The sequence below is a fragment of the Mustela erminea genome, chromosome 8 (genome assembly GCF_009829155.1).
Source record: "Mustela erminea isolate mMusErm1 chromosome 8, mMusErm1.Pri, whole genome shotgun sequence".
Classification (NCBI taxonomy): Eukaryota; Metazoa; Chordata; class Mammalia; order Carnivora; family Mustelidae; genus Mustela; species Mustela erminea.
The window spans coordinates 77,487,527-77,612,908 of record NC_045621.1 but is presented as its reverse complement, the minus strand read 5'-3'; the positions used below and the strand labels follow the sequence as shown (position 1 = coordinate 77,612,908).

The 125,382-nt window shown below is 34.5% G+C and overlaps 1 protein-coding gene and 1 pseudogene across 5 annotated transcripts; both read left to right on the top strand.

Annotated features, from left to right (window-relative positions):
- Window positions 1-22,892: 22,892 nt before the first annotated feature.
- Window positions 22,893-123,110, top strand: NCKAP1 (NCK associated protein 1). Of its 5 annotated transcripts, none has more exons than XM_032356150.1 (32): window positions 22,893-23,028; window positions 37,596-37,613; window positions 38,676-38,786; window positions 58,600-58,686; window positions 58,876-58,932; window positions 59,678-59,820; window positions 59,902-59,992; window positions 62,678-62,815; window positions 63,944-63,992; window positions 67,759-67,915; window positions 70,842-70,898; window positions 73,109-73,205; window positions 73,630-73,736; window positions 74,498-74,630; window positions 77,046-77,127; window positions 78,531-78,589; window positions 84,485-84,630; window positions 87,145-87,277; window positions 90,621-90,740; window positions 91,330-91,469; window positions 92,369-92,500; window positions 94,979-95,197; window positions 95,377-95,507; window positions 95,785-95,882; window positions 106,554-106,647; window positions 113,502-113,584; window positions 114,213-114,293; window positions 118,073-118,166; window positions 119,937-120,053; window positions 120,646-120,755; window positions 121,129-121,218; window positions 122,170-123,110. In XM_032356150.1, exons 1-32 carry the CDS (start codon window positions 22,921-22,923, stop codon window positions 122,284-122,286), a joined length of 3,399 nt encoding a protein of 1,132 aa, XP_032212041.1. In that variant the 5' UTR covers window positions 22,893-22,920; the 3' UTR covers window positions 122,287-123,110. The 5 variants fall into 5 exon arrangements, with proteins under 5 accessions (XP_032212041.1, XP_032212040.1, XP_032212043.1 ...); XM_032356149.1 differs by having other exon boundaries at window positions 58,594-58,686; XM_032356152.1 differs by lacking the exon at window positions 37,596-37,613 and having other exon boundaries at window positions 22,921-23,028.
- On the top strand, window positions 87,726-87,815 carry LOC116598038 (annotated as a pseudogene).
- Window positions 123,111-125,382: the final 2,272 nt, after the last annotated feature.

The following is a 125,382-nucleotide window of genomic DNA, read 5'->3' as shown; positions in this document are numbered from 1 at the left end:
TATAGTTTCAGAGAAACGGGTACGCAGACATAAACATTTATAAAACAGATCAGTTAGGGAATGATAATTCTGCTTAGAAAAGAACGGTTTGTTTTGCAAAAGAAATCACAAGATTAAATGCGAATTTTCCTTACCTCACTTGAAATGCAATTTAAATGGTCTTACACATAATGTATGTTTACACATGTATAAAGTGAAGAAGTTGCACTACATTTCAAAATTTTTGTTGTTTTGAAGTTTTCTGATGTAGGATTAAACCAAATTTCAGGCGCCTGGGTGACTCAGTTGGTCAATCAACTGCCTCTGACTCAGGTCATGAGCCTGGAGTTCCAGGTTCAAGTCCCACATCCGGGTCGCTGCACAGCAGGGAGTCTGCTTCTCCCTTTTACCTATCCTCTGTCAGGCTCGCTCGCGCTCTCTCTTGCTCAAATAAATAAATAAAATCTTTAAAAAAAAATAATAAACCATATTTCTCCCTGTTGAACAGTGAAATATAAGCCCAAGCTATTTACAAGGTGCTCTAAAAAGAAGAACGGAAGAAATTATTTGCACCATTTAAACAATCACAGGTTCATCAAAATCAATTCTAACCACACAGTACTCCATATGTTTATCATACAACAATAAAAACTATCAACTATTGAGCTCTTCCTACTTGCCAGGAACTGTGCTTGCAGGCAGTTTTTAGATTCTCATTGCTATCCATCAGGTGCTTAATGATGCTTTACACATTATCCAGTTTGATCTCACAACAAGTCTATTACAAATACAGTATTATAATCATCTACATTTTACAACTGAGCAAATTCAGATGCAGAGAAAGCAAATAATATATCTGATACTTTACAGCTCCTAAGTTTGTAACTACAAATAAAACCTAGATTGGTTTTACTCCAATGCCTTAGCTCTTACTTTCTTTGAAATAGTGCCCCAACTCCCCAAAACTTAGAGCTAATGAATATTTGTTAAGTATCTGCTTTGTACCAGTCACTGTCATAGTCACTGGGGATATAGCACCGAGTAAAAAAATAAAAGTCTCCTCTTTTATAGAGCTTGTATCCAAGTGGAGGGAGCAGATGGACAGACAATAAATAAATATATAACCATGTTAGGTCATGATTTAAGTGCTAAAAAGAAAAACTGAAATAAGGGAACAAAGTGAAAGGACAGTATGCTATTTGCTATGGGCCAGTAAGAGAAGGCCCCTCTGATAAAGTGAAATTTGAGCAGAGATTTGAATAAAGTTCAAGCGCCAGACCCTCAGCCATCTGGGAGAAGAACCTTGCAGATGGAAGAAATGGCAAGTGCTGAAACAGAATTGTACTGGTGGGAGGAAAGAGATGGAGATACACAAGAAGCTTAACAGGTGGCTAATGTGACTTCTAGGGGTGAGTAAAGGGAAGAGAGGGAAAAGATGAAGTAAAGAGAAAAATGATAAAGACTTTGGTTTTATCCCAAGTAACATGGGAAGCCCCTGGGGAAACGGATAGAGAAGAGGTGGACCCTGTGTTGTGCTGCCTGGATGCCCCTTCAGTGAATGCCTGTTGTCTGGGAGCACTTTTGATAGTCCACCGCAGAGGGCTGCCTTGCCTTCGGTTGTGCCTTTCGCAGGATAGACCATATCTGTGACTGATGAAGAAGCATCAAGGTCTGGCCATCTTTGCCCAATTTGAAACAACTCTGAAGGGCACTGTAGCTCTAAAGTCCAACATACAGTTGGCCAAGCCCGTCACTGGTCATGCATAACCTCTTGACTTCTTTGTCTGCCCAATCCTGATCCTTCCCTTCATTACCACAAACGTCGATACCGAAGACAATCCTTAAATAAGTCCTGCATGCCAGAACTCTACCTCAGTCCGCTTCCAAGGAAACGCAATTGGTGACAAATGACACGAAATTATGCTTAGGCTGCAGAAGGATCTTTCTGGCTGCTTGTGAGGAGAGGGGATAAAATGGAGGCAGGGAGATTTGTTAGGGGGCTACGTGGGAGTAAACAGTTGCTTGGGCTAGAGTGGCAGCAGAAGGAGAAGTATCAGTAGTCATATCCTAGATATATATATGAGAAACAAGCCAAGAGGTTTTATTAGCAGGTTAATGTGGAGGAGCTTAGGATAATTACAAGGATTTTTGGCCTGAACAACTAATGAGATTTGCCATTTAGCACATATGGGGTGATGTGGAGATGAAAAGTTCAGTCTGGGACATGTTAATATGTCTATTAATCAACTAAATAGGTATGTCAAGTGCACAGCTGCAAATATGAATCTGGACTTCATAGAAAGAATCTCTGCCAGAGGTGTCAATTTTGGAGTAATCAGTCTAAAGATGCCTTTTAAGCTATGAGACTAAATGTGATGATCTAGTAGTGAAAACTGCTAAAGAAGCCTGATGTATGCCCTCATTCAGGGGTGAGGAAGATGAGGAAGATCCAGCAAAGGAGACCAAGAAGGAGCGGTCCAGAAGATAGGAGGGGAAAAGGAGGGAGAAGTCAGAGAGTACAAATGAAAAATGTGTTTCAAGGAGGACAGTGTGATCAACTGTCACATGCTGCTGGTAGTGTTGATTAAGATGAAGACTGAGCAATGTTACTGGCTTTAAAGACCTCCTTAGCAGGAACAGATGCTATGTCCCAGCACTGTATGAATAATACCTGATTCAATCCTCATGACAACCCAATGAGGTAGATAATATCTAGTACATTTTTAAAGAAAGTTACAATTAATTTGGAACTTCAGGACCTAGCCTTCGGTCACAGAGTTAGGGTTTGTTTGTAAGATTCTAATAGCAAGGCTAAATACAACTCCACCTTTACACTAAAGCCCATGCTCTTGCACCACATCATTCTACAGAGGATAGGCAGAATTCTTGGTTACTCATTGATAGCTCCAGTCCCTGCTGATTATACTATAATACTAACATGCCTGCAGTAGCATTGGACACTTAAGCATTGATTCTATTCACTGACTCTACCCAACTCAGCCCTTCTTTCTACAGAACAACAACCAAGGTCCAGAGAAGTAAACTGATCTTTCTAATGGCACAGTGCTTGTGATCCCAGGTCTCTTGATTTAATAGTTAATGCTTGTTCCACTTCACTACGTGGTTTTTCAAAAAGTCCTTTAAAGGCAAATCTCATACTTAAGGGCTCACATAGTTAGCCTGGATGCAGAGGAATTGAGAGAAACACCAGTTTTTCAGGACTAGACTGTTGGTAGAAGACACAGAAGAGGCAAAAAGTTATGAGACTGAGGCCAGAGGGAGAACTCAGCAGCATTTCCTCCATGGAGAAAGCATTGTCTTTGCTGGGACATGACTGATAAAGAATTATCCTGAAAGAGGGGGCACATCCTTACAGGGACTAAGGAGCCCTGGGCTGGGCAAAAAGGGAAGATGTGATGTGAATACACCGTGGAATATGTTCCTGTGCCCCCTGTATAATTTCTCCTTCTAACAGATTAACAGATTTAGAGTATTTATACCAAGCGCTGTACTAGGCATTTTCCAAGTATTATCTCCTGTCTTCACAAAAATCCCATTTTTAGATAAAGTAATTGAAATGCAAAGAACTGGTCAGCAATGGATCTAGTATTCAATCTCAGATCTGTTGGATCCCAATGCCCACGTTCATCCCACTACATAACACATTCAGGCATTTTATATAATAAAATCATCATGAAATATGCAATCTTAAGTAATTCAGATATGACTTACATGAGCAAAAACATCGATAAATAATAAAAAAGCTACTTTGCATTACAGTGTGGGGCTTGAGTTAATTGTCTCAATTCTGCACTTTGCTGAGAATGTGCAGACATAAGCTGAAATAAATACAGAGAAAATCCAAACTTCTCTCGTGATTATGGCACTGTTCCCTGTGCAAGCTTTTAAAGATATTTTTAAAAAATCAGTTCAACTGAAACAAGTTTGAATGCAAATTTTCTTTACGGATACAATGCCTATTGTATGAATTTGTTACTGGAGCATTTGATTACATAAGATGTTTTGTTTATATATGCATAGCTATAGAGCTAATATAATAGTTAAGGATTTCACAGGGTCCAAAACAAGTGAGATCTTTTCAAAGCCTGGAGAAAGAGAGTTTAGGATATAATTTAGAAATTTAGAGTTCAATTCTTTGTAATACACATTTTTTCTATCATCTTAAATTTATTTTTGCACATTTGTAATTGGTAATGACGCAGATAGAAAGAATATCACATTTTCTGTACACTTTTATAAATGTCTTTTCAGTACTTGAACTCTTCCTACATTATGCAGAAATAATCTGTCACTAATTTAATAACTTCTTTTTTAACTTAAATTCAATTAATTAACATATAGTGTATTCTTTGTTTCAGTAGGACAGGTCTGTGATTCATCAATTTCTTTTCTCCCCTCAAAAAATATGGTTTTGTTGTAATTTTTGAAATCAGTAACATGGCAGGATGTGGATTCTCATTATTGTACCACTTTTGTGGTTCAAAACCATATTACTAGGAAACAAATCAACCAACAAGTATTTATGGCATATCTGCAATGAGTCTAATATTACTGTATTAGGGCTGTAAAAGTAAAAACATATAAGTAAATAAAAATAATAAAATAAGAATAAGAATAAGAAAGGGAATAAAGGTTATATTAGATCTTTTGCTGATCTCAGTTTTGGATTTTGTTAATTTTTCAAATGAAGAATATACCCCAGCTCTAAAACTACATGATTCCTCAGTTTGAAAAGAATAGCAAATAGTAAGACACTCTACATGACCATTTTTTATGGAAAGACTGTAAAAGATGATGTACTCTTCCGTAGTTGTACCATACAACTTTTGCGTGCTCTTTTAGCAAGTATAGAGTATTTATCTACTAATCGAATATGTCAAAATTGCTGTCTTGGGAAAAAAAGCAAAAATACATTTTGTTTTGTTTATTTAATGTGTATTTCTTATGTTTCTATAAAACAAATCAAGGTTCATTTCTTCCTTTAAGTACATATGCACTAATTAGACTGCTTCTCCCTCTCCTCTGCCCCCTCTTCCTTGCTTGTGCTCTCTCCCATGCTTTCTTTCTTTTCCTGTTCAATAAATAAATAAAATCTTTACAAAAAAAAAAAAAGAGTCCAGCAGTGCTTCAAAGCTAAATGTGGCTAAATCATCAGTGTATTCAATGTTTGAATGTTCAAGGAAGACTTATTATTCTAGTTCTAATCATTCTTACTTACACTACCAAATTTAGGGTCTCATATTGTACCCTATTCACAAAGAGACCTTTGAAGTTTCCAAGAAAAGCTGAAAAATCAAATTATGGAGGATGATGTTTTCTTGTTGGCTAATGGAACTGATTAGAAATGATGGAGGAAGGTAGGTTATAAATAAAACAGAATTATCTGTGGTCAGTAAGTACCGAAGCTAGGTGTTGGTTATGTGGGAGAGAGGTTAATTTCACTATCCTTTCTCCTGTTATTTGAAAATTAGAAAATATCCATTATTGAAAAGTAAACAAATAAATAAAATAAATAAAAACAAGTTAACTTCAATCAAAATATATACCTTTGTGGGAAGCTTGTGTGGCTTAATCAGTTAAGTTTCTGAGTCTTGATTTTGACTGAGGTCATGATCTTGGGGTTGTGAGATTGAGCCCCATGTCAGACTCCACAGTGGGCATGGAGACTGCTTTAGATTTTGTCCCTCCCTCTCCCTTTGCCCCTCCCCCACTTTCTCCTTTAAAAATAAATAAATCTATATAATATATAATAAATATCATATATAATAACATATATACTTTATAGTTTATATAATATATTATTATAATAAAATTATATAATCATATACTACATAATTATATATAATATATAATATGTAATATATTTACCATATAAAATGTATTTATATTTTATATATAATACAGAATATCTTTATTATATATAAAATATACTATACATATAATATTAACTATTATGTAATCTATATATGGTTATATAATTATATATGAATAGATATATGATTACATAATTATTATATACCATATGATCATATAATTATTATTTATTATTTAGACATTATATATCTCTAATAATTATATCTAATATCTAAATAATAAATAATAAATTTATTACTTAATATTTATTTATATAATATAATGTTATATTATCATATACAACAATAAAGTATTATATATTATATTATAACATTGTATTATAGCATAATAATTATTATTTTAATATTTATTATTTAATATAAATAAATATATTATTTAATAAATAATAAATAAATATTTATTTATAATTATATATGTTTTATATATATATATACCTTTGTGATCTCCAAAATTGGCCTGTGTCTTGGGAATTTAAGTATCTTAAAAATTGTATTTATTGAAGGAAAAGCAAAACCAAAAAAAGAGAAGGAAACAAATGAAAAAAAAGGAAAGAGAGGCAGAGAAAGACTAGCCAGAAAACTCTGCCCTAGTATTATCACTATTATTAATAACTGTCATTAATATTAACAATATATTAATAAATTATTAATATCAAATGCTTTGGGACAATAGCTTTAATAAATTTTTAATAAGATACTCTGGGTTTCTTTTACTTTCTTATTTAAAAAATATATATATATATATTTTAAGTAAGCTCTACGTCCAATGTGGAGCTTGAATTCATGACCCCAAGAGTCATGTGCTCTACTTTTTGAGGCAGCTAGTCACCCCATTGTACTTCCTTATTTTTGCATTTCTACTTTAAAGAGGAGTGGTATCTAGGATGTATGGCCTCACTATTTGTTTTATATGTTAAGTATGTTATTAATCTTTATGCTTGATTCAGGTTATTGTTACAGTGTTTTTAAAAAGTGATTTTATGTCTTTATACAGCGCAACATTTAAAAATGTCTAGAGTTTGCAGGTCCTTTCACTATCAGAGATCAGCACTGCATAGAGTTTTATTATTATTTTACAAAAAGAGAGGAACAGTATGACTTCATGGTGCATGTGTGCATTGGCTGGTGTGCATGTATGTGTGTGTATGGCTATTTATGTCTTAGTAGCATAGATGACTTGTAACTCACAAGCTGTAGAGTCATACAACGTGTGCTCATCTCCATGGTAACCATTTCTAAGATAAATGCACTTCTGAACAATGATCCCAAAATAGTCTATTACCCATTTTTGTAGATTTCCATTGTAACAGCAAAAAAATAATTTTGAAAAATTTTGATCCATTCCTTAACCAACAAAAATAGAGAAAACATATATATATTCAAATCTTTGGAGAAACTGTGGTTAAGTGCAATGACAATTTCTATAATAAATTCAAGATTTTGTTCAGTCTCATTTTCATTTTATGAACTATCTATACTTACTGCTTCTCCTGCAACTTTTTGACTTCTTATATTTTAGTCATATATTCTTTTTGATATATGGATATCCTTTTTGGGTATATGGATATACTGTCTTGGCTATAAAATGAAGAGGAAGAAATGATCAATCTTGCAGGTCTCTCTCAGCTCTAAGATTTTATGATTTCTCTACTCAACTTGAGACATTATGAGAACATCAGCTTGGAAAATAAAAACAATTGAAACCCAAGTCAGGCAATTTTTTCCTCCTTCCTAGGTTAGATAAAGAAGAGTGTTTTTTGTTTTGTTTTGTTTTTTAAGAGTGTTCTTTATTAGCAATGCACCTTTTCATACTTTTTTTTTTAAGTAGGTTCCACGCCCAACATGGGGCTTGAACTCATGACCCTGAGATCAAGAGCTGTATGCTCTACTGACTGAGCCAGCCAGGAACCCCTCTAAAGGAGAGTTTTAAAACTATTTACTATAATGGTGCCTGGGTGACTCAGTGGATTAAGACTCTGCCTTCAGCTCAGGTCATGATCTCAGGGTCCTGGGATTGAGCCCTGCATTAGTCTCTCTGCTCAGTGGGGAGCCCGCTTCCCCCTCTCTCTCTGCCTGCCTTTCTGCCTACTTGTGATCTCTCTCTCTCTCTCTCAAATAAATAAAATCTTTAAAAGAAAAAAACTAGTCACCATAATGACTGGATTGCTCCTCCTATAAATTCCAAAATTTTAGTCTTTTTTTCCTATGTAAGTTGTCTACATTTTCTTAACCATTATTAGAATATCTTAATTTTCTAAAATGTAGTCAAGCTGATGAAGTTCTTACATTGGGGAAAATCCTTTCTATAGTTTTAAAGATGCTTATTTCACACATACGCCTTCCCATTTTCTCTGTTGGCATTTCAATATCTGAGTCCTCTGAGGGACTGGGAAAGTCTCTGTGACCCTCTCAGATGGGCTGGGTCAGAATATAAGTCAATGGAGAGAATGGTGAAAAGCAGGGCTGATTCCAACACACTTTCAGTTCTTGGGAAATAGAGGGCTAATTCCTCGGGTTTTAGTTTCTCTACCACTCCTCCTCCCTTACCCCAACAACCCCCAGGGCCCATACATTCTCTGTCTTCTAAGATGTGTACGGATATGGAAGAGGAATTTCCCTAAACTTTCTCTCAGAGCACCCTGGGGCAGAATTTTAACACCATACTTCAGTGAGAGAAAACTTCCTCCTTCTCTTACCAGGGCAGACTCCTTGCTCTGTGGGGACCTGTTTCTCCCTCTGTCTCCCACTCTCCCTGCTTGTTCTCTCTCTTCCTCTCTGACAAATAAATAAATAAAATCTTAAAAAAAAAAAAAAAGAAATTTCTTGGTATGAATATGCTATAATTCCTGTAACTGTAAGGATTTAGGCTGTATCTAATCTATGTAGTTATAAATAGTATCCTCACACACAAAAATTTTTTTTTTATTTTGGATTTTTTTTCTTAGGGAATATTTCCAAGAGTCAAATATTCAATTTGTGAATATATATGTCTATATATATAGACATAGATGTAGACATAGATATAGATACATATAGATATAGATATGTCTATATATATATCTGTATTTAAAAGTCTTGGATATTTTAAACGATTCTCACACATATGTCCAAACTGATCTCCAAAAGGGTTATAGCACTGTATAAAAGTGGTCTTTTTACCTCAAAACCAACTTACTTTTAAACTTAATTTTTCTTTTTTTCCAAAGTATGAAGTCTTGCTGCACTAAATTTTGGAGATTTCCTTTTTTCCCATATTGTAAATTCTTAAAGAAAATGCAGTTTGGATTTTTTGTGTTATAGAGAGGAAAAGGCATTTGATATCATCAATAACATGAAATTATAAAGATTAATATTTCTCTATTTTGTTATAGGTCTTTTTCTTACAATGAATCTTAGGCTTAACTTAAAATTTACTGAACAAAAAAATAAATGAGGAGTATATTTATCAAGCTTGTCAATGTAATAAGTTAAACTTCCTAAAGCTACAGCCAATATTGCCAGCAAAATTGGTATTCCATCATTTTTTTGGAGACGAAAAAAGGAGAAACTGTTCTTAGACTGAATCAGTCAAAATGATTTTGTAATCTTCATGTCAATTAGTGTAAATACCCAGCAAATGTTTAATACTAACCTGAAAAGGTTTTGATTAACAAAAAACTTTGCTATGATTCTGAATATTATCTGATTAAAAAAATTTTTTCTTTTACTTTCACCTACGTACCAGCCAGAGAGCTTTTTACATAACCAAATTCTCATAATCAAAGTTGCCTGAGATCAAAATTTGAGAACAAGTCCTGGGTGAGTATTGTTGTAGACAGGACAGATTAACACAAGACCTGGAGGCTTTAGAGACTCCAGCCTCTCTGCTGGTCCTCAGAGACTTGTAAATCACTTAGAAGAAAAATATGTCATTGTTCCGTAGGTGGTTTATCTTTCTTCCATCCCAGTGACTCAGCACAACGAATGTATTCGGTGCATTTATTATTTGCTTTTCTGATCAAACCAAGATTTAGGGAGCACTACTCAGAGAGCTGTGATAGCACATGCTGTTAGCTTAGCTTCAGTTTGATAAAGAGATACGAGTTTAACTGATCTTAGCTAAGTTTGCCCCTTGGTTCGGTTATTGCTAGTCATGCCACTTTGATACTCACCTTCACACTCTTCTCTTTTAAAAATCTGTCTAAACCTTACCACTAAAAAACATGAAAATCAAATTAACCCCATTTTGAGAATACTGTTTATATCCAGGTACTTCCTGAGGAAAAATAATTATTTGTCTTTTTTTTTTTTAAAGATTTTATGGGCCCAGCATGCTTCCGCTGCACCACTCTGCTTAAAGATTTTATTATTAAGTAATCTCTACACCCAACCTGGCCTTAAACTCACAACCCCAAGATCAGCATCATATACTCCACCACCTGAGCCAGCCAGATGCCCCTAAATAGTTAGTTTTTTAAAATAATTATAATTATTCTATATCTATATCTACATAGATATATATCTATATCTGTATCTATATCTATAAAAAATAAAAAATAAAAAAGTGTGGCGATCAGGTCACTGGGTGATGGGCATTAAAGAGGGCATTTGATGGAACGAGCGCTGGGTGTTGTATGCAATTTACGAATCATTAAATTCTACCTCTGAAACTAAAAATGCACTATATGTTAATTAAATTGAATTAAAATTTTTAAAAAAAGAAAAGAAATAATTCAAAGTGATCTCCGAAGAGTTCCTAGTTACTTATTATTTATATTATAATCACTTATTATTTATCATAAATCAAAAAATTCTGGTTTAGATTATAGACAAATTAAAACTCTTTACATTTAAGTTTTGGAAAATATTGTGTCAAACCTGGATAATGGATACATGGGAGGTTATTATACCTTCTCTACTCTTTTTATGTTTGCAACCATTTTTAATAAGTTAAAATTTTAAAAACCTTCCCTTTGAATAAGTGCCTCTTGAAATATCTCCTGAATTAAAAGAGACATAAAAGAAAAATAAATCGAATTAAATTAATCTGTTCCTCATGGAGGGAAAGGGAAAAAAGTCCCTTAATTCTAATATTTGGTTATATATTTACATGACATCAAAGAGTTTGAGGCACCTTATCTAACTCCGATAATTGTAGTCAAGTTAATTGCTTTATGTCAAACTGTTATTTAATGTTAAATGATGCTGGTAGTAGTGGTGGTTGCATTTACTTATATTTACATTTTGCTTACTTGGAAAAGCATTAGCAGCATGAAACATAGGGCCAATTATAAGCTGGTAGATTGGGAATTTGCCACCTGGCATAGAATTCAAGAGAGGGATTATTTCATGCAAAGTCATGTTAATGTCTAGGTATTTGAAAACCAACCAATACTGGATTTTCTTGGAATTCATTGTTTCTTCCATTTTTGTGAGCCTTTCATGTATCCTATGTCCCTTTCTTTCTCAAGTGAGGTTTGTGAAGTCTTATTCTTATGAATAGAGTATGAATAGGGTGTATCAGCAACAGATTTCCAAATGTGCCACTTTATACAGAGCAGCTTTGAAAACTGAAAAGCTGGCTGAGTCCGCTTTAAGCAGCGGGTTTCTGAGACTAAATTTACGATTTTTCTGCAATCATTCCGAGGCCGACTAACTATGGTTTATGTAATGTGCAGAAGCCACAGGATCTCTTTAAAGCACTGCACATTTCATTAAGGAGGCAGCCAACCCTGTACTACATATAACAATAGGAGAAAGGGATATGTAGGCAAATGATAACTTGCATACAATTCAAAGACTTACTGCTAAACACCAGTTTCCATCTTTTTCTTGCACTAAACTGTTTAGTCAAGGTATTCAACTGAAAGAAAAACAAAATAACTTGAGTCTCCTGGTTTCAGTTCTCCTTCCCTCCTGCTGTTGGAGATGCCAACATTCCGGCCACCAGAGGAGGCAGATAAAGAGAGAACCTGAGTCAACCATCTGCAGTGGGATATTTAGTCCTGATATTAGCCCATAAGATTACGAAGGCTACACTATGAGGCCTATGGAAAGATTATCATGGAGTTGGTCAAGATGCATTGAATTGATAAGGAAAAATACTTTTTAGGGGTGCTTGGGTGGCTCAGGAGGTTGGGTGTCTGACTCTTGATCTCTGCTCAGGTCTTGATCTCTGGGTGGTGAGTTTGAGCCCTGCGTTGGGCTCTGCATTGGGCTCCCCAATGAGCATGGAGACTAGTTTAAAAAAAAAAAAGGAAAAGGAAAAATACTTTTTATTCCTTTGGATGATGGTCTAAAAAACACTTATGCCAAGTTAAACCTAGACACTTAGCCACATGATTATTTGGATATACAGTTGTTCCTGTTGTGCCTCTTCAGGTGGACTCATAATCCAGAATGTTTCTGACTCTTGGGTCTATGAAGCTGTATAGAGCCTTTAATGAGACCATGCACTCTTTAAAATTGTGCTAAAAATTTGTATATTTTTCTGGATAGGATGCATAGCTTCATTAGATTTACAAAGGGATCTAAGATCCAAAGTTAATTAGGAACTTAAGTTAGAAACAAGAATTAATCTGGTCCAGTTAGAATGGCCAAAATTAGCAAGACAGGAAACAACATGTGTTGGAGAGGATGTGGAGAAAGGGCAACCCTCTTACACTGTTAGTGGGAATGCAAGTTGGTGCAGCCAATTTGGAGAACAGTGTGGAGATTCCTCAAGAAATTAAAAATAGAGCTTCTCTATGACCCTGCAATTGCACTACCGTGTATTTACCCCAAAGATGCAGATGTAGTGAAAGAAGGGCCATCTGTACCCCAATGTTTATAGCAGCAATGGCCATGGTCGCCAAACTGTAGAAAGAACCAAGATGCCCTTCAATGGACGAATGGATAAGAAAGATGTGGTCCATATACACTATGGAGTATTATGCCTCCATCAGAAAGGATGAATACCCAACTTTTATAGCAACATGGATGGGACTGGAAGAGATTATGCTGAGTGAAATAAGTCAAGCAGAGAGAGAGTCAATTACTATATGATTTCACTTACTTGTGGAGCATAAGGAATAACATGGAGGACAAGGGGAGATGGAGAGAAGGGAGTTGAGAAAAATTGGAAGGGGAGGTGAACCATGAGAGACTATGGACTCTGAAAAACAATCTGAGGGTTTTGAAGGGGCAGGGGGGTGGGAGGTTGGGGGAACCAGGTGGTGGGTATTGGAGAGGGCACGGATTGCATGGAGCACTGGGTGTGGTGCAAAAACAATGAATACTATTACACTGAAAAGAAATAAAAAATAAAAAAAAGCATTAATCTGGTCTATAAACACCAAAATAAAAAGAAAAGCTGATTGTATCTTTGTTTTGTTTTTGCTTCAACTCTTTGGAGTACATGAGAAAAATGAGTTGCTTACTTCTTTCCTTTCTTCTGATTTAATTCCTTTAAATCTATCTCATCCTCTCTTAAAACAAGTGAGTGAGCTGGACTAATTCCATTATTTCCAGAACTGATTACACAGTCAAGGTTCTCTTCTGATGTTTAGAGGCTCTATAGTTTATATCTGAGTGGTTGCCTTTTTAGTTGATATATTAGATAGCAGAACTACCATAACTATTTTCTATTTATATCAATTTACTGATGTTTACTGTTGCATCAAACTATTCTATAATTAAAATCTAACATGAGAGAGGATTTATACATATACTTGTATTGCAAAAGTTTGCTTTAATGTGCTCCTGATATTTTAAATACAGAAACTACTATGTAAAATAAGTGATAATATAAAACTAGTTAGAAGAAATTATTTTCCTTTCTTTATAAACTGAAAGTTAATTGCTTTTCCTATCATTTCAAATATGGCACAAATAACGATTAAGAATGGGAGAAATATAAGAAGTATGAAAAATTTTTGAGTAAACTCTGATTGTAAAGTTTTGTCGTGAAAATAGTAATCAGTTGAAATAATTACAAATAATAGAAGAAATGGTAAGAATAATAGAAGAAATTGTTTGACATGCAAACAATCCAGGTGGAGCAGCTGTATATTCATACTTTTAAAGCAGAAAAAAAAAAAGGATTTGACAATAACAACTTAGTTTTTGTGACAGCGTTAAGTCACACTGGATTTGAATTTAAGTGGGAATACAAACTTGAATTTAAGCATCAGCGAACACCTGATTCATTGTAAACATTTAGACTTCAATGATGTTTTAATGGCAAAAAAGTCATCTTATAATGAGTTTATAATATTTTAGCATAATGTATATTTTATAATAAGAACAAATTTAAAGTCCTTAACATTTGCACATAATCAACACTTAGAAGCTTAATGATTATGGTGTGTGTCTAACATGAAATAGTGAAAACATCATTTTCAGAAATTATTACTTTGAAGTAGGAATTTGTCAAGCAAAGCAATGTTAATACAATTAAGTAGACTTTTCATTTTTTTGTCAAGTGCTAAAGCACAATGAGTTAGCTATATTATTCCCTAACCACTTGTCTCAACAACTTTGCTACTTTCTCTCTCTTTTGTACTCACCTAAAAAAAGAGAAATCCACGACATTCCGTCTTTTTTGTGCCATGACCAACATAGGAAATTACACAACTGAGCAGACTGGGGCAATGACAATAGCCATAGTAGTAGTAATGACCAGTAACATTTATTCTCACTGGATTGTATAAGGTGCAGTGCTAAAAATTATTTCATGTAGTCATCACAACAATCTAGTGAGGTTGGTACAAATATACCAATTTAAGGTGAAAAACAGATTTAGAGAGCTTTGGTTAGATGTTCAACATCACATTGCTGTAGGTGGCAAAGGTGGGATCCAACTCGATCAGTCTGACCTTAAAGCTAAGGTTCTGTTCTGTGAACCATTTAAATACATAACACCGGGGCACCTGGGTGGCTCAGTGGGTTAAGCCACTGCCTTCGGCTCAGGTCATGATCCCGGGGTCCTGGAATCGAGTCCCGCATTGGGCTCTCTGCTCAGCAGAAAGCCTGCTTCCCTCTCTTTCTCTCCGCCTGCCTCTGCCTACTTGTGATCTCTCTTTGTCAAAAAATTAAATAAAATCTTAAAAAAAAAATTAAAAAAAATACATAACACCAAACTCAAAGGAACACTTCACATTTTCTGACACATGACCTTCCATTTAGGCTAATGAACTATTTGTTATGAATATGAATCACATTAATGCCCGAAAAGCACTTGGAATAGAACGCGACACATTGCAAGTACCCGGTAAGTGTTAGCTAATATCATTATCTTGTCTCTCCCTATAACACCCAATCAAATATCAGTCTGGCTTTGTATCATCTGTTTCCCCATCATCTCTTTCCTTCCTGTTCTAGCAAAGCTTCTGTTTTTTTTTTTTAAGATTCTATTTACTTATTTATTTATCTGAGAGAGAGAGAAAGAGAGAGAGAGAGCAAGCGCACATGCATGTGCCAGACCAGGGCAGGAGGAGGTAGGGGTAGAGGGAGAGAGAACTCAAGCAGACTCCATGCTGAGTGGGAGGTCGGGGGCAAGGGCAGGGGGCACAGCAGGGCCTGATCTCTGGACCCTGAGATCAAGACCTAAGGAGAAACCAAGAGTTGGATGCTAAATCAAGTGAGCCACCCAGGCGCCCCAAAGTTTCTGCTCTTTTGATTATCCTATCTCTTTGCACTGAGTTATAAATATCTCTTTCTACAGGATAATTTGGCAACTACCTACTGAAAATAAACAAAAAGTCCTCCCTTAACTCCTCAAGGTATTACCCCGGTCTCTGGTCCCTTTCACAATTTTATTCAGTCTCAGTTTGCTAGCTCTTGATTCTTAAAAGTTAGAGTTCCTAAGGGTTTTAGACTAGGTTTTATTTTCCTTTTTAAATTATTTGCTCCAAAAATGATCTCGTCTATTCCCATGGTTTCAAATAACATCCATATTCTGATGATCCCAAATTTGTATCTACAGTCTAGGCCATTCTTTGGATGTCCAGTTCAGAATATTCAATATCCTTCCAAATTTTTGAAAGACTGTTTACTTTTGGGATTGACTAAATGTAAATATTTTGGGTCTTATATATTCAATTGGAACTTGAGTATCGTAATCGTCTTATCCTGTATTCTAATTCAAGTTTTGTTCTACCATTGACTTTGCCAATTTTCTATGCATTCTCATATTTAAAGAAGACTTAAGATTAAACTAAAAAGATTCTGATATTTGTATACACTGATATTTGTATACACTGATTTGTATTTCATCATCCATTATTAGAGTGTAAGTCAAAGCATAACACATATCTAAAACAAGACCAAAAACTTCACAAATCCTTTGTACTGTGAAAATAACCAAGAAAAATTAAAATCAATCATCAAATAAAAATATTCATTACATTAGGATTTTTCTACAGGGAAAACTGAAGTTGTTTGGAAAGACATTATATCATTATTTTTGCAGAACAGAAGCAAATATACATGTGTGAAGTGCATTATCAAAGATCTGTCAAGCCAAAAGATGAAACTAATTGGATGTGATTGGTCAAGATTAAGACTGTAACTAATTTTTCATTGTTTTCTCTTTGAACTTACTGGATCGGTTTTATTTCTGGCATCTCTTCTGCTGATTACTGGAGACATCTTATGTTTCATTTAGGCCTGTCTTTGTTACACCTTTGCAATACCAAGTTGCAATCTCTGGCTAAGTCTTAACTCCCTACTTCATTTACTACAGATACTGGGATACTGTTGCTCCATCTTTTTCCTATTCTCTTTCCTAATTATTTTCTAGTAGAGTAAATTTTCGTACCTGGTTGTTTTTGGATGTAGGGGAACAGAACTTGAAGTATTGATTTAGCATATATATTATTGTCTCTCCTTTCTATGACCATTGTTAAACAACAGTGAAATCTTCTATCGTCCTTCTCCACACTTCTTTATTCATAGTTGGCTCCTTTGTTTGCATTATTGTCCAGTTACATGTAGTCTTTGAAACAATTTTTAAAAATGATAATTCTTTGCAAAACTCCATTAATTTCTTTTCTTTTCTTTTTTTTTTTTTAAAAAAAGATTTTATTTATTTATTTGACAGAGAGGGAAAACATAAGCAGAGGGAAAGGCAGGATCCCCACTGAGCCAGGAGCCCAATGTGGGACTTGGTCCCAGAACCCTGGGGTCATGACCCAACCTGAAGGCAAACACTTAACCAACTGAGCCACCCAGGCGTCCCTATTAATTTCTGTTTTATATGTGCCTGGCCCTTCCCATTGCTTGACTCATTTTCTCTTTCTGCATTCAATTCTGTGCGAATGTAGCTGTTTCCCAAAGGAAGGGATGGAGGACAGAAAAACCAATATATAATCTGCTGCACCATTTTCAGGTTGTGAGAAATCTATTTCTGAAATCCAACGGGGGGCAAAGGTTGCAACCGTCTTTAAAAACAAGTGGAACATTATCTTTGACAAGAAACATCCTAATCAAAAGCCTTTATCCCAAGAACTCAAAAAGATGTCTTTTGTCAATTTTTCTCTCTTCTTGCTTTAAGTAGTGAGGCTGGCTCACGTAAGTGATTTTATTTTATTTACTTTTTAAAAAGATTTATTTATTTATTTATTTGACAAAGAGAGAGATCACAAGTAGGCAGAGAGGCAGACAGAGAGAGAGGGAGAGAAGAAGGCTCCCTGCTGAGGGGGAGCCTGACATGGTGCTCGATCCCAGGACCCTGAGATCATGAGCCTAGTTGAAGGCAGTTGCTTGACCGGCTGAGCCACCCAGGTGACCCTTGAAGGAAATTTAATGAACAGATTATTTATAAAGGTTTAGGCACAGTTAAGGAACTTTATAAATAACTGTAGAGTCATGTTCACTGGGATACAGGAGAAATTTATGCCATCCAACTGCTCTGCAGTGACATCACAGTAATTAAGAGTATGCATGAAATTTGGTCAGACTGACAAAGGATCCAATACCAGCTTTAACACTTTCTATGGCAATTTAAAAAACCTATCTGCATTCCTATTTCCTCATTTGTAAAATGAAGATGATAATATATCAAAGGATTGTTGACAGATAGAACAGAAAATGTAACTCAAATAGTAAAACCTACACATAGTGCAACAACACTTGAATGTTAAATTTTATTAGTATTCTTTATTTGATTCCTAGTAGAGATATTATAATACTGGCCACAAAAAACAATATTTAGGATCAGGTGTGGCTGTAATAATAATTTAAAAAAAAACCCAAATAAAGGAAGCTTAAATATAAGTTTCTCTTTCACAAAAATCAGGATCAGGATAGACAAGGTTTGGTATGGCAGTTCTGCTTTAAAAAGCCCACATACATCTTCCATGTCAATTTTTGCCATCCTTAGTATGTGGCCATTGTCTTCACGGTCCAAAATAGTGGTCTTTGCATCCTTGTTTCATGTGGCAGAACGAAGTAAGTGTAGCACTGGCAGAAGAAAAGTTGCAGCAGTCTCTTAAGCAAGGTTCTTGAAAGCTTACATTCTATGGGCCAGAACATCAGTCCTATGGCCACAGTGGGCTGCATGAGAGGCTGGGAAATGTAGTTTTATTTCTAGGGGAGAAAGAGACCATAGATATTGAAGGATAATCTGAAATCCTTGTCACAGGCAGCAACTCTTTCAAACTATCTTTATTATCCTTAAGTTCCCCAAAGTTACCTTTTGTTCTCCCATTTTTAAAAAATCTTTCTTCTTCATTGATTTTTTCCCCTGCTTTAGCATTCATAAGCCTATATATTTTCTGTCGCACTTTTCTTTCCAACTTTATTTCTCATCCTGTCTTTGTGTATGTAATGAGCATTCCTGTTATTTGCCTGCTATTTTGCATTTACTAAGGTTGAACTTTGTGCATAGAATGTAATTTTCTACAGTTTATAAGTCCAAGACTTCACTCTTCACTCTTCACTTTCACAAAAGCCAAATGTAAGTTACTTGGAAAAGGGCTCTTAGAAGCTTCAGTTTGAAATTGTTCTAAGTCTTCTGTAACCTTGTACCTGAGGCTCCCACGTATTAGATCTCCCTATGTACATTTCTATTCTTATCAGGATGTGAGTTCAAGGAGATGAAAATCTGTATCTTACACAGCTTCATATCTCCTTCTGTAGAATAGTATTCTGCATGTTTTAAGTATTTGATTAGTTATGTATTATATAGAACTGGATAATTTTTAAAGCCATCCATAATTGTTACTGTAAATGATCAAATGTTTTATAGCACCTATATAAGAAGCTGTGTGCTATAGTTTCTGAAATTTTGTGAGAATTTTATAATTAAATCATTGTAAAATATATTTAGAGACCTCAAATTATAATTGTAACATAAATTCTTCTGTAAAGCCAACTTTACTCTTCCTCTAATTTTAATATTTTCAAGTTTGCATTTCCAAATGCTTATCTTCCTTAGAGTGAGTACCATTATACTTGCCTCAAAAAACAATTTTTCAAATGTAGATATATAACTTTTTAAGGATCAGATTTATTGAGATAATTTTTAAAAAAGATTTTATTTATTTATTTGACACAGAGAGAGAGATCACAAAGTAGGCAGAGCAGCAGGCGGGGGAGGGGTGGGGGGGCGTGGAGCAGGCTCCCTGCTGAGCAGAAAGCCATGATGTGGGGCTCCATCCCAGGACCTTGGGATCATGACCTGAGCCGAAGGCAGAGACTTTAACCCACTGAGCCACCTAGGCACCCCGAGATAATTTACATACGATAAAATCCACTCTTAGGCATACTAGTCTCTACTAAGTAATTTCACTAGTTAGTTTTTTAAGATTACTACAGATTTGAAGCTATTACCTACTTTCTATATCTCTGAAGGCTTATAATTTTAATGATCTCTGAATATTTTCTAGGGAAAAACAGTAGAAATCTCTTAACTGAATGGAAACTACTTGGAAATCTTTAGTACCAAATGAACTGTTAAACTATGCTTTATATGATGAGGGAAGTAAAATCTCCAATAATGCTTTTAAAACTTAGTTTCCTAATCATTTAAAAAATTTTATGCTTTCCCAGAAAGCTATGGTAGGAAAAAACCACAACAGGCACAATTTTTTGTAATAGTTTTATAGGCTGATTAACATGGTATACCATATTTTCAATGACTGAAGAACTGAAAGAAAATATAAAATGATATATACTAATTACGACTGCCATAAAATTATATGTACATGGCAAAACATATAATTACCTTAGTTCTGATAGTTTGCTTTTTATATATATAGGCAAATACCGAAAAGGTTGAAAATGATGCTTTTTGATGCAAAATGTAGAAAAAAATGCAAGAATTATGAATTCTTCCTCTAGGTCTAATCTCTTTTACTCAAATAGGTATATTCCATTCAGTCTAGGGTCAATATGTCTAGAAATTATAATAAAAACTGAATACCGGACTAGATCTAAAGAGTCTCCCTCTATTGTATATTCTGAATTATAATCAGGTACAAGTGCTCAAGTTCATATGGAAACATGATAGTGGCTTTTCTTAAATAATAGTTGTGTTCAAATTATAATATGGTACCATTTTTTTGTTCTCTTTTTTTGTTTTTCTGTTTTTGTTTTGTTTTTACAGAGAGAAAGATCACAAGTAGGCAAAGAGTCAGGCAGAGAGAGAGGGGGAAGCAGGCTCCCTGTTGAGCGGAGAGCCTGATGTGGGGCTTGATCCCAGGACCCTGAGATCATGACCTGAGCTGAAGACAGAGGCTTTAATCCACTGAGCCACCCAGGCGCCCCTTTTGTTCTCTTTATATATCACTTTGGAAAAACTAGAAAATGATGTGAACTTTCATTAGTAGGACTCTGTAGTTCCGCTCCTCACTAAATTTGTTTGTGGTCCCCTGAAAGAGCACATCTTTCCTTCAATGTTCACCATCTTTCCGTTTTCTTATGTGGCTGTCCCAACCCCCTCATGCAGCTTTGCTTTTCCCAGGTCGGTCTACTCTCACTGTAGCAGACTCCAGATGCTTCCCTCCTCTAAATTAAAATTTTAACTATCAGGTTGGATAGTAACCAGATAAATCAAATCCCCCAACGTGTTACTGGCTAAAATAGCTCAAAAGGTCATCTCCTTGAGGTGTTTGAATTAAAAAAAAAATAAATAAAAGTAAAGGAGTCTTTAAGTTCAAAGCCTTCATTCAGGTATGATTGTGCTAGATGTTGGACTTCTTTAATGTCACTTAAGTCAAATGCGTTCAGTCCATTTCCTTCCTCTTGTCAGGATATTAAAATAAAGATTTCTGTAGAAATAGCACACACCCCAGCTTTATATGTATTTTTTTAAAAAATTATTTATTTAACAGAGTTTACAAGTAGGCAGAGGGGCAGGCGGGGGTGGGGGGGGGAGCAGGCTCCCTGCCCAGCAGAGAGTCCGATATAGGGCTCTAACCCAGGACCCTGGGATCATGACACGAGCCGAAGGCAGAGGCTCAACCCACTGAGCCTCAAGAGGAGCAGAGGGAAAGGGAGAAGCAGGCTCCAGGCTGAGCAGGTGGCCCAAGAGGGGGCTCCATCCCAGGATCCCAAGATCATGACCTGAGCTGAAGGCAGAGGCTAACCCACTGAGCCACCCAGACACCCCTTAAATTTCTTTTTGAAAGCGATTCATCACAATTTCCTTTTCACAAAGCGTTTTGATAAATCCAATGATAGCTTATTTACTTAGAATGTTGTTTTGAAGGTGGTTGAACATTTTGTCATTCACTTAAAATTAATGAATATAACAGAAAGATTAACACACTGAAGTAAATTAAGGGCAGAAATGATCAAGGCAGTGTGAATCCTCTTGGCTAGAACTCCTCAAGCCAATTACCTAAATCCTTGATTCGTTCACTTTTGGAACCAAGTCTAATACATTTGCCTAGAGGGAGTAGTCTCGGAATGTGGCCGGGAAGAAACTGATCAGGAACAAAACAAAACAAAACAAAACAAAACACCACGATGAGATGGAAAAGTAGAAGGGTTCCAAGAAAGGCTGGGATTGAGGGTGGAGGCCAGGGAAAAAAAGCGATCGTTCTTTCATTGAACATTTATTTTTTGCTTCCCTCATGCCACGGCCTATTTAGAGTCTTCTCCGGATGGGTGCCCCGAGTCAACAAATTCCGGATTCCGATTATCTCAGGAACTGGAGCTGCCCTCACTTCCGACCTCCTCTCTCACAAACTGCCTGGAGGCAGGGGAGTAGGGGTGGGATGGGGAGGATCGGAGAGGCGACGCCCGCCTCGCGGAGCACAACATCTGCTGTGTTCAGCCGGGAGCGTCTGTCAAGCAGTGGGAGGAAAAAGAGCTTGGAGCCACCAGCCCACTCTTAGGCAAAAGTCTCCTGAAACGCTCCCCTCCGCCCTCCGGGCTTCTCCTGGTTTCTTTAGGGAGGTGGTGCGGAAAGCCAACTTTTGGGAACTTGTAGGAGAGGCGTGGGGGCCGAAGAGGGACGAGCATGGAAAAGCGACCTCACTCGCTCCTGGTTTAGGACTCCCCTGCGGGGATCCGGCGCAGTGGGCGTTCAGGGTCGGGTGTGGGGCGGGAGTCAGGACTCAAGCGGCCGCAGCCGCAGCAGCGGCCAGGCCGGGAGGGGCGACTAGGGCCCCCCGGCGCAGTTCCCCGTCCGGCCTCGCGGGGGCGCCGGCGCGGCGGATCAGGTGACCGAGCGCTAGTCCGGGGCTGCGGGAAGCTGCCTCGTTCTCAGCCGCCGGAGACGCCGCCGCCGCCGCCGCCGCCACACCTAGTGGAGGAGCCGGGGAAGGCGGCTCGGTGGGGGCTGGGGCGGAGAGCGCCGGGGGTGGGGACGGAAGGGCGGCGGGCGGAAGGCAGGGGGCTGACGGGGCGCGGGCTGCTGCGGGGGAAGGGACCCCGAGGCGTCTGCCGAGGCTCGCTCGGTCACCCGCGCGGGATTGGGGCGCAAGGGTCATGGGCGCTCTCCCCTGAGACGGAGGTCGCGGGCGGGGGGGGGAAGAGGCCCGAGAGAGGTTGACGCGGAGGCCGCGGGCCGGTGACTGGGCGCAAGGCGGCCGGCGGCGGCAGCGGCGGCGGCACCACCACCAGCAGCACGACTACCACCATGTCGCGCTCCGTGCTGCAGCCCAGTCAGCAGAAGCTGGCGGAGAAGCTCACCATCCTCAACGACCGGGGCGTCGGCATGCTGACTCGTCTCTACAACATCAAAAAGGTGCGCACGGGCCGACGAGGCCGCGGCGGGGGCGACGGGCGGGCGGAGGAAGGACGGGCGGCGGGGGAGAACGCGGGTGGGGGCAGCGGGCGGCGCCCACGGCAGAAATCACGGCCATGCCGAGTCAGGCCCGGCCCGGGGTCGCCGAGATGCGCCGCGGCCTAATGCGGAGTCCCGGCGCCTCGCCCCGCGCCTGGCGGGCCGGCCGGAGGCCGAGAGAAGCCATTTCCCCGCTCCCAGCGTTGGGATCTGGCGGGGCCGGCGCAGGGTGCGGGGCGCCTCTGTCGCCCCCTCCTCTGCGCCCCCGCCCCCGGAACGGGGTCAACAGGAAAGGGAGGGGGTGGAGGGTAGGCAAGATGGGGGCGGGGAGAGCATAGGAAAACTTGGGTGTTCCATAACTGAGGCTGAATGGTGGGAATCTGGCGGAGATGGTAGCAATTTTTGGCCAATTTTTTGGTGTGTGTATGTGGGAATGGGATTGTTCATCAGGGTGAACCCCGCATCTCCTCCGCTTGCCACTTTATTTTAGATAGCTAAATAATGGTCGTTTGAGAGCATGCTGACAATTTGGAATTATTTCATTTTGAGGGTGGAGAGGAGGGGGAGGTGAGGGTGGAACCAGTTTTCTTCTGAAATACTTCTGGGCTGTGAGTCACTAGAACAGGAATAACAGCCTTCTCTCCCATCCGTCTTTACACCTCCTCATCTTAGTTTTTCCAGCCTTGTCTAATAGTACCTAAACACATTTCTTAAAGTTCTGTGTCGGTACGAAATGAAAACTGTAAATATGTTGCTATTATTACTGGTTTATAACATATAAGGAAAATTTGTAGTTGTAGCTAATAGGCCCGTTGAAAGTCTTTAAATGGCTTCAGCAGATTAAGAAATGGAAGGCTGAGTTGGAGTTAAGAGAAATAGATGTAAAGATAGAATAAATATTAATTCCTCCTAAGAGAAAACAAACCAAAATTTTTTTTTTCCTTTTAAGGCGGGGTCAGTAAGTTTCAAAGAACTTGGTTAAGAGAACATTAAAGAGATTTTTGGGTACAGTCTACGTCCTTTGAGTTTCCAATGTGTATTTGATGTCATGTCTTCATAACTATTTTTGTTGGCTTTTTAGTAAATCATGAATATTTCCTTTAGCTTAACCATAGTAGAATTGTGTGTAAATTAGGGCTGCTGAAGAAATAATATGTATATTTTTTGAAGTCCATATAATGAGGTTCAAGTATAAAACTGATTTATTCCAACAATTTGATGTAGCTATTGTAATTTTAAAGAAGACTGTCCTGACTTAATATTGATAAGTTTTTTATAAGGATGTTTATGTTCCTGTTGCTTACTTGGATGCAAGATTAGTTTGCCTCTAAACACAGTAAAATCTGGAGAGTATCTGCAACATGTCTGTTCAGTCTTATGTGGCAGGAACTCAGTATCATTACAAAGAAGCCCACTGCATTTACCAAAGGGCCTTGGTTATAAATTTATGTGGTTGCAAAGAATTTAATTTTGGTACTACTACTTACAGGTTGTATCGACCTAAACTTTTTTGTGAGATTATGCTTTTTAACAAACATTGAAATTCGTTCCTATATGAACTTTGTCCAAAAAAACCAGCAAGGCAAGCAGTACTAAAAATTACTAGACCTGTGGTATTGTGGTTAAAGGAAATGGTTATGATGGTTTTCAGAAGAGGAAGTGAGAGTAACATCAAAAGTGATTTGGGTATTTGGGCACAATACCTTTTTAACCTTGCATTTAAACATTTTTATGGTATAAATACAACCAAACTTTATTCCACTTTCATAAAGTACATAAGGTTAAATTTTATTCATTTCAACTCTTACAATTTCAGTTCAATGCCTTAAAAGCATTATTTTTTCACTTCCTGTTTTGAGAAACTTCAGGCTCTTGTATTACTGAGCTAGTGAAATTTAGAATGAGTTGAATGTGATTATTAAATCCAAGTGTCAGATATTTTGAGTTACTGAAAAGTTACATTGCAGCACTTTATTGATAAATATTTTGTCCACCTTGCTTGATTGTGAGTTCCCTCTGGGCAGGGAGAGTGTTACTCATTTTTGAATTACTAGTACTTACGGTTCCACGAAGTTTACGAAGTTTTCAGTTAAGTCACAATTGAATGGATAAATACACAATGTATGTTATAAGTATATATTTAACATATTATGTGTGTGCATAATCTTGCTCTAGTTTTAATAATAGCTTTTGGTTTGCTCTCCTTGTGTAATTTTGCATACAAATGCATCAGATAGATTTTGAATCTTTTAGCCTATAGAGTTGTCTATAAGACTGGCATATCTTCCTGGCTGGCTAGGGATTGAAACATTTGTTCAAAAATCTTGCCAAAAAAAGTGAGTAAGATTTGTTCACCATGTGTTTATAAGGTTCATGCAGTCTGCATTTTTATAACAGTATGAGCTACCTAATCTTTTCAATCCCAATCTCTTAAAATCCTCAAGAAAACAACAACAACAAAAAACCCCCAAAAACCAAAACCCTTCCACTACATAATACATGTCTATCAATCAGTTATCGCATTTTTATTAACTCAGTGTGCATTATATTGTTAGATTCAGTTACTCTGTTTCAGTTGAAAGTCTGCATGGGAATATAATGAGCATACACCATGAAAATACTTAAGTGACCTGAGTAAAATAACTTCATAAGTTACTGGAATCAAAAATAATATGCTTTGATGCTTATAACAGGAATGTAACATGATTATTGAAATCGTTTTGCTTTTTTAAAAAAATTCATCAGTTGAAAAATTTTTGAATCTTAATATGTACAGATTTCGGAAATTTTAAGGAACTTATAGACTAATCAGGGATGTGAAAACACATGAAGGAGGATTTTAGGGAAAAGACGTGAACGTGGTAGGTAGTTTTACATTTAAGTTTATTTCTTGACTCCTTAAAAATTGAAAACATGTCTTTTTCCAGACCTGATAATACTGCTCACTTATATGTTGATTTTTAACATTTTCCAAGCTCCTTTTATATCTGTTATTGTGGCATGGCAGGCAGTGTGGTTGTGAAAGTGGAGTACTAGGCCAGGATTTGGGAGACCTTCGTTACAGTCTTCAGTCTGTCACTGAGTTTTATAACATTGGGAGGTGTCTTGACTTCTCTGAACTTCATTTTTTACTCTTTCTGTAAAGCAGGGGAAAATTAACTGTAAAAGGAATGCTAAAGTCCATTCCAGCTCTGATTATCTTATCTTTACAAGTAGTAGTCATAGCCCATTTTAAACAATAACTGAATTCAGTATACTTTTCTATAAAATAGAGATGGTAATCCATTCTCTGCCTACATCACAGGATTATTCATGAAGATAAAAGACAACAATGTGAAAATAGTTTAAAACCTCTGTGAATGTAAGGTAGTATTTATTTAGGAGTCTCAGCAACTTTTTTTGTCAACATTTGTTTTTTCAAAGTTTTACTGCTATTAGCAAACATATTCACAAATACCAAAACATTTTTGCTGAGTTCAGAAATACATCTATTTTGTTTCTTGTTTCCTTTCCTTTCTTACCTGTCATCAACATGATCTTGATAATTCTGTACCAAAAAGGTCTCAGTTAATACTTGCATAATTTTGTTACATTATTGCCTTAATTCTAAAGGACAGAAAAGAAGAGCCACCTAGCTATTGCAAACTTTTTTTTGAATGGCATCTGTTTGCAGATTTCAAAGCACTTTCACTTGTTTAAAAAATTTTTTCTTATTAGAGGCTTTTAAAAAAATAGTCTTTCCTCATAATTTTGAATATATTTATTCTATGAGGAAAAATGGGTAGAATAGCAGTGTAAAAAATTGAAAGTCTTTAGCTGGTATCTGTATATTTAATGGAGGAAGAAAAAGGGTGCATGGGAAGGGTGTAATGCAAGACAAAGGGAGGGGAATCAGCTTTAGTTTTCTTTTTCACTGTTACGTTTATCTTCATTTAGGGTGTTATTTTCTCTGTTCCTTAATCAGGAGCAGAAATGTGCTCCAAAGATTGGTTTGTAGCCAATTGTAGACTAATAATTATTATTAGTATGAGATTCCCCCCCACCGTCCCCTGCAGTGGGGTTTCATTATTAAGAGCCTTAAACATGATAAGAAGGAAACATCTCTCCATAAAAATCTGAATTAAATAATATATATTATTTATTTAAACAGATCCTATCATGTCCATTTGTAACTTTATTTTTCAGGAAAGCTGCTTGTAAAAATGAGGATTTGATAATTTTTTTTCTTGTTACATTGGATGGTAGGCTGAGGAGATAAAGATCACTGAAAAATACTTAGGAAAAATTATTTTTATTTTTTCAAGTGGCAGTGATAGATTATTCTTTGTGGGCTAGTTAAGTAAATACTAAGCATTTTTAATGATTACAAGAAGAATACATGTTTATTATCAGAAACTCAAAACATAAGATATTTGTGTCACTTCAGAAATTCTTTGCCTGCCCTTCTCCCACTTTTAAAAATAAGCCTTATACTTACACCCTTTTCTGTACCAATGCTAACATATGTGCATGCATATTTAATTATATTTTGATTAAATTAGACTCTTCACAAAAATAAAATTGAAGCAGCATGGTGCAGTTTACATATAAATGAAATTAGGGTCCTTAATCTATTGCTTGTATACTTACACTGTAAGAAAGTGTTAAAGGAACGAACATACTTAGCTAGCTATATCCAATATGTAAAAAATGAAGAAGCCCAGATGAGAAAGTATGTCAGGGTCGAAAGTTCTTGTTCTTACTGCTTGGGATAATTAAGAATCTACTCCATATTTTTGTTTGATAATTTCCTAGGGATTGTTCTTATTAAGTTAAGTTATAGCAGTAATTTTGGGTCAGTTCCGGTAGTTGTACACTTTATATGTTATTAGAACTAAAAAGTTTCATCTCTTTATTGGCCAGTAAAAATAATGTGTAATGAAATTAATGCTAGCTGCCATTTTATTGAGACTTTACTGTATGCTGTTTGTAGTCTTTAAATTTGTCCTTAGGTGTATGTTGTACTTATTTATAGTTAAAGCAGTTGACTTTGGAGAGGTTAAATAATTTACCCAATTCCCTTTTTTTCAAAGTTTATTTATGTTTTAGTAATCTCTACAACCCATGTGGGACTCTGACTCATGAACCTCAGATCAGGAGTTGCATGCTTCTCCGACTGAGGTGCCCCTTCGCACTTCTTATTTTAAAGAAAATAAGAATTTAGATTGGTGACTTTTTTTTTTTAATTAAACCATAAGTATGGTTTCTGATTTAATTATTTTTGCCATTAGATTTATAGTGATTATTGACATTTTTGTGGTAGATAGAATTAGATTTTGGACACACAGTAACCTTAAAGAGATATGCAGTTATATTACAGAAATAATTTTTATTTTTACTGGAGATTACTTTTGTATGAACTTCCTATGGATTTGTATGAAAAGATCATTGAGATCATACTCTCAGTGTACCAGAATTATTATTGTTTTAAAAAAAGATTTTATTTGAAAGAAAGAGTGCAGTGGGCATAGGGAGAGGGAGAGAGAGTCTTAAGCAGACTCTGTGTTCAGCATGTAGTGCTGGATTTCATGACCCGAGCTGAAACCAAGATCTGGCCACTTAATTGACTGTACCACCCGTGTGCCTGCCCAGAGTGATTGTTAATGGAGACTTCTGTTCAGCTTCGTAATGTATTAAAATGAGAAATAGTTTAGAATTAGGAGTTTTAAAATTCAATTTATTGAAAATCTTTTGGAGAAATATTTTTTTTATTAGCTTTTCAAGTTCTGTGCATTTTTTCTTTGTGATTATTTCTAAAATTTAGTCTCTGCTATTAAAATATAAAAATTGGAAGGACTAACCATAAAAATAATACTAAAGAAATCGGGAATTTTGTTTTAAATTGGGGGAAGAGTATAAAGCAGAAAGGAGAAGTGTAAACTGAAAGAAACAATGAAGTACCATTTGTCTTTCCTAATGTTAAGAACACCTGCAATCATTTCCCTACTTGAAGGTATATTTTGTTCCAAATTGAACTTGGATTTTTTTTTTTTTTTTTAATTTTTAGAAGGAGTGAGTATGCAGGATGCGGGGGAGATGGGAGGGACACAGGGAGAGAGAGAATTTTAAGCAGGCTCCCCACCCAGTATAGAGCCCTACAAAGATTTAATTCTTTGAGAGAGAGAGCCAGAGTGAGTGAATTCGGGGAGGGGCAAAGGGAGGAAGAGAGAATCTTAAGTAGGCTCCCCATTGAGTGAGGAGCCCAACCTAGGGCTCTGTCCCAGACCCTGAGACCATGACCTGAGCTGAAATCAAGAGTGGGATGATTAACTGACTGAACCACCCAGGGGCTCCTAAATTTGGAATTTCTAATGTTCTTTTTCATTTTAAATTTTACATAAAGTTAAATGGTAACATTCTCATACTGAAAATTTTGTAACATGAAATATAAGAAATACAGTTAATAAAGTACACCTGTAAGTTTGTTTCGTTCTGTCTTGGGGAGAAATTAATAATTAGTAAATTAGTAGTACTGTTTTCTATTCTCAAAATGTGGGTTTTGTTGTTGTTGTTGGCTGTTTTTACGATTGCCTTTATCAGTAAATGTAGTAAAATCTTTTCATCCTTTTAGGAATTTGCAGTACTATAATTAGACTTTGGTAGATTTTTTTTTTTTTTTACTTAATCTGACAGTGCCTGGTTAATAATTTCTTAAAATAATATCATACTGCAGTGTTTTACTTAAATAAGTTAACAAACTTCATAAGCTCTTGAATTGCTAATTTGTAAGTAGGCTTGTACATGTGCCAGTTTCAAAGAAATTTCTTGTTTTAAGTAAAAGTCTGGGAAAATACTTTCTTATTGCATAGTTAATTATTTTAGATACTTGACAGTAATAAAACTGCATTTTAGAAAGTATTTTATAAATTGTATGAACTTTTCTTTTAGTTCCAGATTTTGAGGGTTTTTTTATTCATTCATTTGCTTTGCATTTACTGAATGTCTTCATAGACACTGGGGAGACAGATAAATTAAGATGCAGTCTCCAATGCCAAGAAATCCACATTTTAGTAGGTTGAGAGATTTAGAGGTATTTACCTAAAATGTGTTGTGTAAGTGTGCTTATGAGAGTCTTGAGAAGGGCAGTGAAGATTCCATTCTGGGGAAGAAGATACTGACTTTTGTGCTTGATTTTGAAGTATGAATAGAAACTTCGGGTAGGCAGTGACAAGGTGTAGTCGATCATTATTAGGATTCCAGAACTTTTGTTCAGCAGAATATATAGAGATGTAAAATATATAAGGTTATAAAAACCCTAGTAATGTCTAATGCCCTCCTTGCTGGCATATGGCCTCTAAACTTCTCTTTTGTTTTTTATTCTTGTAATATATTCTGTGGCTTGAGAGAGCTAGATTCCAGATAAAGCTCTGATACTGTCTTTTAAACTTTGGACAAGTTATTTAATTTTTCTTGGTTATAGTTTCTTTATAAATTGAGGAGACCAGTATTTTTTAGCCAGGGATACACAATATAATTATTTTAAAAGGTTTTTAAAAATATATCTGTATCTTGACATAAACCTGCTAAGAAAAAGCCCCTGAAATGATTCTGATGTTAAGAACCATTGAAATAAGTAAAATGTAAGTTTTAGAGCCCCACGAAGATTTAATTCTTTGAGAGAGAGAGCAAGAGTGATTTCTTTCTCAGGCAGTTACTCACAATAGTGATACAATTTTGTTTTTTGGGGTAATATTAAATTCTGGTATACTGGGCTGCATGTAGACTTTTTACTAGCAAAATCATCTACAGAGTACTTATTCTCAGCTTCTGTTACACTCTCAGCTGTATATTTTTGTTTCCTAAGCCATGTCAATCTTTTTGATACTAAGTCTTGAAATTTTTATAGATATTCCAGTTCTACTGTGTCTGTAGAGTACTCTTTAGTTAACCTTAGAAGGTTGAGTGAGTTAATTCATCTGAAGTGCTAGTGCAGAGCCTGACACAGAGTAAGAAATGAGTAAGTTTAGGCTATTGGTATTAAATCTGTTTCTGGGGCATGAATCGAAGTAGACAATTAATAAGTTCATTTTCCCCCCCTTGTAAATCCAGCTCAGTACCCCCTCTGGGAAACATCTTAACTTTTCCTTTTTTACTTTCTGACATTATAGTTTGATATCTATTTACTGCTAGTACAAAATAAGTATTTTTTAAAAAAGATTTTATTTATTTATTTGACAGACAAAGATCACAAGTAGGCAGAGAGGCAGGCAGAGAGAGAGGAGGAGGCAGGTTTCCTGCTGAGCAGAGAGCCCGATGCGGGGCTCGATTCCAGGACCCTGGGATCATGACCCGAGCCAAAGGCAGAGGCTTTAACCCACTTAGCCACCCAGGTGCCCCCAAAATAAGTATTTTTATTACAGGAGTGTGTTCTTCAGTGGGCCTTTATTTATTTATTTATTTTTAAAGATTTTACTTATTTATTTGACAGACTTATGACAAAGATCATAAGTAGGCAGAGAGGCAGGCAGAGAGAGAGGAGGATTATTTCTGTATTTGATTTTTGTAACATCATGTTAAGTTTTTCTCCGCTGAGCAGAGAGCCGGATGTGGGGCTTTGGTGGGGCTGGATCCCAGGACCGTGGGATCCTGACCTGAGCGAAAGGCAGAGGCTTTAATCCACTGAGCCACCCAGACACCCTGTCAGTGGGTTTTTAAAGAACAGATTGACTGATTGATTGATTGATTTATAAAATAAAGTGGAGCCCAGCATGAGGCTCGAACTCAAGACCCTGAGATCAATACCTGAGCTTAGATTAAGAGTCAGATGCTTAATTGCCTGAGCTGCCCAGAGGCCCCAAGAGCAGCTTTTTTAAAACAGTAAAAATGTGGTCACATATAATACTTGGAAAAAAAACCTATAGAATACCTTTTTTTTTTTTTTTGTAAATGAGCTGTTTCTCTATATTGCAAGCTGAAACATGTTTAAAACCTATAGTGAAATACTTCTTGTGAATTGAATAATAATTAGTAACTCATTTGAATCACTAAGATTTTTTAAAAAATGAATTTTGAAATATCTAATGCATTGAAATATTTAAGTTTGTGATTTTCCCAGAATTTGTGCTTGGAAAGCAATAACCTTAAAATATATATTTTTAAGCTGGCTGTTAATTGGCTCCAAGTAACAGGTAATTATTGATAAATCTGCATTAATTTTAAAGCATTTCCAATAATTCCAGTATATTTTCTATGAAGCCTCTTAATCTAAATTTTAGCCGTGAATTGCTTTTTTTTCCCCACATATCCAAGCTTGAGGGGAAGTTCAAAGCACATTGGTTGGCCAAAATATAGGTGACACATACAAAAAAACAAAATAATTGAAAACAAAACCACTAATATGAGACTTAAGTCTTGTTTTGCTCTTGATAGATTTTCCAGTATTTATTGAAACTTCATTGTATTGCTTTCGTTTTTGAAATTACACAGTAAAAGAATGATAGCTAAATTATTTTCTGTAGTCCATGATTTTAGGTGATGTCCGTCTATAGGCATTAATGTCAGTTAATTTCCTTGAAGACTCAAGGGAGAATCTTGGTCCTGGTATGCTTTTTTTTTTTTTTAAGATTTTATTTATTTATTTGACAGAGATTACAAGTAGGCAAGAGAGGCAGGCAAAGAGAGGTGGGGAAGCAGACTCTCTGCCAAGCAGAGAACCCGATGCAGGGCTGGATCCCAGGACTTTGGGATCATGACCTGAGCGGAAGGTGGAGGCTTTAACCCACTGAGCCACCCAGGAGCTCTGGTCCTGGTATGCTTTTAAATTGGCAAAACATGCTTTAAAATCTATGGTTTTTCTTATTTATTGAGTAAAAATTAACTTCCTGTTTCTAGCATAAATTGGTCACATTTTGCATTTTTCTCTTTTTCCCTGACATATTCAGATAGGGCTAGTTTCTTGTACTTTCACAAATAGCATTCTCACTCTGAACTCTGGGATTTTGTTCATGTTTTTTCATTTATGTTACTGTATCTAAAAAATTGGTTTTTTCATTTACGTTACTGTATCTAAAAAATTGGTTTGCTCTGCAGTATTTTGGCAAAAGAATGTGTTTTATTGCTGAGTTAGACTAGGACTTAAAAAACAAAACTGATGAAACTAAGCAGATTTTTCCTTTGATAGTAATTACTCCAGTGAAAGTTTTGAGCATTGAGGTGTTGAAAGAATGGAACTATTTTTTTTTTAAACTGTTTTTCTGTGCATATATTTTTAGATAAGCATTTTTAGTGCTTTGTAATCTTCAGGTGCTCACAGCTAAACCTTGAGCAAGTCACTTAATTTTTCTGACACTCCTTCCCTCTCTGTTGAGAGATGCTTTAGGCAGTTTCAAAAGCATAGATGTTTTTACACACAACAGGTGCTTGTAAGTGTTCTTTTCACTCCCCACTCTTGGGTCTTTGTTTTCTTTTTCTTGATTGTTGCTTAATCTCTTATGAATAGATTGAGGATTATTTCTGTATTTGATTTTTGTAACATCATGTTAAGTTTTTGGAAGAATATGTAGCATTAGCCATGTAAAGTTAATCTGTGTTATGTAATCGGTTTGAGGAAAGGACTTGGGGGAAAGGGTTTTGGTGGTAGATTGGCAGAAAATTTGTTTTGAAGTTGAAATCACACAAAGTCTGGTGTTGAGGTTTCTGGTCACAGATATTTATTTTGTGGCCTGAATGAAATATTGTGTGGTTTTCTAAAACATCTCTGTTCTTTATTTTTGGTAATAATATTCTCCAAAATGAATTTGGAGATGTTGGCTGATAATACTGAGCTAGAATTGGTTAAACGGAAAATTTTACTTTAATAATTGGGAACTCACTATAGATATTCATGTGTTTTAAGAAATTTTATTTAAAAAAATGGAAGATTGTTCAAATAAAAATCTGAACAATCTACCCTGGGGAGTAGGTAGTATTAGTACCCTTACTTTTATGAGTTAGAGAACTGAGGTTCAGAGATTAAACTGCTTGCCGGGATATGGGCTGAGCTCCTTGACTCAGATTTCTTAATTATTATATTTAAGTATTCCCTTTAACATTAGTACAATTTCATCTTCTACATTAAATAGTCATAACTTTGTTGAATTTAAAGACAAGTAGAATATTCATAGAAAATAAAGTTGCAATTGTGAGAACTGGAAATTTAAGTACATAAATATTTAAATTTCCTTTATATCTTCTGGAATTCTAAATTACAGTGTTTTTTGCATTATGAAAGCATGCTGAGTCAAGATAAAGTAAAATACATGGTTTTAGGGTTGTGGGTTTTTTTTTTTTTAAGTTCTGTGGCTCAGAAATTATTTACTTTTTGTCTAGTGATACAGCTCTTAGCCAATTATGCAAAAAAGCTTTTTTTTTTTTTTTGATAAGGCTGTAAGGTTCAGTTATTTAGGTGGAATTTTGCCTTGTACTCACCTTTTCTTTTCCTCTTTTTCTTTTTTGGTGTTGGGGAGGTAGAAGTATTTAAAAGTTTTGTTTGATTTAGGCCTTTTGGTAAGCCTTTCTGACACATAATAGTCTAAAATTTGTTAATAACTAACTATAGTAGTATATATATATATATATTTTTTTTTAAGATTTTATTTATTTATTTGACAGAGATATCATAAGTAGGCAGAGAGGGCAGGCAGAGAGAGGGGGGAAGCAGGCTCCCTGCTGAGCAGAGAGCCTAAGCAGGGTTTCCATCTCAGGACCCTGAGATCATGACCTGAGCCAAAGGCAAGAGGCTCAACCCACTGAGCCACCCAGGTGCCCCTTCGTTGTTTTCTTAAATGTGGCACTTCAAAGGGTGATACTTTTGAGAGTGAGAGATTAATTTTGTATAATATAATAGTTACAGGAGAATGAAGTAGAGTTACAGATGTACCAACTGCAGACAATGTTTTTGAAATATATGTTGTTATTTTATGATTTCTTTGTCCTGTGTCCTGAAACTGAAATGCTTTAAGTGATGTTGGAGAAGAATATTAATTTTTATTAAATGAGAGTATCTGGTTAGTTGGATATTTTTTTTTTATTTTGTTTATTTGACAGAGATTACAAGTAGGCAGAGAGGCAGGCAGAGAGAGAGAGAGAGGGAGAGAGAGAGAGAAAGGGAGGAGGAAGCAGGCTCCCTGCTGAGCAGAGAGCCTGATGTGGGGCTTGATCCCAGGACCCTGGGATCATGACCTGAGCTGAAGACAGAGGCTTTAATCCACTAAGCCACCCAGATGCCCCTAGTTAGTTGGAATTTTGCTATACTGCTTTGGTATAGGAGGAAACCCTTTTTAACTGAATTATTATGTATGGCTTTTTGTCAGATGTTAATTACTTAGATGTTAGTTTTTAGTCAACTCGTTTTTTTCTTTTTTTCTTGTACTTTTTCTTTTTTGCGTGAGTGTTCCTTACATGGTATTTCTGTTGGTATTAAGTAAATAAATCAAGCAGGTTGGCCAGAAAAAATGAAATAGGGGCTAGTACTTCTATATAGTATCTATGAGCCATGTATGTTTTATTGGCATTTTTGAATGCTCATGGTATTCCAAATATCTATGTTAACTGCACAAGCACATGCATGCACACAAGTAATGGGCCTGAAAACTTATTAGGGTAAATTGCAATTATTATCAACCAATTTAACGGATGGAAAAACTGAGGCAAAGAGGAGTAAAATCACTTACTTGCTTATGGTTAGGCAGTTAAAAAGTGATGGAGTTAAGATATGAACATGGGAGAACCTATCTTAGAACTCATGTTCTTAACTAGGAGGCTAAACTCTTTCTATAAGTACAATGTATTTGGCATTTAGAGAACAAATGAAGGAAATGTGTGATTGGAAAAGGGAATTGTGGTCATTGTTTTATATACTATGATAAAGACTATTTTGCAGTTATTCTTATGAGACTTTTACTTGGGTAATTATAATTATTGAGGCTGTTATTGACAACAGCTAGCATTTTTAGAGCATTTTAGAACACACATATGGTAGCCCTTCTGTTAAATACTGTACATGGTTTATCTGTCTCTTTTCTAATCCTCATAATGACCCTCTGAGGTAAGTACTAAGTTCCCCATTTAAACATGTAGAAACAGACTAGGAGATAATTTGTAGTATATTAAAGGTCCTGTGGATCATAAGTGGTGACGATTGAAACCCAGTAAGTCTTATTCTAGAGTCTGTTCTGCCTCCCAGGATAGTAAGTTTAGATATGGCTCATTGAGCAATGTGGAAAAAGGTAAATCAATTCCACAAAAAGATTATACAACCATTTATTTTCCCATTGAAACGAAATTTCATTCTTTATGTTTTCAGCGTAAGAAAGAAGAATTCCTCGTATATATACATGTATCTATATATATGAGAATACATGAATATTAGTTTTCAGATATTTGATTAAATTCTTACACAGTAAAGTTTGTGATCATGGGAAATGCATATGGTAGTCTATCATATTTTCATTATTCAGTAGTCACGAATAATGTTAGAATGGATAGCTAAATTTTTAAATATTAGAATATGGAAGATAAAACATAACATTAAGAAACTGAATGTAATACTGAATAAATACTCAAGTGGAAAAAAAACTAATAAAAAATAAAAAAGTGAAGGTTATTTGGAATCACTTTAAGATTTGCACCACCTCAGGCATATTTAGGGAACTTGATTTTCATTGTATCATTGGTGTAAGGAAATGTTAATCTGTAGCTATTTCTATTTGGACAAATTCTTAGTATGTGGTTCTTAGTTACTCTTATTATATATAGTAGACTATTTTTTGGGAAGTGAATTAATTGGCTAATTAGTTTATGAGAAATCATATTTTAAACAAATGATAGTCTACTCTGAGGAAAAGGCAGATGTATTTTAGTATTTACCATGTTGAAATGGAATTTGCATAGTTGTTTTGTGTCAATCTGGTTAAGGATTATGAAGTTCTAAATTTCTTAGGTTAATTTTATCTACCTATGTTTGAACAATAAGAGAATTCTTACTGCATTCCTATTTCCATTTGGAAAATAACAGGAATGTTTGCATTGATTTTTATACTTTGATTTGGAAGGGAGTTAGGTGATATTTGAAAGTAGTTTCAATTTGAGCTGAAGTACAAAAGTCATCCAATAACAATTTATTTTTATTCTTGGCTACCGTTTCTTTTTAAGGTATGTAAAATTTCACTGACGGTTTTGCTCCTATTTTTATAGTTGCATGTAGTCTTCATTTTCCTTCTAGTATTATTTAAAGTTTATTTAGAAAGAGCACCAAGAAACTGACATGGTTGTACACTTACACAGTAGTATTTAAATATATATGAATAGTATAAACTCTATAAATCTATTGTATACTAAACTCGCTACTTAGAATACCTTTAAATTGTAGCACCATATAGTTCTAATCTTGTTTTGTTATTCATAGTCTGCGGTGCATAAGTTCTCTACTGAAACTACTGAAACGTATATCATAGTTTGACAATCATTGTTTACACGTAATTTTCTCTCTTTTTATTACAATGCTTCCCCAGCAAGGACAAGTTTGGAAGGTTTGCAAAGCTTTTCACCTTCCCTCTGCCCGCTTGCCCGCTTTCAGATCAGTTTCATGTTTCATAACTTCTCTCTCTGCAATTCACAACATAGCCATAGTAAACAATGAAAAAAACATTAAAATTGCAATATGTTTCCTCACACATAGTAGAGAGATAAAACTTTCTCAAAGGACACATTTAAAAAAAAATGAAATGAGAAGTTAAATAACAATGTTATAATTTTAGCAGTTCCCTAAGAAATAACATTTCACTAGCATGCAGTTTATTAAACGTCACATAACAAAACACTAAATAGTTTAGATTGTATTTGGTATTGCTAATAGTTCAGATAAAAAGTTCCTTCTAATAGTAGTACTTGACATTTGTATAATGCTTTACAGTTTACTACAGAGAATGCTGTATGGCTGATGTGGTCAAAACGTAAACATTCCCATTTATTCTGTGCTTATGAGATATAGAACAGATGTAGATTCATTGTTTGAAGTGCTGCTGGTATGATGGAAAAATACTGTTGTAACTCAGATGTTCAGAGGAATAGGCAACACACTTTAGTAATATAAAGATAATTTTAGCAGCTTCCAGTTCTTTTGAACTAGGGCTCTTGTATTAAAATGTTTAAAGTGAATGAGGAAAACATTTTGGAAAAGACATTTAAACATAAGCTTATTATTTTATAACACTTAGAAAGAAACATTTCCAGTATTCTTCTGAATATTTAATTTTGTAATATTTTATTAGCTTCAAATGAATACAATCCTACCTCAAACCAAGACTTTTTTTTTCTTTTTCTTTTTTTTTTAGGTTTGAGCTTTTTCCTTCACTGCTGTTCTGCGCTAACTGCTTTGAAACTTTCCATGCATTTTTTTTTCAGTAGAAGAACATCTCTGTACTGTCTCCCATTGCATATTTCAGCTGTGACAATCCCTGCACTTTGCCTATTCATTTTATCACCTGCTCACCAAAAACAATAAAATATCTCTAACTTCTGATTACAGATTTGCTATTACTTGGTTTTAGAACAAGGATGCATTTCACTTTTTTATTACTGTTGTCTTATAGGCATGTGGAGATCCCAAGGCAAAACCATCCTACCTTATTGATAAAAACCTGGAATCTGCTGTGAAATTCATAGTCAGAAAGTTCCCTGCTGTAGAAACTCGCAACAACAATGTAAGTCATAGAAATTTTTATATTGTTTGATTTTAGCAATCTGTAGGGAAAGTAATGTTTAGTTCTTATTTGTCTAATTCTTTGTATTTTTGGTATGCCAATTATGTAACTTGATTAAGGGCTTTTGGGAACAATATTCTTATCTCTAAACTGGAAAAAATGACTCCGAACTACATCACCATTTTATTATAGAAAACATAAGATCTTAATTTCTTACACACTTCTTCTCTTTCAAGTTGGGACAGAAAGTAAGGTAATAGAAATGTATATATTCCAAATATTTGCATGACTAGTTGGGGAGTTTTTAATTATAGTCATAAACTTTAATTTGAAATTAATAAATGTCTTCATAGAATTTGTATTCTTTTTAGTAACTATCTGTGTTTATTTTAAAATACATTTATTTCTTTAGTATTTTTATAATTGAGAAAAACATTTCTGAAAAATAATATAACAAGGTGATGGTGTAGGATCTTTATTCTTCCATATTACTTTCTTCAGGTGGAGTAGTTTTTCTTAGAATATACAATATAGTCATATCCGGAGTCTTCCTGATATGTTTATATAATCTTTCGGTAGTTCTTTATAATAATTTCTATAAATAACTAATTTTAGAAAATTAGAGCTAATTTTATCTCACCATGGTCTTTTCATATAAATTTTGTTGACTTGGAATCTTTTTGCATGTCTTCTTTTTAAAAAATTTTTTTCTTTTGTAGTCTCATCTTATAATCTTTACTTTTTTTTTCCTTATGTACAAACTTAGTCTAGAAATTTCCTCTTATATATGGTCTCCGTACTTTTAAGAAACTGTTTAAAAAATATTTTGTCATCTTTTAGTTTCCTCAAATCATGTATATTTATTGAAGAATCATATTTTCCCTGTTGATAATCACCTTTACTTAAAAATATTGTAATGTAGAATCAATCAGAATTAATAGTCTGATAAAGTGCTTTTTAAAGAATTAAAAAAAAGGTCTGTTTCTTGTGAGTATGGGTTAATAGAGGTCTTTGTGTGTTTCATAGACGATTGTGTTTCATAATTGTTATATTAAGATGTCAATTAGTTTTTGATTACAAAATGGGTGATTCAAAGTATATGCTTCTTAAGAACACCATTATTTTATGGAGAATCTTTTTAAGTTATTGACATTAATTAACTGACTCATCTGACAGATAATTTACCCACTCTGAATGAGAGAGATTTTGTAATGAAAATCTGTCCTACCTTTAGTTTTATATATACTTCTTTTTCTTCTGGCTCATAAAATCTCTGTGATATGAGCTCTCCAGAGAATCATTTAAGTTTAATTTGTGTGTGTGAGTATGTGTGTGTTTGTGTGTGTAAAGTTCTATGTGAAAATAAGCATAGTTCCTAAATAGGAGGCCTTTTTTTAGAAAATTAGTAAGATCTGATTAAATACATGTTCACTGTTTTTGTAACATTAATATTTTTTGTTGAAGAGTAAATTAAGAATCTTTGCTTTTCCTGATTTGTGGGGCAAACTTTATAATAATGCTGCTGTTTTTTGTTTTTTAATAATTTTACTTCCCTTCTCAAATTCTGCAGCACAAAATTGACTTTTTAAAATAAGCTTTTTAAAAGATTTTATTTATTTGTATTTATTTAACAGAGAAAGAAAGATCACAAGTAGGCAGAGAGGCAGGTAGAGAGAGAGGGGGGAAGCAGGCTCCCTGCTGAGCAGAGAGCCCAATGCAGGGCTCCATTCCAGGACCCTGGGATCATGACCTGAGCCTAAAGCAGAGGCTTTAACCCACTGAGCCACCCAGGCGCCCCTAAAAGAACAGTTTTATTAAGGTATAATTCACATATATATAGTTTACTCACTTAAGGTGTACAATGCAGTGGGTTTTTAGTACATCCCCAGAGTTGTGTATCCTGTACCACAATCAATTTTAGAGTATTTTCATCACCACAAAAAGAAACCCTAGACTTATTAGCATTCACTCCTGCCAATCCCCCATCTCTAGATAAACACTAATCTTCTTTCTTTCTGTATGCCTATTTTGGAGCTTTCGAATAAGTAGCATCATATAACATGTTGTCTTTTTTGACTGGCTTCTTTTCATTTAGCATAATGTTTTTATGGTTTATGCAAGTTGTAGCATATATTAGTACTTCATTTCTTTTTATTGCCAAAATATAGTCCATGGTGTGGATATATGCTTTTATGTATCCATTCATCGGGACGCCTGGGTAGCTCAGTTGATTAAGCGGCTGCCTTCGGCTCAGGTCATGATCCCAGCGTCCTGGGATAGAGTCCCACATTGGGCTCCTTGCTCGGCGGGGAGCCTGCTTCTCCCTCTGCCTCTGCTGCCACTCTGCCTGCCTGTGCGCGCACGTGCTCTCTCTCTCTCTGGCAAATAAATAAAATCTTATGTATCCATTCATCAATTGATAGATGTTTAAGTTGTTTCTGCTTTTTTTTTTTTTGTTTTACTGTTATGAATAATGCTGCTGTGAACATGTATGTAAAAGTAGTGTGAACTTATGTTTTCATTTCTCTTGGATGTGTATACTTAGAGGTGGAATTGCTGGGTCATGTGGTAATTTTTTGTTAAACCCGTGAAATTAGTTATATAGTATTGTTGAATGTTACGCTGCTTATAGAATTTACTCTGGTTGTTCTGTTTGCAAAGTCTGAGTTTTGTCATACAGCCTTTAAAACTATTATGTGTAATGCTGTTCTGTTGTTTTTTGCCTACTGAAGTACTATGTACTAGGTATTTATGAAATTTTGTGATCTCACAAATGAAGTTTTGAAGTTTATGAAGTTTATGAAGTTTATGAAGTTTTGATCCGAGCCTGCTAAAATCCTGGTGTAAAGTTCCTGACAAACTTGGGTTAGGAAATGAGAAATGAGTTCAGTTTTGTTTTTTTTTTTAATTTCATAGAAGTAGTTAATGGAAGTTTAAGGACTAGCAACTTTCCTTAGTACCATCTGGGAATGATAGAAATTTGCAGATTTCTGGCTGTTAGGTATGCTGAAGAAATGGTATTGATATCATAGTCGGGTTTTTTCCTTCGTGTTTGGGTCCTTGAATCATTGTATAAATATGTGCCACAGAGCATGCTTACTTTATCTCATGGATCAGGGGGAATTACTGGTTAGCACTGTTTTTGTTTTGATTCAGGTAAGCACCACTTGTCCTCAGTTTCAGAAAAGGCAATCATAAAAATATTGTTTTGGTAAAAATTAAGCACAAATTTATTTAGGTGTTTCTGTGATTTGATTCTTTAAAAAAAAAAAAGGCTACCTGTGTGGTCACAGATAGCTGGTTATCTGGTATTCTGAGAAAAAGGAGGACACTATTATCTGATATGCCCAGATTGGTCCTAACAGTGCTTTAACAGTGATGATGTTGGGCTCTGTTGAGTTAATTTTACTGTCTTGCTCAGCCCCTTTGTAATCTGGTAGAAACTTTTGTACTCTCCCGATTCTGGAGTCAGGATAAGTCAAGGAATGTTTGTTTTGTTTGTTTCTTTTTTGTTTTTGTTTTTGTTTGTTTTCTGAGGCCTGATTTTGAACTGCATGCCTCATAGGCTTCAAAGCAGGTTGATTAGGGTAAAAGTCACCTGAATAAAAGTGATACCAGTTTTATAATTACAGCAGCATTTACTGAGTGTCTAATATGTGCCAGGCTATGTATTTTAATAGAGTTATTTTTCTTATTTAATTTTAGATTAAAGAAAGCATTTCTGAGCTGAGAGATTGTCTAATATATCTATAACATGGTATCTTCTAGTATTTTGAGAGTGACTGCCAGATGGTTTATAATTTGTTTCCTGTAAGTTTCTTATGAGCATATAGAGGGAAATCTGTAATTTTCCTAGATAAAGAAAATAGTAGAAACTTCTTATGTTTTTAACAGGTAAAAATTGTTTTGTCCAAGAAATTCTAAAGGGGCATTTTAAGGAAATGTTCAGGTGTATATATGTTAAAATATTTCTTTTGAAATATTTTTCCTAAAATATTCTAATTTCCTCCCTTTGTTCTGATGTTAAATTTCCATCTAAAAGCTACTTTGTGTTTTTTTAAACAATAAAAATATCTAACACAAAGGTGTCATTGTAAGATTTGTCTACTTACTGTACATTGTAGTGTAAAACTTTTTATTTGATTCCCAAATTAATGGGAAAGTGATAAAAATTACTGCCCTGTATATGTTGAATGAATCAGGTCTTAATTGCCTAAGACTGATGGCATTGTTGGCGAGGAGAGTGCCATAAGAACCATACTGAGATTCTGGACTGAGATATAGGCCATTATTGAAATAATTAGAAAATTCAGTTTTTAGACTTAAGAGGAATATTTTGTTCTAGGTATTACTTATCTCCTCTCTTAAGGAACCCACTACTACAGGATACTATGTAATAAATTAAAGTTTTTAGCTTACAGCCTCACTTAAGGAAACACAAAATAAAGCAACTCTAATATTGTTGGTTGTGAGACATAGCTTTAGAATCTTTTTTTTTTTAATTTTTAAAAAAATTTTTAGAAGATTTTGTTTAAATGAATCTTAACACTGAAAAAATAAAATAAAAAAACAAAAAATACAAAAAAAGAGAGATTTTGTTTATTTATTTGAGAGAAAGTGAGAGAGCACAAGCAGGGGGAGCAGCAGCAGGAAAGGGAGAAGCAGGCTCCTGCTGAACAGGGAGCCCTATGCAGGACTAGATCCCAGCACCCTGGGATCAAGACGTGAGCCCTAGGCAGACGCTTAATGACTGAGCCACCCAGGTTTTGTTTTTTTTTTTTTGTTTTTTTTTTTTAAAGATTTTATTTATTTATTTGTCAGAGAGAGAGAGCGAGCGAGAGCGAGCACAGGCAGACAGAGTGGAAGGCAGAGGCAGAGGGAGAAACAGGCTCCCTGCGGAGCAAGGAGCCCGATGTGGGACTCGATCCCAGGACGCTGGGATCATGACCTGAGCCGAAGGCAGCTGCTTAACCAACTGAGCCACCCAGGCGTCCCCCAGGTTTTGTTTTTAAACACCATTTTATCCCTAGTGCATGGTACATAAGAGGCAATAAATAAATGTTTGATGAGAGAATAAAATTTCCTTTATTTTAAATTTATGTCAGAACCCAACATAGCAATATTTTTTTAATTTCATTATATTCTTAGCTAAAAATAACTATCCTTTTTAGTAGAGTTACACAAATATGTCTCATTAATACTACTACTGAGAATAAACTGGAATAAGAACAAGAGTTCCAGCTTCTTATTTTTTTTTTTTAAGATTTTATTTATTTATTTGACAGAGAGAGATCACAAGCAGGCAGAGAGGCAGGCAGAGAGAGAGGAGGAAGCAGACTCCCTGCTGAGCAGAGAGCCCGATGCGGGACTTGATCCCAGGACCCTGAGATCATGACCTGAGCTGAAAGGCAGCGTCTTAACCCACTGAGCCACCCAGGCGGAGTTCTAGCTTCTTAAAAACATAAATATGTTTTGGGAGTGGGGTGCTGGTATCAAGGATGGGAGTAGGGAAGCTCTGACACATGCCATCATGCACTGTGGTTTAGTTAGAAGGAAATGGTAAGGAAACTTACTTGTTTCTAGCTAATCTCTAAGAGGGCATTTGTTGTCTTGGCATGGTTTCCATTATGATGTGGTACTTAAGAAGATGGACTTTGGAGCTAGTAAACCAGAATTTGAGTTCTAGCTGAATGATTTGGGAAAGTTATTTCACATCTTTTTTCTTTTTTTAAAAGATTTTATTTATTTATTTGAGATACAGTGAGTGAGCGAGCAAGAGCGGAAGCTGGGGGAGTGGCAGAGGGAAGTGGGAGAAGCACATTCCCTGCTGAGCAGGGAGCCCAACTGGGGCTGGATCCTGAAACCCTGGGATCATGACCTGAGTTGGAGACAGACGCTTAACTGACTGAGCCACCCAGGCGCCCCAAGTCATTTCACATTTTTTTAGTATATATGCTGCTGAAGTGAGCATAGTCATTTCACATCTTAAATATTCTTTGTTCTTATCTCTAAAATGATGGTAATACCAATTCCTAAGAATCAGTTTAATATCTACTAAGTACTTCACAGATTTGTGTGACAAATTGCTTTTGAAAAATGGAAGCTGTTACTTATATTACCTTGCTTTTTGGTCTACTTCACTGGTGTTTCTTTTAGCTGCCCTTTATAATGTGGGTGTTTCTAAATGGCTTCCTGCCCGCCTCCCTCCTATACTCCCCTGCCTGCAGTATATATGTACGAAAACATTTACTTCATGGCTTCAGCTAAGTAACAAACGGTCTTCTTTTTTCTGGGTTCTAGATCTGAGTTCCATCTACCTTTTGGACAGCTGCACAAGTTAAATAGCAAACTTTCATCTAGTATTGAACACATGGTTATCTTCATTTTGTTTCTCTTTTGTCTTGAGTCTCTTTTTGTCTTGAGTCATTATCTTCCACTTTGTTACCTAAACTAGAATTTTCTGAAACCCCTTTGACTTTTAGAAAATGTCAAGTTAGTCATTTAGGGCTCATCAGTTTTAATACTTGCCAGTTTTCATAACGTTTTGAATTTATCCCCCTACCCCCCTTCAGGTCTGCATCTCCTGCTGGGAGAAATGCTATGATAATCCAGACACTGCTTTTCATGCCTTTCCAATCTCTCCTCATGTTGCCACCCCCCATCTTTCACACTGGGGAGGCCAAACAAAACAAAACTAATCTGTTTTTCTGTTGTAACTCACATCTCTGTTTTCCTGGCCCAAGTACTCATCTTTGAATCCTGTTGAGTAGGATATAGTAGGCCAACAAATAACACTTTGGTTTTAAAGAAAATTATAATAAGATAATGTAACAATTTTTTTTTAAAGATTTTTATTTATTTATTTGACAGACAGAGATCACAAGTAGGGAGAGAGGCAGGCAGAGAGAGAGAGAGAGAGAGAGAGAGAGAAGCAGGCTCCCTGCTGAGCAGAGAGCCCGACGCGGGGCTCGATCCCAGGACCCTGAGATCATGACCTGAGCCGAAGGCAGCAGCTTAACCCACTGAGCCACCCAGGCACCCCAATGTAACAATTTTTTAGCCTTTTTTTTTTTTTTTAAAGATTTTATTTATTTGTCAGAGAGAGAGAGAGAGACAGAGAGAGTGCACAAGCAGGGGGGGTGGCAGGCAGAGGGAGAAGCAGGCTTCCCACTGAACAAAGCCTGATGTGGGTCTTGATCCCAGGACCCTGGAATCATGACCGAGCCAACGGCAGACACTTAACACACTGAGTCACCCAGCTGTCCCATTGTAACAGTATTTTGATGGTGTATTTTGTCATTAGTGAATATGTCTCTATATATACTCTAATGGAAGCTTAAGGAAATATTTGGTCTTGACTGATTAAACTTTGCCAAAATTGAAAAATAGTGAGAACTAACTTAAGTGTCTATTCTTTTAAAAAGGTATCATCAACATTCATTTAATATCTCTTCTACATATAATAGTCTTTAATTCTAGCTTGAATAAACAGAATAAATAAAAGAATGAAACCCTGATTAGTAGATACAACTAAGCAATGCTGTGATACATTTGAAAAGTATTTGAAATAGGTCAAGTACTGGCAGGGAATTGCATTAGCACTAATAACCTACCTAAACTGGTTTAAATTATCTTTCAGTTTTTACCAAAAGTAATATGAATTTATTGTAATGAGTCAAATAGTTCAGAAGAATTTAGGATCAAAAGTGATTATATCTCCTATTCTATTCTTTCCTGCCCTGGTCATGTTTCTCAGAAGGAACTTGTGTAAGGAATATCTTATTTTTCTTTTATAAATTCATTTACCAATGTTAGACACTATATATAGTCTACAAAAGAATTTTGTAGACTGCTACAGAAGAACTTAGGTCATTCAGTTTCTTGCTCCTTACTCACTCTTCTCGATATTCAATAGGTTTTCTTTTCTTAATATTTTTGGATCATGGATTACCTAATTTTTAAACTTTAAATATAGTTCTCTATTTTTATAGCCTCATCACAGTCATTTATACTTTAATGCTGTCAAAATTATTAGTGCTTCCTTTTGTTTTTGAAATCATAAAGTGTTCTGAAATTGAATTATATACTGATTCTAAAAATTAAAACTAGTAAAGACCTGCGTGTTTAGTTTGCATTGTTTCACTCCATTGTCACACTGAACTTAGAATAATTTATATTACATATATGTATTTATGTTTATGTATATAATATATATAGCATTAAAATGAAATGGATTCTTTCTTCCAAAATTATTTCATAGTTAGATTTGTTTCATAGGTGCATCATAATTTTCTGTACTTATAGTTATGTGCCTTGATAGAATTCTTAAATTTACCTGTCCTAATAATCACATTGATCAGCTTTCCTTTTTTTATGGAGCCCACTCTTCTATAACCTGCAGCCTCTGACTCCCCTCTGGACAGTTTGCTTATGTCTGCTGTATAGCTTTTGTCCTGGGAAATCTTCTCTTTGTTGTCCCACCAGGGCTTTCACATGGAGTTTTCATAAAGTTTGGGAATGTCTTGAAATTGTGTACCGAGTTTGAGTGGGAAAGTAATTTTGAGCTTTTATTGTAATCTCAGGGATGATTCTTTGATCCCCAAACACATCTCTTTTGAAATCATAATCTTGTATATTGTATATTCTCATTATACTATACTGTAAGCATAACCTCTTCAGCTCACTGATGCTGTTTTCCTGCAAATGAGACTGTCAGTGGACATTATACTGGGGTTTTATAGTATAGCCCCCAAGGAGATACATTCCTGGCATTTGCAATCATCTATTTTCCTCAAATTTCCTGAAGTTATATCTTGCCTTTAGTGATAGTTTTTCAGCTGTCTTTCAAAGAATCCCTTTGGCTGCAATGGTAATTATGATCCCTTACCTAATAACAAAGGATGTTACGAATACCTAATAACTTGTTGATTTTTTATTTTTATTTTCTTTGTCATTTGTTCTAGGGAGCTCTAGCCACTTTTAGCCTGTACCCTTTGAGTACCCTTAGCATAGTATTTTACTGCTTATCATGGCAGGTCTGGTCTTACCTTTGGTCAGATCAGAAGTTATTTGCCAAGATCCAGAGTAAAAGACAACAAAAGAAACTACAGTGGAGTAAATGAGAAGATTTTGCGAAATCACTTATTTTCTTTTTTCTTCTTAGCAGTAATCTTGGCTAAAATTGTTTTAAATATGTATACCCATGGTCTTTGGCCACAAATAAATAGGATAGTATACTATGTTAGTCTTCTCTCTAGTGTTGGATAGAATGTAGAACATGGGAAAATTATTTAATTGCTTACATATTTTTAAAATTTTTATTTATTTGAGAGGGAGCGTGAGCGCATGAGTCGGGGGAGGGGTAGAGGGAGGGAAAGAGAGAATCTCAAGTGGACTTCACACTGAGCGTGGATCTCCCCATGGGACTCGATCTAATAACCTGAGATCATGACCTGAGCTGACATCAAGAGTCAGATGCTTAACCAACTAAGCCACCCAGGCATCCCTTAATTGCTTATTTTTTAAGGAGTATTTTGTTTTGGGAGAGTATGTTTATGCTTTTCATGGCACAAATGGCCATGCTTTCTTTTGCCTCTAGGCCTTTCTTTATTGCTATCTTTACTGTCTGGCAAAATATTTTACTCCCATATTCTTTCACTAGGCTAACTTCTTCTTGTCTTTTGGGTTTATGCTTAGATGTCACCATTTCAGAGAAACTTTCTTTAACCCTTCCAGTTAGGTTATGTGCCACATGTATAGTTCCCTCCATTTATCATTTACTTTATTCACTTATTTGAAAGGTTTGTTGAATGATGTCTGTGAGCCAAGTTCTGTTACGTGAGAGGGGATCCCGCAGTGAATAAACAAACCAAAATACTGCCCCCTGTAGAGCTTATATTCTGTTGGGTAGAGATAGAAAAGAATATGAATATAATACCAGGTAAAGATGAGTTCTAAGAAGAACAGAGCAGAGTGATAGTGGGGAGATACTTACTTAAGGTGACCAGGGAATGCTATTCTGAGGAGGATGAAATTTGCAGTCATTGAGATGAGAGCTTATAGTGACTTGAGCTAGAATGGTAGAGGTGGAATATGTTCAAATTCTCAATTATTTTGGAGACTGAGCCATGAAATGTTCAGATACTAGAATTGTATTTTGAAGATAGAATCCAGAGTAATTTGCTGATGCATTGATAGGGGGACAATGAGAAATAAGATCTGAAGATTTTGGCTTGAACAGATATCAAGCTTCACTTGGGAGAGGACACAAGAGGAACAGGTTTGGGGTGGGAATAAAGAAGCGGTGGTACTCACCAGCTCAATATTAGATATGTTAAATTTGAGGGGCCTGCAAAACTGAATAGAGATTTTGAGTAGCCAAGTCTATGTATAAGTATTGAGCTCATATATGTAGCATGAAGCTGAGAAGTTGAAGAGAAATTGTTAAGTGTTTTAATGGAGAGGAGGAGTGGCATAATCATTGAGAGGAAGAGAATGAATTGACAGTAAAAATTGGCAGTGAAAATGGAGTAATGTTGCTACTCAGTTATGGTTTATGATCATGAAGTAGAGTTGAGATCAAGTCAGCCTGTGTATATTCTTTCTCAGTGGTTTTTTTTCAGGCAATAATGATAGAGGGAGAAAGGGACAAGGGTGTAATACAATGACGGGCCATTCCATTTTTGGGGGGGGCATTTAATTTTAAGATGGATAAAAATAGAAATAGAGCATGAGATGATGAATGAAAAGATGGTAGGGCAAATGTATAGGGGGTGCCTCAGAGTTCAAAGAATTGATGAAGATGTAAAGGTATTAAGAGGATATTATCTGTATTAAGTAGGAGTTATTCTTCCATTGATGCTATTTTACCTTGTCTTCAAATCTCCCAAGAACAACAGATAAAAAGGCCAGAAAGAAGCCACGGGAGCTTAAGCATTAACGTTATTCCTCTTTATAGGCCTGTAAATTGAGGAAATTGAACATGAGCCACCACTCTCTGTCAATATGGAAGAAAAATAATTCCTGGGAGCCTTCTGTATTTTAGGATCTCCTTTAACTTCCCCCATCTTCTTTACCATCCTTACTGCCCTTAGAAACTTCTGCAATTCTTATTGTGGTCTTTTGCAAACTAGAGTGAGTGAGATGTGTTTGTGTTTGTGTTTTAAACCTCTTTTGTGTAATTACTACATAAATATCTACATACTACATAAATAATTTCTACATACTACATAAATAATACTACATAAATAATTTCATGTAATTACTACATAAATATCTACATAAATATCCCTCACTAGATTATATACTCATTTAGAGGGCTATCATTTTTTTTTTTTTTAAAGATTTTATTTATTTATTTGACAGAGAACACAAGTAGGCAGAGAGACAGGCAGAGAGAGAGGAGGAAGCAGGCTCCCTGCTGAGCAGAGAGCCCGATGCGGGACTCGATCCCAGGACCCTGAGATCATGACCTGAGCCGAAGGCAGCGGCTTAACCCACTGAGCCACCCAGGCGCCCCGAGGGCTATCATTTTATTGATAGTTTTATCCCCAGCTCCCTCATGTTGCCTGATAATAATAGGTTGGGATATTTGTTGACAAAATGAATACTATTTTATTACGGTAATTCTTCACTTTCCTAGAGGCTACTTTTCATATCACTTGCCTCTTTGAATACCTCTGAGAACTAGGAAGGAAGCGGTTCCACTTTCAAGAATCTTCTCAAGAGGAGCGCCTGGGTGGCCCAATCCATTAAGCTGAACCTTTGGCTCAGGTCATGATCTTCAGGGTCCTGGAATCTCAAGGTCCTGGGATTGAGCCCTGTGCTGGGCCCCCAGGTCAGCAGAGAGTATGCTTCTCCCTTTTCTTCTGCCCCTTCTTATCACTCATGCTCGCTCTTTCAAATAAGTAAATAAAATCTTAAAAAAAAATCTTCCCAAGAAAAAGAAAGTGTGTGTCCACATATAGATATGTTTATAGCAGCATTCATTATTTGTAATAGCCTGGAACTGGAAACAGTTCAAATGCCCAGCAATCAATGAATAAATAAAATGTGCTATATCCACTTAATGAGATACTGTTTAGCAATTAAAGGGAACACACTACTGATGCATATTATAGTATCAGTGAACTCCAGAAACATTTAGGCTAAGTGAAAGAAGCCAGATCGAAAAAGCTACATATTGTGTGATTGTTTTATAGGAAAAAGTAGATTTGTTGAGACAGAAAGTAGATAAGTAGTTGCGTGGTGCTGAGGGTGGTGGGGGTAAGAGTGAGGTTAATGTAAGTAGGTACAGGGGAACTTTTTGGGATATTGAAAATTTTCTAAAGTAATAAAGTTGGTAGTGGCACAACTCTAAATTTACACAAAGTATTTAATCGTTCATTTATCACAATTATACCACAATAAAGCTATGAAAAACAAATAATTTTGAGCAGCCAGAATTGGTATTTTAGAAAAAATAAAGCTTATTTAGAAATAAGCCTTTTGGTTCTCACTGTGTCAAGCTTGTTGAGTTTACTTAGGCAAAATTGTAACAAGTCTGTTTTCTAAAGCACTGTACATTAAAGGTACTCTTATCAGGAGCAAATGATAATTGACAGGAAGAGAAATAGAAACTTTAAAAAGTGAAAAGTATATCTAGCAAGGACTGTTTAATGTTAGCTTATTACCTTGTATATGTTAGTAGCACCTAAGGCTATCTTGACATGAATAGCTCGGTATAATTATTGATTACAGTGATGACATCTAATCAGTAAGAAAAGCTTGATTTCTTTCTGTGTCCCCAGGTTATGAAAGCAAAGTTATCACATATTATAGAAAAACTTATAAAGATTAGTTATTAAAATTCAGTGTAAAGGAACTAGCTTCATTTATATTTTTACTTATATTAGAAAATGGTGCCATTATATGAGGTAAATTGTATTATTAACACAGTGTGCTGTCTTTTATATAAACCTGTTATGCCTAACCACACTATACTAGGATCTGTAATTAATGATTTTTCTAGTAGTAATGATAAAATTACAGTAGTTTCATCAGTTTGCATTAATTTTGACCATCTTGTAACCAGAAATCTTAAACTTTCAGGATTTTTTCTGATGCAAGTTAATGCACTGAGGTGGTCAAATAGAGATTGTTTTAATTTACCTAGTGCTACATAACAGACCACCCCAAATTTTGCTGAGCTTAAAACACAACTTATTTCTTATCATTCTGTGCATAGGTGGGGTAGTTCTTGTGCTTGTCTCACCAGTCTTACATCACAGCTGCATTTAGCAGTGAGTTGGCTGGGGGATGGGCCTAGCTGGGCTTAGCAAAATGCTGAACAACTTCTTTCCACATGATATGATATTTGAGGCTTTTTCACCCATGGCATTTTAGGACAGTGTTCCCGAGAGAGGAAAATTGGAAGCCATAAGGCCTCAAGTTAAGAGTGTCATTTCTGTGGCTTTTTGTTGGTCAAAGCAAGTTACAAGACCAGTTGAGATTGTAAGGGTGGAAAAATAGACTGTAATTCTTGATGGGAGGAGCAATTAAAGTCCCATTACAAAAGAAGCAGGCTTTAATATTTTTTGCCTTTCTGTTCTTTAAAATATAAAATTATGCATTTCAGAATTGAACAGATGACTAGCATAATTGGAAAAAGTTTGGATTTATATATAAAATGAAGAGGTTGAATTAGAGAAATTCTTGGAAGCTTCAGTCTGATGAGGCTACAAATAAATACAAGTATTTTCTGAAAATAGCTTTGGCTTTGCTTATTCCTATTCTAATTTTGTGTCATTGTAGGGCAGCTTCAATGTTGAAGTGTATTGGAGAGGTGTTTGGGCTTTGAAATTTGACTTGTATTGGCATTTTACCCTTTTATGGTCTATTTCTGTATCTGGAAAGTGAATATAAAAATATACCTGGATTGGGAAATAGAAAAAAGTTCTAGAGATAGATGGGAGTGATGGTTGCACGACTATGTTAGTATTTGTATATTTTTAAGATTCATTTAGAGAAAGAGACCACAGTTGTGGGTAGGGGGGTGGACAGGATAGAGTGGGAGGGATTAGGGTTACTTTCCCTAAAACTTACTTACTTTTTGTTCAGAAAAATGCATTTCTGATATAATTGACTACCAATAGAATCGTCTTATATATGATAAAAGAAGAATCCTACAAAACCCTATGAACCTTTTTAAAAAATTGTGTACTTTTTGTGTGAATTTGGATTTTCAGGTCATCTTAAGTGATTTGCTTATATTTGGATGGAATATGTCATTCTCTTTAGATGTTTCATATCCTTCTTTTATACTTTCTTATCCTGGAAAGACATAATGAAATATTTTGCCCAACTTTGAGGATTTGTTCAAAGGATTAAATCACCACTCTGTGTTAGGATACATAAACTCATTTGAGGCATGAGTTGATGCCTGATACTACATTCATTTACAGTCAGCAGTGCAATTTGAAAATTGACTTCATGATTTTAATGTTGAGAATCTTGAGGATTGGTGATGGATTGATTGTCCATCTATGTGCTATTCCATCTCAATGCTGGCGATACAGCAGAGAATGATAGAAATGCCCTTGCTCTCATGGATTTAAGTTCAAGTTGAGATTTTAGACAACAGACAAGAGAAATAAATACATACTTTGATTGGAGATAAGTGGTAGAATAAGGAGTTAGAGAGTAATGAGGAAAAGGAGACTATTTTAGAGAAGAATGCTTAATAGTGGCTTCTCTGAAGAGAAGTGTGGAGTGAGTTATGCAAAGAAGTGAAAAAGAGCACCCCAGACCTAAGAAAGAGCAAGTGCAAAGGCTCTGTGCTAGGGCCGGCCTTGCTGAAGTTGATTAAAAGAGCAGGAAGAAGACCAAAACGTTAACTACTAAGTGAGGGTAGAAGAGTATGAAGGGAGATGAGGTCTTAAAGGTAGGCAGGTCTGCTATTTAAATTTGATTCCGAGGCTTTGGTAGGGACTTTGTATTTTAAGTGTGATGGGAAACCATTGGAATTTTTAAAAAGCCTTCTATTTTGAAATAATATTAGACGTGAAAAAATTTGCAGAAATAATGCAGAGAGTTCCCATATACTCTTTACCCAGTATTAATATCTTGCATAACCATTATTGGAATCAGTTGTTTTAGATAGCGTGTTTCTTTAAAATTCTCACTCTCCCGCTTCTATGTGGAAAAGACTGAAGAGACAAGAGATGAAGTATAGAGTCCAGTTTGGAGGCTAGTGTAGAGATCTAGATGAGAGTTGATGAGCGCGGTAGCTGACAGTTCCTTAAGAGGTTTATCCAAATAGCTTCTTTGGGACTTGTACTTTTAAAAGCCTGGATTAGAATATCATACTAAGAAACTGTACAAAGCTTTCCCTGAGTCCAAGCTCCTATACTTGGTTGTTTTTTTAAGAGGAACAAAATACTAGCATAATTTAGACCAAGAAAAATACTGTGCATAAGTAACTTTGTTAATGAAAGAAGGTAATAATTGAAATAAGTGAATAAAGAACAATAGCCACATTTCTTTGTGTTGAAAATCAGTGAGTAGCTCTCTTAGGCCTTGGTTCCTTGCTGTAAATTGTCAGTACTTTTTCTTTGAAAGAATGAAAACTAGTAAATACTAGATGTCAGTCATGTTTTTAGATACTTTGTGTGGAAAATGCTTCTTACTTTGACAAAGATCAATTACCAAGATTTTTCATTGCAAAGGTATCTTATTTTATGATCTGCGTGGCTACTCTTTTACTTGAATGGTAAGAATTTTACTTGAATGGTAAGAATAATGATCCATGGTTTGAAATTTTAAGAAAGCATTCTGTAACTATATACTTTGCTAATGTATATAGTTAATCTATGAATCCATGATATGCTTTTAAAGTATTAATGAACAGAATGCATTCTTCTCAGAGTTGTGCTTTTCTAATATTCTGTTATGTAACATTAAACAATTTATTACTAATTTATGTTCTTAAACTATTTCCTGCTTTTTGTTCGCTATAAAACAATGAGGTGATGAATTAAGAAAAATTTGTTCTGGATGTTGAACCTAAAAATTAAGTACTTTTTGGTAGTATCTACTCTCCCTCACTTTAGGAACTAAGTGGTAGCATTTTTTGTGGTTGAAGTCTGAAAATTGTAGACACTTTTGTTCTTTGTTATAGGTTTATATAATTTATTTTCATTAAATAGAGTACATAATTGAGATGATTGATTGAGATACTTGTAGAATATTTGGAACAATGCCTAGCAAAAAGTGCATGCTCACTTAATATTAACTCTTATTAGAAGTACTATAAGTAGTATTGGGATTGTTTAAAATAGCCTTGTTTTTGTTGTTTTGAAGAAGTAGTCTGTGAGCCTCCTTTGTTACTTACTTAATATTTAATGGGTAGCTTCTGGGTGTCAGGCATTGTTAGATGTTCTTATGTACTTTATTTTGGCACATCATAAGAGTATTAGGTTCTGAGAGGTAAAGTCATATAATCATCGTTGTGCAGTAAGATGTGGGCTTTCTTTTCTTTTTTATTTATTTATTTTTTCAGTGTTCCACGATTTATTGTTTATGCACCACATTCAGTGCTCCATGAAGAGGTAGGCTTTCTAACAAAACTACCCAAACCTGTCATCTGTCATTGACATATAAAGGCCTTTTAATTTGTCAAAATCACTCCTCTCATAGATGTTTATATTGCATAATTTCTTATGTGCAGAGCTATATGATATAGGTTGTGGAGACTGAAGAAATGAGTTGCATACACTGTCTTATAGTGTTGGAGATAGCTGTGATACATGGAAGAAAATGATATTATTAGAAATTAGACACAATTAGAGGATGGAGGTGTTGTTTGCATTCAGGGAAGGTTAATCCGGAATGGTGTTTTTGTTTTTGCTTTGGTTTTAAATTTTATTTATTTATTTATTTGAGAGAGAAAGAGAAAGAGCCAGTGTGAGCAGCAGAGAGAATCTGGAGCAAACTCTGCCCTGAGTGTGAAGCCCATTATCGGGCTCAATCCCACGTGACCTGAGCCTAAATCAGAAGTCAGATGTTTGCTCAACCAACTGAGCAAAGGACCCTCAGGGATGGTTTCTTGAAAATAGGTTAACATTTAAACCAAGTGATTTGGGAGTAGTGGGATTTGGACATCTCAGTAGAGGAAACAATGAAAACATGAGATAGGAAAATAGTGAATAATTTGTTTTGGCTACTGTGTGTGAATGAATGTAGGGGAAATTTTAAGATTGGAAAGGTAAATTAAATTTAGGACCAAATTGTGTAGGGCTTTGAAAACGTGACTGTTTTCAATTCAGACATTCATTAGTTGAGTTCATTTCTTTTGGTCATTGTAGAAGCTAGTTACATATGGTTTGGGGGGAAATAAATTGAATGAGAAATTTAGACCACAATGAGATTTTGTTATTAAAAAGGGAAATTGGTGGGTATGCAGAATGGTACAAAGAGCACTTTATTAGGAATAAGAAATGAGATTTCCAATTCTGGTCCTACCATGAAGTAGTTATATAACTTTGGAAAAGTTCTTTTACATTCTGTGTACATTAGGTTATCAGTATGTAAAATGAGGTTTGTATAAAGAATCATTAAAGCCATAATGAGATGGTGACTGTGTCTTTTTCTTTTGTCCAAATAGGATGCTGAAATTGAAAGATACGATTAATAATTAAGCCCAGCCGCAACTGAATTATATTCTTGCTTATCTTAATGAGTCTTTCACCTATTATGTTTCAAAACTCAAATTTAAAGTACTGAACAGCAAGAAAAAGGACTAAGACATTAATCATAAATGTCTAATGTTGTACAAGGTGAAGGTTTATAATCTGAGGAAATAGAAGCTTTTTTTTTTTTTTTTTTTTTTTTTTAAAGATTTTATTTATTTATTTGACAGAGAGAAATCACAAGTAGTCAGAGAGGCAGGCAGAGAGAGAGAGAGGGAAGCAGGCTCCCTGCTGAGCAGAGAGCCCGATGCGGGACTCGATCCCAGGATCCTGAGATCATGACCTGAGCCGAAGGCAGCGGCTTAACCCACTGAGCCAACCAGGCGCCCGGAAATAGAAGCTTTTAAAAATTAATTATTTTTAATTGAAGTATAGTTGACATACAGTATTACATTAGTTTCAGGGTATGTGACATAGTGATTCTGTAAGTTTGTATCTTAATACTACGCTTACCACAAGGGTAGCTAACCATCTGTCACAATACAGTGCTATTATAATAACACCATGGCCTATATTCCCTGTGCTATACCTTTTGTCCATGACTTAAACTCATTCCATCACTGGAAGCATATGCCTCCTACTCCCCTTCAACCATTTTTACCATCTGCCACACCCTGGAAATAGAATCACTTTTAAATAAGTATCTGCTTGATGTTACGAGTGGTAATGATTAAAAATGGGCGTATGAACAGGGAATTGTTTTGAAACAGATGTATTCTTCAAAATAAAGGCAGTTAATCTCGTAGATAAAGCTAAAAACAGTTACACATCACTGTAAGTATACACTTTAATATGGCATTTAGAGGAAGTAATGAGGTACCTCATTTGCACATGTTTTCTAGACAGAATTCTTTAAATGTCTTCAGGGACTGAAGTCTTAGGGTAGTTTACCCTGTGCTTGCTGTTTTAAATTAGTCTTGTTACAGTTGTTTTGTTTATTTTTTAAAATCTTCCCTTAATGTTTTAATTGCTGTAAATTTTCTGGCTTATAATGGTTCATTACAATTACATGGAAGGCATCTTTTCCCACAACCTTCCTGTATAAGAACTGCATGAGAGCCTCAGAATTATGTGGATTTGGTAGCAAGTTTGTTATTTCAAGCCACTTTCCCTGTATTTTCTAGTTTTCTCATATTCTGACTAGGTGATTCTCAGACATTTAATGTATATTCAGATCACCTCGGTATTTTATTAGATCTGCCATGGGCCTGATTCAGTAGATTTGCCATGGGCCTGAGAATTTGCTATTCTAATAAGCTATCCTAAATGATGTGGAGTTGCTGTTCTGTGGACTACACTCAGTATCAAATGTTCTAGGAAGTTTATTGGAATTCACATTTATTGGATACACAGGACATTAAATATGGCTGGATTCTTTCAGAACTTATATTGATAGTTAAAAAGAAAAAACTTAGGACTTTTGTAAATCTAGTAATACAGTTGATTGAATGATATTTATCTTTTGTATTCACATTTCCCTCTTTCATGTCTACCAGTGTCTTAATCCTAGTTTTGCTTCTTTCTCATTTCTTTTTTGTTGTTGTGGTTTTTTGCTTTTGTTTAATGTATTATTATGTTTTGTGGATCTGGTTAGGGAACCGTTACTGTATTTTATGTTTGTATCTACATTTTATTTTGCATGCGTAACGTGGCTTTGCCTGGATGTTCTTTTTGGTAAGTTCCAAATTTATAAAGCATATTATTTTTTTGTAGTGTAAGTTACAGTGTTTTTCTTCTTTTTTCCCCTCTCACTTCTAGTAATGTGATCATGCTCATGAGTTTTTTTTTTTTTAAAGAGTTCATTTGATATTTTTTCCTAACATTTTCCAACTTTCCTTAATAGTAGTGCAGTTTGACACTAATCTGCTTTCATTGGTTTTATAGCTTCACGCTGTCAGTTGCTGATCACTATTAGCAGTTGCTGTCTCAAGTATTTTGGTTTTTTAAAAAGCCGTAATCATTTAGAGATATTGTTCTAAGAGCTTGTGCTTCCATATAGCAATCATAAAAGAAGATAGTTTGTAGTAAAATTAAATATCTTTGTTCTGAATGAATAATGGATTCTGATTTTGTTTTTACAGCAACAGCTTGCACAGCTACAGAAAGAAAAATCAGAGATTCTGAAAAATCTGGCATTATATTACTTCACATTTGTAGATGTTATGGAATTTAAGGTAATGTATTTTAATATGTAAAATTTAACATAGAATGATGTTTGTTAATTGTATAAATTGCTTTATCACTTGTATATAATAAAATTTGACTTCTTCTAGAACTAAAACTTATAATACTTTTTATTTGTGTGTTTTCTAAATTTAGTATCATTTATATAGGTGAGAGATTAAAGTAAGCTTTATTTTCAGGACCATGTTTGTGAATTGCTGAATACTATTGACGTTTGCCAAGTCTTCTTTGATATTGTAAGTATTATTTTCAGAAAAATTTCCGCTTCTCTTCTATCTGATTTTCTAATAGAACTAAGGGGACTGAATATTTTTCTTCAGAAAAAAAAAAATCTACGTGTCTAGTGTGTGAAATTTTAGCAATGTTAAGTTGGCAAATTTGTAGCATTTTTTTTAAGGTAAGGAGTTATAAGGAGTTTTTAAGGTAAGGAGTTTTACTTGTTTATTTGTCACTGGGTATAAGTTTTGCCCATATTGGGAAGTAGTAGTTACTTTTAGTATTTTATTTTAGAAGACCCAATTAAAAGTTAAGTGAATAATATTTTTCTCTGTGAAAGACATACTTGATGGAATCTTTCTTAGGTATGATAATTTCTAGATACAGGAAATCAAAGTGAAAAATGTCTCCATTGACAGTTTACTTATTCAGTGAATTTTATTACTTATTGGTATAATTCTCCTTTTTCTTAGTGAGATTGGCTCTATCTTCCTTCTCTTTCTGGTTTTGTTTATCCCTTTAAACTGTCATCAGTTAAGGCAATAACAAACTTTTTTCATCTATAAAAGTTTGTTAATAGCACAAAACTGTTACCTGTAACTTCCAAATTTTAGGTATATTTTTGGTGAAAGGAATTAGAATCTTAGAAATGGGATAAAATAAATATAGAAAATTATTGGCTTTCAATAGCTGCTGTGAAGATGTGTGTGTGTTTGTGTAAAAGTTTTGTAAAATAAGGAGTTAACCTTGATTTTTGTTTTCTAGACTGTAAACTTTGATTTAACAAAGAACTACTTAGATTTGATCATAACCTATACAACACTTATGATACTGCTGTCTCGAATTGAAGAAAGAAAGGCAATCATTGGATTATATAACTATGCTCATGAAATGACCCATGGAGCAAGGTAGACACACATTATACAAATCTTTGTGAAATTCTGTTTGATGGCTAACACCTCCCTGAAATTTGGTATGTCTGTTTTAAGTGACCGAGAATATCCACGCCTTGGTCAGATGATTGTGGATTATGAAAACCCTTTAAAGAAGATGATGGAAGAATTTGTACCCCACAGCAAGGTAAAGTCTGGTTTTTAGATGCACATAGTAGGCATGTGAAATACAGGGTCAGGAAATCAAGCCCCGTGCTGAGCCCATGTGGTGCTTCCTTAAGATTCTCTCTCTCCCTCTCTTTCTGCCCACCCTACTCCACTCATGCATGCGTACTCTCTTGCCTGCTCTCAAATAAATAAATAAATAAATAGGCGTATGAGATGGCATAAGGTTGAATATTTAGAGTTATTATCAACTTTTATGAAAAACATAATGGGATGTGAATAATAGCTATGTATGGTTTTATCCAATTGTGAACCAGAGTTAGTTAGACTCCCAAATAGTATTTGGAGACTCAGGAATCATTCATTATAGTTTTTAGATGCGGTATAGGGTAGAGAGGTAGTGAAATTTAGTATTTGAGAATGTCTCCTCTCATACCAGACTACCTGGATTCTAATCCCAACTCTGCCAATTACTGAATATGTAATATTGGGTAAGTCATTTAACCAACTTCATTGTATCTCAATTTTCTTATCTGTAAAAATGAAATAATAGTACCTACCTCATATGGTTGTGAGGATGATTAAATGAGTTTAATAAGGACGATTTAATAAGTTTAATACTTCACAAAAGTATTTGGATACATAGTATTTGGTACATTTTAGTTATATTATTAATAAAACCTCTTTTTTTTTAAAGATTTTATTTATTTATTTGTCAGAGAGAGAGAGCGAGAGCGAGCACAGGCAGACAGAGTGGCAGGCAGAGACAGAGTGAGAAGCAGGCTCAAGGAGCCCGATGTGGGACTCGATCCCAGGACGCTGGGATCATGACCTGAGCTGAAGGCAGCTGCTTAACCAACTGAGCCACCCAGGCGTCCCTATTAATAAGACCTCTTAATGAGAAAAAAAATTGCAAGAGTTTTGTGAAAATAATTTGAAGCATCAGTCTTTTATAATATATTAAAAAAATAGTTCTTAATGAAACAATTTTGGTTCAAAGGAGTCTTGCTGTATGGGTTCTCCACAGTAGGGCTGATTCAAATGTTCCTAAGCACATCAGGGAAATGTATAGGTATCTCATATATCCTCTTTATAGATAAAGAAATTGAGGGCTGGAGAAGTGACATGATTAGTCATTTGTCAGTAATAGTGGCAAAACCAGAACTAAAGCCCAAGATTTCAGAATCTTGGTTCATTCTCTAAGTGATGAGAGTTAGACATTTTAATAATACACTATTTCGTATGGATCTGTTAATGCCAAGATTTTTCCTTCAGTTTTCTTATTCCTGTGAAAATTCTGAAGATACATTTACAGAAGGTGTGTTTGCAATTAATTTTTTGTATAGCTGTATTATCCCACAAATTTATATGGGTTTAATGTTTTGAAATTAGTTGGATCATTAGTTAGAAAGAAGCCAATGGATGGCATTAGTTTTGAAGTAAAAGTCAGCATGGAAGTGTCAGGATTTTTCAGAGTGCTGAGCATGTCCTAGTCATCTGTCTCTGATTTTGGTAGTGGTTTTTCCTCACCTAGAATGGTCTTCTTTGCTCCTCCCTTGTTTTTCCATGGATCCATTTCTGACTTTTTGCCAGTTATGTATGGCCTTGTTTTTACCCACTGCAAATTTGTTTCTTTTCCCACTTAGGTGATGATTTTAGGTAGAATCCTGGTTTCTGTTTTCTGAACAAATCCCATGGTAGTTTATGTGCAGCCAGATTAAAGAATCGCCCTTAGGGATGGCTGGGTAGCTCACTTGGTTGAGCATTTGCCTTCGGCTTAGGTCATGATCCCAGGGTTCTAGGATTGAGCCCTGCCTCCAGCTCCTTGATCAGCCTGCTTCTCCTTTTACTTCTGCCTTCCCCCTATCCCTGCCTAGAGCTCCCTGGCTCTCTTTGTCAAATAAGTAAAATCTTAAAAAATATATAATTAAAAAAATCACTCTTGTACAGAAATTTTAAGAAGCAGAGATGGGGCACCTGGGTGGCTCAGAGGGTTAAGCTACTGCTTTCGGCTCACGTCATGATCTCAGGGTTCTGGGATTGAGCCCTACATGCAACTCTCTGCTCAGCAGGGGGCCTGCTTCCGCCCCCCCCATCCCCACCCCCACTGCCTGCCTCTCTTCCTACTTGTGATCTCTGTCAAATAATAAATATAATCTTAAAAAAAAAAAAAAAAAGAAGTAGAGCTAAGTACCAAAGCCCAGTTAAAAGCAAACAAAAAGCAGGTGAGAAGAAACATTAAATACCTTGATGATAAAGCTGTACTTAACAGACCAATGGCAAATAGAAGTACAGTAATTTACTAAGATAGAATACATTTTTTTAATAAGGCATTCTTTGGAGAAATATGAAATATGTTGAGTTCTGTTAACACTTAGTCATATAACCCGAATGTTCTGTTATTTCAGAGAACTATAAGAGTACGAAAGAATGAAACTAGGCTTTTTACCTCTTCTGAAATAAAAATCCCAAGATTTCCTGAGCTAGATCTTCTCCAGAAATGCAGAATCTATGTTGCTTTTATGAAATTAAAAAAAAAAACTTGAGAGGAGATAGCTGGACCCACCTCAGATATTATATGGAGCATAGTCGTAATTAGGCTTTGTTGTTTTAGGGTGATACAGTTAAAAGCACACAGCAGTTATAGCTGAAATTTAAATGGAAAAAAAATTTATTCCTCAGCTTCCTTTTTTCCTATTTTAATTAGTCTCTTTCAGATGCACTGATTTCTCTTCAGATGGTATATCCTCGAAGGAATCTTTCAGCTGACCAGTGGAGAAATGCCCAACTATTGAGTCTCATCAGTGCACCTAGTACAATGCTTAATCCTGCACAGTCTGACACCGTATGGTTCTCTTTTTCCCTTTTTGAATGGAAATAGTAAAGTTGATTTTTAAAAAATATTGGTTATGCTGTGTTGTTGCAGTTTTTCTTCTAATTGATATTCGCCTGTCAGTAAAATTTATTTTAAGATGTTAAGTCGTACTATTGAATTTTTTATTTCTAAATTTTGATGCTGAGTTAATACAATCAGTGTTAAGTATTTTCTTTTAAAATTTAAATGTTTGTTTTGTTCTGGTGTAGTAGAAAATTTGGAAAATGCAGAAGATTTTAAAGAAAAAAACCAGAATATCACCTCAGTCTTCACTGACTATAGAAAATCATTATATTCTTTCACACAGTGGACCTTTAAACAACACAGGTTTGAATTGTGTGGGTCCACTTACACCTGGATTGTTTTGATAAATACTATAAATGTCTTTTCCTTAAGATTTTCTTAATAACATTTTCTTTTCTCTAGCTTAATTTACTGTAAGAGTACATTATATAATTTGTGTAATATAAAATATATGTTAATTGATCTTATGTCATATGTAAGACTTCTGGTCAATAGTAGGCTATTTGTAGGTTAGTTTTTAAGAGTCAAAAGTTTTAGGTGAATTATCAGCTACAGAGGGAGGGAGTTTGGCACTCCTGACCCTCATGCTCTTCAAGGGTTGACTGTATTTTCAGTCTTTCCTCTGTGTATATGAACATACAAGTTCTGCAAATGGAGAACACACACACACATAATTAGTAATTCGGGTGAGACTGCATCTATGTACATAAATCATTTTTAACTTGATTAATATATTATCCTTTGGAATATTACAAGCTCTAAAATAGACTTGGGAAATTTAGAATAGACTCTTGGAAATTTATCCTTTACCAGATTGAAGACAGTTTTGCGAAATATTATTTTAAGGGAGATTTCAGGGAGTGTAAATGTGAAGGGGGCACAGCTCTCATTGTCCTTTATGGATTGCACATTTAAATATAAATTATAAGACCTTTATTCAACTTTTCAAATAGTTGTGGTGGTATTTGAGCCATGAATTGAGTAGTAAGAATTTTTAAGAGAGAGACAGTGACTTAGTATAGGATTTGTTTTTTTAGAATTTCCTTAATCAGACATCTGTATTTTCTTTTTAAGATGCCTTGTGAATATCTCTCTTTGGATGCAATGGAAAAATGGATTATCTGTAAGTAAAATTAGTTTTGTAATCACCCCTCAGGTTCTAAGTTTTAGAAAAAATAATGGATAACATGGATTACTTCTATGCCAAGCAGTGCGCTAAACCTTCTCAGTGCCTTACCTCATTCAGTTCTCATACTGACCCTGTCAGGATAGATAGTCTGCTTTATAGATAGGAATCTAAAGCTTAGTCCACATAGTTAATAAGTGACCAAGACAAAATAACCCAGGCTAATGCCAAGGCTCATGGTACATAAATTGCCTCTCAGAGTGGCTGTCAAACTACATTTTTGTTCTGTTTTTAATGATTTTTAGAAATATTGTATTTATTCACTAAGGTTTTTGATTTTGATTTATTTCAGTAATACTATAGTGACTCATGGTTGGCACTTAGATACATGGAGGATAAAAGTACTAGTTGTACTCCTGAGAAATTCACAAACTGTAGGGAAAATAGACACAGTGACCCACAGATATAATATAGAATGAGAATTGCTATAATACAATTACTTCTACCACCCTGAAGTCCAGTGGCAGAGGGAAATAATTTTGAGCATTTTTTTTAACTTCCTCTAGTTCTTGTTACTTGATTTATTAACCATTAGGTAGTATTTGTTGTCTTTTCATTATAGTATGTCTCAAACTATAATGAAGGACCAGTTTTTCTTTTTTAAATTATTTTGGATTGATACTTAGATAAAATACGGATTACTAAACTACTAAGAACTAAAAGTGAATTACTAGAGTTACCAGAAATAAAGTAATAAAGACACAAAATAAAAACTCACATTTTAAATTATTTGATTCAGTTTAGTCTGACAAATAGATTATTACTAGGTTTCTACTCCTACTAAATATCAAATTTTTGTGAAAGTTGCTAAGTACTCTCTTTCTTTACTTAATCTCATCATGCCCTTTCACTTTGAATAGTCCTGGCACTGTTACTAGAATGAAGGAGAGCACATGCTCCCTATCCTTAGCGTTTTTTAAAGAAAGATTTGATTGATTGATTTATAGTGTGCACACATGCGAGTGGGTGGGGGCAGAGGGAGAGAGAGAGAGAGAGAGAGAATCTTGAGCATGGAGCCTGTCTCGAGTCTTGATCTCATGACCCTGAGATAATGACCAAAAATCAAGAGTTGGATGTTTAACTGACTGAACCATCCAGATGTCCTCCTTAGCCATTTTTATTAATTATATTTTTTACATTGATCAGTTTTGTGATATTTATATTTTCTTCTATAATGATAGTTAAGATTTTAATCCCTTCTCTTAGTTGACTCAAAAGCCAGCTTTCCAAGTATTGATTTTGCTGAAATGTATTGTGATCCTCGATGGTTCATGTTAATGGAAGTCTGGCCGTAGAGTAGAGGTGGTTAGTAGTTTAGGTGGCATGGGTGATCTCAAGAGTTAAAACTAGTTGCGCCAGTCTGTACAGGAATGCTGATTGCAGGTTTTCACATGATGAGCAGGGAAGTGATTCAGAAGGTAGGCTACCCTAATTGGGGATATAGGGACATAGAGAAGGCAAAGAGATGTGGAATGACCACAGTTGCCAAAATAAGGAAGGTGTTTACTCTGAGTTTTGCTGCTTTCATGTAATTGAGCCTTGAGTAGAGGTAACAGGTTAAGAATTACGTTAAGAATTAGCTTAAACTCTGTACTTTTTGACCTCGATACTCATAGTAGGACATTTCTGTAGAAGGTGGTCTACTTCAGCACTTTGCTTTAGATTAGTTCAGGTGTGGTCCCTGGGTCAGCAGCATCACCTTAGAACTTGTTAGATATACAGAATCTTGATTTCTACCTTAGACCTGCTGAATTAGACTGTGAATGAATCCTAGCAATATGATTTAAAAAATCATAAGCCTTTCCAGTAGTTCTGATGCAAGCTAAAGTTTGAGGATCACGGGTCTATATTATAGCCTGGCTAAGAGTTACTGAGAGTCTGGAATGTTAAAGACTCAGCTATTTGGAATGCAGTATAAAATAACTTATCCTGGTGTTCTTTTCAGGGTTTATTCTTGCTATATTGGTTGGACTCAGAGGACTCCTTGGGAAGGATCTCTTTTCATCTCTGGAGTTTTGGGTTACTAAGTCCAGTCTCCTTTTAAATTAAATTCTACCTACTTTCCATCTTGAAAGATATTCTCTAATTTTCTTATCTAGTACTGGTGTTTTGTCTTGTTTCCAACATTTTTTGTGGCTTAAAAAGTTAAACATTTTTTCTGTCCTTTTATTGGGACGTTGGTGGGGAAAGGAGGGTAATATTTAATTTAATAAACCATCCTGATCTTGGGCAGTCGAATTTGAATTACATTACCTTTTTGGATTCTGTCATAAACAAATGGATATACTAAATTCAAAGGTAATCCATATCTTAAAAAAGTAAAACATATGGTAACCCATAATATAACTGCTAATATTTTTAGAGAAACCTTTTGTTGTTAGCAGCAATTTTGTGAATCTAAGTATTCAACAAGGTATAAGACACTAAATGAAATCTCTTTACTCAGGGGTTTAGAGTAAAAAGTCATTATATAAGGCAAGGATCTTTTACAGTCTCTCTTGAGGATTCTTTTTAAGTTTCCGTACATGAATTGTATGCCTTTGCTTGTGCACCAGATCATATAATTGTGTTTAGGGGTCCTGTTGCGTTAAAAATACTTTATGTGTTTCAGGAAATTTAAATACACGTCTGCACATAAGACTCCACAGTATATGCCTACTTAACTTAAAAAGTTAACTTGCTTGTGTAGTGGCCCTGTTAAAAGAAGGTTGAGCTAAGAATAAAAAGATAAATGGCAAGTTGTATGTTAATGATTCAGGAGTTTAGAGGTGGGAGTGACTACTGAGAATCCTAGGGAAGTTTTGACAGGAAATAGGATTGGTTTGTAACTGGCCCACTACAATACCTTTTGTATAGCCAGCACTGAGTAAATGTTGAATGAAGGACAGATGAGGTTTTGTGGCCTAGTCTGGATGGCTAGAGAGGGCACCCACAAACATATATATGATTATATTTTTGTGTAGGATTTCCAAAGTAGGTAACACAAGATGAAAGAGAGATTTGAATCTGTATACTAGAGAGCAGCATAGTATATTGAAAGAATCTTAGACTTCAAGGGTAAATACTTGAGGCTGACTCTAGCTCTAACATGTTAATGGTATAACTTTAGGTAAGTCATTGAACCTTCATTTCTTAAACTATGAAAGAGAAGGATACCATCTGTTTTATCTACTCCACAGAATCATGTGATATAATATATGTGAAAACTTATTTAGTAAACTGTGCATTGCCATGAAAATGCAGGATGCTATTGCAGTTCTTCTGGTGATTTAGAAAAGTAGATTAGTCTTATTTTTCAATTATTTGAATAGTTGTAATGATTGCTGTATTGTGTGTTAATTAGTAACTTCGGACCTTTGGCTTAAAATATTTTGTAAAGGTTTTTGAAAATGCCTTTTACTCATTTGTTAAAAATGACTTCTTATACTACCCAGAAGCAACATTTCTTTTTCTCATCAGTGTGGGTTGAAGGAACTGATTTTGCAGAATACAGAAAACTATTGAGAGAAATATTGTTGCTATCTTGCATGTATATGAATTTTTATCTGTCACTTGAAATCCTCAATTTAGTGATTATGTTTATATTTCTAAAAATTTGAAAGCTACTTTGTAACTGAAATAATATAATTTTGGAATACTTTTACTTTGTATTTGCTTATGTTTTTTTACTTTTATCTTTGTATTTACTTGTGTTTTTTTAAAGTTGGCTTCATTTTGTGCCATGGGATTCTAAATACTGATGCGACAGCATTGAACCTTTGGAAGCTAGCTCTTCAAAGTAGCTCTTGCCTCTCTCTCTTTCGGGATGAAGTTTTCCACATTCACAAAGCTGCAGAAGACTTATTTGTAAACATACGAGGGTATGGCATTTTCATTTATCTTGCTTTTTTGGGAGAAGAGTCGGATTATCTTCATTGAAGTTGGTAATAGAGAAGGATCATGTCATACAAGAAGATATCACCTGTATTATCTTACTGGCCATAGCAAGTTTTTTTTTTTTTTTTTTAAAGATTTTATTTATTTATTTGACAGAGAGAGATCACAAGTAGGCAGAGAGACAGGCAGAGAGAGAGAGAGGAGGAAGCAGGCTCCCTGCTGAGCAGAGAGCCCGATGTAGGACTCGATCCCAGGACCCTGAGATCATGACCTGAGCCGAAGGCAGAGGCTTAACCCACTGAGCCACCCAGGCGCCCCTAGCAAGTTGTTTTTAACAATCATCCTGATATGGTAGTATTCATATCATTTATAGGTAATATTCATATTAATATTCGTTCATCGAATATTAATGAATATTAATATCCATATTAATATTCATAATATTCGTTCAAAAATTCATATCATTTTTATAGGTAACTTTGTAGATTAAAATACCTAGTGTTTCTGCCCTTTCAAAGTTTGTGTTCTAGGATAAAGAAGATGTGTTCTCTTTTGCAAATCATGATATGGAATTAGACATAAATATTGCTGAAAGTACCATATACATTTTAGAGTTTTGACATTTTTGTAGTGCTATTTAAAAGTACATGAATCAGTCAATAGCTCTTACTTAGTTATAACAATTATAGAAGTCAGACCATCGCACATAAGAAAGCATGTTTCCTTTTAATAAGTTGTTTCAAGTGACTCATGTATATTAATTCCCTGTAAATCGAGCAGTTTATACAAATTTGTTTCCTTGAAAATTTTAATGCCTACATTTCTTTCCACATGAGGTTCTATAGACAGTATATTAAAGACAGATTGAACTCATACTTGGTAGCAATTTTGAAATCTTTTGAAATTAGGAGTGTCTAAAATATTCTGGGATCCCCTTTACCTGAAGGTGTTGAATAATTATGTTTGGCTTCTTAGCTTCAGATAGAAATAAAGTTTACCTACATTTATTTCATAGCCAGTTTAGAAATGTCTTGATGAAATTGAGATGAAGCATCTGTTATTTATTAAAAAATAAAGATCTGTTTAACCTACCAATTTAAGCCTCACATTTTAGTGTGTGTAAGAATTACAGGTTCCTGGACATCATCCCTAAGTTGTATTTCCTGTATCTGTATCTTAAAGAGGCTAAAGGAATCTGCCCTCTTTCCCCTACTAATTTTTGAAGTAAAATTGACCGACAAAAATGCATAAATTTTAGGTGTCAACAAATTTGTTTATGAATATTCTAGGTGATCACCTACTCAAGATACAGAACATTTCCATCATCTCCAGAAAATTGATTTGTGCCCCTTTTGGTCACCACTGCCACCGTAATTTACCTCCCAGTCCTTTGGTCAAGAGACCCCTGTTTTGATTTCTTTCTCTGTGGGTGTTTCTGACATTCTTTCTCTGTTTCTCTATCTCTCTCTTTTAAAGATTTTATATATTTATTTGACAGAGAGATAGAGAGAGAAAGAGAGCACAGGTAGGGGAAGCTGCAGAGGGAGAGGGAGAAGCAGGCTCCCCAGTGAGCAGGGGCTTGATCCCAGGCCTCCAGGATCATGACATGAGCTGAAGGCAAATGCATAACCAACTGAGCCACCCAAGCGCTCGCTGTTTCTGACATTCTCTTGTGGTAGTTTCTTGGTCATAAAATGAGGTCTAGTGCTCTATGTACTTTACAGCTCTTATTCGGCTTTTATTTTAGGTGGTGAAATACATGGAAATATCCCATGCCATATGGGATAGCTTCTAATTGATTTTCATTTTCTAATTGATTCAGGTTGAAAGTCATGAAACTTGTATTTTGTTTTAGCATATTGATAGCTTCTCTGTGGAATAGTATTTAAATATATGTAAGCATTTAGAACCAGGTAGTCTATATATTGAGCAAACTTATGTATGATACACATAAACTTAATGACACCATGAGACTGATTGCTTTGATGTTATGCTTTCCTTTTCTTTTTTTTTTTTTTTGTTATGCTTTTCTAATAAGAAACTTAACCATATAAGAATCTTCATATTTAGAGTTGAGGAGTCTTAATTTTTTATTAAATCAAAAGTGACCAATTTAAAATATGACTTCCAGTAGTTACACGGCAGATCGTTAAGTATAAAGGCTTATGAATTATTAAGGACAGTGATTACAGAATTAGCTTATTTTCAACATTTGCTCAAAGAACACATAAATTTTAGAATTTGGAATTAATTTAGAGTTTGGTTTTAGCCGGGTTTTCAGGAATATAGTTTTTCTTTAACGTTTTAGAAATTTTGAGTTTTTGTATATAGCATTTATGAAAATAATGTATTTATTAGCAGTTATTTTTCAAGTATTATCTTTAAAGTTTTTGATGTTCGTGTCCTGTTTCTTTTGATTTAAAGTAGTCTTATGCTTTCCTGCCCTAGTTTTTTCTGTCACAAAACCCCTATCTCCAGACATTAACTAGTGTTGCTCCCTCTGTCCTTTCAGAATTTTTTTTCATGAAATAGCATAAAAATCAGAAGTAATAGCTTTGTTATTGCTTTAGATTTTGGGAAACCACTGTTAATTTCATTGGAAGTATAATTTTTAATAACTCCATGAGGGCTTAATGAGGTATAGTTAATCAAGATCTACATAGTGAGCTTTAATTTTTTTTGTTAGATTTAATATAATATGAGAACTCTTTTTCTAAGAAGACTTAACTGAGTAATATAAGGAACCAGGAAAGGAGGTGGGTGGATTTCTTCCATGCATTTTTAGTTTGAGGGCCAGTTTTCCTTGTTGCTAGTAGAAAACTTTAATTGACTTTTAGTGTTTGGCTAACTTGTTTTGACTGTTACTGATGAAATTAAGATTAATGTGGTTTTAATTTTTTTTTCACATAGCTATAATAAGCGTATTAATGACATAAGAGAATGCAAAGAGGCAGCTGTGTCACATGCGTAAGTAGTTCTATCTTATCTGTGGAACTTAAAATCAAGAAGAATTTCTTTCTTAAAGCACAATTTTGTTGAAATGATGGCAGATTAATGTGTACAAGATGTGATAGAAGTGAGAGACTTAGAGTCAATGAAAAGTAGGTATATATCCTTAGTATCTAGTAAGCTTCAAGTTTTACAGACAGATCTTAAATATTTTTGAAGTGTTGATATAAATGCTCTAAGAAAGTACTGTACAGAGAGGTCTTTTATTTTAGGTATCATTTAAGTCTTTTACCATTACTATGCTTTTGTGCCAATACTTTGCAAATTGTGATGATTTTTGTACTATTTCATGAAAATTGACATATTTTCACACTCTCCTAAGTAGTATTTACTTTTCAAAGTATGCCTTTCCTGAATTGTAATAAATATTTTATATTAGTAAATATATAGAATAACTTAAAAGTTAGCATATTTAAGATCTTTGAACAGCTCTAAATTTTCTCATGAAAGAATTATAAATAATTTGATATTTCAACTTAATTGATATGTATGGTATACTTGTATAGAATATTTTCTCTACTGAACTTACATAGAAGTACCTACCTACCTACCTACCTATTATTTGAGCCATCTGTATTTCTATAAGCCAGAGAGAAGATAATGCATCACCGCCACTGATAAAAATATAAAACCACAAGAAGTTTTAGAATTTAGGTTTAAGCTATGGGATGGATGTTGGGAATTTAAACCATCTTTATTTATTGCTGTCAGTGTTGTATCATTTTCCTCATGCATATTTTTTCACTTGAATGAAATGCTTATATTATAAAAAGTTATTTTCTAGTATAAATAACATACTTGGAGTGTGTTAGAATTCCTTTCTTGACATACAAATGATTATCACTTCTTCATTGGATAGACACTGTTGTAAGCACATATATGGTGTTATAGCTATCTTTTATGAAACTCTTTCAAAGGTAAGACGTTCCCCCCCTTTATTTATTGTATAAAGCAACCATAAGTAATAAGCAATAATTTTTCATAGGAATTTCTCATTCCCATAATCCAGGCTTAGGACTTTATAGACCTTTTCTCTCTGTATAAATAATACCACAGGCACCTTGTAGCTACTCTGTGTAGCAAAATAGTCAAAATAACATTGACCCCTTTCTTGGAAATTGCATAGAATGACTTTATTATTGTCAGATAAAAAAGAGCTTGTTACTGGAATTAACCTAACATTGTGAAAGTGTTGTGTTTCAGCCATTATGGAAGATGTATTTTTTGAGGCAGGTATCATCATCCCTGCTTTATAGATGAGTGGCTAATACTAGGAGAGGTGAAACCTAAGATTGCTAGGCAGAGGTTGGATTTTAATCAGTGTCTTCTACTGGGTCCTGGCCAAATTTCTGGTATTCTTTATCCCTTACAGTTGTTTTTCTGGCATATATATATAGTGTGTGTGGGGGGGGGGGGCGGTGGTGCCATTTTTTGTACCTATCAAAATCTTAAAACCTAAAATTGGGACTGTATATTTTTCATACTGTGAGAAGTTGGAATACTTAAAACGTTCTGTGATTTTTTTTTCCATGTTATTATGTGAGAGTAATTCTTTTTAAAAATTTGTATTTCATTTAAAGAATACCTAGTAATAAATATTTATAATTATCTTTTCCTTTCCTCATCTTTTCTGTTTTTGAAGAGTGCCAAGAGATCTCATCCCAATATCTTTATTGTATATAGCTCTTCTTTAGTAAGTCTTATATATTTAATAGGAATGTAGTTAATAAATTGGATATGGATTATCAGATATTTATTAACTTGTGTTCATTGATTTTTTTGTGGAGATGACAGAAATGTATACATAGTATACAAAGGATTTCACAGTCCAGTTCTTAAAGTGCTAGGCTAAATGGTATTAGAGTTGGAGAAATTATTTAGAAATGGAAATCTGGATAGTGGGAAATGCTTTTTGAAGGATTGGTCTTAAAGTTTGGGTAGGATTTTGATAGGTGGAGAATAACAGAATAAAGATGGTTATAAAAACAGCATAAGAAAGGCAAAGATAAAGGTAGGATTGGAAAGTCCTTTAATGACATACCATAGAAGATACTTGTAGGGGCTTCTTCCTAAAACAACTTTGGAAATTGACCTGAAGTGATAAGTTATTTAATTGTCAATAATGATTTTAGTGGAAACATAAATTATAATGATGTCTTTCCCTATAGTGGTTCAATGCACAGAGAAAGACGTAAATTTTTAAGGTCTGCACTGAAAGAATTGGCTACTGTCCTCTCTGATCAACCTGGCTTGCTAGGTCCGAAGGTAACTGATTTAATTCTTGTTCTACCTACAGGTGCACCATATTAAAAGGAAAAATTCTGTGTGAAGTTTTATTAAAATTTGATCTAATTTCTTAACTATATGTGTACCATATTAAAATTTAAAAAATACTCTCTATGGGAAATTGTACTAGAATTTGAACTTTTACTAAAACTTACATATAACTGAGAATGAATTCGTTTACTTGATACATCTATCACACCTTCCTCCATTTTTCTCACTTCTTATATATGTACTTTTCTTGATACATATCTCCAGGTTTTCTTCTGTATTTTCATTTTTGCCTTTTGAACTTGATTTCATCAGTTCTTGCCAGTGACTTTTCACTTAGAGAAAGATTGTGAGTAGGTTTTACTTAGAAGCTTGGCATGAGAATAAGCAACATTGTTTATTTCTTTTTAATTAGGCACTTTTTGTTTTTATGGCATTATCCTTTGCCCGTGATGAAATTATCTGGCTACTTCGTCATGCAGATAACATGCCAAAGAAGAGTGCAGATGACTTTATAGACAAGTAAGTTAGCAACATTTAAAAAGTTATTTTTTAAATATTTTGGTGTATGGGATGTGGAACTTGGGAACTTGGGGTTAAATTATTTTGTAAGACCTTTTTAAGGGCTTTTCATATTTCATAATAAAGGAATATTTGTAATATATCATTAGATGATATGAACTAGAATGTGGAGTCTACTTTAGCTGAATATTAGGGTTTTAATGTTTCCTTTCTAGTACTCTAGGTTGTCATAAATTCCTGTTTTCTTGCTATAACCAGTACTATTTTCTTTGGAATTCATTTTTTAAGATGACTTACTATGCAAAAATTTAAAAAGAATCCTTCCGAAGTAGAGTTGCAACCAAGTGTGTGATTTGAAATGTCTATCATTTTAGTCCACAGTCTTTCAATAGGATTTAGATAAATGAAGCAGAGAAATAAGAGCATACAGAAAAATCTTATTTCTAATCCTCTAATCCTCTTTCATTTGTGATTTTTTGGTAATGATGTAGTTTATGAGATACCCTAGTTTTATTTTCATTTTGGGTTTTCCTTTATCAACTTCTTTAGTCATAGTTGTTTTGCTGTTGGTTTTTTTTTTTTTTTTTTTTTTTGTTTTCCATCATGGAAATGTCTTTAGAAAGTAATTGACATAAAATGATATTTAGCAGTGCTTTTTCTAAGAAAAAAATCTTCTTGTAGTAATACCAAAGGCATTTTATATTTTCCTTAATAATGATGAATTTCTTTTTTGAAATACTTTTCTTGAATTTTTTAAAAAGGCACATTGCTGAGTTAATATTTTATATGGAAGAGCTTAGAGCACATGTAAGAAAATACGGACCTGTAATGCAGAGGTATTATGTGCAGTACCTTTCTGGCTTTGATGCTGTTGTTCTCAATGAACTTGTGCAGGTAAATCTATATCATGCTCTTCTCTCTATTGTTCTTTGCTTCCCTTCTTTCTAGTAACTGTTTTGTTTGCTTACTACAATCTAGTGCCAAGTGGTGGAGCTACAAATGTAAGTAAGTCATTGTCCTGTCTTGTCAAGGGGATCATAATCTAGAGGGGAGAAAACACTTAGTTGTAGTTGAGTATAGTAGGTGTTATGCTTAAATGTGTACCAAGTTCAGAGTGAACACAATGCAGGGAATATTTCTTTATTTTGGCAGTGGAGGTATACAGTGACCAAATTAAAGAGGACCTTGCAAAAGAGGATAGTAATAAATCAGATTTAACTAAGTTTTAGAGGAAAAATAGAAGATAAGTCCTTTGGCACAGTATGTTAGAAGATCTTTTTATTTTTTTAAATTCATCTAGATGTCCTAATTTGATTAAATGTTCTAATTTTATTTTTAATTTGGATTTTCATCTGATTTTTAGTCTTAATTTTTTTTTTTTGGTGTCTGTAATTTCTTTATTCAGTCTTTTTCATTTTAATATAAATTTATTTTATCTTTATTCCAAATAAACTAACTGTAAGGGAAATGGGGTTTTTTTTGCTTCATTTTATAAATCAAGATGTCTTTATACTATGTGTTAGTTTACTAACACATAGTGTAAAGAACAACACAAATTCTCTGTATTCTAAAATTACTGGTTTCCCAGAAGAATAACCATACTTGATATCCTGATTTTTTTTTTTTTCAAACCTACTTAAAAGGTGCAAGTAAGAAAATAAAAAGTTGTTCCTGTAATTGTTTACCTTGAATTATATATACACCTCATAGGTTACTATCCTGAACTGGTGTATTTTTTCTTTTATCCACTAGATGGAGCTTAGATGCTTTCTGTCTAGAATGTCTATTAAAAACAGGAATAGAAGAACTGATTTTTATCCCTAAAATGTTATTATTTTGCTGTACTTTTTAAAAAAGATTTTATTTATTTATTTGATAGAGATTACAAGTAGTCAGAGAGGCAGGCAGAGAATGAGGAGGAAGCTGGCTCCCTGCTGAGCAGAGAGCCTGATGCAGGGCTCCATCCCAGGACCCTGAGACCATGACCTGAGCCAAAGACAGAGGCTTTAACCCACTGAGCCACCAAGGCACCCCAACTTTGCTATACTTTTATTTAAATAGTTACTACTTACTGGATAAACCAGAGGCTTTTGTGCTATCACAATTTAAAAAATAAACCAGACTCCTGATTTCATGTCATTTTGGAACTTGCTGTGGCTGGTTGGATATTAATTAATAAATGTAGATTTATGTTACATAATATTAAAATTTTTAAGTCATTCCATCTCTTTTGGTGTCTTTTGCATCAATTGTATTTTACAATACTAGGGAAATTAATGTTTTTTTTTCTGGAATTATAATATTAGTAGCAGTAATACTGGTATTAATAATTGTCAGATTTATTGATAGTGTATTTTATGATGTCTGTGCAACAATCCTCAGAGGTTAGGTGTAGTTACCATTTGTTGATGAAAAAAGAATTTACATAACTTGCTCAGTATCATAGAGTTCATGAGTAATAGAGCCAGTATTTGAGTGCAGGCTCTAACTCCAATGTCTGAGCTTTTTATACCCTCTTCTGTTGTAAAGTACATGCATGGTGTTTTTAACCATTTACTAGGATTTAAATTTAGAACTAAGATAAACCTGCTAATGTAGTTCATTGTAATGGGTGTTAAATTTTTTTATTGAGGTAAAATGTACATAACATACAATTTTCTTTGCTAACCATTTTCAAGTGAACAGTGTAGTGAAATTATGTATATTCACATGGCTGTGTAGGTTTTGAAAATTATACTATTTGTGAGCTAAACATTCACTTTTAAAAAAATTGTATTATTCAGCATCAACTTCAGATGCAGTTTTTAAGGTACTCATTTTTCTAGCTGACTTGAGAGGGATATTTTGGTCCTATTTTGTTGAAGTATAGTTTACACACAATAAAAGTCATCTATTTTCAGTATACCATTTGAATTTTGACAACTGTACATCCATGTTATTACTACTACAGTCAAGACATGGAAAGTTTCCAGTACTTAAAGGTTTTCTTGTGTACCTTCGTAATTGATTCTTTCTCTAAACCCCGGGCAGCTATTCATCTGCTTTTTGTCACCTTTGCCTTTAAAAACATTTTTTCTCATATAAATGGAATCATATACTATATAATCTGTTGTTTGTGTTTTCTTTCAATTAGCATAGTGTTTCTGAGATTCATCCATGTTAATGTATGTATCATTTCATTCTTGTTTAAAGCTGAAAAATACAGTATGGATATACCAGCTTGTTTATCCATCTGCCACTTGATGGACCTATGAATTATTTCCCCAGTTAGATGTTTCTAACATTATTATTATTATTTTTTTTTTTCAGAATCTTTCTGTTTGCCCTGAGGATGAATCGATTATCATGTCCTCTTTTGTAAACACTATGACTTCCCTGAGTGTAAAACAAGGTAAGTCTTCCAAATAAAAGCATATTTTCTCCTAATTAGATTTTCAGATTTGATTATTAAGGGGGAAATTTTTCTAGACTCATTTATTTTGGACACATTTACTCTGTTTTCTTTTGTCTTAGCTTTGTTCTCTCTGAAGCAAAGTTGCCAAAATAGGTGTATAATGATGTTTATAAAAATAATGAGAATTATGGCTTGAAATTTCTTATTATTCAGTAGGTGGGAAAAAAAAAAAACCCCAAAATATAATGAAGTATATATGTGGTCTAAGCATCACTTATGACAGTAGTTGGTACCACTGAGGAAATTATATTTTAAAAAGTACCAGGCACTCAAATATTATCCTATTTAATAAATATCAGTTTTAGAAAGCTGTTGTATTTGGTAGATTTGAAAACTCAAGGTTTGAGAGTTAACTCGATTTTGCCAAGCTCTAACAGTTATTAAGTGTCCCTACTAGTGCAGGGATTTTAAGTTCAGGTCTATCAATCCCAAATGTTGTATACTCGACTGCCTCTTCAATATTTGAATACTTCATTCCACCAATTGCTTTGATGTTTCAGTGTTGTAATCTTTGAGTAAAAGATTCTAAAACCGTGAACATTTCTGAGTAATAAATACATTTTAGTTTAATCAATCTTTGTCACACTTAAGTAGTGAAGTTATTGTGAAGTTGTACAAAGAGTTACTTTGAGGAGTTTCACCATGCTGTCCATAGCTTCTGTTTATAGGATTTCTCAAGCTCTCTTCTAGCTTTTTTCAAAATTGGTATGTAAGCACACTGAGAAATAGTTTAGGAGAGAAGTCTGTACTTTACACTTCTCTTAGCATAACTCCCTCTTTATATCAACATCATTAAAGGATTTGAGAACGACTTCACTCTTAGCTATTCAGTTACTTTTGTTTTTTTAAGTGTACAGTTTAATAGTATTTAGTATATTCACATAGCAGTGCAGCCATCTCTAGCCATAGCTATTAAAGAACACTTTCTGTTAACCTCTTGCCCCTGACATCTACCATTATGAGTTTGACTACTCCAGGTACTTCATAAGTGGGATCATGCAGTATTTGCCTTTTTGTCACTGAGTTATTTCACTAGCATAATGTCCTCAGGGTTCAGCCCCACTATAGCATGTGTCAGAGTTTCTTTCGTTTTAAAGGCTGAATAATGTACCACATTTCTTTCATCTATTCCTCTATTGATGGACATTTGGGTTGCTTCTGCCTTTTGGCTGTTGTGAATAATGCTGCTTTGAACATGGTATGCAAATACCGCTTTAAGACTCTGCTTATAATTCTTTTGTATATATGGCCATAAGTGGAATTGTCTTAGATCTTAAATTTTAAAACTGATTGTATATTTGTGAAACATTAATTTTCTTTGTAATATTTTTCTATTGTAGTTGAAGATGGGGAAGTATTTGATTTCAGAGGAATGAGATTAGATTGGTTTAGATTACAGGTAAGAATAACTTAATTTTCATTGTCATTCCGTTTGGGTAATGGATATTTTAGCTAACATGAAAATACTAATAAAAATATTCATTGTTGTATACCTGTTGAAAAGACTAGTTTTGTTTAACTAACTATAGTTTTTACCTCATAGAAGAAACAGTTTTCTTAATTAAGATATAATCAACATATAACAATATATTAGTTTCAGGTTTACAACATAATGATTCATTCATATTGCAACATGATCATAATAAGTCTAGTTAACATTTATCACCACACATAATTAGGAATTTTTTTTCTTCTGAGAACTTTTAAGATCTACTTTTCTTAGCAACTTTCAAATATGCAATACAGTTTTACTGATACAGTCATCATACTGTACATAACATCTCCAGGACTTACTTATTTTATATCTGGGAGTCTGTAACTTTTGGTTACCCTCAGCCATATTTCCCAACTCTGGCTCCCCACCTTTGGCAACCAGCAGTCCGTTGTCTATTGTACATTTAGTTTTAAGTATTTGGTGTTTTTTTTTTTTTAAATTCCACATATAAATGAGTTCATTTGGTCTTTGACTTACTATGTCTGACTTTCTTCACCTAGTATAATGCCTTCCGGGTCCACCCATATTGTCACAGGTGGCAGGATTACCCCATTCTTTTGTTGGAATAATATTCCCGTGTGTGTGTGTGTGTGTGTGTGTGTGTGTGTGTTTACACCACCAATTCTTCATCTGTTTATCCATTGATTGCCACTTAGGCTATTTCCATGTCTTGGCTGTTGTAAATAGTGCTGCATATGAACTTGGGTTTATAGATATCTTTTTGAGTGAGTGTTTTTGTTTCCTTCAGATAAATACCTAGAAATGGAATTACTGGATCATATGGTAATTCTAAATTTTTGAGGCATCTCTATACTGTTTTCTGTAGTGGCTGCATCCATTTACATTCCCACCAGGAGTGCATGAAGGTTCCCTTTTCTTCACATTTTTGCCTTGTGTTTTTGTCAATAGCTTTTCTAATAGATGTGAGGTGACATCTCATTGTACTTTTGATTTGCATTCTCCTGATGATCAGTGATGTTGAGCACCTTTTCATGTTCTTGTTAGCTATCCAGATCTATCTAGATGTCTTTATGAAGGAGCAAGAACAAGCATCCAGCTCACAGGCTGTAGTTTACTGTCCCCTGATATAGTGCCAAAAGCTTCATTTTTCTGAAATGCAGAAATAAATGGTAGTAGACTTTAAAAGTTTTCATTTAATATATAACACATAAATAGTTTTAGAGGACTTTTTTTTTAATTTTTAGTTTTTTTTTTTTTTTTCTTTGACAGAGACAGAGATCACAAGTAGGCAGAGAGGCAGGCAGAGAGAGAGGAGATGCAGGCTCCCTGCCAAGCAGAGAGCCCGAAGCTGGGCTCGATCCCAGGACCCAGGGATCATGACGTGAGCCGAAGGCAGAGGCTTTAACCCACTGAGCCACCCAGGTGCCCCAATTTTAGAGGACTTTTAAAATTCAAGCTTAAAATCTTCGTATAACTGTAAATTTCATAATGAAATTTAATTCCCTGTAAATTCTTCTAGTAATTATGTGAAAACTGTGGCGCAATTTTTCAGTAACTGAATATTTTTAAAATATGTATATTTTAAAATAATAGTAGTATGTTCTCATTATAAGATGTCAGAATACCCAGAGGTAAAGTAGTTTGTACTTTTCCCACTTTCATACCTCAGAAATGCTTTTAATAAGTGGTTTATATCCGTTTAGGTGTTCAAATAGTAAATGGAATTGTAATATACACACCCATGGTTCTGCAATTTAAATTAATTTTTATTTGTTTAATTAAAAAGTAAAATGTGTTGGTGGAAGAGATTTTTATCAACCAGTATGTGTTGGTGGAAGAGATTTTTAGATCAACTCAGTCTCAGGAAGGATTCCTAGAAAGAGCATACCTTTCTATTACCTGAGGTAATTTTGCCCTTAGGTTCCTTCCAACCTCAAAATACAAAGGAATTTTTCTCACACTTGTTCTTTGTTCTATGGTTGTATACATTTGGAGATGATTTTATAAGTGAGGCTACTAGTATTAAGTAACTTGCCTGAGTTTGCAGAGTTGGGTAGTGGGAAATCAGGGAGGAACACTTAAAACACCACCACGCCAAAATATTAAATGTGTATATATAATAGGGTTTTTTTTTTCCCTTTAAAAATAAAGTTTGGGGTGCCTGGGTGGTCCTGGGATCAAGCCTCCCGCATCGGGCTCCCTCCTCTGCAAGGATCCTCCTTCTTCCTCTCCCACTGCTTGTGTTCCCTCTCTCGCTGTCTCTCACTGTCAAATAAATAAAATCTTTAAAAAAAATAAAGTTTAGATATTAACATTTTATTTTAACAAAAGCTGTGAAACAGTATAGAAGTAAGAGCATATAAAATGAAAATAAAAGTGAAATTGCTGTGCTACAGGATGTACACATTTAAAATTTGGAAAGTCACTCATCATTAAAAAGCTTGAACTATTTAAGTCTCCTGCTGTCAGTTTGTGGGAGTGCCTAAACCAACATTTGGGTTTAGAAAATTTTAGAGAGTTAAGGTACATTTTGAATTTGCCCTTATTAAATACTTTCGGGATTTTTAACTTACTCATTTGAAGGATTCACTTGAGAATTTATCTGTGTTTAGTTATATGGCAGAATATAAAACATTTCTGTAGCATTAAGAGTGTAGAACTGGTATATCTAAGTTTTTCTAAATTTTTATGAGATTATTATAATAATATCACCTGCTGTATGATTCTTTCGTGTGTTGTATTCTTGCTTTTATTAGTTTGCTAGGGTTGCCCTAACAGAGTACCAAAGCTGGTAGCTTAAACAACAGAAATTTATTATTTTATAATTCTGGAAGCTGGAAGTCCTAAATCAATGTGTCAGCTGGGTTGATTCTTTCTTAGGGCTATGAGGGAAAATCTTTTCCAGGCTTTTTTCTAGCTCCTGGTAATTTGCTGGCAAACTTTGATGTGTTTTGGCTGGTAGATGGGTCACTCTAATCACATTGTCCCTGTCTCTCTTTATACAGTCTTCTGTGCATATCTCTGTGTCCAAATTTTTCCTTTTTTATAAGGATTCCAGTGATAATGGATTAGGGTCCACTCTTACGACCTCATTTTTAACTTGATTGCCTCTGTAAAGACCTTGTTTCCAGATACAGTTACATTCTGAGAAACTGGGGACTATGACTTCAGCATATTTTTTGTGGACCCAATTTAACCCATAACATTGCTCATAATCATGAGTGGGACATATAGCCACTTTCTACTGCATAACTCTTAATTTTTAGTGACAGTGGGCTAAAGCATACTAAGGAAGAAAATAGTGGGGCATATAAGTAAGCCAGAGAAGTCTTGTCTGAGGGAAAGGATAAAAATGCAAGTTGTGAGGTAGTAACCAGAATCCAGAACGTTAGCAGAGGTGATGAAGAAAAGTTCCACACCTACAGACTAGGCCATAGGATTCCAGAAATAAAATATTGAGCAGTATTATATAATCTGGAGAAGAGTACAGATCCTCTTTTAAGGATGTTATAAATCTGGTTGTGGAGACAGGCATTAAAGATAATGAAAAATTAAATAGCAGTTGAAAATTTAAAAGATTAACTTAGAAGATGCTGCTGGCAGAATATGATTATAAATTAACTGTAGTTTTCTTAGAAGGAAGAAAGATTTTTTCAAGTTGGAATTGTTAATAATTTTATAGAGAAAGCATCATTTTGCCCATTGAAAGATGGGTAGAAATTGAATAGGAAAATAAGCTTACACAGGAAAAGGGCAAACAATGAGGAAAGGACAAGTAAAGAAACTTTTTAGTGTTAAATATTACTACAAGAAGGAACAAATCTTTACAAGAGTGATGAATGATCTGACTCAGTGATCAGATATAAGGATAAGAGTTCAGTATAAGCACATGGCCAGACAGGTACACAGTTCTCTAGATATCAGTAATTCTTGAGTAGTGCAGGACCAGAAGGGTAAGCCTTTGGAGAATTTTAGAATTGCGTTTTGCCTTCAACTGGAGTCCGAATTTAATCCTTAAGTCATTGGTCTTTCTTAGGTCATTTTGATTTTTCTCCTTTTTTCTAGTCTTTGAGGAATTCTTTGTCCATGTATTTTTTGTCATTTTTTTTCCTGCTTCCTCAGGCATCTCGTTCCCTTATGTATTCCCTAGTCTCTTAATCATCTTTGGTTACTTTCATTTATCTTCTTCCCTTCTGTCATTAAGTTTACTTAGGTTGTTCTTACCTTACTTTTATTTAAACCTTTTTTTTTTAGATGACCTGTTTTCTCTTTCATTGTTGTTAAATACTTCAAATGAGTCTTTTAAATTAATTTTGTCATTTTGTCACCATCCATGTTGTAGCCCCTTGCCATTGTAGGGGCTGAGATTTGATTTTTATACAAGGAAATAATTTTTATACATGGAAATAATTTTTATACAAGGAAATAATTTTTATACAAGGAAATAATTATTTAGTCTCTACTGTTTGATAGAAATTGGCAGAAGACATGGGGCCCCTGCATCAAGGACAAAGGATTTTATTCATTGCACAGAAAGCAGCATGAGCATCAACATATATGTATCATTTTTTTTTTCTCTAGCTTCCATGACCTAGATGAATGCTATGTATGCAGTAGGTTTCTGTTGCAGCTAAGGAACACTGAATTTGATGAACCCTCTGTTGTATCAGTAGTAAGCATACTAGCTCTTTGATCCAGAGGTAGATACCGCCTCATTTCCTCAAGTTTTGCAGCTGCAAGTACAAAGTACAAGTACTCTCAGAAATGGCCTGAGTAGTTGAATTCTTACATATCGAAGATGTGTAGGCACACGTGAGATCCATGAAGGAGTATCTCACAACACCAGAATCCTGGCCATCATTCATAATTCTTCTGTTGCCCGCCTATCTAATGATTTCCCAGATGAAACTCTTTTGAACTACCACCATTGTAGAAGAGACCATCATAATCCTGTCTGGATTATTGCCATGGCTGCCTCCTATTCCCTTTCTGTCCACCTTTCCCTAGTTCCCTCCTCCACATAGAATAATGTTTCTAAAACACAAATTGACCACTGCACAGAACCTTTGGTTCACCAAAAGGTTTAAATTCTTTAATGTGTTTTGCAGGGGTCTACATGATCTGGTTGAATCTCTTCTTACACCATTTTTTTCCTCCTCTTTTCATTTTAATTGTAGCCATAGTGAACAGTATTTATTCTATAGACACTCTTTCTCTTCTTGTTTTGTGCCTTTCTGGAATGCCCACTGTCCGTGGACAGATTTATCCTCTTGATTTGGTACCCTTATAGTAGAATTTATTTCCCTGTAAACCCATTGTGATGGTTTTGTTTAAGTTCTATCACATTGCTCAACCTACACTAATTTTTACGATTTTCATTTCTTTTCTAGAATTCATCAATTAGTACAGTATGTTTTAATTACTATAATCTAAAACCTCAGTGAATTAACATGTACAATATTTACTTTCATGTGAGTGTATCACCTGTATTTTTTCTCTCAAACTAGATTGAAAATTTCTTTCGGTGGATCTAGCTTGACAATGCACTGTTTTATACTTTTGACATTATAACTTCTGTTCCTTTGGGGTTCTAGATGAATGACCCATATATTAGATTTTACTTTATTGGCAGTAGTATTTCTATTTATTTAAAGAATTTTTTGATAGGAATTTCAAGTTTGAGTCACTATTGACAGCTTTAAAAAGGTGATGTTACTGATACAACATCAAAATAAAAATCAAAAAATTTTTGATAATGTGTTTTTTTTTTCCCTGTAGAATGTCAAAGCTAAAGTCATTGGTCTCTGCTTAAACTGCTTTTGTTTTTTACTTTCACAGGCATATACTAGTGTTTCTAAGGCTTCACTTGGCCTTGCAGATCACAGAGAACTTGGAAAGATGATGAATACAATAATTTTTCATACAAAGATGGTAGATTCCTTGGTGGAAATGTTGGTGGAAACATCAGATCTCTCCATATTTTGGTATGTGATAATTTTTTTTGTATCAGAATTTGACATTTTTAGTATGTAAAGATACCTTTGTTTATTGTTATTATGATAGTGTTGTCCTTGAGACCATTCAGTAATAGACTTTTTTTTTTAACTTTTTTTTTTTTTTTTTAAGGATTTTATTTATTTATTTGACAGAGAGAAATCACAAGTAGATGGAGAGGCAGGCAGAGAGAGAGAGAGGGAAGCAGGCTCTCCGCTGAGCAGAGAGCCCGATGCGGGACTCGATCCCAGGACTCTGAGATCATGACCTGAGCCGAAGGCAGCGGCCCAACCCACTGAGCCACCCAGGTGCCCCAGTAATAGACTTTTTAAAAAATATTTTATTTATTTATTTGACAAACAGCGATCACAAGTAGGCAGAGAGGCAGGCAGAGAGAGAGAGAGAGGGGAGGAAGCAGGCTCCCTGCTTCCAGGTGTCCCTCAGTAACAAACTCTTAAGAATAAAGGGAATAGAGGGGTCTGGCTGGCTCATACAACTCTTGATCTCAATATGGGTTTGAGCCCAATGTTGGATGTAGAGATTACATAAAAAAAACATAAAAGTAAATCTTAAAAAAAAAAAAAAGGAATAGTTGATAACAAAAGGAAGTCTACCAAGTAGGAACCTTTTTTTTTTTTTTTTTTTAAATTCTATGTAAGAGCAGCTCTTACTGTTGTGAATTTATTTTTATACTTTTTTGTGTGGAGGTAAAAAACTGTCACTTCAGATTGCCTTAAGATCCTCTTTTGCATCATTAGATTAAGGAAAAAAAGTTGTGACTCAGGGTTAAGTAGAACAAATGTCGGAAATAAAATAACAAGTAATTTCACTCTATAGTAATTAGATATTAATGCTATGATGATGTGGTGACTACTCCCTCCATTTTCCTCTGTTTTCCTTTGTTCCTGTCATAGCCTCTTTAATTATTTTCTTCCTTCTCTTTCTCTTTTTTTTTTCAAAGATTTAATTTATTTGTTTGACAGAGAGAGAGATCACAAGTAGGCAGAGAGGCAGGCAGAGAGAGAAGGGGAAGCAGGCTCCCAACTGAGCAGAAAGCCCAATGTGGGGCTCGATCCCAGGACCCTGAGATCATGACTTGAGCTGAAGGCAGAGGCTTAACCCCCTGAGCCATCAAGGCGCCCCTTTTCTTCCCTCTCTTTCCCCCCACATAATGTGGTCCTTGAAGGAAGTTCAGGTCAGGTTTTTGGTTTTTTAGTGTCTACCATAGTAGGTGTTTAATAAATGTTTAAATGAATAAATGAACTTGATTGTGATCAGACTAATAAAGAGTAGGACCAGGTTTCATACATAATTATTCTGGCTCCAGAGCTGGGCAGTATCAGCTCTGTATCATCTTGGTTTTTTTCCCTGTATGGAAGCTAATTGGAGTAACCTAGTGTGTCCCTTTATTTCTACAATGCTGAGATAATCTCAGTGGATAGTGGTAGTTGTTTGTGTGTATTGAAAAGCTGTTATTACAAACAGCTTCTCATTTTTTTTATTTTGGAAGATACTCCAGTCCACATTGATTTGGGCAGTTTGTTAAGATAGCTTTAATTAGCAGTATTGCAAAAGAAATCCAAATCACCAGATAGGGAATGCATGAGAGGTTTCTTTAAAAAACTGAAACAAAACAAACCAAAACAAACAAACAAACAAAAAAAACCTCTGAAACATAATTTGTCACTGAAACAAAATATATCACATGACAAATTTGCAAGAATTTTAAGATTATTTGGAATCGTATACTGTTGTCTGACTTGAAAAGAAAATGGAACATTTTATGTTTACATGTATTTGAGCTACAGAAAGGTTCCTTTTGGTAAAAGGAAGCTACTGCAATTAAAAAATCCTGTTCCCCTTCCTTGGAAATAAAAATACTTTGAGTAATGTTTAAAACTTGTGATTTTCAGTCATACTTAACTTTTATCCCTAAGTAACTTTTATCCGTTTTTTTCTCATCACTTTCCTATTTTATCTGTTACATCCAAAATAAATACATGTTTACTACTTCTGGTTGTCTTACTATTCCAAGATGTACTACATTTTATTGACTCATATTCTTTTATGTTTAATATCTCCAAAATCAGGAAGTAATTTGAAATTGATGGTACAGCATTGTTTAATTAACAGTGTTTTTCTTTCTTAGTGGTACAATAAAATAGTGGTGTTTCTTACTAATTGATAGTGACTTGCCTTTGATAAGATTTGGTAGTGTGAGATTTGAATGTCCTGTATTCATAAGCCATAGATATGGTTTATTTTTTGTTGAAGTTTTTTATTTTAAAACTTAATATTATGAAAATTATATTTTTATTACTCTGTAATGATTGTTGGTATATAAAAGATACTCTTTGGAAAAATACTCTCTTCTTAAGGAAATAAAGGCTACCAGTTGATAACTTTTATTCCCTGGAATCCAGTTAAATTAACTAAGTATTGTATCATAAAATTTTTAACTGTAAAAATGGTGATTCTAATTTTTAATTTGTTTCCTCATATAGTTTTTATAGCCGTGCTTTTGAGAAGATGTTTCAACAGTGTTTGGAGTTACCCTCTCAGTCAAGATACTCAATTGCATTTCCACTACTTTGCACTCATTTTATGAGTTGCACACATGAACTGTGTCCAGAAGAGGTAATTTCAGGATAGTACTGTGATTTATGTGGTATGCAGAGTATACTAGCCCAAACATGTAGCTGGTTAGATTTCATAATTACCTAATCTAGCTTCCTACCTAATTTCTCTTTATGCAGAATCAGAACGATGTTTGAATAGATTAAAATAAATGTAGTGTTTATTTGGATGGATGGATAAATGCACATACTTATTTTTAAGAACATATCATAATGTCACTTAGAATTACATTTATTAAATGACAGGTCAGGTATTCATATTTATGGTAAAGTTATATACAGTAATTGATTTTGTATGCTTACTTTTTCTCTTAAACTGTTAATTGAAAAGAGTTGAAAATTGAATGTATAGATTACTGACTAAACATAAGCGTGTCAAAGAGGAATTTCACTCACTTGTTAATATGATAGATATGGTAAATAAAATTAACATTAGCATTTGTAAGACAATTGCTTCTTGGCCTTTTGGCTAAGATCAAGTGTAGTATTTGTAAGACATACACACAGACACACATAGTTATTAAATAATTGGACTACTCAGTATTTTTATCAGTAATAAGTATCAAATATGTACTCAGTATTTCTTCTGATCTTTAAAGAAGAAATGTCACTTTGTAAGCGTGGTGAGACTATATATTAAAATTAAATGGTCTGTTTCTTTATAGTTTAACTTAGTGTTGAATCCCTTAGAACTACAGAACTTGGAGAAAAGAAACTGACAAGCAGTAGCATTATTACCATCTTAAACATTAGGTAACATCTGTTGCAGATTGTATTCCATTAGCGCTTTGGAAGCAGACTCTGAGACGAGGTTAACCTGCAGGAAGTTTAGTAGGGACTGCTTTTAGGGTTGTTACCTGTGAGGATATCAACACCACCAAATTTAATACTTTTATACAGTTTTTAGGTATAATATATTTTATCCTGACGCTTTATACCTAAGATATAGTATTAACTCTTCATCATAATCATCCTTCCCATTAAATTACCCATGAAGTCCTCTTAATTTTATTTGTCTGGTTTCATTTCTTGAATCTGTCTTCTACTTTCCATTGCTTTGGTCACTCTTGTAGCTGAAATTTGCAATACTCTTCATATGTACTCCTAAATAGTTCTCTTACCTTCAGTATTTCTGCCTTTAAGACTGTCTAATACACTGCCACCAGAGTGTCTCTTTCCTTCTTGAAGAATCCTCAGTTGATTGTCTCTTGCATATGGAAAAGGTAAAAATTTCTCACCCAGGCATTTAAATCTTCAACAGTTTGCACTCTGTTCCCATTTTTTTTCTTCTAAAAAACTGTGATTAAAATCTATCTGTATCTGTCTGCATACAGACAGATAAATAATGTTATATATGAGCTAAAAGTGTGCCGTGTGTTATTTTTAAATGTGCAGTACAGTGGCATTAATTAATTTCACAGTGTTGTGCAACCACCACTAATATCATTTCCAAAACTTTTGTCATCCCAAGCAGAAACCTTATAATTATTAAGTAGTAATTTCTCATTCTTCTAACTCTTGATATCCTCTAGTCTGTTTTCTGTCAAAAAATTTGGTTAGTCTAGGTGGTTTATATGGGTGGAACCATGTAGTATTTGTCTTTTTGTATCTGGTTTATTTAACTTAGTGTATTTCTAATGTCTCCCAGATTTTTGTCTCCATCCCAGAGCTTTCAGATCTTGATTTTCTGGATATTCTGCTGGAATTTAGGTATTTTTAGCCATCTGAAATGTAACATGTCCATGATACTCTGCATGTTACCCCATCACCATCCTTTGAAGCCTTTTCAGCCTTTGGGCTTCATATATCCAAACTCCTACCACTTATCATTATTGTCAAAGCCACATCTTTTTTCCTGCATTATTGTTGTAGTTTCCTAAGTGCTCTTTCTGCTTCTGACATTGTTCTCCCCAAATCTGTTTTCAGTATTGTCGCCAGAGGCTGAGGCAGATCATGGAGAGAGTTCAGTTGTTATGTTTTTCATCCAATTTCAGCATTTCTGAGCATTGAAGGAGAATAGTAATATCAGATTTGTATTTTAAATAAGTCCAGTAAATTTGAAGAAACGCTAATTCAGTGTTTTGTATTGTTTTGAGGAATAAATGATAGCAAGGGGTTCAGGAGTCAGAATTTGATTAAATAAAACCCTGAATGTTTATAATTTGAAAACTTTCCTTAAGTAAAGTGAACCAGTATTTAATTGTATCTGAGCTGGGGATTCCTTTTGATTTGGCTTCCTTTTAAAGTATTCAGGGGCATTTATAATAAAATACATTAAAATATCATGATAGATCATCTAGGAACAGTTACTTTAGCTGTTTAAGTATTTTTATATTCTTATATATTACATTTATTTTTATATTTTATATTTACATTCATATTTGTATATGTATATTTATATTGTATATTTACATTTATTAGCAACATAGAAATACCATATGTAAACTGTATATTTGTTATGTAATTATGGAAGATCTGGTAAGGTAAACTTTAAAAAATTTCTCTCTGTATGAAGTATAAATTTGGAGTGCAAAATTTTATGGCATTATATACTCAACTTTCCAGTTATCACTGACAAGAAAAACCTATTAAATTATTATGGTAGCCACCAAAACTAAAGGTTTTGGTTACAGAATCCTGTAGAGAGAGATGGATGAATTTGAGTGAGTATATGTCTACGTACACATATCTAATCTCTTGAAAATTAAAATAATGCTCCCTGCCCACCCCCCTCACCCCCCCACCCCCACCAAGTTGTGTTCAGAAAATGCATGGTTAGCTTTTTTTTCTCCTCTGGTTTGGAGTTGATTTTAGGGAGTTGAATGCTTTTTTCTTTGTTTTACTGACCTCATGTCTAACAATTTTAATTAAATATTGAAGCTTTTCTATAACTAGGAAGTTATTTGTTGTGTCAAGATCTTATGTATGTGTAATAAATATATATGTGTGTTCATGTGTGTATCAGTTAAGATTAGAAAACATTATTCTAAATGTGTTCTTTCACATCCTCTGTTTGATAGTTTAATTTTTAAGACCCAGATGTAGGACCTTGCAAAAACTGAAAATTAAGTTAATAGTTTTTCATGTAAAAGAAAATACCAATACTCTAAGATCCCTCTAATCATACTTAAAACTTGTACAGTCACCAAATACTTACATCAGCTATATAAATACAATATGGTAGGTTAGTTGTTCCAAGAGATAAAGGTGATCTAGAATGTTCCTTACCCCCCCACTCCTCAGTGTACAATAGACTTTATTTTCCATGTTTATTTAAAAAATATTTTAATTCAAACCGCTTTCTTATAACTTTTCTTATTGTTGTTATTATTCTGCTTTGACAGCGACATCATATTGGAGATCGCAGTCTTTCCTTATGTAATATGTTCTTGGATGAAATGGCCAAACAAGCTCGAAATCTCATCACTGATATTTGCACAGAACAATGTACTCTTAGTGACCAGGTAATAATTCACATGTTTTCTTACAGACAGGAAGTTTGCGTGTGAAGTCAAGAAAATTAACTGTTAGCCAGTTATTTTTTAATTTTTCTTTTTCATTAAACTCTTAGTAAATCTCATTACCTCATTCTTATAAAACTCCATTTTTAGGTTTTTAAAAAAATTGCCACTGTCTTTAGGATTACTTACTGTTTAAAAGACAGCCTGTAGCTTGGTGTTCATATACCTTCCTCATAGCTCAAACTGTCTACTTCACCCTGTACTTGATGCTTTTTACCACCTAGTAGTTCTCACTAAATTTCCTTCCAGTAAAATGTTCTCATTCTTTGCTTGCCTAGTCTGTTTTTACTTATCCTTTAAACTTTTGCTTTGATAATAACTTCCTCTATGAAGCTTTCTTCACATAAGATTTACCTGTTTTCTCTTTTCTACCAAACTGTGTGAGCTCCCCAAGCTAGCTAGGTGAACTACATCTCACCTTAGTGCTAGATGGTATTTGCTACATTGTCTGGATTCACGTAAGGTTTGCTTAAATTGTTAGTGCTTTTTCAAAATAATTGGTTAATGTAAGATTTCATTTCTTTTTAAATAGTTGCTACCCAAGCATTGTGCCAAAACCATTAGTCAAGCAGTGAATAAGAAGTCAAAAAAACAGACTGGTAAGAAAGGGGAACCTGAAAGGGAAAAGCCAGGAGTTGAGAGTATGAGGAAAAACAGGCTGGTAGTGACCAAGTAAGCCATGCACTTTTATTATATCTTTTTGTTACAGGTAGAAGTTTTTCATTTTTTGTATGGCATTAGTACTGAGGGAATGCTAGTAATTGTAAATTATTAATTTCTCATTTATTATTATTTTATGTTTGTGAACTCGAATAGTTAATGCTTATTTCCAAAAACAGATTTTGGATTTTTGAAGAAAATTCATGTAGTAGGTAATATTTGCCTTTACTAAATACTTTATTTGTATACTTTATTTATACTTGTATACTTTGTTTGTACTGAATACTTTGTCTATACTGAATACTGAAGGCAAAGAATTTGTCTAAAAATTTGGGGCTATGGTATAAAAGCAAGCCATAGTTTTCCATTTATTTAAAATCAGATAGCCTGAGACTTTATTTTGGCATGCATTATATTAGAACCTACATCATTTTTAGAGTGAATATATCAGACTAGATATTATTAAAGATTGTGTGTTTGTTTGGAGGGTAGGCATGGTGGGCAGTAATACATGAACATATGTTTCGTTTAAAGTAAATTTCCTACTTAATTGCTTTTTTTATGTTGAGTAAGCTGTTGGCTATTTTGTAGACAACTTTCTTTCTCTGGTACAGAGACTATAGCAAGGTTTGGAAATGATCGTTTTTATGAGCATGTAATAGCTCTTATTTATATTAAATCATTATAGTCATTATCATCTGAATGGAGAAACAAATGAGTGATACTGTCTTTAAAAAGCTGCTCTCATGTTAGTAATATCCCTTAGGGTTTTGAACTTGTCAGTTTAGGAAAGAAGAAAACTGAATTCTGCAATTATTATCCCCCAATAAGGTCTGATGTGTTTATAAAAGTAATTTTGTATTGCTATGGTGAACTGTTGAAAATTTTATTGTTTATTAATATTTTTTCAGCCTTGATAAATTGCACACTGCACTTTCTGAATTGTGTTTCTCTATAAATTATGTACCAAACATGGTAGTTTGGGAGCATACGTTTACCCCACGAGAATATTTGACTTCTCATCTGGAAATCCGCTTTACTAAGTAAGAAAGACTATAAACTACTTTTGTTGGTTCAGTTAATGAGTTTGTTATGTTCTTCATATCCATACAGTGTTTACTTTTATGAGGAAAAGTATTAGAACTGATACAGTACGAAGAGTAATGAATGGGGAACCACAGAGAATAGTGAACTGGAAATTACTTAAGTTATTCATATTCTTGTCCCATACTTGTTATTAACTAGTTGTAGCACTGGATAAGCCAGTTACTCTTTGTGTGCCTTAGGTTCCTTATAAGCTAAATGGGAAGACTGGAGCAAATTAGTGTATTTCACCTGACAGGTAACAACCAAGTAGGGTCATGAGGTCAATGTATAAAGTTGCAGTCAGTGTTTAAAAAAAGAAAGAAGAGGCAGGGAGGAAAAGAAACAGGGAAGAATAGAAGAAAAAAATCCATGCACTGCACGTAAGTGAGTATAAATACTGCTCTTGAAACTCTTCACTTATACATATGTATGTTTGTACTGATCGTGATGCGAAATGCATATCTTTTAGTTGGTTACAGTTAAATGTTTGAAAACGTCAGGACTAGGTGAATTCTTATCTTCTCTGAATTCACATGTATGCTCTTAGACCAGTAGAATTCTAGACTCTCAAGGCATTCCTAATTAGAGATTTTTGAGTCTTACATATGTTTCTTGAAGTCATACTGTCTGTGATATCAGAAACCTTTCAATTTTAAAAATGTTGCTCCAACCTTTTTTCTAAAGTTATACACTTAATTATTGAAGAAAATGTCAATTGATTTGAGAAGTTTTTCTTGGAAGGCCTTAGAGCAATTTATAAAACAAAATTTAGCCAAGGATTTTTCACAGTTTTATAGTCATTAACAAGTAGTATTTGTACCATATGCTTGACATTGTGTTAAGTACTATAAGTAGTAATGAAATAGTATAAAGCTTAGAGCTACAGTTCATGAGAAGACTACAACAATTGGAGAGCAAAATAGGAGAATATATAAGTGGCACTAAATTGTGTGTTAAGTCATCAGTTGCGTAGTCAGGTGTTTAAGACTCTCTGTTGCTTTCCTTTAGTAAGGCAGGCATCCTGACAGTGAAACCCAGAATAGCATTTAGACCAAAAGGTTATTATGCATTCTGGTATTTATTAAATATTCTCAACTTGGTGGGGGTTGTTAGAGTGTTGGGTGGAAGAGAGGGTTCACTTTCCACTCCCTTTTTTTTTTCTCTGTACGTAGTCTGGTCTGTTAATCCACAGAGAAACAGATACTCGTTTGACAAAACATCTACTTAGTTACGAGAATCAAGGCCAAGCTATAAACTTGTTTACCTGGGAAAGATTTTTATGCCAAAACAAATAGCTCGTATTAGTTGGTTGATATTTGCTGATCACTTGAGCACAGTTTTAGGGCTTTAGGGGTTATATACAAAGATAGCACCTACTAACCTTGAGTTGGTCTTCTGGGATTTTTTTTTTTTTTTTTTAAAGATTTTATTTACTTATTTGACAGGCAGATCACAAGTAGGCAGAGAGGCAGGCAGAGAGAGGAGGAAGCAGGCTCCCTGCTGAGCAGAGAGCCCGTTGCGGGGACTCCATCATGACCTGAGCTGAAGGCAGAGGCTTTAACCTACTGAGCCACCCAGGTGCACGTCTGGGATTATTTTCTATTGATGGAGTTTGTCTTTCTCTTTAAGGATTTATCCTTAGAGATACAAGTTTAAGTTCTTTACATATCTAATGCTTAGAGAGTTTTAAAGATGGTAAGATAGAGGTGGTCAATGGAGGAAAAGATCAGGTTGGAAAATATTTTCAAAATTTGTGTATCCTTTTAGGCGTACAGTTTATTGGGATATAAACATAATGCAACTGTGTTTTATGTGCTGCCAGTGATTAAAAAACCAAGAAGTTTTTTGTTTATTGCCTTGTTTTAACTGTCATGCATTTTGTTGAGTGGCAGCACTATAGGCAGATGTGGGCTTAAACCCTAGACCCACTACTTCCAAAAAGAGTGAACTTACTCAGTTTCCTTGAGTTCTGAGCCTTAGGTTTTTGTTTTTTTTTTTTAATTTGTGAAATGGCGGTGATAATAACTACATCATAGGGTTATTAAATATGAGGATGATCTGTATAAAGCGTAAAAAAAAAACTACTGGCATGTAATAGTGCCAGATGAGTTTGAGCTATGCATTAAACAGTTCATTGTATCTACTACAGACAGTGTATCCTGTTAAAGAAGTTTTTTTAAAACCATCTTTATTGTTAAATCATTTTATTTTAATATTGATGTCCTTAGAATTTTTAAAATCATATTTCTACCTCATTTTAGCTTTTAGGCGTTCATTTTTTTTTTAAGGTTTTTTTTTGGACGATAATGATAGTAATTACATGGCTTTGAAACAAATTGTATTTAAAATTGTTATTGTTTATTTAATCAGAGATCAGTATGTTGAATGGCTTTTACATAAATGCAAAGTCTTTTCTTTTATTCCCTTTCCGCCAGGTCAATTGTTGGAATGACTATGTATAATCAAGCCACACAGGAAATTGCAAAACCATCAGAGCTTCTGACAAGTGTAAGAGCATACATGACTGTACTGCAGTCAATAGAAAACTATGTGCAAATTGATATTACAAGAGTATTTAATAATGTTCTTCTTCAACAAACACAACATTTAGACAGTCATGGAGAACCAACCATTACAAGTCTATATACAAATTGGTAAGCACATTTAGAAATTAGGAGTGATAAAAAGTTACTTCGAAATAAGCTGCTTAAGGAAGTTATTTTTTTTATCAATGAGTGCTCATTTTTATTATCAGTCAACTTATGTAGGAATGTATACCATAATAAATTTTGAATTGATTTCTCCTTTTTATAAATTTACTTTTTCTCCTTAGGTATTTGGAAACTTTGTTAAGACAAGTCAGCAATGGTCATATAGCTTATTTCCCTGCAATGAAAGCATTTGTGAACTTACCTACAGAAAATGAATTAACATTCAATGCAGAGGAATATTCTGACATATCAGGTGAATGAAACTATGACATGTTTTATAGAGTGAAGAAACCTTGATTCTTTTGGCTTTTGTTATGACTATGTTCATTCAGTTACATTCATTCAGTACATAATCATCATACATTATATCTTAGACTTACCTTTGTGTTACCTTTTTTATTCTGGAGACTTGTCTAAGGATTTTTGTATTAATAATTTGCTTCTATAATGGAACATTCCAGTATGTTAATATTCGTTTTCTGAAAGTGTTTGCTCTGTCAAAGTATAAAATTAACTACATTTCCTTTCAGAAATGAGGTCATTATCAGAACTACTAGGCCCATATGGTATGAAGTTCCTAAGTGAGAGCCTTATGTGGCATATTTCATCACAAGTTGCTGAACTTAAGGTAATACAGTTTTTATCAGTTTTAGCTTTGAAACGTTAACTCCTGAAAAACATTTCAAAAATACGAACCTCAAGTCTAGAATCTTAGTTTAATCCAACATGGAAGTTCTCATATGTGAATGAAATTGTAGAGCTAGCATGGCCTTTCAGTAGCATTTTCATTCAGTACTCTCTTTTTACAGTTGAAAAAACTGAGAGCCTAGAGAGGTGAAATGACTTACTAGAGGAGACTAAAACTCAGATTGATTTCTTGGCCTTTGGTCATATTTTCATGCTGTTGTACCATGATACTGTTCTTTGAATGACTGGTCAAAATTCCAGCCAAAGTCATTTATTTAAATTTGTAGTTTGAATGTATTACTTTATACAGATTATATTACAAACAATTTTAGGCTCATTGGGGTTTTTTCTTTCCCCTAAGTAATCTCTGTGCGCAATGTGGGGCTCAAACTCAAGACCCTGAGATCAGGAGTCACATGCTTTATCAACTGAGCCTGCCATGCACTCCTAAGCTCATTGGTTTTTTTCTATTATTAAGTAATCTTTTAAATTATCTTATGCCCTTTAAGCTGGATAAAAAATGTCTTTAGAATGCTTAGCATTTTTTAAAAAAAGATTTTATTTATTTATTTGACAGAGGTCACAAGTAGGCAGAGAAGCAGGCAGAGAGAGAGGGGGAAGTAGTTCCCCGTGGAGCAGAGAGCCTGATGCAGGGCTCGGTCCCAAGACCCTGGGATCATGACCTGAGCCAAAGGCAGAGGCTTTAACCCACTGAGCCACCCAGGCACCCCTAGAATGCTTAGCATTTTATTAAAGATGTAAAAGAGCTGAAGCAACAGCATTTTAAAGGACTTTTTTTTAAAAAGCCTTTTAGAAATATCCCAGTGTTAAGGTGATTTATATTGAATTAGTCTGTGTATATAGTAGCTATTAAGTTTTTGAAAGAATTTGAATTTGAGCCATTAAGACTTCAACTTAAGAACAGAATAGAAGAGGCATATTTTAAAATATGCCCTTTTAGGGACACCTAGCTAGCTCAGTTGGTGGAGCATGAGACTCTTGATCTCAGGGTTGTAAGCTTGAACCCTACTTTGGGTTTATTTAAAAATAAAATCTTAAAAAAAATATTTAATAATGTACTCTTTGTGAATTTTTTTGGTTACTTGTGCCTTGCATTTTTAATTTCTCAAGAATATGGTTATAGCACTGATAAGTAGCTTGCATTTTATTTTTATTTTTTATTTTTATTTTTTTTTAAAGATTTTATTTATTTATTTGAGAGAGAATGAGTGAGAGAGAACATGAGAGAGGAGAAGGTCAGAGGGAGAAGCAGACTCCCCAAGGAGCTGGGAGCCCGATGCGGGACTCGATCCTGGAAGTCCAGGATCATGACCTGAGCCAAAGGCAGCTGCTCAACCAACTGAGCCACCCAGGCGCCTGTAGCTTGCATTTTAAATGTAGCACTTAGAAGTCTAAATGTGGCAATCTGATATACTGAAAATTTAGCAAATATATAGCTTAAGTCGATTGCTGCAAGGTGAGAAATATTTTGCTGAAAATAGCAAGAGTGTGACAAGAAGGAGAGGTGGTAGTACCCAGTATTTAAAACTTTTTTTAGAAAGCTTTTATTAATTTTATTTTAGAGAGAGAGTGCGTGAATGGGGAGAGGGGCAAAAGGAGAAGGAGAGAACCTCAAGTCAACTCTGTGCTGTGTGGAGCCTGGTATAGGGCTCAATCTCATGACATTGAGATCAGGACCTTTGCCAAAACCAAGAGTCAGATGCTCAACTGACTGAGCCACCCTAAGAATTCAAACCTTTAAAGACTCTAATTATCCTGAATTTCAGTCCTCTCATTTAAGAGCTTTGACTTTGGGCAAAGTTTAAACTCACTAAGCTTTTATTTTCAGAGAATTGTATGAGATAATACATGTCAAACACTTAGGTACTGAGCATAGTTCTTGACCCACAATAAACATTGAGTAAAATATTACTTGGTATTCAGCATTTCCATTATCCTCTTAATGTTGTTTTTCAAAAGAGTGTTCTATAATTCTTGTATAAAAGTCAACTTTTAGATACTTTATAATGTGGATTTTAAATAAACAAACTGTATGCTTTATATAGTTTTGAATGCATAAACATTGCAGTGACAGTTTTGGTTCTTTACAAGCAATATCATTGCTGTTTATTAGACTCATTCACCTATAAATACATAGTCTTTGTCTTATCCTATTGTTCTTAGGTGACAAATTTCTCATCCTCATTATACTTTCTTATGTTCTTTTTGGCATGAAAGAAGAATTATGACAAAATTTTTTTTTTCTTGACTTCTAGAAAAGGATTTTGCTTTTACCAGCTGTTTTTTTTTTTTTTTTTAAATTTCAGACTGAATAATAGGGACTGCTAGAATTGTTAAGTATTTTTAGTGCTTCTTTGCCATTTAATGTGGTAGATTGAATATTGTCATGTAGTAACACAAATTAGCCTGTATCTGTATCCATATCTATGAGAGTTTAAAGGCATTTAATGTCCTTAACAGTACTGGAAGGCTGCCCCTGAAGATCTAGCCTTTCACTTTCCTTATCTCCATAACTCCTCCAGCCTGTTTGGCCTACTTGTTGTCTCAAAATATTCTTCACTGAGTTATTGTCTTAGCTTACCTTTTCATAATATTCATGTATTTTTCAAATGTTGTGTTATCAGAATATCCTTTCTTCACCACACTTTCTAAAATAGCAAACATCACTTTTTATTCTCTTTATTCAGCTTTCTGTGTATCTTACTTGTGACCTTTCATGTCATGTATTTGTTTATGTCACTGTCACTCGAATAAAAACTCAGGTATAAGCTCGCTTAAAACTTTGGTACTAAATTAGTGTCCACACATAGAAGATACTTGCTTAATATTTCTTGGGTGCAGAAGTAAAAATAGGTAGCTATTTTGACTCTTCACTTTGTCCGGGGACTTTTCTAAGCTGCTTTCATAAAACTGGTATCGTCCCTGTTTTACAAATTAGGAAAGCGAAACCAAGAAATATTAAGTACCTTGTCTGGACTCACATGCTTAAAAGTGGTGAAACGAAAACTTGAGCCTGTGTAGTCAGTCTAGACCTAGAGCTTATACCGGTACCATGTTATCTGTTTTTAGAAATAAAAAGGATCTAAGCAGTGATCTAACACATACTTACCTGATGCAGGAAGATCACACAGATTTTCGTTCTTACATCAAGAGGTAGAGATTGCCTTTGACAAGATTACCTTTACATATTTAAGAACTTTTGTAGTGTTTTGCCTTTGTCTTCCCCATGTGAAATACATTCGTGTTAGTCTTTCTTTCTTTTATACAGATTCTATTGAAATTATTTGTGTAAAGCCCTTGGATAATAGTGCCTTGAAACTGAGAATAAACTTCAGCTAGAGATCTGGTTAGTGAAGGTACACTTATTCTGGGTACTGTACTTACTAGTACTGTTTAAGATTGTATTGATACTTTTGGTAGCTATACCATAATATTTTCATGTCAACTTGTGATCATAAATTTTCTCTTTTCTTTTCACTTACTGACCTTGAACCATGGCTCTCCACATCTTAGATTTTGTATGTTTTTGTTCTTTAGACCCAAGTGTTGGCGACATTGTTCTTTTAAAAATTTTGTCTTCTTAGGTACTATTATTTCCAGATCACTTTGACTTCAGATTTTGTCATAATTTTTTAGTAATAGTTTATTTATAAACTTAACTCTCTTAGCCTTTCCTTAAGTATTGTTCTCAAATACATTCTTACTCTTTTTTGTTTTTTTTAAAGATTTTATTTATTTATTTGACAGATAGAGATCACAAGTAAGCAGAGAGGCAGGCAGATAGAGGGGGAAACAGGCTTCCCCCCGAGCAGAGAGCCTGATGCGGGACTTGATCCTAGGACCCTGGGATCATGGCCTGAACCAAAGGCAGAGACTTAACCCACTGAGCCACCCAGGTACCCCTACCTACATTCTTACTTTTGAAAAGAAATGGGAGGAGCTTATGTCTAACATTTCTGTCTCTATGGTGGAGTGACTATTTTTTTCTTGAGTGTTATTAAAATTTAATTTAAGGTTTTAATGAGAGTATAAATAATGTTAACATCTTTCTTTTAATGCTATTGAATTTTCTGACTCAAGAATGTTGTTTCTTGGGTGGATCCTCTTTTAAATATTTGATAATATTAATCTTGAGTGAAAAACCTAGACAAAAGAAACTTTTTGTGTGAAGAACTCATATTCATAATAATTGAGGTGCATGAATGTAAATTAGCTTGGATTTCTCATTAAATACAATATACTCCAAAACCAAGATGGTTTAGGATACTAAACATTTTTTTTCTAAAACTTTTGATTTTAGCATTTTTATTTTTTTAAGTTTTTATTTAAATTCCAGTTAGTGAACATACAATGAAATATTAATTTCAGTTGTACAATTTAGTGATTCAGCGCTTACATATAATACCTGGTACTCATCACAACCAATACACTCTTTCATCTCTATCGCCTGTTTAATTTATCCCCTTTCTCCATACACTTGCTAACACCAGCTGTTTCTTGTGTTTTTGGTTTTAGCCATTCTGATAGGTGTAAGGTGAGATCTCGTAGTTTTGATTTGCATTTCCTTGATGATAAGTGATGATGAGCATCTTTTCATGTGTCTGTTGGCTGTTTGTATTCTTTGGAGAAATGTCAGCTCTTTTGTCCATTTTTAATTGGGTTATTTGGTTTTTGGGTGTTGGTTTATATAAGTTCTTTATATGTTTCCAATACTAACCCTTTATTAAATATGTCATATGCTAATATCTTCTCCCATTCAGTAGGTTGCCTTTTAGTTTTGTTGGTTGTTTCCTTCACTGTGCAGAAGCTTTTTATTTTGATGTAGTCCCAGTAGTTTATGTTTGCTTTTGTTTCCCTTACCTCAGGAGACATTTCTAGAAAGAAGTTGCTATACCCGATGTCAGAGAGGTGACTGCCTATATTCTCCTCTGGGATTTAAATTGTTTCATGTCTGATATTTAGGTCTTTAATCCATTTTGAATTTATTTTTGTGTATGGTGTAAGAAAGTGGTCCAATTTCATTCTTTCACATATTGCTGTCCAGTTTTCCCAGCACCATTTGTTGAAGAGATTGTCTTTTTCCCACTGGATAGTCTTTCCTGCTTTGTCAAAGATTAATTCACTGTATTGTGACCAATTGCGGGTTCGTTTCTGGGTTTTCCATTCTATTCTGTTAATCTGTATGTCTGTTTCTTCACCAGACCCTACTGTTTGGATCACTGTAGCTTTGTAATATAACTTGAAGTCTGGAACTGTGATTCTTCCAGCTTTGCCTTACTTTTTCAAAATTGCTTTAGTAAATTGGGGCCTTTTGTGGTTCCATATAAATTCTAGGATTGTTTACTCTAGTTCTGTGAAAAACGCTGTTCTTGGTATTTTGATGGGGATTGCATTAAATGTGTAGATTGCTTTGGCTAGTAATAGACATTTTAATAATTTTCTTTCAATACATGAGCATGGATGTCTTTCCATTTCTATGTGTTGTCTTCAGTTTCTTTTTTTAAAAAAGGATTTTATTTATTTGAGAGGGGCAAACAAGCTCCTCCCTACTCAGCATGGAGCCAGATATGTGGGGCTTAGTCCCAGGGCCCTGAGATCATGACCTGAGTGGAAACCAAGAGTTGGATGCTTAACTGACTGAGCCACCCAGGTGCCCTGTCTTCCGTTTCTTAGCCTCTGTATACTGAGGCATGCTTCCATGTGTATTCTTGTATTTTATTATATATATCATTACAATCTTATGGTCATAATATAATGGTATTTTATATCAACAAGTTCAGTGTATTGTATAGTATTCTATCTCATTGAGATAAATCTCCGAAAGTACTCAGTCTGTTAGTGATGATTCTAATTGTTTTGCATTTTTTAATGTCCTATTAAGTTTCCTTAGAATGATCTAATTTATGAAATTATAGAAACAAAATAACATACAGATTTTTGCTTCAAGTATTGGTAGGGTAGGTTATTTAGACCATCTTTTCTCCTAAGGGCAACTTAAAAAGTTGGCAAGATATATAAAGAAAGATTCTTCTTTTAAAGAAGCTAAAAAGGTAGGCCAAAATCAAGAAGAATGTGGGAACTCAGAGACATGAGCCTAGTACTGGAAGCCACTTTTGATCTGAAGGCATTTGCTGATCCAGAAGCAGCATTTATAAGAGTAATACATAGGTTTTATGGCCTTGTGGGGTAGGGGTAGGGGAGTCTGTAATAAAAGCCAAAGCCTGTCTAAGGTGAGGAGTGGGAAATCTACTTAAATTCCTCTCCACCCTTTTTACACAGATACCCCAAAGGGTTATATCTCTAGGATAATCATGGACTGGAAATGATTTGCTCCTCCCCAGGATATCCAGCTCTTTTGGTGTTGCTCATTTTGTCCAAGGAATCTATAGTCTTAAACCTGGATTGAGGTTGTCCTAGATTAGTAGTGCCACAAAGTGCTTGGCAGAAGCTGACAAATACTCTTTAGAGAAATCTTCATCATAGTTTTCAAATGAGTCCTACAATCGTTTTTCAAAAACAGTAACCTCCACCGAGAGAGTGGAAATCTGTCGGAGATTGAGTGTGGGGGTAGTATGTTCAATACATCTGGCTGGCTGCCTTGGGTCATTTTCTGCCCCCTGCCTCCCTGCTGCCAGCTTTTGTTCCTGATTTGCAACTGTTGTCCTTGTTGGCATCACCTCTTAAGATGGTGAGAGGTGTGTAACAACTCCCAATACAGACATGTAATAACCCTCTTGTTTTCATCTTCCAGTCTTTCTTTCTATGCCACTGCTTACAACTTCTGTGCCCTGTCTGGGTCCTAAGGCATGCATTAGCTTGCCTTCCATACTGTATCTCCCCTGCAGGAATTTGCTGGTCACATTTCTTACCTCTACTTACTCTTTGCTCCATTTTCCATCTTCTGGAAGTTTGTTGATATCTCTCATTTGGTCTTGTTTCCTATATTGTTTTCTTTTTTATTATAGGTTTATTCTTTTTTATTCTTTTCCTTTCACTTCAGTGGATTTCTGGAAGAAGAGTTTTAGACATATGTATAAAATACTCAACATTTAAGCAACACTTCACATGGTTTACAAACTTATTTGAGCATAGGAAAAATTTATGAAAGTGGTTCAAAAGATATGGATGTCTGCATATTTTCTAATATTGCCAAATATCCCTCTGAAGAAATTGTAACTCACACTCTTCATATTAAAATATGATTATGCCTCTAATCGTATTTTGGTCTTTCTTTTTTTTTTCAAGTAGGCTCAATACCCAGCGTGGGTCTTGAACTCAGGATGCTGAGATTAAGAATTACGAACTCTACCAACTGAGCCAGCCAGATGCCCTTCACTTTAGTCTTTAAATTAGTGCATAAAGGGGCATGTGGTTGGTTCATTCAGGAGAGCATGTAGCTCTTAATCTCAGCGTTGTGAGTTTGAGCCCCACATTGGGTGTAGAAATTACTAAAAGTAAACTTTATGAAATTAGTTACATAAAATATTTTGGGGGAAATTATAATATTTTAAAGATCATTTCTGTGATTCCTTAGCTTTTATTTTTTTCTGTTTTTATTTCTTAAAATTAATCTAAATTGACATAAACTAAATATTTGGCAGCACATTTTCTTTGTATCTTAAAGATGACGTTCATTGTTTTAGTTTCTATTTTAGCTTGGGACTTTTTTGTTTCATAGAGTAAGTTTGTGTGTTAGAAAAAAAGGAGAACTTCTTTATATTTAATGATCGTGAATAAATCATTTGTCAGACATAGTCAACACTGTGCATGCATACTCATGGTAAAACGCATTCATTGCTCTCTGGAGAAGAAAACAGCCAGTCTTCTTTCCTACTAAAATTCTTGAGGTGTTTCATTTGGTGGTGTGCCCATTGAGACAATGTCTCCTTCTAATCCTGCCAAAAGAATCGTTTTTGGCATTTTACAGATCAGTTCTTCTAGTTCCCTCATAGAGCCTCCCTGCCCCCAAATGAAGTAGGAAATTTAAATATGAATTGTGCCAAGAATTTAACACTTTCTTATTAACTGAAAACCAAATTTATTTTTAGTACTCTTCATATGTTTTGCCTGATTTGTATTCACTAGTATTACTTCCGGCTTATAGTCCATTGGCCAGTGATATTAATCAGTGGCTTTAAAATGTTTAGAGAGCTCTGTTTTAGCATGCAATTGAGAAAAGAAAAAAATTTAAATACATAAACTATTTTTAAGTGGAGACAGTATTAACTTTTTTTTTTTTTTTTAAAGGAATAATGTGCAAACAAATACTTTAGGGTAATGGTTCTTAAATTATGGTCTTTAGATCAGCGGCAGCTGCATTACCTCAGAACTTGTTAATGATGTGCAAATTCTGCCTTTGGTTCTGCCTCAGACTCGCTGTATTGAAACCTGTGGGGACTAGGACCCAGCAATGTGTGTTTTAACTAATAAGTCTTCTAGATTGTTCCGTACACTAAAAATCGGGAACCATTTCTTTAGGGATTAAGAGCATGGATTTTTAAATCAGTTGTATCTAAATTCAAATTCCGAAATCCACCATTTAATATCTTTATAACTTTGGACTACTTACCTAATTTCTCCAAGCCTTAGTTTAGTTTCCTCAGTTGTAAAGTTGGAATATCACCTCTCTTGTGTAGAACAAGTAAATGGGGTTGTTTGTAAATTGCCTGGTATGGGAACTAAAAAGTGATTGTTGTATCCTTACCATTAAACAAATACTATAATTTTTGATTCTCAAGCACAGTTATTCTGTATTAATAACTGTAGGGATCTTAAAGTCATGTGATTGGAAACATTGTGTCAGCTTACTTGGTAAAGTTTTCTTTTTTTTCTCTTAATGGAGCGTAGGTAATGGTGCATTTAAAACTCAGTGGTGTCTGATTCAATGATATGTGTGGTATTATGTTCAAGGTATAGGAGCACTGTCAGGATTGAGCATGTATTTGAGTGTGTATTGACTCAATCAGGTTTTAGCCTGGGACAGGTATTGAATTGGCCCCAGGAGAAGTAGGCATTTTAATCATACATTGTAGAAGTTGAATTTAGCAAACAGGTATGACTGGAAGTGTATATTTGATTGGGAGCATAAAGAGAAATAATCTGAAGTACAGGAATACCTCATTTTATTGCACTTTGTATATACTGCAATTTTACAAGTTGTGGGTTTGTGGCCAACCCTGTGTCTAGCAAGTATATTGGTGCTATTTCTCCAGTAGTATTTGTTCATGTCGGTGGCACATTTTGGTAATTCTTCCAATGTTTCATGCTTTTTCAGTACGATTATATTCCTTATAGTGATTTGTGATCAGTGATTACGACTCAGAATGCTCAGATGATGGTTAGCATTTTTAGCAATAAAGTATTTTTTAATTAAGAATCTAAAACATTGGTTTTTAGACATGCTGTTGCACATTTATAGACTGTAGTGTAGTGTCAGCATAACTTTTTGTATGTACTGGGAAACCAAAAAATTCATTTGACTCGCTTTGTTGCGGTATTTGCTTTATTACAGTGGTCTGGAACCGAATCTGCAATATATCTGAGGTATGGCTGTAATATCAAGTAACCTAAACAAAATTCATACTAGTATAGGAAAACTGATTTTTATAAATTTTCTGTATAGGTTTTCATCCTCCCTTAAATCAGTTGTCATCAGCCTTTGGCTTGTAACAAAACCCTCATGGCACTTTAACAATATGCTTGCTGTTAAATCTTTGCAACCAGGCCTGCTAAATTGAAATATCTGAGGATGAAGCTTGGATTTGTATGTATTTTGAAATATACCCAGGCTTTATTCCTGGATATTTAAATATTATATCCAGGCTCTCCATATACATAGAGACATTATCTCTGCCGGAATCAAATTAATTATTTTTTCATTTTAATTTCAAACTTAATTACTTTTCCAAAGCATCTTTTAAGAAAAACATTCTTTAATGAGTTATACTTTTCTTGAATAGCTATTCTTTACTCCCTTCCCTTATTTGTATCTCTTCCTTCTCTTCCTTTTTCTGTGGTCTCTGAAAGAGAAGGTAGATAGTTAACACTTCCATTTTATAATTTGTGTGGGAAATCTTACTCTATGATAAGCCCCATGAAGGAATACATACATATGAAATAGTACAAAAGTTATTCTCCCTCTGATTATACACATCCAGTGATGAACTGTAGGCTCTCTTTAACTGTAGGCTAGCTTTAACTTTAGCAAGTTGTTTTTATTTTGGTTGGAATTTATTGCTCTCTATATCTTCTTCAGTGTCTGTTTTTTATTATTGATGCTGTTCTGTGTCTAAGCATTAGGTAATCCCTTATCCTACTGCTTATCTTTATTGCTTTTTCCTAAACCATCCTCTCCTTCTTGAATTTGCAAATTGAAGAAAAACATTAATCCTATGTAAGTAATTTTAAGATTCTTTTATTAAGCCAGCAACAAAAGTATATAGCATAGAACATCTGGATTTCATGAATTGTATTTCCTACTTGCTGGATTATGATTTCCAAGCATGCTCTTATCTCATTAACACAAGGTGGTCTATGCTTAACCTAGGATCTTTATTTTTTTTTTCTTTCTTTCCTTCTTTTTTTTTTTTAGAAACTTGTGGTGGAGAATGTTGATGTGCTAACACAAATGAGGACCAGCTTTGACAAACCAGACCAGATGGCTGCACTCTTTAAAAGATTATCATGTGGGTAACTCATGAAACTTTCTATAAGCATTAAGAAGACCTTGACACTCAGTATTTAGCCTTTGCTTAAACATAAATATAATTACTCCTGAGCTTATGAAGAGAGCAGAAAATAGTTGCAGTCAAAGGATATTTTGAGTATATGGCTTATCTATTTCACATTTTTTTTTACCATAGCTTTAATACCATGTATCAAATATTTAATGAGTATTATCAATTAGTTCATAAACTCATTTAATACAAGTAATTTAGACTGAAGGAGAATTAACTTTTGAGTCTATAACTTTCTAAAAATCAACTTTATTGTGGTATAATTTGCATACAATGAAATCTACACATGTAAGTGAACAGTTTGATGGATTTTTGTCAAATGCATATATCCATGTAACCGTTAACCATAGTCAAGACATACAGCATTTCCATCACCTCAGGAAGTTGCCTTATGTCCCTTTGTAGTCAGTTTCTTGATATCCCCCAAACATAGATAAAAACTGATCTGATTTCTGTCACTATAGATTAAATTTGCCTGTTACAGAACTCTACATAAATGGAATCACACAGTATATACTCTTGTGCCTGTCTTTTTCCACTTAGTATGTTATGTGAATCAGTAATCTGTTCTTTTTTATTGCGATCTAGTAGTCATTGCATGAAAATCTGAGCCCTACAACTAAAAAAAATTCGTTTTTAATGTCTTCTTGACATTGATTCTTTGTAGGAGGTATATTGTGCAATAGCAGTGAGTCTTAAAAATTTATGAAAACATAGTTAGGTAACTATTTTAGGTGCACTTGAATTAATTTTATTTTCATTTGCTTTTGTACTTGAACTTGTATAATTAAAAATTATTCTGAAGTCATACTTATTACTGATTCATTTAAAAGCTTTTCCAGCATTAAAAAATTAATGAAATACCAAAAAAAACTTTGTATTTGAGAAAACCACAGTTTATTCTCCCAAATAAAAAATAATCCTGAAAAAAAAATTAAAGCCATGTGTATATTTTACTTAATACTTCCCCCTGGAGAATTTTCTTTTAAATGTTATGCAGCTATATCAGATTTTAAAAGTATAAAATGATTTAGAGAATCACTTTATTAGGCTATCTTATCCAGCTTCAAAAATATAAACTTATATAATAAAAATTAGTATAAAATTAAACTACATGATAGTTGCCTTATAGAACAGATCAGTTGTTGCCAGAACTGGGAAAGCAACAAGTGATGAAACTTGTTGACCACAATGGCAATGGTGGTAACCTAAGTCTACACATGTTAAAATTTTTTCCTAGAGCTGTACCAAAAGGGGGAAAGAGCATCATGTTTACTGTACGGTACTTTAAAAAATGAAATTAAAATAAAAAAAAAAAAGAAAATACTGATTTGGTAGTATTCTAGGGAGGTAGAATATGAATAAATACTTAGAAGGAAATTATTTTTTTTAATTTCTACCTGATCTCTTTTATTCATTGTTTTACTATATACTTACATTTACCAGTCTTGTTTTCTTTATTCTTAATTATTTTTTCCTGCTTCTCCTATTTTTTAATACTCAGTTGACCACCCAACCAGCCTAACTACTTAACTTCTTACTAGTAAATAATATTTTGACTGTATCATCTGGTTAAAGGCATTTAATCCACTGCATTGTTCAGTGCCTGCTTACTGTTACTTTAACTCTCCTATTTGTGTAATTGAAACAAAACAGAATTTGTTAAAATTCCAAAGTTCATACAGTTTCAGAATAAAATCCATAACCCTAATGGCCCATCTATATCAAATTTGCCTTCAAATAGAATTTATTTATTCTTTTTTGTGATTTGGAAACAGAAAAGTTCTGCTTGAGAATGGCTCATGTAGGGGAGTAGAGAAAGCTATTCTTTCAGTTGAAATATTTTTCAAAACACTCTTTTGTCTCAGATCCCCATCTTTGTGCCTCCTTCATCCCATATCCAGAGGTTGATAAATTTTTATAAGAGTCTGATTTTCATATTCAACAACTATATTCTTTTTAATGCCTTTAAAAAGCCATGTAATTTGTTAAAAGTAACCCTAATTGGGGCACCTAGATGGTACAGTCAGTTAAGCCTCTGACTCTTGATTGCGGCTCAGGTCTTGATCTCAGAGTCCTGGGAGCCTGCTCTGCATCAGGCTCCATGCTCAGCACAGAGTCTGCTTGAGATTTTCTCTCCCTCTGTCCCTCCCATCCATGCTTGCTCTCTCTCAAATAAATAAATTAATCTTAAAAAAAAATTGCTCTGAATTGGGAGGTAATCTGTAATTAATTTTCAGTTCTAAGACTTTTAAGCTATTTGAGCAAATTTAATACTGTATTGCTTCCTGTTTTCTGACAGTGTGTCTCTGGGGTCTAGGTTCATCACTTTATTGACTCCCTTAGTATAGACCTTAATTTTTCTAGTTTTCCTTTAATAAATCTTCCTTTTAAAAACTCATTCCATACACTTTTGCCCTGACCTTGCGACCATCTACAAATCTGTAAGTTGCCTCCAAAGACCTTTACTTTAGCAATACTTTGAATGTTATTATCACCTTAAATTGTTGCACTGATAAGATCCTGAATTTGAAACTTGACTCTCAGTTCAGTCATGTCTTCAAGATTTCCCACTCCTTCACTCCTATTAAATTTTTTGTTCTAGCTCATTGAAAAATTGTTTCTCTAGTTTTCGAATCAGCCTCTTCCTGGCTTTACTTCCTTACCCATTATGGACTTTAAAACTTAGTGATTTTAATTGCATTCTCCTTTGTGCTATCATACCTTTAACTTTTTTTTTTTTTTAAGATTTTATTTATTCATTTGAGAGAGATACAGAGACAGAGATGGAGAGGGATAGAGAGAGCACAAGCAGGGGAGAGGCAGAGGGAGAGGGAGAAGAAGACTCCCTGCTGAGCTGGGAGCCAGACATGGGGCTCTATCTTAGGACCTGGAGATCATGACCTGAGCCGAAGGCAGACGCTTAACCGTCTGAACCACCCAGCTGCCCCTTCTTTGACTTTTTGCTACATTCATCATTCTAAGCAGTTTCTCTGATCCCAGAAAAATCTCCTGCTCCCTGGAGGCCAGATACTGCTTGTAAAGTAACACTTGTTAAAGTCTGTTGTTAAGCCTTCCTCTTATTCATTCTACCATTCTTCATATTGCCAAATTTTTGACTAGCTTGTATTCACTGTTTGTCTTTCCAGTTCTCTACTCACAGTACACTATAATGTGGCTATGCCTGAAACCTTTCTGGAAGAGATCATTAGTGACTATCCATTTTTAAAATCTGGTCCTCTTTCCTCTTATTCTACTTGATTTCTCTATAGTCTTTCTCTCTTTTATTCCCCTTTTTATTGAAATTTCATTCTCTTTATTTGTCAATACTTTTACAATTTTTAAGACTTTTTTTTAATAATCCTTTTGGGGAAATGTATCCAGTCTTATTTATCAGTGTGTCTTTAAAGTATTCATCCCCAGCCTGACTCTCCTTATGGTGCTCCAGGTATTTAATACCCAGTGCTAATTTGATCAGAGTGTGGTCTATGGACCGGAAGCAACAATCAAAAGCACCACATAGGAGTTTGTTAAGAATGTAAATTATTAGGGTTCCACTCCAGACTTACTAAATCAGTTTGCTGGGGCCCAGCAGGTGATTCTGATTTGCACTGAAGTTTGAGAAATATTGTTAGATGTTTGACGCACAGATACTTTGCAGCATCTCTGGAATAGGAATGATATTCTGATGGGAGATACAAATGGGTGGGGCGAGAAAGCCTGATATTCTGTTACTGACCATTATATTACCTCCCATGCCACTCACCCCGTGATTCTCAGAGGGAAACTTGGTTATGTTATCTGACTTTTTTCCTGTCATATTCCATATCTAGTAGCTATGTCCTCCAGATCAGAGTTTGCAAGTTGGTGGGTCATGTTTGGCCCAGAGATATTTAATTTTTTTTTGGCTCTGTGCTCCATTAAGTTAAAAACAAAACAAAACAAAACATTTTTTTGATCATTATTTTAAAAATGGATGATTTTGCATAAATATCCAAACTTTTGGTTTTCCCTCCCCCCAAATCCTGGACAGTATTTTGCCACATTGCAGTGATTGGCTGGAGCTAAGTAGCAGTTGTCGCCTTCAGAAATGTTTTTCTCCAGCTTTTCCCCCTCACTATTCTGTCTTTCACTTAGACTACTTCTTTATTTTATGTTACTTGTTATAGATACTGAACTTGTAACTCCTGCTGCTGCAGATCCCATCTCTTAAATGTAATGCCTCAATCTGTTCCTTTTATTCCCATGGTTCTCATTTAAGGCTTTGTCATTTCATGAACTACAATCTTGGCTTCCTAATGTGTTCAGTCTAACCCTCTCCCACATTCAGTTATATTTCCAAAGATTTCTTTTCATATCACTCTTTATATTTAAGAAAAAACCCTGAACTACCCCCTCCTTGCTTAGAGGATAGCCAAAACTCTATCAAAATGGCATTCAAAAGCAATTATTTGGATAACCTTATATCATCCAGCCATTGTTTCCTCTCTTTCCCCCTACAATTTTTTGCTTGCCTGGCCTGAGATCCACATAGTCTCCACTCAAGTGGTAGTTCCTTGGGATATGCTTTAGTCTCTTTGGGCTACTACAACAAAATATCGCAGATTGGTTAGTACATAAACAACAGAAATTTATTTCTCATCATTCTAGAGGCTGGAAGTTCAAGATCGTGGTGCTGGCATGGTTGGGTGAGGGACCTCCTCAGGGTCCCTTACTTGTCGCTGTATTTTTGTCGCAGTGTTTTCACGTGACTGAAAGGGGATAGGGTTCTCTCTGAAGCCCCTGTAAGGCAGTAATCAAGTTCATGAGACTTCACCTTCATGGCTTGAGCACCTTTCAAAGACCCACCTCCTAATATCATCAGCTTTGGGGGCTTCAGTTTTTAATACATGAATTTTGTAGGGACATAAACGTTCAGAACATAGCAAGATGTTAATGGAAATTTTGGGGAATTAGAGGAGGTGCCAGTGCTTAAAAAGGTATGCCAAATAATCCATTAATGATAAGTTAAACAACAGTTCTTACAATAAAGTTTCTCAGAACTTTTAATGTGTCATTATTGTTACATTATTCAAGAGAAGATTGTAGGATATAATTCTGGCAAAATTACTTGATTGAATTCTCAGTATCATCCCTTGGAAAATACATGATTATGCCACACTACTTATTTTCTCATTATTCACCTTATTTTCTGCATTCCTTTTTCTAGATTCCCTTTTGCTTTGTTCCCTGGCCTGGAATGCTTTTGTCTTCTCCTTTATGACCAACTTTGATAACATTTTCCCAGAGAAATAGTTCCTTTCATCCTTCTTTCTTCTCTCCTTTTCTGGATGGTAACATAGTCTCATTTCTTGAATAACCTTTTCATTGAACGTCTAGCCTTCTGAGTCTCCGGCACTCTACTAAGTACCAGAGAAAGATTAAAAAAAAAAAAAAATTGGTTGATTCGACTGGTTTCTGCTCTGGGAGGTATAACATATTTGTGCCTTACCTCATTTTGTTAACACTGCTGTTTTAAGTCTCATCACATTTTGGCTTATATTATGGCTGTTGGTGTGTTTTAATAAAAGATGGTATGGTCAGGGTTTAAGCAAACCACACAAGGAGGTAGAAAGTCCAAACATTCTCTCCATTCCTGCTCCTTAAAGGTAGCTATGGTTAATGGTTCTCTATACATCTTTCTAGAGATTTGTTATATATATGCAAATATATGTATGTATATACTGTTGACTCTTGAAATACATGGGGTTTAGGGGTGCTGATTCCCTGTGCTGTCAAAAATCTGCATGTAATTTTTGACTCCCCAAAAACTCAACTGCTAATAGCCTACTGTTTACTGGAAGCCTTGCTGATAAAAGTTAACATATTTTATATGTTATATGTATTATATACTATATTCTTACAACAAAGTAAGCAAGGGAAAAATACTATTACAAAAATTATAAGGAAGAGAATATATATTTACTGTATTTACCAAAGTAAAATCCATGTGTAAGTGGACCTGCACACTTCAAATCTGTGTTGGTTCATGGGTGAGTTGTCTATCTTTTGTCTCATATAAATACGGTTGTGTTTTCTTAGTTTTCTTGACAGTTCATGTAGACTGTTAGTTATGGTCTAGTTTATTATTCTGTTTATATTTGTGTTCTTATTATACAGTACTATGTATATTGGGAGTAATTCAATAAATGTTTGTTGGTTTTTTAAAATATGAAGGTATTGATCCTTCCAATTCTAATTTCCCTTGATTTTGTTAACTAAGTTTTAATATTGAATATATCATAATAATTTTCAGAATAATGCTTTTTAACCAGAACGTGAATGATTAAATCATTTATAGTCTTCAGCAACCTGGTCTTGCCCAAACTGTGTGTGATCTCAATAGCCATTTTTTTTTTTCTTGACTCTCCAGACCTCAACAGTTTAAGAGTTTAGCATCTCCAAGTTCTGGGACCATTTGAGGACTTAAATCCTGTCCACTCTGACAACTCCTCTTTCTCCCTTAGTCTCTCTCTCCTTCCTCCTACTTCTGCCATTTCTGAGAGGATTATACAGGTGGCTACTTAAGTGATTATTTCAAGATTCTGGTGTACCATCTAAACCATTTTAAAGATAATATGTGCTCCATATGAAGTAAACTGTAATTTCCTTACTTTAATATCATTTAGTACTTTTCCCTCTTTAATTATTTGTTGTAGTCAACTTGCTGTCATATCTTTTATCTTGGGAATTTTATGACTAGGAGTTTTCTTCAAGGTTAAGGAAGAATTGCATTCATACTCTTCTCTTTTCTTTCAATTTAGCTGTTGACAGTGTCTTGAAGAGGATGACAATAATTGGTGTAATTTTATCCTTCCGGTCATTGGCCCAGGAAGCACTTAGAGATGTAAGAAACCATTTTAAGTACATATCCTATAGTTAAATAATCCCTTTTAATTTCCCAGAAATTAAACATTACTTAAAATTCCAAAATATAATTGATTATATAATATCAAATATATAGAAATAAGAGTTATTTAAACTTATTTTTTATTTTGGCATTGAAATAGGGGTGGGGATTTAGTTTGCCAGGATATTGTATACTACTTTTTCAACTTTACTCTTCATTGAAGTGTTTTCCATTTCAGCTATATTCAGTTTGGCATTCTAAGTACTGTTCTTAGTACTTCAGAAAATCAAGTGAAAATAGAAAAGGTAAAATAATGATTGTGAAAACTAGAAGTAATTGAATGGTTATAATTAAATTTGGGGTTCACCATTTTTTTTTTTTTAAGATTTATTTATTTGAGAGAGAGACAGAGAGAGAGCATGCACAAGTAGGCAGAGCAACAGGCAGAAGGACAGGGAGGAGCAGGCTCTCCGCTGAGCAGGGAGCCTGCTGCGGGGCTTGATCCCAGGACCCTGGGATCATGAGCCAAGCCAAAGGCAGCTGCTTAATCAACTGAGACACCCAGGTGCCCCTAGGGTTCATCATTTAAAAATAACAATGCATTTTTATTTGTTACCCTGCCTAGGTCTTATCTTACCACATTCCTTTTCTTGTAAGTTCAATTGAAGATTTCAAGGATCATATTCCAAGGGAAACTGATATGAAGGTAATAAAATTTCTATTTGGATTTTACAGTTTCTGAAATGAAATATTTGAGCTACATATGAAGTAAAATTTAATAAATTCAAAACTACTGTGAAGTTTATATTTTAGAGTGATCAATTAATTATGCTTACTTTTGCAAATGCATCTTTGAGAGCTCAGCACCAAAATGCTACATAGGCATTTTGAAAGTTCATCTTCCTTGATCACTTATAGCAATGTCAAATGTGTTGGTATTGATCTTTTCTTATACTGATAGCTGTTCATACATAAGCAGAATTAGAAAGACAAGCCAGTGACCTAAATTTAATCAATTTTTAAAAATTAATGTTAAAAGTCTTGTAAAAGGATTTTAATTATAGGGTATAATTTTTAAAAATTTTAATACCCTGTTTTAGAAATTAAGGAATATTAGTAGCCATATGTGAGTTTACAGTTTTGTTTTGAAAGTATTTTGATCGTGAAATCTAACTTACTTATATAACCCCAGCAATAATTAACCAGTGGTTACACATCCAGTAAGTGACCTCATATGTATGTTTTCCAAGCTTTCATGTGTCTTGAAAAGATCTTATTTTCTGTTTCACATGTTTTGAAATGCACTGTCTGAAAAAAGTGATGTCTAAACTCTTTTTTGTATGACACTCAAGTTTTTTCTCAAATTGATGCTATTCACTTTTTGAGGCTTATTTTCCATGGCTTGTTCCATTCCTCTCCCATGCTCTTACCTTTCTTACTCTATCTTTCTTGTCATATGTATCCCATGAGGTAACTAGTTCTTCCTGTGTGCATTCTCACATCTGTTTGTTTCATCCTCCAGTTTATTCTACCTGAAAATCCTGCCCTTTTCTAATTTCCACCTTGTTGAAGTCCTGCTTATCTTTTCAGGTCTGAGTCAGTTGCTGTATTCTGAGAAACATCCCCAGGCAGAAAAGGATTTCTTTTTTCTTACTATTATCAGAAAACTTTTTTGTTTATCCATTGCAGAGTTAAATATTTTCTGCTTCGTATTATAATTGTGCTTTTTCTCTTAAATTTTTACTAGATTATAAACATTTTGAAGACCTTGTTTTATTTTTTTTTGTCTCCTACAGTGCTTTACATAGTGTAAACATTTGAAATTAATGACTGTCCTATGATTTTATGTTTGAAAACCATGTGTGATTAGTGCAAACTTGTTAAATGGAAAAACTGTAGAAAAAAGTTAAGAAAACAGTAAAGATGAATCATTCCTTGGAAATACTATGGTGTATGGATTATGAGAGTATTCTGAGCAACCATCCAGTTCTCTGAGCACCTGACATAATTATGTTTAGTTTTTAACAAACTTTCTTTCTTTCTTTTTTTTAAAAGATTTTATTTATTTATATAAAAGACAGAGATCACAAGTAGGCAGAGAGGCAGGCAGTGGGGGGGAGGGGGAGCAGGCTTCCCGTTGAGCAGAGAGCCCTATGCGGGGCTCGATCCCCGGACCCACTGAGCCACCCAGGTGCCCCTTTAGCAAACTTTCAACAACACTAATATTTTTTTAAAACTTACATATTTTTAACATTTATTTTTAACTGAAGTATAGTTGTTATACAATATTATACTAGTTTCAGGTGTACAACATAGTGATTCAGCATTTATAAACATTATGAAGTGCTCACCATGATAGTGTAGCTACTATCTGTCACCATACAAAGTTATTACAGTGTTGCACTACATACAGGGACTTACTATCCAAAACATTGTTGACTGTATTCTCCATGCTGTACTTTTCATTCATGTGATTCATTTTACATCTGAAAGTTTTTACCTCTTACTTCCCTTCATCTATTTGCCAATCCCTCTTCCCTCTGGCAACCACCTGTTCTCCAAATATATATATTTTTAATAGCTTTATTGAGATATAATTCAGTTATCTTAAAATTTACCCATTTAAAGTATATAGTTCAGTGGATCTAAGTATAATCAAGTTTCTTGATATCCTGTCAGTATTTATTGTTGTCTTAATTATAGCCATGCTAGTATGTATGAAATGATATCTTATTGTTTTGTTAAAGATTTCCTAAGATGATGAATGTTGAATACCTTTTCATGTGCTTATTGAGTATTTGTGTATCTTCTTTGGAAAAATCTCTTTTCATATCCTTTGCTCATTTGGATTGTTTGCCTTTTTAATTTTGAGTTGTAAGAGTTCATTATATATTCTGATTACAAGTCCATTAACATAGACATAATTTGCAAATCTCATTCTGTGGGTGGTTTGTTTTTTTGTTTTTTTGTTTTTTTTGGTTTTTTTTTTTTTTCATTTTTGTAATAATGTCCTCTGTGGCACAAAAAGTTTTTTAGTTTTGATGATCCAGTTTGTCTGTTTTTCCTTTGGTTGGCTTTCCTTTTGGTGTCCTAAGAAACCATTGCCTTACCTGAGTCATAAAGATTTATATCTACATCTTCTTCTAAGAATTTTATAATTTTAGCTTCTGTGTTTAGGTTTATGATCCATTTTGAGTTAATTTATGGGTTGGGAACGAGTATTGGATCACACACAAAAAAAGTTCTTTTTTTTTTTTAAAAAGATTGATTTATTTGAGAGAGTACGTGAATGAGCAGGGAGAGGGGCAAAGGGAAAGGGAGAGAATCTCAAGCCAACTTGCTGCTGACGGGGGGTTAGGGGGGCTTGATCTCACAATGTTGAGATCACGACCTGAGCTAAAATCAAGAGTTGGGTGATTAACCAACTGAGTCACCCAGGCGCCTCCCCAAAAAAATGTTTTTCTAGAACTTAATCCATGGCAATTTCCATTTATTTTAAGATACACAGTTTTACTTCGCATTTTATACTGAGTTTTTTTTGGTAGCGATAGCAAAGGTATGCTATGTAACTATGTAATTGGTTTTTAACTGAGGTATTGAGTAGTCAGAATACCATACTTGAAATTGATATATGATACCAAAAAGAATTATTTTAGTCATTAGAAATTTTTTTTTTTTTAAAGATTTTATTTATTTATTTGAGAGAGAGAGACAGTGAGAGAGAGCACGAGCGAGGAGGTCAGAGGGAGAAGCAGACTCCCCATGGAGCTGGGAGCCCGATGCGGGACTCGATCCCGGGAATCCAGGATCATGACCTGAGCCGAAGGCAGTCGTCCAACCAACTGAGCCACCCAGGCGTCCCGAGTCATTAGAAATTTTTTTATCAGACTTTAAATTTATATTCCTTGAAAATCTCTCATGGGACTGGACCCCTGCATGGCTCGGTCAGTAGGGCATGTGACTCTTGATCTCTGGATTGTGAGTTCAGGGTCCATGTTAGGCATTAGAGCTCGCTTTAAAAAAAAAAAATCTGTTATAAAGAGATTAATTTACCATATTTATAGCTATGATATGATGAGTCATTGAACCACCACAATTTTTCATTAAGTAAGTATGAATATAAATATAAGTTGAGCAATTTTGATTCACTTTGTTCCTTTATTCGTCTCTTTTGGCTTGATATTTTACATCCATGCTTCCAAGAAAAGTAATGTTAGTATGATTTTATTGGCATTTGCCACAGAGAGTATACAGATTTTCTTTGGCCTAACAATGGGAAGTTCTAATAAGCAGCACATTATAAAGTAATAACTCAATTTTTCATTGTAGGTTAGTTGTGCTGTAGTTCCTGTTTCAGCCAAGCTTGAGATACTCTAGTGTTCTCATAGGTAGATTCTAATTTAAAATGTCTTTCCTTCCTAAAGTGAGATTTCTTAGAAATTTACAAAATATTTCTTACTCTGTAATTCTTAAATATTCTGTCAGGTTGCAATGAATGTATATGAGTTATCATCAGCTGCTGGATTACCTTGTGAGATTGATCCTGCCTTGGTGGTAGCTCTCTCTTCACAAAAATCAGGTAAAGTGCATTGGTAAATATGTATTAGTCTTAGTTAAAATTACCAGGGCAACACAGATACAGGTATGGTACTTATTTATTCAAATGCCTGCTTAATGTCAAATTTTTGGGGGAGGGGGGTAGTTGGAATATAGCAATGCAGAAAAGACAAAAATCCCTGTCATCTGGAGCTTATGTTATAGTGTAGTCATAAGACTAGATGGAATATTTAAACCATAAGACTAGATGGAATTTCCAAGGTTAGTTAACATAGATGCAAAAGAAAGAGGATCAGGGTCTGATCCTTAGGACGCTTTCAAATTTAAGAACTCAGGGAGAAGAGGAGGAACTACTAAAAAAGAAACCGAGAAAGAAGGATGGATGAAAGAGAAGGAAAACTGGGAAAGAGGCACTTCCAGCAAAGTGGAGAGGGAATGATCAGCTATGTAGAACTGGGTAATGCTGATAAAAAGAGCGGCAGTGGAATTTTTGGAGCAAAATGCTGAATAGAGAGGGCTTAAGAGAGAATAGGAGGAAAGAAATGGGAAATAATAAGTATAAAACAACTCTGTCAGAGAGTTTTACTGTAAAGGGGAACAAAGAAATGAAATGATAGTAGCTAGAGGCAGGAATAAAATCAAGAGAAGGATTTTTTTCAGGTGACAGAGTCACAGAGTCTATACTGATAGAGATGGTCCAGTAGGTAGCATAATTGATATCTAGGAAAGAATGTCTTATTTTCACTGGACTAGAGTTGTTTACCATGAATGAGTGCATCATTGTATTGTGTTAAACATTTAAAAGATTTTAAAACTAGCTCTTTGAAATGTAGTACCCAGAATGTTCTAGATTTGTCTACAAAGTAAATAACATTTTATCTGTTTCTGATACTAAAATAACCATCCCTATGGTTGGGTTATTATGTCTGGGTTCATTAGTTCTTTTTTTTTTTTTTTTTTTTTTTTATTAGTTCTTTTTTTATTTAACATTCCTTTTTGTTTCATCATTCATGCAGTATGTTAATTATAGTCACATGGGTAATTGCCACTATTACTCATTTGGCTACAACTATATTTTTCATAGCCAAATTTTTAAAACATGTTCTGGCTCTTAAGTTCAGTTCTTACATGTATGTGGTAGGTGAATAATAGAATACTTGGAATTTCCCAGGTACCAGACTCAACTGCCTAGGTAACCCTACAATTTTAATACACGTTATAATTAATATTTTAGAAAGGATTATGTCTTAAAAGACTTACGGCAGTGCTAGTTATTTTCATTTATCATTGGTTCCTTCTGTCTTCTAAAATAGGTTGGAAATCTAGTCCACTTTCCACATTTATATCTTTCAATACTAGTAGTAAACTTTAGATCACATTTACATGTTTAAAAAAAAAAAGGCTTTTTTTTATTATTTCATAGAGTAATTTATGCGATAATTTTCTAAACTGTAGTACACAGAATATTTTTATAAAATAATTTATCATTAGTTTTCAGTTAGGAAATTTTAGGATTCCACTTATCCTACTCATATTTTTTTGCCCTATAATCTTAAAATTAAAAATTTATTATGCCTCAGTGTTTTTTTTTAGAGGTCCTTGAAATATGTTTGGGTAGTTGATAATAGCCAATAATAATGTATTTTACTTCTGTATCACTTACAACAAAGTTGTGATTAGTTCTATAGAAGCTCAGTATAAAAATTGAAATTTGCATTTTCTGGTTTAGATTGATAGCTCTTAACTAATCTTGAAGAAATACCTTGGTTTTATTTTTAATTTTCTCCCTTAGAAAACATAAGTCCGGAAGAAGAATATAAAATTGCCTGCCTCCTTATGGTCTTTGTGGCAGTTTCTTTGCCAACATTGGCTAGTAATGTGATGTCTCAGTATAGCCCTGCTATAGAAGGTAATGGTTTAAAATTGCTTTGGTAATGAAAAAGTCAAGAGTTTTGATATAATAGATACTCTTCAAGTAATTAATGTTCATTTATAATAGAATGTAGATGAACTTACTAGCTATTTACTACTAGCTTTATAACCTTGAATAATTGACTTTTCTTTTTCAAAAGCCCCAGTTTCCTGATAAGTGAAACGTGTATGTGTGAGCTTTTGGGTGCCTGGGTGTGTGTGGCAGGGGATGATGAAGTAGTATCCAACTCTTAAGATTATTTTAACGATTGAATGACAAAATGTAAAGCAGCTAAGAACATCTTTTTTAGTTTCAGAGACAATATAAAATTGATATATGATTTTTCTTGGGATTTTTTGAAAATTTGCCTTTTTAATTCAAACATCATTCATTGCTTTTTTTGCTATAATATTTTTAAAAGCACTAATCCTCATAAAAATGAAAGGAGAGCAAGGAAGGTAATCTCCCAATTCTTAATAATGTCACTATTTATGTAGGTTGTGACGTGATTAAAGACTTGCTGTTCATGTATTCTTTGAAATTTTGGGGTCATACAGAAAAACTAAAAACTCTATATGCACTTTCTCAGGGCACTGCAACAACATACATTGTTTGGCCAAGGCCATCAACCAGATCGCTGCAGCTTTGTTTACAATTCACAAGGGAAGCATTGAAGACCGTCTTAAAGAATTTCTGGCGGTAGGTGTAGTCAAATAGCAGAACTTACAATGTTTTATAAGGAAAATTAAAATGATAACTATCAGATATAACAATAAATTCTTTTTTTTTTCCCCCCTCTGTAAGGAGGACCAGGTGAAGAAGGCAGGCATTAAAATCAAGGAGCCAGTTAGCATTTTTTTTTTCCCTTAGAAATCTCTCATTTCTAAATCTCTGCAATATGACCTTTTTTTTTTTTCTAAGCTGATTTTTGTACTGCCTTGAATTTTGCCCATTATCTTATATATAGACACTGAATGATTGAAATGTATTATTTTAGGTTGAAGCATAGTGAAAATAAGTAACTTACGAACATTTCATTAAATCTTTCTTAAAATGTTTATATACTTTTAAGCTTGCATCTTCCAGTCTACTGAAGATTGGCCAGGAGACAGATAAAACAACAACAAGAAATAGAGAATCTGTTTATTTACTGCTAGATATGGTAAGTCTCATTTTATTTTTTATCAACAAGAACATTCTTGATAGTCTTCTTGGCACGTAGTGTTTCAATAACAATATGAGCTGAAGTACCTTCTGTTCAGTCCACTCAAGCTACACATTTTCTAAATACCACTTGAAAGACTAACATTACTTGTATTTTATCATATGGTAATCATACCAGGAAACAACAGAATGAAAGATAAGTATTACCTATTGGATATTCTTTTATAAATAGTTTTTTAACCACCTGGGAATCAGTTAAGGCCTTATATTTTCCTAGTGTGTCATTTTCAACTCTTCAAGTTTTTCTGAATTTTCTACGTTTTGACTCTTCCACCCATCTAATACAATTTGCTGTGATTCTCTGAGCCTGGCCAGCTCTTTCTCTTCACTATCTGAACCAGCTATGCTTGCTTCTACACTGTAGCTCTTCCCTCGCTTAGAGTAATTTCCTTTTCCTGCAGAGATCTGTATCTGTCCTATGATTTGGCATACCCCATAGCTAAAATCTTTTTCTAGATAGACTTTCCTGATTACTGTGGCTCACATTAATTTTCATCCCTTTTGAACTCCTCTAGCTTTCTACTTAGTTACAGTTGGTCTTATGTTTGATTTGGCTTTTTGGCTTAATCTTGGGAACCCAGTTAAACTTGATGCTATGGACCTTATTTTAAATATGTTTATATTCTTTTATATGTCTAGAATACAGTTGAGGGCAAATGAAAGTGCTCAATCTTTTCTTATGATTAGTAGACTTAATTGAAAAGTGGTGATTTTAAAGATTTTGATAGCAACATACTGGCACATTTATATTTCACATTTTAAAGTAAAAAAAATAATTTTCTAACTATTTCTAGTAAGAACAGTATAGAAATTATGATTTAGTGGCTGTGAGTAAATGTTCTGATTACAAATAATTTCAATTCTGTGATGCATTTTTGCTACTTTTCAGATTGTGCAGGAATCCCCATTCCTGACAATGGATCTTTTGGAATCTTGTTTTCCTTATGTCTTGCTGAGAAATGCATACCATGCTGTCTACAAGCAAAGTGTTACATCTTCTGCATAAAATAATAAAATATCTACTTATTGAAGACAAGCACGCATTTTTTGTTGCTCTGGTTTTACCTGTAAACTGTGGAACTATTTTACCTTAAGGCCTGAAAAACAGTTTTGTGGATTATAAATTTCTTTCATACGGTTGTATTTCTGATCATTTGTTTCATTTAATATGGTTGTACTACAGTATACTTGGTTGATTTAGGTTTCATATTCACTGAATTCACTAAAGTTATTCCTATAATTTTAGAATATCATTGTTTGAAAAACATACATTATCTCTATGTTTTTGATATTTGAAAATGAAGAAAAAATCTTTGCTTGTTTATTTCTGAAAAAGAATTGTATTTAGTGATTATTTTAGATAGTGATATTATAGCATTCATCTGTGTGTAAATTATTTCATATAGGGAAGAGTTCTGATCTGTACCTATGGTTCTTAATGAAAACAAAACTGGATGTGCATTTCTGTGATGTTATGAATACATTTCTACTTTATTTTGAAACATTTGCCAAACTAAATACTGTAACACTGTATAACATTAAAAATGTTAAAGGACTGCTTAACATTAGAAGCAGACTATGTCCAGAAATTCTAAAACAGCAGCATATGTTGTTGCTTGTATAAAGCCTGGTGATAATTTTTAGACTAACTTCCATAGTGCCCTACTGGCATTAGCACTACCATTGTACCCTGCTGTATAATAAACAATCTTAGACATTTATCAACTGTTGATACAAATGTTAGTCCCTAACCACTTTTTATATGTTTTAAATTTTTGAAATTCAAGTGTACCTGCCATAACATAAAATAAACACTAGACTGTATCACATTTTGAATTATTTCTTTAATTTTGGATCTCCAGAAATTTATTCAATATGAATATTTTAGTGTCATTTTAGTTTAAAATAAGCTTTAGTTTAGGAATGTCTAAATTCAGCATTTGATACTAGGTCAGCTGGAACAAAATTTGATTAAATATTTTGAAAAACATTCCACTGGGAAAAAATTTTAAATAAATATAATTGGGAAATAAAATTACATAACATTTTTTAAGAATTAAGAACTAAAAGGAAACTCATATGCCATCAGCTTGCAGTTGTGTATGTGACCAAATGGACAGAGTTACTTGAAAGAATGGGAATAAAATGAATGATATGAAACTATAAAATGTTGTTGAGAACTACATCAGTGAATAATGAATGGGAAAGACCTATTGCTTAGGGGTTGGCATGGTGGGCAGAGTAGCTCATTTTGTTTAAAAACTAACCAAATGTTTTGTTCTTTGATTGACATTATAAAGACTACTTCTCAGCAGCTTTGTATCTGGGTCTCAAATAGAGCTTTTTCTCACAGCTTCTTAAGCATACCCTAGTAAAATCTCAAGAGAAAAGAAAGGTACTATGAACACAGTTATATAATGTTCTTCTTTGTTCAGATATAAAGAGTAGAATGAAATTGAGGTGCCACAAGATTATCGTGTTGCTATTTTGCATATGATTTTTTCCAGTTTATACTTAAAGCAGGGAATAGTTATCACTATCTGTTGGGAATTTTCAGTAGTTCAGTGAGGATTTTTGAAAAGGGAAAGAATTTTCTGGGTTGCCTGGGTGGCTCAGTTGATTAAATGTCTGACTGTTTATTTGGGCTCAGGTATTGATCTCCAGGTCCTGCCTGGGATTGAGTCCAAATCAATCTCCACACTCAGTGGGGAATCTACTTGAGATTCTCTTCCTCTCCCTCTGCCTCTCCCTTCATTTGCATGTGTTCTCTCTCTCTCTTTCAAAATAAATCTTTTAAAAAGAAGGAAAGAAATTTTTTAATGGAGTGGTTTTATAGACTTGAAATAGCCTGATGACTCAGTGAACAGTTGAAATTAAATTGTTTGTTTTGAAATATTAGTATCCTAGGGTGATAGTAACTTGTTGGTAATGATACCCTGAGAGGTAAAGTAGGTATTTGAATATACGCACTTAGATTGGTAATGTGGTAGGCCATAAAGATGTCCATATGCCATTATTAAACCCTGTTTAGGCCAAGAAAAGATGGCTCCTTCATAGTCATGTGAAGTTTTTCTTGCCTCAGTTTTTTTCTCAACATACCCAAACTGACTGGTGTGGTATCTGATTATTCTTTGAAGACAATCTTTCTTTCAAAAAAAAAAAAAAGATGTAACTTGGAGAATTAAAAGTAAACTGACAGTACTATTTCTAACATTTTGTTTATCCTAACTTTTTTTTGTATTAATGTAATGTTCTTATTCTAAACTTTACAGCACACTGTTTTTATTGTTTTGTGTACAATCATGTCATGCCATGGACGCTAGTCCTATACTCTGCTATTTCACTCAGCAGTAGAAGATGTCTTTGTTGTTTTTCTTCAATGCCTCATATATGCCATGACTAATTTAGTAATTTAGTGAACATTTAGGAAATTCCTTGTTTTTCATTTTAAATATCTTCTGTCTATATCTTGGTGAATTTGGCCCATTATCTCCTTAGGATAATTTCTTACAAGTAAGATTGCTTGGTGGAAGGATGTACAAATTTTATTTTATTTATTTTATTTTTTAAAGTTTTTATTTAGTTATTAATTTGACAGAGATCACAAGTAGGCAGAGAGGCAGGCGGGGGTGGAGTGGGGGAAGCAGGCTCCCCGCTGAGCAGAGAGCCCGATGTGGGGGCTTGATCCCAGGACTCGGGGATCATGACCCGCAGCCGGAGGTAGAGGCTTAACCCACTGAGCCACCCAGGAGCCCCAGGATGTACAAATTTTAAACTTTGATACATAATATTAGTTCCCAAGAAGATTATAATAATCCAGTAAGATTATATCAGTTTTACTCCTATAATTGTGTGAATATAATTTATTCTATTACTGCTAATCCATATCTTTGCCTCTTCAGAAAGGGAGACATTTTGTTTTAATTTGCATTTCTTTATTAGGGAGGTGAAATATCTTTCTTGTGTTAATCGGTTATTTTTATTTCTTTAATGAATTACTCATTTTCATTCTTTTTGTTACTTTCAAGTGGTGTTTGAAGCTTTTAAGATACTAATTGAACACTTACTGGCATATGTAAAAAATTTTTGGTCCCATACAATC

Excerpts from the sequence above, each read along its gene's own strand:
- NCKAP1 (XM_032356149.1), top strand. The coding sequence starts at position 22,921 with ATGTCGCGCTCCGTGCTGCAGCCCAGTCAGCAGAAGCTGGCGGAGAAG. Across the intron at positions 77,128-78,530 it reads TTCCCTGAGTGTAAAACAAG|TTGAAGATGGGGAAGTATTT; the intron begins GTAAGTCTTCCA and ends TTTCTATTGTAG. Across the intron at positions 120,054-120,645 it reads GTATAGCCCTGCTATAGAAG|GGCACTGCAACAACATACAT; the intron begins GTAATGGTTTAA and ends GCACTTTCTCAG.